The sequence below is a fragment of the Eleutherodactylus coqui genome, chromosome 12, assembly GCF_035609145.1.
Source record: "Eleutherodactylus coqui strain aEleCoq1 chromosome 12, aEleCoq1.hap1, whole genome shotgun sequence".
NCBI classification, from domain to species: Eukaryota; Metazoa; Chordata; class Amphibia; order Anura; family Eleutherodactylidae; genus Eleutherodactylus; species Eleutherodactylus coqui.
Window position 1 is genome coordinate 65,222,288 of NC_089848.1, and position 144,179 is coordinate 65,366,466.

At 45.2% G+C, this 144,179-nt stretch overlaps 3 protein-coding genes and 1 long non-coding RNA gene across 10 annotated transcripts; 2 read left to right on the forward strand and 2 right to left on the reverse strand.

Moving 5' to 3' along the window:
- The first annotated feature begins 2,000 nt into the window (after positions 1-2,000).
- On the forward strand, positions 2,001-62,720 carry LOC136587019 (solute carrier family 40 member 1-like). Its single transcript, XM_066585424.1, has 8 exons — positions 2,001-2,101; positions 22,472-22,539; positions 25,109-25,268; positions 46,722-46,837; positions 49,244-49,370; positions 52,472-52,726; positions 58,174-58,881; positions 62,249-62,720. The coding sequence occupies exons 1-8, from the start codon at positions 2,005-2,007 to the stop codon at positions 62,518-62,520; spliced, it is 1,803 nt and encodes a 600-aa protein (XP_066441521.1). The 5' UTR covers positions 2,001-2,004; the 3' UTR covers positions 62,521-62,720.
- A 1,846-nt stretch (positions 62,721-64,566) lies between these two features.
- On the reverse strand, positions 64,567-83,615 carry LOC136587020 (uncharacterized). 7 transcript variants are annotated; one of them, XR_010787409.1, is made up of 12 exons: positions 83,551-83,615; positions 79,341-79,372; positions 78,573-78,650; positions 76,458-76,546; positions 75,037-75,068; positions 74,304-74,360; positions 72,211-72,242; positions 71,092-71,123; positions 70,332-70,409; positions 67,905-67,993; positions 66,750-66,827; positions 64,567-65,591 (listed from the first exon to the last, which is right to left on the reverse strand). It is a non-coding gene; the product is annotated as an uncharacterized lncRNA (long non-coding RNA). The 7 variants fall into 7 exon arrangements; XR_010787410.1 differs by lacking the exon at positions 74,304-74,360; XR_010787411.1 differs by lacking the exon at positions 72,211-72,242.
- Positions 83,616-88,179: 4,564 nt separating this feature from the next.
- On the forward strand, positions 88,180-99,867 carry TOMM7 (translocase of outer mitochondrial membrane 7). The gene is made up of 3 exons (XM_066585059.1): positions 88,180-88,336; positions 91,808-91,856; positions 99,498-99,867. Exons 1-3 carry the CDS (start codon positions 88,234-88,236, stop codon positions 99,511-99,513), a joined length of 168 nt encoding a protein of 55 aa, XP_066441156.1. The 5' UTR covers positions 88,180-88,233; the 3' UTR covers positions 99,514-99,867.
- A 16,263-nt stretch (positions 99,868-116,130) lies between these two features.
- On the reverse strand, positions 116,131-124,141 carry IL6 (interleukin 6). Its single transcript, XM_066584692.1, has 5 exons — positions 124,068-124,141; positions 122,303-122,460; positions 119,240-119,356; positions 118,513-118,656; positions 116,131-116,307 (listed from the first exon to the last, which is right to left on the reverse strand). The coding sequence occupies exons 1-5, from the start codon at positions 124,078-124,080 to the stop codon at positions 116,131-116,133; spliced, it is 609 nt and encodes a 202-aa protein (XP_066440789.1). The 5' UTR covers positions 124,081-124,141.
- Positions 124,142-144,179: the final 20,038 nt, after the last annotated feature.

Consider the following 144,179-nt stretch of genomic DNA (forward strand, 5'->3'; position numbering starts at 1 on the left):
ATGTTCTAGTTGCTGCAGACGCTGAATGCCAAACAACAAGCAGTGGATTGCAGAAAGATGCACTTCAGTCTTGATTTTCAGTGGAAAAATAAAATAATTTAATGAAAGTATATTGCAAAAATGATGACATATACACAGGTCATTAAATGAGCATAAGTTGTCTGAAAAGCTAGCTACACTTTAAGTTACTTTTGTACTTTACATTCATATTGCTTTAATGAGTGACTATTAATCACTACTACTGTATGTAATGATCAGTACCCAGACCACTGGCACACCATCATTTGTAGATTGGACACAGTGCTGTTTTTTTCTGCTCTTATATGTCTGTGTATGTGTGTGTGTGTGTATATATATATATATATATATATATATAATCGCACACAAGAGCTGCTCTATTCAATGCAATATTTTAACATTTGCCAGGGTCCCCTAAATATTGAAGTCCTCACATGCAGGACTGGCTGTTGGTCCACCTCACGCAATCCCTCAGACCCCATTATGAGTGTAATCTCTGTACCCACTATTCATATATATACATTTTACTTTTTTTTGACCATAGATAAATTTCTACTCCATCTCAGGTGTGGATAGGGATCAACTGAACATTTTCATTTCATAGAACAAGTTACAGTTTGCACAATATCTGTGTCTTCTCAGTACCAATCAAATGTCTGCAAAAGTTCTTCCAACAGGCCACAACATTCTGGAAGATTATCTTCTGACTAAGTGCACACTACTGTAAATATGCTAAGTATAAAATCCAGTTATAGCCTCCATTATGGCTGTGTCAGATTGAATGTTCTGGTGTGATATGATGGGATTTAAAATAAACACAATATTGAAAATATTAAACCTAAAAATAAACAAAAGTGAGATTTTTTTTCATACTTTTCCCTTTTTAGCATCTGTGATTCTAGAATCAGAGAACACTTATTAACCCCATTACTATAGTGACACATAGCCATAAACCCTGCAGGGAGAGCAGAAAGGCTTGTGTTCATGTAATTCACTGATTGCGTGCATCTGGCCAGCTATTTTTTCCCATTGTGTTGTAAAAATGAAATCCCGGGCTGCCTAATGCATAGCCTGTCTCCAGCCACTGCATTCCCATAGCTCAGAATGACCCCAGATACAGCACATTGTACTAGCCTGTCACGTGTGACAGAAAGTGCTGGCTGTCCTTTTCACAACAAACATGAAACATTTGCACCTCCAGCATTTTTACACAATGGGGTACATGTTAGCAAGTGTACATGTAAGTTTCATAAAGTGATCTCATCCCTTTTCTTTTCCTTCACCTTTTTTTTTTCTTTTTGGGAATTTCACCTTTCCATGCCTGGGAGGGCCCCTCTCCGTTTATCGTACTGTTTCCAGCAACGGTTTGAAAAAACACATTAGGACCCATGAGAGTTTTGATGCTGCGGGCGTATGGTAAGTACCACTGAGATGTTCTTGAATCCTTCGTTAGAAGAACTGGACGTTACACTGTTTGCTGAGTGTCTAAATTCTACCTATCTTACAAACTTGGTTTGCAAAAGCTGAAAGCGCGACTATAATCTATAATAGACAATTATCAGTACAACATACCATCCTGTAGGAATATCCGTGCATTGGCCAGATTGTACTGATCGCCTGTTATGTCTATGTATATTTCACTTTTACATTTAGTTATATTATATTTTTTTTATTTTATTTTATTTTTTACATTTTTTTAGAATTCTTAGTATTACTATTTATGATCGTTTTATGTTTACCTGCTCAACTAACATTAGATGACATAGGAGGCATGGCCGATTTTTTTTTTTAGTGTGTGTGTGTGTTTTTATATAAGAATATGCTATTTTATATATTGCCCTATTCGCTATTGTATACAGCACATCGTTCAGTAACGGAAACCGGAATGTGGACAGTTGTGTTTTTATGTTTCACGATTCAAAGTTTGCATGGTTGCCAGTGCATGTAAATTGAAATGGCTGCTTCCTTTGTGTATAGTAATCTGCAATGCTGGAAGAATTAGAAGAATTCGAGGGTCCTGGAAATGAAAGGGCAGAAGCACAGCCCCCTAGTACACAAGATAAGGACAAGAAGAAACTACTTGGTAAATATTGAATCAATAGGCGGAAAAAAATGTAGCTTTGAAATATAAATACTATGCATGTTGTTGCCATTTACTAAGCAGTACAGGAGTAGTACCGTACGTTTGTGTAGTTTGCGCAAACTCTATTTATCTGTCCATTTCTGGATACAGCAGATGCGTAAAAGTATATAGAATACTGAATATTTCTGTTACACAGTTCAAAATTCCTACCTACGGATACTGTGACAGAGTGTTCCTCCTGTGGTCACCATAGTGACTGCACGTGAAAAAGGTTATTTGGGGCTACGTGTACAAAGAAGGGTGTTCCTTGTTTAAATTGGGATTGGTGTGTGTAAATATATATAATACTACTATAAAGCCCGTTCGAGGACGACAAATGCAGTCTATATATATATAATTCTCCACGCTCAGGAAAATGGTGCAGCGGAATTAGGAATAATAGTTAGAATGAAAGGTGTCAGCTATTTCGAATGTACAAAATCTTTCAGGACAAACCAATATGGAGGTCCCTTTGCATGTTGCTCAATGGGCCTACGTTTGTAGACACTGGTGGACCTTCTCAAAAGGCTTTTCTGTTGTTTTTAGCACATCTAATTAAAATATTTCCCTGTATACAAATTTCCTATGAAGTTTGTTGTACAAGGTCGGCCACGGAAAATCAGCCCAACTCCATATTCTTATGACAGCTGTCTAAAAGAAAATCGTTGTTGCCCATAGCAATCAATCACAGCGAAGCTTTTATTTTAGCTTAGCCGTATAAGAAATGAAAGCTGCTCTGCAATTGGTTGCTACAGGCAACAAGAGCAGTTTTACGGTTAGTCATTTTGGCTAAATGAGTTTCTGTTTCTGTTTATATCACATTTACATATCTAAGTGTCATTGAGTTATAAGGGTTTAAAATTGGGAAGATCATTTATAATAAGTCTGTATAAGTTTGTAGCAGGGAAGAAGGGTGTGAGAGCACATTGGAGAGCGCAGGCACATCATGTGTGCTATGTCATATTTTACCGCCCTGAATACAATCCAAAATCAGCATTATGAGGAAAATTGTGCACAAGCTTGTACAGGGTGGGCCACAAAAAAGTAAGCCGGCTCCATGCTCTTATGAAATCAGTCTAAAAGAAAATTTGTCTTTGTTGCCCATAGCAACCCATCACAGTGCAGCTTTTCTTATACTGGTAAGGTAAAATGAAAGCTGTGCTGTGATTTATTGTTATGGACAATGAAGACAGATTTTCTTTAAGACCACCTTCGTAAGAGTGTGGTGCCGGCTACTTTTCTGTGGCCCACCCTGTAGATGCTATGGTGATGATGAGTGAGCGTGAGGCATAGCGTGTAGTTACATAATGCATACCCATGAGGGCAGAGTTGTTTTGATAACAAACTGCACCACATCAGTCTAAGATATATGGTAATTGGTGGGGGTCCAGTCTTGGAGTCTCATTGACTTGAATTAGAAAAAGGTCCCTTCAGTCTTTTCCCAACTCGGCACTCCTGTCTGAAGGAGGCCTTAAAGGAATGTTCATATGGTAAGAAGTGTAGGCAGGGGCGTAACTATAGGGGATGCAGGGGATGCAGTTGCACCCGGGCCCAGCAACCTTAGGGGCCTATAGGACATCTCTTCTCCATATAGGGAGCCCAGTACTATGAATAAAGCATTATAGTTGAGGGCCCTGTTACATGTTTTGCATTGGGGCCCAGGAGCTTCAAGTTACGCCTCTGAGTGTAGGATATGTCATTACTTCTGGATTGTGGGGGGCCAACTTTTGCTGCCTCTGCTGATCAACTGAACTAAACTTTGGCTTCTTCCTGCTCAGTAGATGTTTTGGGAGCACCATTGTGCAGGGAGAATCCACGAAGGAGGCGCAGCACTTAAATGAGGAATGGTGGGTAGTCCTGGCAAATGCACACCAGCTGATCAGGAAGTGATGCCATATCTTCACGGTTAAAGAATCCCTTTAAGTTATCATATGTGCACATGGCGTCTAAGCCCTAGATTTGGGGTACTTGAAATAAAAAGTACCTGCCATATACGTCAAATGTATCTAGATGGCTCCTTTCATCCAAAGGAGACCAAAATTTAGTATACATCTAAATACTTTTTGAAAAATATTATGTGTTTGTGAAAGCTCCACAGACTGTGCTTTCCAATTCAATGGGCTGCCATGAAGAAAAGGTCTACCAAACGGCATACTTTTATTTTTTACAATTGGAGTCAATGGGGATGTACATATTCTACGGTATGCTTATACGGTGGTTTACAGAAGTACACAAAAGGCACACTAAAAGACACACTTGGCTACAGTCTTGACCCAGTCTTCACACAGCTTGCCCTGTTTAAAAAATCTAAATGTACATCCCACATGAAATACTAACTACTTATCACTAGATTATGTTGCTGTATTAAAGGCTATTTCATTGTGATGGACGCTTCCTCTTTCCCTTATAGGCATGGCTATTAGTGGCATTTTTACTATAACGCTTTAATGCATTAAAACCAGTCATGCTGTGTATTTTTTCACAGGCCATCACATCTCTTCTATAAACCAGAGCAGAAATTCGGCATTTTATTGTTTATGTTGCTTTTTGAAATCCATGAACACTTTTCACAGTTACTTTTATGCATTTCACACTGCAGGGTTCACATTACGGGCAGTTTTAGATATGAAGGCAGTAAATGGATTGCTGCAAGGCCCAGTTGGCATACTTACATGTCTAATGGAAGATAAATAAATGTATATATATATTTTTATAGAAAAGCTTCCATGTAACGTAATATTATACACAGAATACAGAAAAGGATTCATATCTTGAATTCTTTAAAGGCTTTTTCTGAAAAGTTTTGAAATGCAGGCAATGGGGAAAAATAATAAAAAACCTTTTACTCACCACCCCCGGGGCCCCCGCTACCCCAGCGCAACATCTCCAGTTTTCCCAACTGCCTACTGTTTAAAAAATAACATGTTGGAAAATCCCTTTAATTGTTTTAGATCTTGTTTTTTAATTAAAGGGGTATTCTGGGAGTTTAACTTCTGATGACGTCTCCTCAACATAGGTCATCAGTTGTTGAATAATGGGGGTTCACAGCTCAGGATCCCCGCCAATCAGCTGATCATTCAGCCCACTGTTAATGCAGCAGGCCTGACGTTGTCATTTGGGGTCAGAGGAAAAAGTATAATAGCTGGTTTCACTTCCATTGGAACCAATGGGAACGCTGCCTCCTATTATGCATCCGGCTCCTCATTGCAGTCATTATTGGGCGTCCAGTCCTGATTGCAATGAGGAGCTGGAAGTATAATAGGAGGCAGCGCTCCCATTGATTTCAATGGGAGTGAAGCTATTACACTTCTGGTGACGGGCCCCTGTCGATTAATCACTAGTGACCTACCCTGAGGATAGGTAATGAGTAGGTGAAGTCCCTGAATAGCCCTTTAAAGCATAATGTCACCTTTAGTGAATATAGGGCAGTGGTCTCCAACATGTGGTTCTCCAGCTGTTCTAGAAGTACAGACGTACAATCCCTATCATGCCCTGGCATCCCTTAATACTGTATGTTTGTGGTGGTTAGTTAATCTTTTTTCACTGGTGTTTTAGTCACTAGCAATATAGAGTCATTCACATTTTGTTGTAGTGAAAACCAGCTCTCGATCGTAATCCAACCAAGCAGAGCTGCAGTGGAAAGCATGAGGGTGACATTCATTCAAAAGTCATATTCTGGCATGTCACTGAAACATATTAAAAGATTACGTTGGGGAAGTTGTCCATGAGTTTAGACCTCGCTGATTTCCTAAATTATGGAACTGCAAAATCCATTTAGTGGCTCTTAGAGATTACCATCAAAGGAATTCTCTGACACAACAATCTAAACAAAAGGCCATTCAAACAAGTGGAGCTTTGCTTAGAGAGTTGTATCAGGAGTGGCCGGCACATGAAACCTCAGGGCAATTCTTTAAGAGCCAATCATTCTATAGAGTATCACAGCCAGTTTGTTCTGGTGGTTATGGACTCCACCAATATGATTTTCTGAAATGCACCTAGAACAGTTAGAGGAATAAGGAGGCTGTCCATCCAAAAAGTAACCCAAGTCAAAGTTTGGTAATTAGGATTATTTTACCTATGTTCTCTATATAATCTCTTTTCTGATTTAGAGTAACAGCCTATTAATTTTTTATAAAATTCCCCTTTCAATTTATGAGTCAAGTAGCCAACTTTTTTCTTGTTGGCCTCTACATCAAAAAGTCCTCAATGTCATGCGCAGTTCTATGTGAATGAATGAGGAAGGCCACGGCATGACTTATTTTTCATAGAAAAAATAATCTACTGCTCTCTAGCTGGGTGACCACCACATTATGCAGGAATATTACCATAATGATGGTGGTGACCCATTTGTAATATTAACTGTCGCTATACAACAACCCCCGGCCATTGCCCATATTACTGCTAAAAAGACAAAAATGCAAAAAGGGCCACATTATTCGGGTGCATGATGAATAAGTGCTATAACATAGAGGAAACAAGGGCTGAACCTGCACTTAAAAATGTGCATTTTATTTCTTGTGTCAGCTTTTCTTAGATTTTTAACAGAGACACTTTTTCAAAGAATACTTTTTAATTGGATTTTTCCACCACCCAATATTTAAAGTGCCGACGTAGCAAGGTGTCTTCTTGAATAATGAACCAACAGCAGCTGTCCTAGAGCAGACGTCCCCAACCTTTTATAGGTTGCAAGCTACTTTCAAGTATAATAGGTGGTGTTGAGCCTCAGTGAATACTAACAGTGAAAATTCCTATTAAAGATATGACCAATTTATATAAGAGCCCATTCAGATTCTCATGTGCAAATCTCATTGGACAACACATTGACACATGTCTGTGTGCTGTCTGAGCGATGGGGGCAGTGGACATTGCATGTCTACTCTCATCCATGATATGGATCAGAAGAGTTTGTGTTTCCCTGAAAATAAGACCCTGTCTTATATAAATTTTTGCCCCAAAAGAGTCGCTTGGTCTTATTTTCAGGGGATGTCTTATTATACTTACCTAGCAGGTTCGGTCCAGGTCCCTCCTGCTGCTCTCCGGACCTCAGATGCGCTTCTTGCAGTCCTCGGCCGCCCACAGAAGATCATTTCCTGGTTATAGGATTCATAAATCCCGCCTAAAGGAAACAATGGCTCTGATTGGCTGAGCAGTGCCCGAGAACCAATCAATGTAGTGCTCAATGAATCAATGCGATGGCTGTGATTGGTTCATCAAGCACTGCATTGGTTGGCTAAGCAGCGGTCGAAGAACCAATCACAGGCGGGATTTATGAATTGGCTGAGCCGTGGCATCAGCGAGCCTGCTTTTTTAAGGTCATGCAGCTAGAGCTTTTTGGGGATAGCGTTTATATTTCAAGCCTCCCCGAAAATCCTAAAAAAATCATACTAGGGCTTATTTTCAGGGAAACAGGGTACATGCAACAACCTTTTTATGTGGACCAGAGGTCTGCATGAAAAAACCACTTGTGTGAATAGCCTAATTGGCTATAATTGGTCTTTGTTGGTCTCAATTTCTCAATTGTTTCTGAGATTGTGGGTGAAGACAACTTCTATGATGTCTCATATACACTACACTAGTAGGAAAGAGGAGATTCTGCTTTCTAACTCTCCCTAGCACACACAGGGGAATTACATCAGCATGGAGGACACTAGAGAAGTGCTGAGAAGTGTAGATATGATTTCAGTAGCTGTAACACAGTAAATACCTTATTATTAGCTGCAGCAGCATGTCTGTGTGAGTCTTTCTCCCTCTGCAGCAACTTCCTCCTCCTACCTCTCTCCTCTCCATACAATGTAGGAGTGCAGTGTATAGAATGGCCTGCAGAGGGAGTTAGACAGCCACTTTGATACCTTAGAGCAGAGGTCCCCAACTCCAGTCCTCAGGGACCACCAACAGGTCATGTTTTCAAGATATCCTATGGTAAGAACACCTGTGGCAATGTCTGAGGCACCGACAATAATTACATCACCTGTGCAACACTGAGGAAATCCGGAAACATGACCTGTTGGGAGTCCCTGAGGACTGGAGTTGGGGAACACTGCCTTAGAGTGTGGCAGGAAGTGGGATAAAAGGATTCCCACACTCAGGGGGAAAAAAGCTGTCTGCTAGCCAGAGAGAGACAGGCTGTAGGAGCAACTGATATAACAGACCCAAAAAGAAATGTCCAAGACAGGACTGCAGAGATTTAGCATAAAAAATTGCTTATTGAAAATTACAAATATAATGTAAGCATTTAAAAAAACAGAACATAAAGGAAATGCAGCATCAGTACAAGGAAAATACATCCCCTCAGGTCACACATATTCCCAAAGAAAATCATGCTTATACGAGTATAAACCTACTATAGACGCAACCAGAGGCGTAACTTGAAGATTCGGGGCCCCAATGCAAAATCTGTAACAAGGCCCCTCAACTATAATGCTTTATTCATACTACTATGCTCCCTACATGGAGAAGATAGGGCTTATGCACCCCCTAGGAGTCCTGGGCCCGGCTGCAAGCACATCCTCTATAGTTACGCCCCTGGGCGCAACCAATCTCAATGTCATGCATATAGTAAAGTGTTACCATGTGGCCGAGGATCTGCAAATCCCTGCGCCCCGATGTGCACGTTTCGCCCTTTGCTTCGTCCAAGAACTGAGAGCCTGAGATCCTGTGTGGACCAGTTTGGGCCCATCACCCATCTGAAAGAGGAGGATGCCCTCTAGACACCATGGGGTAGGGGGTTAGTGATGAGGACCCTAAGGGTTGTGAACGCTGGACTGTGTGTAAGGCTGCCTGCACATGGCAGAGCAGAATTCCGCATGCAGGAGCCCATAGAGGAATCCAGCTCTGACCCCGGACGGCGACCCGGAGTACCTGTTTTCTTTCTTCCTTATCTGTACTGCGGATTGTCCGGACGGCGAGCCGTCAGACCTGCGCAGTACAGATTTTATTTTCAAATGTTTATTTTTCCTACACCATGACTTCAATGGAAACCGTCTGCGAGGAATCCGCGCAAAAATAGAGCATGCTGCGATTTTTCCTCAACTTGCAGAAACCACAATTGGTTTCTGCGAGTGTGCAGGAAAAAGCGATTTTTCATAGCATGCTATAGATGGTATTTGCTGCGGATCTGCTATGTGAATGACTGTCGCGGATTCCGCAGCAAAAATCCATGTGTGTGCAGGCGGCCTTATGCTGTACAAGTTTTATGTGCTGTGAAATAAATACAGGCAGGCGCCAGATTTAAAAGAAAGTCAAGTCTCCTGGAAACTTTATATGTGTGGTGCCCATTCCAGACCAAGAGGTCGGCGATCCAGGAGGCGAGTAGCCCCGGCTTGCCACATATGGTGGAGGATGCGCTAGAACAAACATACGTCCAGAGAGAAAGAGAGGATGCTCTCAAAGAAGCTGATCAGGGGAAAACATAAAGTGCAGTTGTCTTAAAGGACAATGCGCACCTTAGAAGATTAGCTAAAACTGATTACAGGTTGTTGCTGGAACAGAAAACCGTTCAGTGTGAACAAGGATTAAAAGAATTGAAAAGCGAAAAAAGAAATATGAGGAATGTCTTTCAAAACCAATGAAGAAATACTAGACCTCAGAAATGTACCCAGAGAAGGAGCTGATCACAGAGTGTGTCTGGAGGTGCAATCTGCGCAGTATGAACATGACTGTAAGAAAATGAAAATAAGAACCCAAGAGTTAGAGATTACATGTTGCAAGTTAGAAAGAGCTTCTACAGATGCACGTAATCAAACTACAGGTTTGAAGAATCAAGTTGCAGAGTTAAAAATGTAGTTAGCAAAGAGAAATGCTGAACTGGTGTCTCAGATAATGGAGCTCAGAGAAAGGCTGGAAATGAAGAAAGCTGCTTGCAGTCAGACAGAGAAGCAAACAATGCTCTTGAAAGGCATACTGGACTTCAAGGAAGCCCAGGAAGTACTCCATGAGTGACTGGTGGCCCAGCTACAGATGAGCTTGGATGAGAAAGCTGAAAAATATGAAACTCAAATCCAGGAGCTTAAACAGAATCCTGCTCTAGTTATGGGGGAATTGTCCAAACAGTTAGAGCAGGCTGAACGAATGAATGGAACCTTGGAAGCAGCTAAAGGGGCTTTGGAAAGTGAGTGTACTGAGCTGATCCATGAGGTGAAAGGATTATTGGAAGACAAGCATGAGTCTGAATGTAAGAGAAAAGCAGTAGAGATGCAGCTTCAAGAGCTACAAGTAAAAATCACTGAAAGTGACAGAGTTCAGGCAGAGCTGTCTGAGTAGATTAACAGACTGCAAGTGGAATTGAAAGCTCAGATTATAATAATAATAATCTTTATTTGTATAACGCCAACGTATTCTGCAGCGCTTTCAAGCATGGGAAATTGAAGAGTCTCAGAAGCTGGTGCAAGAGGAGACATGCCAGAGGCTTGGCTTCAGTGCACACCTGAAAAGAATGGAAGATGAGAGAAATGTGTACCTCAAACTGTTAGAAGAAGATGCAGAAACTGGCAGGGCATATTTTAGCACTTCAGGCTCAGGTGTGGGATGTGGAAAAGAAAATGGAGAAGAATACTGCATGATTGGATTCTGTTGAAGAGCAGAAAAGAGAAATTCAAAGAGAATTAGAAGCTACGAGTCAACAGTATGAAGAAAAAGCAGCTGCCTATAATAAACTTGAGAAGCTTAAAGTGAGTCTTCAGCAGGAATTAGAAGATCTTACTGTGGAGCTTGGTCACCAACATCAGATTGTGTCCAAACTGGAGAAGAAACAGAAGTGCTAACCTTGACATGCACCCTGAAAGTGATGTCAGAGGTAAAGGCTGTGTTTTAAAAGTTCGCCGAGAAGCTATGAGTAGAGATGAAACACTGGGAATCGAATAGTCAGGTTGCTGTAAAAAAGGTTCGGAGACTAGAGAGGTCTCGGACCCAGTGTAGACAGCAAGTAAAAAAAAAAGAAGATCTTGTTGAAAAATCCTAAAAATGAAATATAATATTGGATTAGCACTAAGACGGATGCTGAAAAGAGAGCTCTGGTACGAGAAAAGCTCAAGAGCGTGTTTCAACAACTGGTAGCAGGGATGAAGACCCTGTTGGAGAATCTTAAAAATGAGATACAAGCACTGAAGTATGCTTAGAAGGTGACCTGGGTGTTACAGGTGAACAGTTTATGAAAACTGGCAAAGTCTTGAGGGCAGAAATCGCTTTTGTGAAAGACAGTAAAGACACTGAGCAACAGATGAAGGCTGAGAAATCCTCTGAAATACAAGAGACTAAACAGAAGTCAGAAGGTGAGGCTGAGGAAGTCACTGAAGAAGCAGAGACTGGAAAAGAGGCCTCAGAAGTTGCAGGTGAAGAAAACTATGTAAAAGAAGTTACAAAGAGTAGGAAAACAGAGTCAGTAGGGCAGGCTGCACACAAAGATCGGAAGAGATGCCAGTCAAAGAGAAAGGGCCAGTTAAGGAACAGACTGAAGAAAAGGTTGCAAAGGTAGCTGAGAAGGTGCAAAGTTCTTAGTGTTATAGAACATGAAGAAATTGAGCCTGAGAAGGATGAGGTGGCAGTTAAAAAGAGAGACCCCCCGAGCCTGGAGTTTTGACCAGGGAGGGGTAAAAGCTGTGATGCAGCCTTCATCAGGAAGGGGGGGGGGGAATTGTAGGAGTGCAGTGTATAGAATGGCTTGCAGAAGGTGTTAGATAGCCAGTGATACCTGAGAGAGAGAGAGAGAGAAAACACCTGTGAGTGTGGCAGGAAGTGAGATAAAAAAGAATAGTTCCTGCTACACTCCGGGAGAAAAAGCTGGCTGCTAGCAGAGAGAGACAGGAGCAGGCCGTCGTGACTGGGAGCCTGAGATCCAGTGCGGACCAGTTTGGCCTGTCATCCATCTAAAAAAGTATTATGAGAAAGTAGTAAGGTTTGTGTGTACATGAAAAAACTTCATAAGAATAAGAAGTAAAGGACAAAAAATGGAAACCATCCAGCGCTCAGTCAATAATGCAAAAATAGGACACTTCCAAATTCTTGTCGGAAATCACCTGAAAAAAATCATGTATGATTATGTAAAGTGCATTAAAATTGTGCCTGCATGTATGCAAAAAATGCGACACATATACTGCAGTATATCATATAATAAAGCAGTAATGCCCTAACCTATTGCTACCAGTAATGATTAGACTGTGCAACAAATTTAAAAAATTTGTCGAAACAGAAAGTAATTGATATGTTTCTGTAAAATTAAAACATGTTGATTATACTGGTTGAACTGAATAATAGCTAGAATGTCTCATTTTCAAGTTATTTAACCCCTTAATGACCAAGCATTTTTTTTAATTTTTTTTTAAACATAACTCCTTTATTTATCCATCAACATAGCTGTCTGAGGGCTTTTTTTTGCGGGACGAGTTGTATTTTTCACTGGTACTATTTAATGTACCCTATAATGTACTGAAAAACTTTAAAAAAGTTCTAAGTTGAGTAGAATGAAAAAAGACAACGGAACTCTGCCATCTTTTGTTGCGTCTTGTTTCTACGGCCCACAAACTGCAACACAAAATGACACGATAACTTTATTCTTTGGGTCAGTACAATTACTACAATACCAAACTGAGGGCTTTTACCCACTAGCGACATTTTTCTTTGCGATGCCACAGCGATGATTATGAAATCAATGATTTTCAATGGTTTCATACTCATTTGCGATTTTTCACTTCAGTTTAGCATCGCAGAGAAGAAATCTGCCATATCGCTCAGTGTTTTCAATGGGGCCAGCGGCAGCAGCGCTAGCCCCGTTGAAAACATAGGGAGTATATCCTGGACTTTTGACACAGCTGTCACATAGGTTTGCTTGATCCCCACGGGGACCGCGGGGATGAAGGAATCCTCTTCCACAGCTGTCACAGTGGTGGCAGAAGTCCAGGACACTATCCCATTGCTTACAGTGGGGTCGGCGCTGCTGCTGCTTACCTCTCCACTGCTCAGGTGCATCCTCCGGCTGGCTCCACAGCACTGCTGTCAAGCTCTTTCAGCAGGCGGGGATTTTAAAACAGCCCTCCTGAAAGGGCTGTGCTGATTGGCTGAGCGCTCAGCCATTACAGGCAGTACTTAGCCATTCATTGATGATTGGCTAAGCGCTGGCGTTTATTCCCCGCGGGAATGAAGGAAACCCCTGCCACAGCTGTGTCAGAAGTCCGTGATATACTCCCTATGCTTTCAATTGGGCTACCGCTGCTGCCGGCCCCATTGAAAGCATTTAGCGATATTGCAGCGTTTTTCTTGTGCTGTGAGGCGAGTTTTTTCACTCGCTCTTGCAGCGCAAGAAAAAAAAACTAGTGCGTAAAAGCCCTGATGTCGTTTTTTTTTTGCTGTACCATTTTTATTTTTTTTTAAAGGCATTTCATTTTTTTTAAATTACTTTCTGCCACCACCTTCTACGTGCAATAACTTTTTTATTTTTCCATCCACCTATTTGTGCATGGGCTCATTTCTTGCAGGACGTCCTGTAGTTTGCGTTAGTAGCATTTTGGAATACATATAACTTTTTGATCATTTTCTATAGCATTTTTTCTTGGAGACAGAAGGACCAAAAAAGCGCATTTCTGGTGTTAACTTTTTTTTTGGACGAAGTTCACTGTGCGGGGTAAATAATCCATTACTTTGACAGATCAGACTTTTACGGACGCTGCAATACTAAACATGTATTTGTGTTTTAGGATTTTGATTCTTTTATTTAGTCAAACCAATGACCTGTAAAAACACAATTTAATTACAATTTACTGCTAGATGATCTGCAGTGTCGTCGCCCCGTGGAAACATACCCTATATGTTACATAAACCTACCCTTATAGTGTTTAGTCAGCAAGCGGTGTGTAACAGTGATTGCAAAATAGTTATGCAATCACTTTTATTATTCTTTTTTTTTTAAGCGAGGTTAATGGCGAGCCGACTGGATTAATTGTATAGATATATTTCCAAACAATACAATACAACGACAATTGGATTACATTATTCCCCATAATTGGAAAACCTAACGTGGCAGAAAAAAAATGATATCATATTTGAATTCAGCGCATTAAAGGGGTTCTGTCAGTAAAATAAAAAAATGCATACTCACTCACATCCTGCCCTGCATCCCTTAAGAGTTAAACCTGTAAAAAGAAAAGACTGAAAAAAAACTCACCTAATCCCATTGTTGTTCTCCCTCCGCTGTTTACCTGCCGCGTGCAGGGTCAGCTCCAGCGGCTCCTGTGTGCTCTTGCCGTCCTGGCGGTGTCTCACCTCTGTGGTCCACGGAGAGTTGACGGCAAATGCGCATGCGTGCCGGGAAGGGGGACGCATGCGCAGTCGCCTTTGACTCTCCGTAGACGGCAGAAGTTATATGCGGCCAGGCCAATCAGTGGGCGATGCGCCGACCACTGACCCGGGCGGCAGTACTTGCTGCCCGGCATGGTCGGAGCAGGGGAGGAAGCTGGCACTTTGCCAGCTTCTGCCCTGCGATCGCAGAGCTGCTGGAGATGAGGAGAAGCAGCAGCCTCCCGGGGACCGGCCCCGACGGCACAGGTGAGTAGGTTTTTTTGTTTTTTCCTGACAGAACACCTTTAAAGTTACTATAAGCCGCCTATCTGCTTATCTTTTACAAAAATTGTGTTGCACAGTGATATATATTGCCTAACAAAAACGCAATCATAATTGATTTTACAACATAGAAGTCGATATAGTCCAACCATCATAAAGGAGGAATTGATAAAGGATAATGATAAGATTATTTTGAATAGCGAGGGATAGTCTAAGAAAAATACTCTCCAATGCAGATAGCTTGATGTGCTACAAGATGTAAAGGATGTTGGTAACAGCGATCCAAACATAACAGGTTAATACAGGGTGAGTCAAAAGGAATGGTGCAAAAGTAAAGCTGATTTATTCACACATGAAGGGACATACAACAGCCAGAATAACATGACAAGATAGAAGAACTCTTCGAGTTTTCAACTCACCTTACATATGTTCAATGCGGGCGCGGGTGGTGATGCTAGATAACCTCAAATAAAGCATCTCCGCTGCAGTGGAATAGCTAACAGACTATATACTGTGATGCATCTGGGTAGAACTGGACTACCAACTTGACATCTGCCGTGTCATCAACGGAGTTCACATCCAACATCCGTATGGTGTGTTAAAAACTTGAAGAGTTCTTCTATCTTGTCATGTTATTCTGGGTGTTTAATGTCAATTAATGTATGAATAAATCAGCTTTACTTTTGCGCCATTCTTTTCGAATCACCCTGTATAGCCCGTTCATCCATGTTGCATATCCCGATGAAGTCAGCTTCTGACAAACATCGGTGGTGGTGCTGATGTCTGATGCCAGCCTTTCTGTGGCCATGTGTCCTGCCTGGTGTTCCTAGTTTACAAGTACAATAGTGCCTTGGGTTAAGAGTTTAATTTGTTCCATGACGGAGCCCTTAACCCAAAACACTAATAGGTCAAATCAATTTTCCCCATTGAAATGAATGGAAAAGCCATTAATCCGTTCCAGATCGCGAAGCTCTCCCACTGATTTCAATGAGGATGGCATTGCCCCATTGAAAGCAATAGAATGTGTTAAAAATTAAAAAAAAATATATAGTCACCTCTCCGCAGCTGCCGGGCTCAGGCGCGTCTAGCCACCACTTGTTTTCCCTGCACTGCTCTGAAGCTTTTCAGCAAGCGGGGATTAAAAATGCAGGGAGAACAAGCGGCGGCTAGACATGCCTGAGCCCCAGGAGCAGCGTGAGTATATATCTTTTACTACAGCTAGGGAAGATTTTCAGGGAAGGGCTTATATTTAAAGCCCTTCCCTGAAAATCACTGCAGGGGTTGCCGGTAGGCCATTTGCTTTCAATGGGGTTGCCGGCGGCCTCATTGAGAGCAAGGCTCTTAACCCAAGTTTTTGCTCTTAAATCAGAGCAAAAATTCAGGAGAGAGCCTGCTCCTAAGTCAAAAAGCTTGTAAGCTGAGGCACTCGCAACCCAAGGTATCACTGTACTTCATCTTATTGCCGAGCTCATTTTCTCTCCTGATGCAGTGCCGCTGTGCTGCCGTAATATCCGCCAGGAAGGACTTTATGGTGCCTTGAGTAATTGCTGACCTGTTGCTGAACTTCCTTAGATCAGTGTTTGTCTGTTGCTGCACTGTTTGTGTGGACATTTGCTGCTTCATTGCATTGAACTCTTCAGTCTGAACACTAATGATCTTCTTTACTAATGGAATCCCTCACTGTTTGAACATCTCGGCTATGAGAGCTTACATTATGGCTGTCTATTAGTGTTGGTACTATATGTATTCCTCCAGCTGTTATTTACATTTTCACTTTTCTCATAGCACATCTAATCAATTAGAGAATATAATTTATGGACATTATTTTCTTGTTGCTAATCACTGCAATTTGTTCTCCATTAACCTTTCACTGGATGTTCGGATCGTACTAATTGCATGGATGTTGACATTTATATTCATGTCTATATCAACTCTGTGAAGTCTACATCACAGGCAGTATTCTTTACCAACTACACTTTGTCAAAAAAAATCCAGCCTTTATAAGGAGTTGCCGTTTTACTGCAAAGCTTGGCATGCAGTTACATCTCAGGCAGATGTACAAATGATCAGAGTGGTGGTGTGATTAGATGAACAGTCTTGTCACCAGAGGCCCTAAAAGTGGTTCAGTCTTGGGCTTATAAAAGGCTCTCGGAGGCTCCTTGTGTGTAGTGACCTCTTCTTCCACTTGTGTAGATCTTGTTGACCACTAGACATGTCTATGACGCAGAGAAGAGATTTCACCCAGTTAACAGTTTGAGAGGGGAGCTTTATTGGAATGGGGGAGCTGGATAGTCATATCAACAAATTGGTCATCACCTGGGCCATTCTGACCAGTCTGCTGGGTGCTGGACCAGTGGTTGTGTGAGGGAACACACACAAGGCTACTTGGCTCAGAACACCCTCGAGAAACCACTAGTAGAGAGGATTGTCTGATAAGCAGAAGCAGCTCCAACTGTTTCATTGTCCGCCATTAAGAGACAGGTAGCACCATCACTAACATCACTACACTACCACTGTGTCAGTCGGAACCGTTTCCAGGCACTTGACTAAAGAACATTTGGTCTCTCGGGGCCCATTATGTATACTGCATTTGACACCCACCGTCACCTCTGTTTGCAATTGTGTCGTTAATGATGAAACTGGACAGCTATGGAACGTAACCAAGTTGTCTTCAGTGACAAATCCAGGTTTAGTTTGGGCACTGACTATGGCCGTGTTCATGACCTGAGACCTGGGGGTGAGCACCATATTCCCGCCTTTGCTGTGGAGTGGCACACAGCCCCCTGCTGGTGTGATGGTCTGGGGTCCATCACATACAACAGTCGATCGCCCCTAGTAGTGGTACGAGGGACAATGACAGCTTAGCGATATGTTCAGGACATCCTGCAGCCACATGTGTTCCTCTCATGGCGGCTTCCAAGAGGTATTCTCCTGTGGCAGTATAATGCTTGGCTACACACAGCAAGGGTGTCACATTCATGCCACTACAACATTGTCACACTTGTATGTCCTGATCAGTCGCCAGATTTATCACTAATAGAATATGTATGGGACCAGCTGGGATGCCAACATTGACAGCTTATGTGTTTGCATGATCTAGAGGCTCAATTACAGCAAATGTGGACCAGGATACCATATGGAATTTGTATGTCTCCATGCCCGCCCGTATTACATCTTGCACCCAAGCTAGAGCCCGTCCAACATGGTACTAGAGCCTCCATGCTCACCCGTATCACATCTTACATCCAAGCTAGAGACGGTCCAACAGGGTACTAGAGCCTCCATGCCCACCCGTATCACATCTTGTATCCAAGCTAGAGGCGGTACAACAGGGTACTAGTTTTCCTTAAAGAGTCAGTTTTCCACAATAAATTTTTCATTTGCTCTGATATTGTAATCCCCTACTTATATCAATGTTACAATCACACAGAGAAAGTTTCATTCATAGTAACATAATATGTTAGGCTGAAAAAAGACAAATATCCATCCAGTTCAGACAGTTTCCACCTCCTCTTGTTGAATCAGAGGAAGGCAAAAAAAAGACCCAGTGAGGCAGAAGCCAATTTACCCTCATTCTAGGGGGAAAAAATCCTTCCCGACGCCATAATGGCAGTCAGAATAATCCTTGGATCAACATTTGAGATCAACAACCCTTCTAGTTACTTAAAGGGGTTGTCTCATGCCGAAACGGGGTTTTTTTTTTCAATAGGCCCCCCGTTCGGAGCGAGACAAACCCAATGCATGTGTTAAAAAAAAAAAAGTTTAGTACTTACCCGAATCCCCGCGCTGCGGCGACTTCTTCCTTACCTTACTAAGATGGCCGCCGGGATCTTCACCCACGATGCACCGCGGGTCTTCTCCCATGGTGCACTGTGGGCTCTGTGCGGTCCATTGCCGATTCCAGCCTCCTGATTGGCTGGAATCGGCACACGTGACGGGGCGGAGCTACGAGGACCAGCTCTCCGGCACGAGTGGCCCCATTCACCGCACAGAAGACCGCACAGCGCAATCGCGTCTAAAATCGCCAGAAGTCGGCGATTTTAGACGGATCCATGGCGACGGGGACGCTAGCAACAGAGCAGGTAAGTGAATAACTTCTGTATGGCTCATAATTAATGCACAATGTACATTACAAAGTGCATTAATATGGCCATACAGAAGTGCTGAACCCCACTTGATTTCATGAGACAACCCCTTTAATGTCTATATCCTGTAATATATCCATTCCGACAACGCCTTTTAGGGGAGGGGTTGTTTTTGATGAGTGTATTCCTTGGATTTTGGGCTATATTGAGCTATTACATTTTGATGGCAGTTACGTATATCCTTTACAACTTGTGGCATGTCAGGCAATCTGCATTGGAGAGTATTTTTCCTTTTCTTTCCTTGCCTATGCAAAAGAATTTACAGGGTGTCTCAGAAGTGTGGAAACACCCATATACAGGGTGGTCCAAAAGTATGGAAACCTGAATAAATGGAACACAGTGGTTGGGAATGCCACCCTGTGTGTGACATGTTGTTAAGGGGAAGAGGACAAATATGAGAGGGGCGGTGTCCAACATGGTGGCCATTTTGAAAGCCACATTTTGAAACCAAGCTGATATTTTCAAATAAGAAGGTGTGCATGTGACATATGTATCTGATAGAGAATTTGATGAGGAATCCAAATCTGTCATGTAACTTTATTCCTACCAAAAGTTATTAACAATTTTTCTGTGACATGGATCACAACAACAATCCACTACAGTATATGCTTGATCTGCATTGTCAAAGCTAACCTTTTCTCCCATTCACAAGCAAATCCTCAGCAGAATTGCTTGCAGTTGTCCAGGATCCGCTGTTGCATGTGCGCCATACTCTGGATTTTCACTGTGTAAACGCTGGACTTGGCATCGTCCCATAGGTAAATGTCCAAGAGAGTGAGATCTGGGGAGCACGGGGTCCACTCCACTGGGCCACGAACCCAATATACTTACCCAGAAACTGCTGATCCAAAATCTCACGGACCATGATGTGCGACAAGAACACCAACCTGGTGGAAGAACACTGGAAATTTGCCATCTTTACTGCACAGTAATGGGAACACATCATTATGTAACAGTTGCAGATACTTGGCAGCAGTAAGGTTACCGTCGGTGAAGAATGGTCTTCCTATCTTTTTACCTCACACACCGCACTACACCATGACTTTCTGTGTGTCAACCATCTTGGAGGGATCTGTCCAGTGTGGGTTCATTTTGGACCAGTAGCAAATGTTTTCTTTGGTCATCTCCCAGTCCATGCAGAAGTTTGCTTCATCACTGAACTGAAATGTGGGTCCCATTGCAATTGCCACCCATTCCACAAATTCAACATGGCGATCGGGATCACCATCATTGAGATGATGCAGCAACTGGATCTTGTACAGGTGTTGTTTTTGCATATCCAGCATCCACTCCATGGTGGTTTGATTCAACCCATTCTCCTGTGACAGTCACCCGGTGCTACAATGTGGGCTCTTGCAGAAGGGTGCGAGGATAGCCATTGTTGTTGCTTCATCTGTTGCAGTTTTGTTGCCTCCACTATTTGGCAGGTCCAACACAGAACCTGTTTGGCGAATTTTGGCAAGCAATTTTCCAACTGTGCAATGAAGCATGAGTGGATTCTTCATCAAATTCTCTATCAGATGCACATATCACATACACCCCTTCCCATTTGAAAATATCGACTTTGTTCCAAGGTGGTGGCTTTCAAAATGTCCGCTGTGCTGGACACAACCCCTCACAGATTTTCCCCCTTCTCTTTAGCAACATGGCACACACAGGATGGCATTGCCAGCCACCATTTTCCATTTATTCAGGTGTCTCCATAGCTTTGGACCATCCTGTGGAATGAAAATGGTTTGGCAGACTTTGATTCAATTTTGCATACAAACTGCAAGACATTTTGAATTCCGCTATCTGGGTTTCAACTTTAATTTTTCCAAAGGGAAGGTTAGTGTCATGAAGCACATGTGTCATAGCCGCTGATTTCAATAAACACTCCCCAACCAGACCGCCCATTACCAACAGTGCAGTTATCAAATTCTGAGAAGCAAAATGTGGACGGCAGTCGCTGATGCTTCATCATTAACGATTTCTGGTCATCCAGATTTTGATTTTGGTGACATGGCCTAACAGAGATTGTCTGCAAAATTGGATCACCATTGAGCAAACAGTTTTCTTTCTTTATGGATGTTTCCACACTTTTGAGACAAACTGTATATCATTATCCTATATGAATTCCTCCTTGAGGCCTCGTTTACACGAGCGCTGTTTAAGCACAGCATAGGTGCATGAAAAAATTGTGCCCATACTGCACTAAAAATCGCGTGAATGGGCAGCTGCTCACTGGAGCAGCTGCGCTTGAAATTGCGCAGCTGCTCCAAGTGGAGAGAGAGATGAAGCCTCGCAGGTTTCCCCATAGTAGGGAGAGTAAGCTGGGCTTTGGGGGATTAACCCATGGCCCCGCTCTGTCTCTCCCTGCTATGGGTTTATCCTCCATAGCTCCGCTCTCTCTCCCTGCTATGGGGGATTAAACCCTAGCCTGCTCTCTCTCTCTCCCTGCTCTGGGGATCCCCGAGGGATATCCCGATAGTGCAGAGAGAGTAGGCGGGGCTAGAGAGGGGCAGGGCTGGATAGAGGGGCAGGGCTATAGGGCATCTTACAGATATTGCCCATGGCAAATAAAGAGGGGGCGGGGCTAGAGGGTGGATCCCTCTCGCTCTGCCCCATTCTCCCATGCTTTCGGGGAAGCCCTGTTACCCTGCCCCCCTCTATCTCCCAGCTATAGGAAAATTCTTTGGGGAGAGAGGTGGAGGGAGTCCACTACTGCCCCCCGCTGCTGGAGAATTGCCCAGCAGCAAGGCTGCAAGAATACCCTGCTGCTTACAGTGGGACATTTAAAATGTGCTGCCCATAACTGCCCATTACTGCTTTTATATACTGTACAATATACTGTAGTATATGTGTTGCACTTTTTTGTATATATGCAGGTGCAACTCGAATGCACTTTTATTTATACATGATTTTTTTCAGTGAATTTTGATGAATGAATGAATAAAAAAAATAAAATTTTTACTATTTTTGCTTTGTTGACTGAGTGCTGGATGTATTCCATCTTTTGTCCTTTATTTCTTATTTTAATCTCTAGGTTGTCCAGCACCGAGCCATTCATTAGTTTCACTTCCATAATTTTGGGAGTCAATATCAGTAGTAGCTGAATTTCTTTTGTCTTTTTTGAAAACTGTTAGGCCGAGGTCAGACAAGCGTGGTTCTCACGCTGCTACAGCAGTGCTCCTATAGCAATCAATAGGTTGCTATGGAAGCACTCACATGGACGTTTTATAGAAGCACAGAGATCTGCGCTTCTAACAAAGTTAGGAGAGCGAATGCCGACTCGCATATCAGCTCCATGGTGTGCGCTGTCTAGGGTGCTTACCATAGGCTCCTATGGGAGCTGTGGAATCAGGCTGCCTGCACCATGGATGTGTGAACAGCTGCTCCACGCAGCTAGGAGCAGCCCTGATACACGCGCATAATCCCTGCATGTCAGCTTAGCAACGTGTAAACCACGGTCGTCTGACCGATCCCTTAAGAAGTTTTGCTAATCAGGTTCAAAATTTCAGAATAGTATAATGGTTTCCAAAAATGTGTAGTAAAATTAGATGATTTTCCCTTATGTGTTTACTTTTTCACATTGCTATTGTTTTGCAACAAAACCCGCATAGCGTCTTATGTAACAAAAATGTATATTTGGTTTTATCAGGCCCGGCTGTCAGCTACCTCATGGGACCAAGATTTCTTGTCTATGTAAGCTGTGCACTGTCAATATGGGTAAGTTCAAAATGCAGTTTTGTTGTATACCATGATGTAACACAGTAGGTGACTGACATAAGCAGTTGGTTATGTGCATGAAGAGGCCCAGAGTTCCAAATTGCTAGGCCATGTCCTCTACTTTCCCCTTTGGACATAGCATCAGGTGTCATGGGCCTTGTGACATCCTGCTCTGGTTAGTTCCTGCATATATGACAATCTTTTTGAAAACCGTTGTCCTACATGGTGCTTTTATGAAGACCGAATCAGCCTGAAACAGCAATATATTTATAAGCTTCTTTAAGGAGACCTTGGAACATTTCATTAACTATGAAACAAAATTTCTGCTTGAAAGTCATTTTTTCATTTTTCTAACTGAAGAGGTTCTCTGCTTTGGACATTGCCTACTTGTTAGAAGAGTCCCTTGACAATAAGGAGATCTCAAAGTGAACTCCTGCTGGGACACCTAGCAATCATCTGTAATCTATGGGGAAATCTCACAGTAAGCAATCAATTTCCCTGCAGCACTCCCACAGGGGAAATTAAGTATTACACGATTGTCATTGTAACCATTTTTCACTCTTGCCAAGAGATGAGGATGCCCGTCTGTTAACTCAGAATTACCTAATAAGATTTATAAAAATGGGTATTCTAAACTAGGCAACCTCTTTAATATCCATAATTCAAAATTACTTTTAATCACTAAATCACCATTATAAAGACTCTGGTCTAGGGAACTCCAACATCACAAGAAGCCTCTGTACCAATAGTCCTTACCGTATTCCTGTCCATGGCCAAAAAAGCAGTAGCATGTGTTTCCTAACAGCATGGCTTTAGCATAATCTATACAGACTGTGTGTGACCAGCAGCCATGATGCCAAGTACGGTGCAGCCTCATACATATAGTAGCACATTGATATACAGCAGAAAGGTCGTAACTTTAAGTGTGTGACCGATTGCCACTGGTACTACCTCAGCATACTGCTGCTATAGGTGTGTGCCAAATACTGTTTGTAATGGTATGGTTGCTGGTTACACACATAAGGATATGTTGACGTGTTGTAGTCTGATGTGGAGAAATCTATACCCCTTCTGCAGCTGTCAACCGCATACACACATTCTCTATGTGCTGATTTACTGCAAATCTAATATCGCCTGGAAACTGCAACGTGACATAGCATCAAGACAACAGGGAGAACGTAGATGGAGCAGAGCGATGCCAAAGCACCAGCAGTCCAGGCCGGCACAAACAGGATGTCCAGGATTGCTGACCTCTTCTCTCTTCCCTATGGTTACCATCAAGAATTCTTAAAAAATGTTCTTGATAAAGAAACCTTTCTGTGGATTAGGGCTTGCTGCAGATTTCAGTTATAGATTGTCAGTTGCAGAAATCTGCACTAAAAACATCTGTTCAGGACACTATGGCTGCTGGCCATACATATAGAGCCTTCGACTATCTGTCAGTGTATCTCATGCCACAGACATTTTAAAGATAATTACATGATTAAGCCCTATTATATAAATAGATAAAGATGGAGCAATACATAGTTTGTATAGGATATAATCAATACATACACTATCCTACCAAAAGCAATTGGATACCTGAGAAAGAATCAAAAGTAGTATTAATTTACATATGCTAAAACCTAATGAGGCCTCCTTTGGCCCTAATGACTTCGGATACTCTCCATGGCATGCTTTTTACTAACGTCTAATACACTTCACTTGGTATTTCCCTCCATTCATCCTGCAAATGTCTGGGAAGTACTCTCAGAGAAGTTGTATCTGGCTGTTTACAAGGAGCATCGTCTTTGGACAGTTGAGCAAGGGGAAGGAAGTTCTATGGAGTAATGAATTGCACTTCTCCATTTTCAAATCAAATGGATGTACCTGGGTGTGGAGGACGCCTGGGGAATGCCTTTTTCCTGAGTGTATTGTGCCAACAGTTAGGTACAGTGGAGGTTCAGTTATGGTCTGGGATGTTTTCCATGGCATGGTCTTGATCTGTTGGTTGTAATAGCAAAAACCATGAGCAAGGAGGTATACCTTGTTGAAAGTAAGCCATGGAGAATAGCCGATGCCATTAGGGCCAAAGAAGCCCCATTAAGTATTGACATATATAAATAAACACTACTTTTGAATCTTGTTCAGGTGTCCAATTACGTTTGGGAAGCAAGTGTAGTTTGTATAGGATATTATCAATACATATGTTAATTAGCTGCTCAATACTCCAACTCTATGCCATAGTCACATAGGTCAAAAAAGTGGAGAATCCAATGACTGTAATGGAAATCCTAAAAACTTTTTTCAGCCCTAAAGCATTTTATCATTTTTCTTCAGCACTTAAAATGTGACTGAGATATGTTGACTGTTTTGTCATGTATTGCTACAATCTCCAAGACTCTAGCTCGTTTAGTAGATGTGTCTTCATATGTCAGCTTCCATCTTGGACCCCGGTTAGACTGACACAATAGATCAGTGGGATATTAGTCACGTTTCAATTTTCAGGCTTCGAGTGGAGCCGAGAGTTATTAATCTGGTAAGAACAAGTAACCGCTATTAACGAATGTGTCTTCATGCTTGTTTTCAGGGGGACCGCATGTGGCACTTTGCCATTTCTGTATTCCTCATAGAACTCTATGGACATAACCTGCTGCTAACAGCTGTTTTTGGCTTAGTGGTAGCCGGCTCTGTGTTAGTGTTTGGGGCCTTAATTGGTGACTGGATAGACAGGAAACCAAGAAATAAAGGTATGCTATATGTTTATTATTTGCTTCACATTCTTGTATTCCTTCTCAGTGAATTATACAAGTGTATCTCCAATATAATCTCTTTTTGGTAAACACTTTGCATTATAAAACTGACAGTGCTTGCCTACTATGTAGTATACAGGCTGAATAGGAACTACTAATACCTGCGGCTCCTTGTACATTCATTCACATTGACATAAATCAGGGAATGTCTAGTAACATAGCATGTAAGACCGAGAAAAGACATATCTACGTCCATCCAGTTCAGCCTATTACCCCCAATGTTGATCCAGAGGGAGGCAAAAAAGAAAAAACCCAATGAGGTAGAAGCCAATTTTCCCTATTTAAGGGAAAAAATCCTTCCTGACTCCAATTTGCAGTTGCAATTTTGCACGTATACAGAATATCTGCATATGAAACCGATGCAATAGGCAAAGACCTCCGGAAAGTTGTGATTATAGCTTTATGGTTTTCAATTAAATAGAAATAACAGGTTGTTTTTCAAGTCGTACAGCGCCATCTGTAGGAAAAAAATGGCAAAGTTATGTAATCATATAATTTTCATTCCTATGCTATCACAATGTTTCAGTTATATAAATGCTCTTGTAATGTTCTTAAAGATAGGATCTGCTAATTGGGGATACTTTTTCAGTGTTTCTGGGTCTGGTTTAGAAATAGAAGTAGTGGTTTGATAGTCAGTTTGTTCTACAGTTGCTACTAAGATGGATGTGACAATGGAGTGATGAACGCCCAGCAGCTATTTTAGGCTACACGCTTCGTAACTCCCTGACTGTATGGTAATGCATTGGGATTTACAGGTCTATGGAAAACCACAGAGAACACATGGAGGCACAGTGATGAGTTATGTGAGGTGACAAACTTGATAACTCATCTCACCTACATTTGTAGTTTTTAAATATTGTATTAATTGGGGCATTACTTATTCTATCAGTTATCTATGATAACCTATAAAGGAGTATTATTGTATGTTGGATAAGCAATAGATGTTAAAGAGGATCTGTAAACTTTCCTGAAATGTCAGTTTAGGTAAATACTAGAGATGAGCGAACACCAAAATGTTCGGGTGTTCGTTATTCGGAACGAACTTCCCGTGATGCTCGAGGGTTCGTTTCGAACAACGAACCCCATTGAAGTCAATGGGCGACCAGAACATTTTTGTATTTCGCTGATGCTCGCTAAGGTTTTCATGTGTGAAAATCTGGGCAATTCAGGAAAGTGATGGGAATGACACAGTGACGGATAGGGCAGGCGAGGGGCTACATGTTGGGCTGCATCTCAAGTTCACAGGTCCCACTATTAAGCCACAATACCGGCAAGAGTGGGCCCCCCCCCCTCCCAACAACTTTTACTTCTGAAAAGCCCTCATTAGCATGGCATACCTTTGCTAAGCACCACACTACCTCCAACAAAGCACAATCACTGCCTGCATGACACTCCACTGACACTTCTCCTGGGTTACATGCTGCCCAACCGCCCACCCCCTCCCCCCCCACAGCGCACACCAAAGTGTCCCTGGGCAGCCTTCAGCTGCCCTCATGCCACACCACGCTCATGTCTATTTAGAATTGCGTCTGCCATGACGAGGGACCGCAGGCACACACTGCAGAGGTTGGCACGGCTAGGCAGCGACCCTCTTTAAAAGTGGCGGAGCGATAGCCCACAATGCTGTACAGAAGCAATGAGAAATAGAATCCTGTGCCACCGCCATCAGGAGCTGCACACGTGGGCATAGCAATGGGGAACCTATGTGCCACACACTATTCATTCTGTCAAGGTGTCTGCATGCCCCAGTCAGACCGGGCTTTTTAATTCATAGACACAGGCAGGTACAACTCCCTATTGTGAAGTCCCTGTCGACCCACAGCATGGGTGGCTCCCTGGAACCCACCGGCGGTACACAGAAATATCCCATTGCATTGCCCAACACAGCTGAGGTAGTAATGTCGTGCTTAATGCAGGTGGGCTTCGGCCCACACTGCATGCCCCAGTCTGACTGGGGTTCTTTATAAGTGTACAGATGTAGTAAAAACTCCGTGTGCACCTACAGCATGGGTGGGTGCCAGGAAGCCACCGGCGGTACATAGAAATATCCCATTGCATTGCCCAACACAGCTGAGGTAGTAATGTCGTGCGTAATACAGGTGGGCTTCGGCCCACACTGCATGCCCCAGTCAGACGGGTTCATTAGAAGTGTACAGATGTCTTAAAAACTCAGTGTGCACCTACAGCATGGGTGGCTCCCTGGAACCCACCGGCGGTACACAAAAATATCCCATTGCATTGCCCAACACAGCTGAGGTAGTAATGTCGTGCTTAATGCAGGTGGGCTTCGGCCCACACTGCATGCCCCAGTCAGACTGGGGTTCTTTACAAGTGGACACATGTAGGTTAAACTCCCTGTGGACCCACTGCCTGGGTGGGTGCCAGGAAGCCACCGGCGGTACATAGAAATATCCCATTGCATTGCCCAACACAGCTGAGGTAGTAATGTCGTGCGTAATACAGGTGGGCTTCGGCCCACACTGCATGCCCCAGTCAGACGGGTTCTTTAGAAGTGTACAGATGTATTAAAAACTCAGTGTTCACCTACAGCATGGGTGGCTCCCTGGAACCCACCGGCGGTACATAAAAATATCCCATTGCATTGCCCAACACAGCTGAGGTAACGTCAGCTGTAATGCAGGTGGGCTAAAAATTAATTTGATTACACTGTAGGCGAGGGCCCACAAAAATTGCTGTATCAACAGTACTAATGTACATCCCAAAAATTGGCCATGGCCAGCCAAGAGGGCAGGTGAAACCCATTAATCGCTTTGGTTAATGTGGCTTAAGTGGTAACTAGGCCTGGAGGCAGCCCAGTGTAACGAAAAATTGGTTCAAGTTAAAGTTCCAATGCTTTTAAGCGCATTGAAACTTATAAAAATTGTTCTGAAAAATTATTTGAGTGAGCCTTGTGGCCCTAAGAAAAATTGCCCGTTCAGCGTGATTACGTGAGGTTTCAGGAGGAGGAGCAGGAGGAGGAGGAATATTAGACACAGATTGATGAAGCAGAAATGTCCCCGTTTTGGATGGTGAGAGAGAACGTAGCTTCCATCCGCGGGTGCAGCCTACGTATTGCTTACGTATCGCTGCTGTCCGCTGGTGGAGAACAGAAGTCTGGGGAAATCCAGCCTTTGTTCATCTTGATGAGTGTTAGCCTGTCGGCACTGTCGGTTGACAAGCGGCTACGCTTATCTGTGATGATTCCCCCAGCCGCACTAAACACCCTCTCCGACAACACGCTAGCCGCAGGACAAGCAAGCACCTCCAGGGCATACAGCGCTAGTTCAGGCCACATGTCCAGCTTCGACACCCAGTAGTTGTAGGGGGCAGAGGCGTCACCAAGGATGGTCGTGCGATCCGCTACGTACTCCCTCACCATCCTTTTACAGTGCTCCCGCCGACTCAGCCGTGACTGGGGAGCGGTGACACAGTCTTGGTGGGGAGCCATAAAGCTGGCCAGGCCCTTAAAGACTGTTGCACTGCCTGGGATGTACATGCTGCTCGATCTACGCACATCCCCTGCTACCTTGCCCTTGGTACTGCGCCTTCTGCCACTAGCGCTGTCGGCTGGGAATTTTACCATCAGCTTGTCCGCCAGGGTCCTGTGGTATAGCAACACTCTCGAACCCCTTTCCTCTTCGGGAATCAGAGTGGGCAGGTTCTCCTTATACCGTGGATCGAGCAGTGTGTACACCCAGTAATCCGTAGTGGCCAGAATGCGTGCAACGCGAGGGTCACGAGAAAGGCATCCTAACATGAAGTCAGCCATGTGTGCCAGGGTACCTGTACGCAACACATGGCTGTCTTCACTAGGAAGATCACTTTCAGGATCCTCCTCCTCCTCCTCCTCAGGCCATACACGCTGAAAGGATGACAGGCAATCAGCCGGTGTACCGTCAGCAGCGGCCCAAGCTGTCTCTTCCCCCTCCTCCTCATCCTCCTCATGCTCCTCCTCCTCCTCCTGTACGCGCTGAGAAATAGACAGGAGGGTGCCCTGACTATCCAGCGGCATACTGTCTTCCCCCGCCCCCGTTTCCGAGCGCAAAGCAGCTGCCTTTATGGTTTGCAGGGAATTTCTCAAGATGCATAGCAGAGGAATGGTGACGCTAATGATTGTAGCATCGCCGCTCACCACCTGGGTAGACTCCTCAAAATTACCAAGGACATGGCAGATGTCTGCCAACCAGGCCCACTCTTCTGAAAGGAATTGAGGAGGCTGACTCCCACTGCGCCGCCCATGTTGGAGTTGGTATTCGACTATAGCTCTACGTTGTTCATAGAGCCTGGCCAACATGTGGAGCGTAGAGTTCCACCGTGTGGGCACGTCGCACAGCAGTCGGTGCACTGGCAGCTTAAAGTGATGTTGCAGGGTGCGCAGGGTGGCAGCGTCCGTCTGGGACTTGCGGAAATGTGCGCAGAGCCGGCGCGCCTTTACGAGCAGGTCTGACAAGCGTGGGTAGCTTTTCAGAAAGCGCTGAACCACCAAATTAAAGACGTGGGCCAGGCATGGCACGTGCGTGAGGCTGCCAAGCTGCAGAGCCGCCACCAGGTTACGCCCGTTGTCACACACGACCATGCCCGGTTGGAGGCTCAGCGGCGCAAGCCAGCGGTCGGTCTGCTCTGTCAGACCCTGCAGCAGTTCGTGGGCCGTGTGCCTCTTATCGCCTAAGCTGAGTAGTTTCAGCACGGCCTGCTGACGCTTGCCCACCGCTGTGCTGCCACACCGCGCGACACCGACTGCTGGCGACATGCTGCTGCTAACACATCTTGATTGCGAGACAGAGGAGGAGGAGGAGGAGGAGGGTGCTTTAGTGGAGGAAGCATACACCTCCGCAGATACCAGCACCGAGCTGGGGCCCGCAATTCTGGGGGTGGGTAGGACGTGAGCGGTCCCAGGCTCTGACTCTGTCCCAGCCTCCACTAAATTCACCCAATGTGCCGTCAGGGAGATGTAGTGGCCCTGCCCGCCTGTGCTTGTCCACGTGTCCGTAGTTAAGTGGACCGTGGCAGTAACCGCGTTGGTGAGGGCGCGCACAATGTTGCGGGAGACGTGGTCGTGCAGGGCTGGGACGGCACATCGGGAAAAGTAGTGGCGACTGGGAACTGAGTAGCGCGGGGCCGCCGCCTCCATGATACTTTTGAAGGACTCAGTTTCCACAACCCTATACGGCAGCATCTCAAGGCTGATGAATTTTGCTATGCGGACGGTTAACGTTTGAGCGTGCGGGTGCGTGGCGGCGTACTTGCGCTTGCGCTCGAACACTTGCGCAAGCGACGGCTGAACGGTGCGCTGAACTACACTGCTGGATGGGGCCGAGGACAGCGGAGATGAGGGTGTGGGTGCAGGCCATGAGGCGGTAGTGCCTGTGTCCTGAGAGGGGGGTTGCATCTCAGTGGCAGGTTGGGGCACAGGGGGAGAGGCAGGGGTGCAAACCGGAGGCGGTGAACGGCCTTCGTCCCACCTTGTGGGGTGCTTGGCCATCATATGTCTGCGCATGGTGGTGGTGGTGAGGCTGTTGGTGTTGGCTCCCCGGCTGAGCTTTGCGCAACAAAGGTTGCACACCAATGTTTGTCGGTCGTCAGGCGTCTCTGTGAAAAACTGCCAGACCTTAGAGCACCTCGGCCTCTGCAGGGTGGCATGGCGCGAGGGGGCGCTTTGGGAAACACTTGGTGGATTATTCGGTCTGGCCCTGCCTCTACCCCTGGCCCTGGCCACCGCACTGCCTCTTGCAACCTGCCCTGCTGATGCCCTTGACTCCCCCTCTGAAGACCTGTCCTCCTGAGTAAGCGTTGCACACCAGGTGGGGTCAGTCACCTCATCGTCCTGCTGCTCTTCCTCCGAATCCTCTGTGCGCTGCTCCCTTGGACTTACTGCCCTTACTACTACCTCACTGCAAGACAACTGTGTCTGATCGTCATCGTCCTCCTCACCCACAGAAAGTTGTTGAGACAGTTGGCGGAAGTCCCCAGCCTCTTCCCTCGGACCCCGGGAACTTTCGAATGGTTGGGCATCAGTGACGATAAACTCCTCTGGTGGGAGAGGAACCGCTGCTGCCCAATCTAAGCAGGGGCCCGAGAACAGTTCCTGGGAGTGTTCCCGCTCCTGAGCAGGTGTCATTGTAGTGGAGTGAGGAGGCTGGGAGGAAGGAGGAGCAGCAGACAGAGGATTCGGATTTGCAGCAGTGGACGGCGCAGAACTGCGTGTTGACGATAGGTTGCTCGAAGCACTTTCTGCCATCCAGGACAGGACCTGCTCACACTGCTCATTTTCTAATAACCGTCTCCCGCGTGGACCCATTAATTGGGCGATGAATGTGGGGACGCCAGAAACGTGCCTCTCTCCTAATCGCGCAGCAGTCGGCTGCGACACACCGGGATCAGGAGCTCGGCCTGTGCCCACACCCTGACTTGGCCCTCCGCGTCCTCGGCCGCGTCCACGTCCTCTAGGCCTACCCCTACCCCTCAGCATGCTGTATTACCAGTGATTTGATTTCACAGGCAGGAAATAAATTGGCGCAAGACTGCAGGCCAAATATAATTTTTTCCCTTTTTGGAAAACGAAAGGCCCCACTGCCTCTAGTGAATGAATAATCTAAGTTTAATAACTGTGCTGTGTCCCTGCTAATGTGTCACAGAACGTGAGGGTAGCAGAGTTATTATAACTCTGGCAGAGCAGGTATTTTTTTTCCCAATTAAGGAAAGCAAATGGCGAAGCCAGCAGTAAAGCGTAGCTGGGTGCGTATGATTTAGCAATGTTTTTCACGCAGCTCACACGTGTCCACCGCCCGTAAGGACGGACAGAGGCTGGACAAATAGATTTGTTTTCACTTGTTTTTCCACCAAAAGGCAGCACTGCGTATATTCAATGAACATGAGAAGTTTAATAACTGTGCTGTGTCCCTGCTAATGTGTCACAGAACGTGAGGGTAGCAGAGTTATTATAACTCTGGCAGAGCAGGTATTTTTTTTCCCAATTAAGGAAAGCAAATGGCGAAGCCAGCAGTAAAGCGTAGCTGGGTGCGTATGATTTAGCAATGTTTTTCACGCAGCTCACACGTGTCCACCGCCCGTAAGGACGGACAGAGGCTGGACAAATAGATTTGTTTTCACTTGTTTTTCCACCAAAAGGCAGCACTGCGTATATTCAATGAACATGAGAAGTTTAATAACTGTGCTGTGTCCCTGCTTATGTGTCACAGAACGTGAGGGTAGCAGAGTTATTATAACTCTGGCAGAGCAGGTATTTTTTTTCCCAATTAAGGAAAGCAAATGGCGAAGCCAGCAGTAAAGCGTAGCTGGGTGCGTATGATTTAGCAATGTTTTTCACGCAGCTCACACGTGTCCACCGCCCGTAAGGACGGACAGAGGCTGGACAAATAGATTTGTTTCCACTTGTTTTTCCACCAAAAGGCAGCACTGCGTATATTCAATGAACATGAGAAGTTTAATAACTGTGCTGTGTCCCTGCTAATGTGTCACAGAACGTGAGGGTAGCAGAATTATTATAACTCTGGCAGAGCAGGTATTTTTTTTCCCAATTAAGGAAAGCAAATGGCGAAGCCAGCAGTAAAGCGTAGCTGGGTGCGTATGATTTAGCAATGTTTTTCACGCAGCTCACACGTGTCCACCGCCCGTAAGGACGGACAGAGGCTGGACAAATAGATTTGTTTTCACTTGTTTTTCCACCAAAAGGCAGCACTGCGTATATTCAATGAACATGAGAAGTTTAATAACTGTGCTGTATCCCTGCTAATGTGTCACAGAACGTGAGGGTAGCAGAGTTATTATAACTCTGGCAGAGCAGGTATTTTTTTTCCCAATTAAGGAAAGCAAATGGCGAAGCCAGCAGTAAAGCGTAGCTGGGTGCGTATGATTTAGCAATGTTTTTCACGCAGCTCACACGTGTCCACCGCCCGTAAGGACGGACAGAGGCTGGACAAATAGATTTGTTTCCACTTGTTTTTCCACCAAAAGGCAGCACTGCGTATATTCAATGAACATGAGAAGTTTAATAACTGTGCTGTGTCCCTGCTAATGTGTCACAGAACGTGAGGGTAGCAGAGTTATTATAACTCTGGCAGAGCAGGTATTTTTTTTCCCAATTAAGGAAAGCAAATGGCGAAGCCAGCAGTAAAGCGTAGCTGGGTGCGTATGATTTAGCAATGTTTTTCACGCAGCTCACACGTGTCCACCGCCCGTAAGGACGGACAGAGGCTGGACAAATAGATTTGTTTTCACTTGTTTTTCTACCAAAAGGCAGCACTGCGTATATTCAATGAACATGAGAAGTTTAATAACTGTGCTGTGTCCCTGCTTATGTGTCACAGAACGTGAGGGTAGCAGAGTTATTATAACTCTGGCAGAGCAGGTATTTTTTTTCCCAATTAAGGAAAGCAAATGGCGAAGCCAGCAGTAAAGCGTAGCTGGGTGCGTATGATTTAGCAATGTTTTTCACGCAGCTCACACGTGTCCACCGCCCGTAAGGACGGACAGAGGCAGGACAAATAGAATTATTTTCACTTGTTTTTCCACCAAAAGGCAGCACTGCGTATATTCTATGAATAATAACTGTGTTGTGGCCCTGCCTATACAATTCTTTCCCTGCAGTATCAATGGAGGGTGGAATGCTCTGCAGAGGCGATTTTGAGAAGCCCAAAAAAAATGCAGCACAGCTAACAGCAGCCTGGACAGTACTGCACACGGTTAAATTTGGCCCTAGAAAGGACCGTTGAGGTTCTTGAAGGCTACACTCACTCCTAACACTCTCCCTGCCTATGCAGCCCTTCTGTCCCTAATGCCAGGTGCAACGCTCTGCAGAGCCGATTTTGAGAAAAAAAAAATGCCACTGCTAACAGCAGCCAACACACAGCTATCAGTGGCCCTAATAAGGACCTTTGGGGGGTCTTGAAGCCTACACTAACTACAAATTCTTTCCCTACAGCAGCTCCGGTATAAACAGCACTGTCCCTCATCTAACTCACACCGCATCTGAGGCGAGCCGCGGGAGGGGCCGACTTTTATATTAGGCGAACACCTGATCTCGCCAGCCACTCACAGCAGGGGGGTGGTATAGGGCTTAAACGTTGCAGGGGGAAGTTGTAATGCCTTCCCTGTCTTTCAATTGGCCAGAAAAGCGCGCTAACGTCTCAGGGAAGGAAGTGAAAGTAACCAGAACACCGCATGGTGTTCGTTACGAATAACGAACATCCCGAACACCCTAATATTCGCACGAATATCAAGCTCGGACGAACGCGTTCGCTCATCTCTAGTAAATACCTGTATACCTGTATTCTTCATGAAATGAGCATTGTGACTAGAGATGAGTGAGCACGCTCGGGTAATGCAGTTACTCGAGTGAGCATCGCTCTTCTCGAGTAACTGCATTCTCATCCGAGTAGGCTCGGGGGGGGGGAGACAGAGAGAGAGATCTCTCTCACTCTCCCCCCGCTCCCACCTGCTATCCCCCGCCACCCCCCTGAGCCTGCTCGGACGAGAATGCAACCAAACCGGAGGGGTGGTGGGGGACAACAATTTAACAATGAACTCTTATCCACATTGCCTGTAGTGTAAATTGCTGTGGATGTTCTGCGGCCAATTCCACATTGGACAATTTGCAACATTTTCAGAAATTATTCCAGCCAAATCTGTGCTCCAAACGCGATTAGTGTTCCTTCTCTCCTGAGCATGGACATGTGCCCAGACAGCAGTTTATGCCCAAATGTGATGACTCTAAAATAGGTGTAATAAATGTTAAGTTTCGTTTCTCTGATCATTTCCGCCGAGTGATAGAAAAACTGGTTTAAACTTGAAAATCTGCATGAAAAATAAAATTTTTAATTTTCACCTCTCTTTTGCTTTAAAAACCATGAAACCCCTAAAGGGTTAACAAACTTCCTAAATTACGTTATAAACACTTTCAGGCTGCAGTTTTTGGAATGGTGTGGTTTATGGGGTGTTTGTGGTATATAGGCTCCTCAAAGCCAATTCAAAACTGAATTGGTTTCTAAAAAAAATCGATATTTTTTAGAAACTTTCTTGAAAGATGGAAAAACTGCTGCTAAATGTATTAAAACTTGTAATAACTTGAAAAAAAAACATAGACACTAGGCATACGGGAAATTTTAGTTATTAATAGAGATGAGCGAACGTGTTCTTCCGAGCTTGATATTCGTGCGAATATTAGGGTGTTCGGGATGTTCGTTATTCGTAACGAACACCATGCGGTGTTCTGGTTACTTTCACTTCCTTCCCTGAGACGTTAGCGCGCTTTTCTGGCCAATTGAAAGACAGGGAAGGCATTACAACTTCCCCCTGTGACGTTGAAGCCCTATACCACCCCCCTGCAGTGAGTGGCTGGGGAGATCAGGTGTCACCCGAACATAAAAGTCGGCCCCTCCCGCGGTTCGCCTCAGATGCCGTGTGAGTTAGATGAGGGACAGTGCTGTTTGTACCGGAGCTGCTGTAGGGAAAGAATTGGTAGTTAGTGTAGGCTTCAAGACCCCCCAAAGGTCCTTATTAGGGCCACTGATAGCTGTGTGTTGGCTGCTGTTAGCAGTGGGATTTTTTTTTTCTCAAAATCGGCTCTGCAGAGCGTTGCACCTGGCATTAGGGACAGAAGTGCTGCATAGGCAGGGAGAGTGTTAGGAGTGAGTGTAGCCTTCAAGAACCTCAACGGTCCTTTCTAGGGCCATATTTAACCGTGTGCAGTACTGTGCTGGCTGCTGTTAGCTGTGCTGCATTTTTATTTGCTTCTCAAAATCGCCTCTGCAGAGCATTGCACCCTCCATTGATACTGCAGGGAAAGAATTGTGTAGGCAGGGCCACAACACAGTTATTATTCATTGAATATACGCAGTGCTGCCTTTTGCTTGTAAAACAAGTGAAAATAATTCTATTTGTCCTGCCTCTGTCCGTCCCAAGGCCGGTGGACACGTGTCGGCTGCGTGTGCAACCTGTAAAAATCAGACGCACCCAGCAACGTTTTACTCCTGGCTTCGCCATTTGCTTTCCTTAATTGGGAAAAAAAATACCTGCTCTGCCACAGTTAATAACTCTGCTACCCTCACGTTCTGTGACACATTAGCAGGAAAACAGCACAGTTATTAAACTTCTCATGTTCATAGAATATACGCAGTGCTGCCTTTTGGTGCAAAAAAACGGAAAATAATTCTATTTGTCCTGCCTCTGTCCGTCCTAAGGGCGGTGGACACGTGTCGGCTGCGTGTGCAACCTGTAAAAATCAGACGCACCCAGCTACGTTTTACTCCTGGCTTCGCCATTTGCTTTCCTTAATTGGGAAAAAAAAAACCTGCTCTGCCACAGTTAATAACTCTGCTACCCTCACGTTCTGTGACACATTAGCAGGAAAACAGCACAGTTATTAAACTTAGATTATTCATTCACTAGAGGCAGTGGGGCCTTTCGTTTTCAAAAAAGGGAAAAAATTATATTTGGCCTGCAGTCTTGCGTCAATTTATTAGCTGCCTGTGAAATCAAATCACTGGTAATACAGCATGCTGAGAGGTAGGGGTAGGCCTAGAGGACGTGGACGCGGCCGAGGACGCGTAGGCCCAAGTCAGGGTGTGGGCACAGGCCGAGCTCCTGATCCAGGTGTATCGCAGCCGACTGCTGTGGGATTAGGAGAGAGGCACGTTTCTGGCGTCCCCACATTCATCGCCCAATTAATGGGTCCACGCGGGAGACGGTTATTAGAAAATGAGCAGTGTGAGCAGGTCCTGTCCTGGATGGCAGAAAGTGCTTCGAGCAACCTATCGTCTACCCGCAGTTCTGCGCCGTCCACTGCTGCAAATCCGAATCCTCTGTCTGCTGCTCCTCCTTCCTCCCAGCCTCCTCACTCCACTACAATGACACCTGCTCAGGAGCGGGAACACTCCCAGGAACTGTTCTCGGGCCCCTGCTTAGATTGGGCAGCAGCGGTTCCTCTCCCACCAGAGGAGTTTATCGTCACTGATGCCCAACCATTCGAAAGTTCCCGGGGTCCGGGGGAAGAGGCTGGGGACTTCCGCCAACTGTCTCAACAACTTTCTGTGGGTGAGGAGGACGATGACGATCAGACACAGTTGTCTTGCAGTGAGGTAGTAGTAAGGGCAGTAAGTCCGAGGGAGCAGCGCACAGAGGATTCGGAGGAAGAGCAGCAGGACGATGAGGTGACTGACCCCACCTGGTGTGCAACGCTTACTCAGGAGGACAGGTCTTCAGAGGGGGAGTCAAGGGCATCAGCAGGGCAGGTTGCAAGAGGCAGTGCGGTGGCCAGGGGTAGAGGCAGGGCCAGACCGAATAATCCACCAAGTGTTTCCCAAAGCGCCCCCTCGCGCCATGCCACCCTGCAGAGGCCGAGGTGCTCTAAGGTCTGGCAGTTTTTCACAGAGACGCCTGACGACCGACGAACAGTGGTGTGCAACCTTTGTCGCGCAAAGCTCAGCCGGGGAGCCAACACCAACAGCCTCACCACCACCACCATGCGCAGACATATGATGGCCAAGCACCCCGCAAGGTGGGATGAAGGCCGTTCAGCGCCTCCGGTTTGCACCGCTGCCTCTCCCCCTGTGCCCCAACCTGCCACTGAGATGCAACCCCCCTCTCAGGACACAGGCACTACCGTCTCCTGGCCTGCACCCACACCCTCACCTCCGCTGTCCTCGGCCCCATCCAGCAGTGTAGTTCAGCGCACCGTCCAGCCGTCGCTTGCGCAACTGTTGGAGCGCAAGCGCAAGTACGCTGCCACGCACCCGCACGCTCAAACGTTAACCGTCCGCATAGCAAAATTCATCAGCCTTGAGATGCTGCCGTATAGGGTTGTGGAAACGGAGTCCTTCAAAAGTATCATGGAGGCGGCGGCCCCGCGCTACTCAGTTCCCAGTCGCCACTACTTTTCCCGATGTGCCGTCCCAGCCCTGCACGACCACGTCTCCCGCAACATTGTACGCGCCCTCACCAACGCGGTTACTGCCACGGTCCACTTAACTACGGACACGTGGACAAGCACAGGCGGGCAGGGCCACTACATCTCCCTGACGGCACATTGGGTGAATTTAGTGGAGGCTGGGACAGAGTCAGAGCCTGGGACCGCTCACGTCCTACCCACCCCCAGAATTGCGGGCCCCAGCTCGGTGGTGGTATCTGCGGAGGTGTATGCTTCCTCCACTAAAGCACCCTCCTCCTCCTCCTCCTCTGTCTCGCAATCAAGATGTGTTAGCAGCAGCATGTCGCCAGCAGTCGATGTCGCGCGGTGTGGCAGCACAGCGGTGGGCAAGCGTCAGCAGGCCGTGCTGAAACTACTCAGCTTAGGCGATAAGAGGCACACGGCCCACGAACTGCTGCAGGGTCTGACACAGCAGACCGACCGCTGGCTTGCGCCGCTGAGCCTCCAACCGGGCATGGTCGTGTGTGACAACGGCTGTAACCTGGTGGCGGCTCTGCAGCTCGGCAGCCTCACGCACGTGCCATGCCTGGCCCACGTCTTTAATTTGGTGGTTCAGCGCTTTCTGAAAAGCTACCCACGCTTGTCCGACCTGCTCGGAAAGGTGCGCCAGCTCTGCGCACATTTCCGCAAGTCCCACACGGACGCTGCCACCCTGCGCACCCTGCAACATCACTTTAAGCTGCCAGTGCACCGACTGCTGTGCGACGTGCCCACACGGTGGAACTCTACGCTCCACATGTTGGCCAGACTCTATGAACAGCGTAGAGCTATAGTGGAATACCAACTCCAACATGGGCGGCGCAGTGGGAGTCAGCCTCCTCAATTCTTTTCAGAAGAGTGGGCCTGGTTGGCAGACATCTGCCATGTCCTTGGTAATTTTGAGGAGTCTACCCAGGTGGTGAGCGGCGATGCTACAATCATTAGCGTCACCATTCCTCTGCTATGCATCTTGAGAAATTCCCTGCAAACCATAAAGGCAGCTGCTTTGCGCTCGGAAACGGGGGCGGGGGAAGACAGTATGCCGCTGGATAGTCAGGGCACCCTCCTGTCTATTTCTCAGCGCGTACAGGAGGAGGAGGAGGAGCATGAGGAGGATGAGGAGGAGGGGGAAGAGACAGCTTGGGCCGCTGCTGACGGTACACCGGCTGATTGCCTGTCATCCTTTCAGCGTGTATGGCCTGAGGAGGAGGAGGAGGAGGATCCTGAAAGTGATCTTCCTAGTGAAGACAGCCATGTGTTGCGTACAGGTACCCTGGCACACATGGCTGACTTCATGTTAGGATGCCTTTCTCGTGACCCTCGCGTTGCACGCATTCTGGCCACGACGGATTACTGGGTGTACACACTGCTCGATCCACGGTATAAGGATAACCTGCCCACTCTGATTCCCGAAGAGGAAAGGGGTTCGAGAGTGTTGCTATACCACAGGACCCTTGCGGACAAGCTGATGGTAAAATTCCCATACGACAGCGCTAGTGGCAGAAGGCGCAGTACCGAGGGCCAGGTAGCAGGGGAGGTGCGTAGATCGAGCAGCATGTACATCCCAGGCAGTGCAACAGTCTTTAAGGGCCTGGACAGCTTTATGGTTCCCCACCAAGACTGTGTCACCGCTCCCCAGTCAAGGCTGAGTCGGCGGGAGCACTGTAAAAGGATGGTGAGGGAGTACGTAGCCGATCGCACGACCGTCCTTGGTGACGCCTCTGCCCCCTACAACTACTGGGTGTCGAAGCTGGACACGTGGCCTGAACTCGCGCTGTATGCCCTGGAGGTGCTTGCTTGTCCTGCGGCTAGCGTGTTGTCGGAGAGGGTGTTTAGTGCGGCTGGGGGAATCATCACAGATAAGCGTACCCGCCTGTCAACCGACAGTGCCGACAGGCTTACACTCATCAAGATGAACAAAGGCTGGATTTCCCCAGACTTCTCTTCTCCACCAGCGGACAGTAGCGATACCTAAACAATACGTAGGCTGCACCCGCGGATGGAAGCTACGTTCTCTCTCACCATCCAAAACGGGGACATTTCTGCTTCATCAATCTGTGTCTAATATTCCTCCTCCTCCTCCTGCTCCTCCTCCTGAAACCTCACGTAATCACGCTGAACGGGCAATTTTTCTTAGGGCCACAAGGCTCACTCAAATAATTTTTCTGAACAATTTTTATAAGTTTCAATGCGCTTAAAAGAGTTGGAACTTTAACTTGAACCAATTTTTCGTTACACTGGGCTGCCTCCAGGCCTAGTTACCACTTAAGCCACATTAACCAAAGCGATTAATGGGTTTCACATGCCCTCTTGGCTGGCCATGGCCAATTTTTGGGATGTACATTAGTACTGTTGATACAGCAATTTTTGGGGGCCCTCGCCTACAGTGTAATCAAATGAATTTTTAGCCCACCTGCATTACAGCTGACGTTACCTCAGCTGTGTTGGGCAATGCAATGGGATATTTTTATGTACCGCTGGTGGGTTCCAGGGAGCCACCCATGCTGTAGGTGCACACAGAGTTTTTAATACATCTGTACACTTCTAAAGAACCCCAGTCTGACTGGGGCATGCAGTGTGGGCCGAAGCCCACCTGTATTACGCACGACATTACTACCTCAGCTGTGTTGGGCAATGCAATGGGATATTTCTATGTACCGCCGGTGGCTTCCTGGCACCCACCCAGGCAGTGGGTCCACAGGGAGTTTAACCTACATGTGTCCACTTGTAAAGAACCCCAGTCTGACTGGGGCATGCAGTGTGGGCCGAAGCCCACCTGCATTAAGCACGACATTACTACCTCAGCTGTGTTGGGCAATGCAATGGGATATTTTTATGTACCGCCGGTGGGTTCCAGGGAGCCACCCATGCTGTAGGTGCACACGGAGTGTAACCTACATGTGTCCACTTGTAAAGAACCCCGGTCAGACTGGGGCATGCAGTGTGGGCCGAAGCCCACCTGTATTACGCACGACATTACTACCTCAGCTGTGTTGGGCAATGCAATGGGATATTTCTATGTACCGCCGGTGGCTTCCTGGCACCCACCCATGCTGTGGGTCGACAGGGACTTCACAATAGGGAGTTGTACCTGCCTGTGTCTATGAATTAAAAAGCCCGGTCTGACTGGGGCATGCAGACGCCTTGACAGAATGAATAGTGTGTGGCACATAGGTTCCCCATTGCTATGCCCACGTGTGCAGCTCCTGATGGCGGTGGCACAGGATTCTATTTCTCATTGCATCTGTACAGCATTGTGGGCTATCGCCCCGCCCCTTTTAAAGAGGGTCGCTGCCTAGCCGTGCCAACCTCTGCAGTGTGTGCCTGCGGTTCCTCCTCATGGCAGACGCACTTCTAAATAGACATGAGCGTGGTGTGGCATGAGGGCAGCTGAAGGCTGCGCAGGGACACTTTGGTGCGCGCTGTGGGGGGGAGGGGGGGCGGTTGGGCAGCATGTAACCCAGGAGAAGTGGCAGCGGAGTGTCATCCAGGCAGTGATTGTGCTTTGTTGTAGCTAGTGTGGTGCTTAGCAAAGGTATGCCATGCTAATGAGGGCTTTTCAGAAGTAAAAGTTGTGGGAGGGGGGGGGGCCCACTCTTGCCGGTATTGTGGCTTAATAGTGGGACCTGTGAACTTGAGATGCAGCCCAACATGTAGCCCCTCGCCTGCCCTATCCGTCACTGTGTCATTCCCATCACTTTCTTGAATTGCCCAGATTTTCACACATGAAAACCTTAGCGAGCATTGGCGAAATACAAAAATGTTCTGGTCGCCCATTGACTTCAATGGGGTTCGTTGTTCGAAACGAACCCTCGAACATCGCGGGAAGTTCGTTTCGAATAACGAACACCCGAACATTTTGGTGTTCGCTCATCTCTAGTTATTAACTATTTTGTGTGTGATGACTGTGACTGTTTTATAAGCTGAAAACTTCACATTTGGAAAGAATTGTCATTTTTTTAAATAAATAAACACAAAGCATACTGACCAAAATTTACTACAAACTAGTGATGAGCGAGCATTGCGCTTAGTGTTTACCTGCCCACTCGGAAGAAAAGGTTCGGCTGCCGGCGCGGGTGACAGGTGAGTTGCGGCAGTGAGCAGGAGGAGCCAGGGGGAGAGAGGGAGAGAGAGGTCTCCCCTCCGTTCCTCCCCGCTCTCCCCCACAGCTCCCTGCCCGCCGCTGGCAGCCGAACCTTTTCTCTCGAGCAGGCAAGTACTCGCTAAGGGCAATGCTCGCTCAAGTAATTGCCCTTAGTGAGTATGCTCGCTCATCACTACTACAAACATAAAGTACAATGTGATATGAAAAAAAACTATTTTTAGGTTAAGTAAAAAGTATCCCAAAGTTATTACCACATAAAGTAAAATGGGGCTTGGTCAGGAAGGGTAAGCGTACGTTCACATGTACCGGAAATGGGGTGGATCCGCACCTGACTTCACCCGTTTTATTGAAAGGATGAAATCAGTGGTGGTCCCGCACCAATGATGTGGATTTTGACAAGGAAATTACGCAGAATTTGGTGATTTTCTGCAGCGGAAAATCCAAACTATCGCTGGTACACGTCAACGCACCCTTAAACTGGATTGGTTGGGAAGTGAATAAGGGTAATGCCTGTAGTTACTAAAACAGACATGTCATAAGTGATGACAGATCCTCTTTAAAGGGGCTCTATATTTTAAAGACTTGGGATTCATTTATCAAACTGTCTAATAGTAAGACTGTTCTTGTTGCCCATAGCAGCCAATCAGAGCTCAGTTTGCAATATTTAAACTGCTCTGGAAAAATGAAAGCTGAGCTCCAATTGGTTTTCAATAACAGCACCCTGGGGCTTATTTACTTAAAGGGGTTGTCCAGGCAGCGCCCGCCAAGATACATCGGGGTCAGAGCAGAAGTGCACGAGTGCTGACCCCTACAAGGGGTCACAGCAGCGGTTTAAGCTGCGACTCTGGTGTATTCCGCGCTCAACTAACTGCCTGCGCCATTGAGAGGAATGGAGCCAGTGCTGCACATGTTTGACCAGTAGCTCTATTCCCCACTACACTACAGAAATGGGGCAATGCATCTTAAACTGTGAAATAGGGGGCACACAGGTCCCCCATTCTCTAGATCAGTGGGGCTCTGGTGTAAATAATAATAAATGTGATGGGCCACGTGTGGCCGCAACTACTAATGCTAAGCCCCACAGGCTTTTGTAAAATGTATCTGGGCCAATGGAAATGCTTAAAAAGTCTCAGTTTTGGCACTTGCACCAAAATTGTGACATTTTGACTTCACAAGTCTGGTGCAAACCAAATAATAAATATGCCACCCCTCTATTGTATGCCTTATGAGCACTATATATCACAATATCTACTGTATAGCACAGAGTAGTGTTATTGGTGCATAGCATTTTATGGGCTGGAAACATTTGCTCACCAACTCATATCCTGCATAGCCATGTCATATTAGACTTTTATCAAACTTCATCCTGTATATGTTTGATGTTTCCTTTGGGGGATATCTGATAAAAACCTCATATGTATACATTTATTGGATGCCACATTGTGGTATCTGTCACCCATAACCTGCCATTGTATACTGCACAGTATTTGTTTTTTACTGCATCCCCCTGTGCTATTTCATGCAGTAAAAAAACAGAAACCCTGATGGAAATTACCCAAAGGGGTCTAAATTGGTCTTTATCGTGTGAAAGGGGGTCTATGCCTCTGTTGACAGTATGCGCTGTGACTTCTAACATATTGTAAGCATACGTAGATGCGACAGTAACAAGAGGGCATCCTCTACGGTTACAGGAAACAAGGTTTTATCCTCAATACAGAAGGGGGTTCCTTACTGTAAGACGGTGAGACTGTGGAACTCTCTGCCTGAGGACGTGGTGATGGCAAAATCCATAGAGAAGCTTAAGAGAGGAGCAGATGCCTTTCTAAGGCGCTATGACATTACAGGATATAGACATTAGGTGACCAGCGGGGTTGTTGATCCGGGTCTTGGAGTCAGGTAGGAACTTTCAAAACGTTGATCCAGAGATTATTCTGACTGCCATTACGGAGTCAGGAAGGAATTTTTCCCCCAAATGGGCTAAATTAGCTTCAGTCTCATTGTTTTTTTTTTTCCTTCCTCTGGATCAACAAGGGACAGGGGGAGGGGTTGGAAACAGGCTGAACTAGATGGACATTGTTTTCTTTCAGCCTAATATACTATGTTAGATATCATAAAGTAAAAAGAGACTAAGAGAGTGAGCAGAGGAAGAGACACCAGGTTACGCAGCCTAGTGCATTGAGAGAAGTGAGGTAAAGACAGCATGCTTCACAATGAACACCCATTGCATTTGTAGGTCATCAAGCAGGGCACATCAGACAAAGCAAGTCTTAAAATAAAAGCAATACAGAAATTAGCCAGTAGAACAGTGAGCATCTCAAGCTACACGGATATGTCTAAAAATTAATTTTCCCATATTCTGTAATTGTACTAACGTCTAATGTACAGAATATTTGTGGTGTTCTCCTTTCACTATACGTTTCAAAGTGGTCTCAGTAAGAAGATATTAACCCTTTCCAATCCACTGTCTGACCTCTGATGACATTATGATTTAAGGCTGTACAGCTCCGATGTTGGAAGACCTCCGTCGGGGTTCTCTTACTGTATATTGCCAGCCTCTCTGCTGTCGGAGCCTATCCAACGCGTCACCTCATGCAGTACTGGCTTTAGCCAGCAGATAGTGCCGTTGTATAGCAGCAGAAAAAGAGTAAGCCCCCTAGGAAAACCAGGATACAAATTGGATTGGAAAGGGTTAAGGACGACTACCGGCATATACAGTATGTTAGAGATATTAGTTTGCAGCCTAGAATTTAAGGTAAATAAGTACTTATATTTGGTGAAGGTGTGTAAATTCCCAAATGAACTATTTATGATTGTTAAAAAAACGGAGACCCCCCAAGGTGTTAAACTGTTGATGCCCATGCTAAATGTAACCTATAAAGCAAGATGACACCACTGCAGACTTAAAGGGGTATCTGATTGTAAACTATTTATGGCCAATTCTCAAGATAGGTCATCAACATTAGATTGGCAGGAATTCAGCGCCCAAGAAACCCGCCAATCAGCTGTTTGCCAGGCCAGTGCCCTTGTGGACTGAGATGATTTCTATAGGAAGTAGATGGCTCTCACTGCAGTGGTCAGGCTTGGTGTTACGTTCATGTGGGCAAACAAGCATCGGGCCCACACAAATGTGACCCAAAGAGTATCGAATGGGGACCAACTGACAAGACGGACAGACTGTGAGGTAATAGAGCTGGCACTCAGAACACAGAAGGGGAAACTGACCCTGTGCTGAAGGGAAGATGGCAAGGCCCTACCTAATAGCAGAGTGATCGCCTCGATAAAGGCAGCCCCTATGCTGGATCCTCAGCCCTCGCTCTCCCAGAATAGGTGGTACACGGAACCAGGACAAGTACTGACAATTTAAATGCACAAACAGGAAACTGAAAGATGACAAACACACTTACCACTAAACCTCACAAGCTAAAGCAGATGATAAAGCTGAATATAAAAACGAAGGATTAGTTCGTGCATTGGCCAATCAACTTAAGCCACAAGCCCAACGATCAAGGGTCCTCATGTCTCGCGGTCCCTACTCTAGCATGACACATAATCAGGCAACACAGGACACAAAACACACAGCAAGCTGCAAAGCAAGATGTCCAGACACTACACACACAACAAGCTGCAAGGAGACATGACACATACACTGACAGACAAGACTGAGGAGATACAACTTCCTCTTGCAGAGGGGCTGGAGTATATATCTACACCCAGACCCAGGATATTGGCTGACCTGAGCAAGCACACCCAGCAAGCTCAATTAACCCCTCACCTGTGAAGATGTGCACCAGAAAACAACAGGTCCCAGATGCACAACCTAACACATGGTATTGCAAGTTACGCTCCTATTGAAATGAAAGGTAAATTTAGCTACAATACCAAGCCTGCCCACTGTAGTAAGAAGCAGAGCTGTTTCTTTCCTACAGAAATCAGTTCAGTGCACAAAAACACAGACCTGGTGATCAGAGGGGGACAAACTTCTACCAATCTACTATAGATGATCCATCTTGAGGATTTGCCATCAATAGTTAACAGCTAGACAACCCCTTTAGAGAGGTTGTCCCATGTCGAGCTATTTTGTTGAAGGAAACAGACAGCTTTATACATTGCGCAGTGGCCTGATTTGGTACTGCAGGCTGAGTCCCATTCACTTCAATAGGATTCAGCTTGTAGTACCAACTTAAGCCGCTGTGCAATGTACAGAGCAGTCTGCTTCCTGTAGCGAATTGGCTAGAAGTGGGACAACCCCTTTCAAGATGCAGCACTTTCAATATCATTTTTTCTTTGCTACTTAGCTATGAAGCTCCACTATGAAACCCCCCAGTGCATTTTTTATGTTAATAATACATTTTTGCTTCCTCAGTTGCTCATGCATCACTATTTATTCAGAATTCATCTGTCACCGCTTGCTGTGTAGTCCTGATGCTGGTATTCTCCTATAAAAATGAAATAGAACAGATTTGGCATGGCTGGCTTACAGTAAGTCGGGATGGTGTGTGATTTTCTCAGTCTGAATTTACATCTTAACCCTTTCCAATCCACTGTATGATATCTAAAGACATTATGATTTAAGGCGTTGGAAGACGTCCATCGGGGTTCTCTTACTGTATATTGCCAGCCTCTCTGCTGTTGGAGCCTATCCAATGTGTCACCTCATGCAGTACTGGCTTTAGCCAGCATATAGCGCCATTGTATAACAGCAGAAAAAGAGTAAGCTTCCTAGGAAAACCGGAATACAAATTGGATTGGAAAGGGTTAAAGGGAACGTGTCACCTCCCTGCAGAACCACAGGCTAAGTTATGGGGCTGTTAGGGGAGGTGACAGGAGGCCGGGTGATGTATTTTTTATACTCACCTGCTACCGTGATCCAGGCGGTGAGCGACATGAAAATCTGACACTTTTCAGAGTCCTGAGAACGAGCGCTATCCCATAGACTTGCATAGGAGAGCGCTCTCTCTCGGGACTCTGGGAAGAGTCAGATTTTCGTGCCGCTTGTTGACTTCAGACGGGGACACCACTCGATCGCGGGAGCGGGAGAGTATAAAGAATACATTACCTGGCCCCCTGTCAGGTACCCTAACAGCACCATAACTTAGTTTAGGGTACTGTAGCGGGGCGGCAGGTTCTCTTTACAGGGATTGTCTAGGTTTCAAACAAATGGCTGCTCTTACAAAAATAGCACCACACTTGTCTACAGGATATGTCTGGTATTGCGGCTCAGCTCTATTGAAGTAATTGGGGCTTAGCAGTAATACCTTACACAACCCAAGGAGAGAAGTAACCTTGTTTTCAGAAAAGAGCAGCCATGTTTTTCTAATCTTTAATAACACAATTAATGTGAATGGCTTTTAACTCTCTAATTGTTTTTAGGTCCAACATCATTTTTAAATATACCTTAAATAATGCTTGAGCTCATTTTCGGGGGACATAGAGGTCCAGATCATCTGTTTTTCTCTATGTATTCATAGAATTAAAGGGTAAAATTTTGTCTGTCTGCAGCAAAGACTATCAAGAGCTGTAGAAGAGACTTCCAATCATCTAAAAAGGTTTTTTGCAACTTTCTTTTCCATAGGGAAACAATGACATTCTGGTGTGATTTTACTGCAAATCCCAAGTCACTTTGTTTCCATGGAGCCCAAGCATTAATTTATGCGAAGAATTTGGAGCTCTGTATCAGAAAATCCGGACCCCAACCACCATAAATATATATTTAAAAAATAGATTTAAAATGTGGACATTCACTTAAGTCTGTATTCAGATGACTATTTGCAAGTTGTGCTCAAGTAACCTGAGTGCAGCATGCAGATACCCATGATAAACTGTCTGCTAAACATGGACCCCGCATATTGCATGTACTATTCTTCACTTTGCAAACAGATGAAAATAGTGCATGCAGTGATTTTTCTTTTAAATGGTAGTGTGAATAGCCTCATGCAGCGCCCTAATATACAGCCATGTGAATGGAAGCACCGGGCTTTCTGGTTGTTGCCTATCTGAAGTTTATAGAACTTATTCAATTAAACTTTGGATTTTAAGATGCCATAGTTCAACAAAATAACTTTAGAACATTCAGAAAAATGTAAACAAAGCGCACAGAATGGAAGACTTTCCCGAATCTTTAGCCTGGAATTTAACACCTCCTTGCTTCAAGCTAAAGAATGTTAAAGGGCCACTCCAGCGAAAGCACATTTTTCCATGCCTGTCCCCTCATCTGATTGCCTGTCACACTCTGGATGCCTCCTTTGTGTATTCCAGCCACTTCTCTCCAGTACAGCTCCATGTCTTGATCCTTAACAAACACCATCTCGATGCTGAGATTTTTTACTTTCACTTTCAATCAATCCCATGATGCATCAAGCCATCATTAGTTAAGGCTATACAATTTTTGCCTGCAAGGAGGGACAGTTTAATTATCATTACCTCCTATATTTACCTAAATAAGCTACAGACCATAAGTATACAGTCAGGAGGATGAGCTGTGATTTCCTCTATTATAACTGTGTGACAGGATCTGTGTAAAAACAATCAGCTACTATGATAGGAGTGTCTATCTTCCTCTAAGCAGTTTTTATAGTAGATCCATGTAACAATATCACACAAACTGAAAAATTGACCAACAAAAGGATCCATAACCCTCAAGTAAATCTGAGCTGGTCAGAATTGAGATCGAATAACCATCTTAGCAAAAAGGGAAAACTCAAATGCAGATGTGAACAAGCCCTTATTCTGTCTCCTATATTTCACATATAGCTATCACGTAGCTAAGATATAGTATGGGAAATATTTATATTTAACCCATTGCTGTGGTTTAGACGAGCAGCATAGGAAATTATATTTTTAATTCAAGGAAATATTTTAATTCAAGTGTGATTTTTCTATTCCCAGGTAATCTGCTATGGAGTGGTTATTATTCTAGCAGATTTGGCAAATCTTGCAAGTACAGCGCTAACCATAACCATTCAGAAAGACTGGATTGTAGTTATTACAGGAGATAACAGAAGCCAACTGGCCGGTGAGACTTGGATAAATACACAGTATTCAAGCATTTGGTAGTTCTCCAGGACTTGAGCAGTGATAAAAAGAACTTTTCTGTCTTCTCTACTGAGTGCGCAGATCTTTTAAAGGTTTTATTTGTAGTTTTAAAGCTTTACAACTAACTTTGCTGGACAGTAACATTTCTACATAAGTTAGGTATATTAATGTATCTAGGCATTATAGAGAACTGACAGTATAAAATGTCAATTCTATCTTTGACAGTCCCATTAAAATGAAAGGAGCAGCAGTGTTCAATTCAAGGGCACTTTGGACTTTCTTTCTCATGACTGGTGAAGGTCCCGATGGTCGGACCCCAAACAGTCAGATAGTTATCCCCTGGATAGGGGATAACTTCTTTTCGTGAGACAACTCCTTTAAGGGCAAGGTCCAGTGTCCTTTTCTCTTATTACTTTTTGATGTTCACTTGTTCTGATGTTTAGTTGTATTTCTGTGTTGCTTTCTCTAATTATGTAGGGCTGCAGAATATATTGATGCTGTATAAACAAAGGTTATTCTCATCACACTAGAGTACTATACAGTATATGGGGATTTACAATGGCATACGAAATACAATTATAACAGTTACAAACAAGCATACTGTAAGAAAGCAAGTATTAAAGGGAACCTGTCATCACCTTTGTTCCCCATAAACTATGTTATGGGGTTCGAAGTTGAGGGAACATGGACTTGAGGCACCCAGTGAGTATGAAACACAGTTCCCCAGGCTCCCTGTTTCCTCACCTTTGAGCCTCATAATGTAATTTATGGGGCTCAAATGTGATGACCTGTTCCCTTTAAATGGCTGTGTCTGTGTTGGAATACAACAGAAGCGTCAAACTCATTTTCACAGAGGGCTGCATCAGCCTTCAAAGGTTATTAGAAGACTTTATAGTATTAGTGACTCCTATAGTGGTTGCACTAGTAATAGTGACCCCCATTGTAGCACCAGTAGTAATAGTGACCCTCATAGTGACTCCGTAGTGGCCCAAATAATAATAGGGACCCCCATTGTAGCCCTAGTAGTATTAGTGACCCTCATAGTCACTCCATTTAAAATAGTGACCCCGTAGTGGACCAAATAATAATAGGGACCCCCATTGTAGCCCCAGTATTAAAAGTGATTTTCAGAGTCCCCCCAGTAATAATAAGGACCCCCATATGGCCTCAGTAGTAATAATGACACCCATTGTGGCACCAGTAGTAATAGTGACTCCAGTAATAAAAGTGAATCCCATAGTGGCCCCAGTTGTAATAGGGACCCACATAGTAACCACAGTAATAATAGGGAACCTCATAGTGGGCCCAGTAGTAATAGGGCCCCCTATACAGTGGCTTCAGTACTAATTTTGGCCCCTATTGTGACCCCAATGTGGCTCCAGTAGTAACAGGATCCCCCATAGTGGTTCCAGTAGTACTAGTGCCACCCATGGTGGGTTCACTATTAATGCTGTCTCCTATATTTGCCCCAGTAGTAATAGCGACCCCCCCCCCCATCCTCCACCATTGGTCTCTGGCCAGGCAGCATCACTACAGGCATTCCATTCACCGAGCCTGCAGCACTGCGGCAGCTGCTGTTTAGTCTGTGACCGCTGACCTCTTCCTTTGGCTGCATACAGGATGGCACATGTAGACATTGTGCAGGAGAGGTCAGCAGTCATAGACTCTTCACTGCCGCCACCAGACCGGAGCTACAGGCTGGGTGAGTAAAATGCCTGTTAGGTTGCTGCACAGCCAGTGGGCCACAAACATGTTTGAAATCATGGCACTGGACGATACTTTGCAGCGCTGCGATTTTCGAGCGCTGTCTGCTCTATTTTTCGGCATTTAGTGCACCTCATCACCCATCACAATGATGGGGTGCACTACAATATGCTGTCGGCTGCAGGGAGCTGCGGACAAAAACTAAGATTAATTCACAGCAAAGCCGCGTCCATGTGCGAGAGGACCCTCAATGTTTGTAAAAAAAATAATTACATGTTAATTACTAAAGCGCTGAAACAGAATTATTCATTTGTTCTCGCTTTTGTTACATTTGCTTTGATGCATCCGTATGCTGCAGGCCGGATGAATATAGATGATTTTGTTTCCTTTGAGCTTTTATAATTAGTGTATCTTTACATGTGATATTTCCTGAGCTTTTAATTATTGCCATTTATTTGCCCTTTGTGCAGAAACCAAGTATACAAAATTAATTAGATTGTACTAATTGTGTGTATAATTAATTCACTCTATAAAAGCAGCATTTATAATGTCCAGACTGGTTGGGGATTCATCACCCAGGACCCCCATTAATCAGCTTCTACATGACGCTGACACTGCAGTAGTAAGCCTCCAATCACTTCAATAGGAACCTTGCCTGTAATATCAAGTCACTCCACTGCAGTAGGAAAGGAGCTGTCTAATTCCAGCACACATCAGCTCCATGTACATTACAAGCACACTCGCCTGGCAAAGAGCCGATTGTTGGGGGTCCTGGGCAGCAGAGACACACTCCAATCAATTATTGCTGGTCTATCCTGAGGATAGGCCATCAATAGTTTAAAGCTGGACAGCCCCTTTAATATGCATATACGTAACATCTGTATTAAAGGCACCGTCTAACATCAGAATATACATTATGCAAACCGTGGGCCACTTTTTTGGCTGAAATTATAGTGCCATGTACTGCTGTCTGCTCCACTGCCAACTACCCTACAGATGCTCCCGTTATTTTTCACCTCCTTTTTGGTATCAGCTATAAATATATAGCAAAAATTGGAAAGCTGTGCTACAAAATTCCCCATCTGCAAGTCATGTTATAAAAGACATCCTATAAGTCTTTCCCTGTCATAGATGTCCTAGTGACTATCGCAGAAGATCCAACATGGTGGTTTGCGACTCCCCCCCCCCCGTGATGACGCATTGATATTGAAATGCCTTCAGTGTTTGCAATGCCATGTTGCCCTGGAGCCCCAGCCACAGTGGAGAACTAACCTTACAGTAGTATAAAACTATGTTTTAACCATGGATCGCACATCGTTTAGCAATTATGTGTAATAAAGTGCATAAATCTTTCTGATCTTTATTTCAAAATTATAGGGATGAATGCAACTGTAAGAAGGATGGATCAAGTAATTAATATCTTTGCCCCATTATCAGTGGGTCAAGTTATGACTTGGGCTTCTAATGTGGTTGGCTGCGGTTTCATTCTTGGTTGGAATCTGGTTTCACTGCTCGTGGAATTTATCTTCCTCTCCAGAGTTTATAAAATGGTACCTCAACTGGCTGTAAAGCCACAGCAATCCATCGGAGAGCATTACATAGAGCGACAACTGGAACTTAGAAATGTGCAAGGTACAATATGTTACAGAAATAAGATAAAAGTTTGTAATCACTTGTGCAGAACATTCGAATAGCCACTAAGGGCTCATGCATACAACCATGTATATGTAATTCAGATACCGATATAGTAATGGTGCTGTCCTATGGGAATGCTGCAGGATACAGTTTTTTCTTTCTTGTAGGCTACTGTTCTGTCTAAGCCAGACGCCAAAACACCTCATCCAGGTCAGATGTAATAGTTGTCCAAAAGGACAGATATACACCCTTGTAAAAACTCGGAAACCAAAAATAACCAATAATAAAACTAAACAAGGGCTAAAAGGGAAATCTCACGCTATTGTTCTGATCTAGGAAACCCTGCCTAAAATGGGGCAATTACCCTGACGAGGGTTGCCTCACGTCCAGAACCCCAGGATTGCCTAAAGTGCCCCTAGATAGATAATGGAAAGGCTATGGACTGATATAAATAGCAATTGTCCAAACTATTTAGGAAGCAGATGTAATACCACACTAACAAGTAGTATGTAAATCAGGGACTTATCTGAACGAAGGAAGACACCAGGGAGAAGAAGACAGGACCAGAACTCCATCAACAGAGGAATAACTGGTGCCGTCTGAGAGGAGGGGTCAGAATTTATATACTACAATAAAAGCTGATTGGCCGGCTGGGAAAACAACCTCCCCACTGGCCAATCAAATCCCGCAGCAGCAGAGTGATGAATTTCAGGGCGCATGAGCTAATACTGCAGTCACATGGGCCAGGCTGTTGTGACATCCACCTGGACCCGCTTCCGTGCCATGGCCATTGTGCTGTGACACAGGTAGTATATGGTGCAATATATGACATGCAATATTGTCTATATTATCCACATTTTTGGCCTCAGATACAGATGTGGGCTTAAAATTGCTCGTTTGTTCAGTCTGTAGCAAATTCATCACTTGGAAGAAAGTTCTAGGAAATTGGGAGTCGGGGGATAATGACTTTTATAAGTCTGATGGCTAATACAAGGGGACCGCTCATATTATCTTAACAGAATGAATAGGTGCTATATTCATGCTTCAGAAGGGGCAAGTAAACTCAGCTTTATTTAAATGATGCAGTAATCTACTTCATATTTTCAGAGTAATATTTTTCTATATATTGAAAATATATCAAAGCTGTTTTGTCATTTGGCACTGCTTATTGTAATATTGTGATGAGATATTAAAATGAAACTAGGGGCAAATTTTCATGCATAGTAAAATGGACCTACTAAAATCAAACAGCATACGTGAGTCATTAAAGTGACCCTCCGATCCGGAAAACAAAGATGGCTGCACCGCTTCTCTGACTACCTGACGCACACTGCATGCTGATCTGTCTGGCCAGCACTGGTTAATCAAAGCAGGTGTGGTGTCTTAGACTAATGATACATATTAATGCACTTTGTGCATCAGGTAGTCAGAAACGCTGGTACGTCCATCTTTGCTTGTCCATGGCTGGAAGGTCATTCATTTCATTTTCTGTCTGATCCCCCAAATGCAGTTTCCTAGGTGCTGTGTACACTATAGGTCCAGGGTTGCCAAGCTGATTTTTTTATTTTTCTGGACAACTTATCCAAAAATCACAGACAGACATTTTTTATGGACACATTAAAAAACTATACTGAATGCTAAAAAGGTTATCCATGTCTGTAGGTCAGATACTGATATAAACTCATAACCGGCATTTATAGAAAATTGTAGAATTATAATTATAGTCATAATAACATGCTCAAGTACCACCAGCCTCAAAAAGTTAACCCTTTCCAATCCAATTTGTATCCTGGTTTTCCTCGGGCGCTTACTCTTTTTCTGCTGTTATACAACGGCGCTTTCTGCTGGCTAAAGCCAGTACTGCATGAGGTGACACGTTGGATAGGCTCCGACAGCAGAGAGGCCCCGACAGTTAGAGAACCCCGACAGACGTCTTCCAACATCAGAGCTGTACAGCCTTAAATCATAATGTCTTCAGACCTCAGAGAGCGGATTGGAAAGGGTTAATGGATGCATCTAATATTTTTCACACATACTGGAAAAAAGTCAATCCAGGAATTTCTCAGCAGTTGGGAACCCTTTATCAGTCCTTTATTCTAGAGGCAATAACAACTACTGCTGCATGTAGCGGGATTTACAGCAGAAGACACTCAGTACTCTGCAGCCGTCAACTGAAGCTTCACCTCAAAGACGTCTTATTCTCCACTCCCTTTTAGATAATTCTGCCTGCTTTCTGCTTCAAATGCAGAGAGAAGCAGCTGAGGCCGTGTCCAAATTATGTCTGTGAGCTCAATTTAGCACAGGGGTGGGCAATTAATTTTCCCATGGGGCCACATGAGAAATTGGAATGGTTTTAGAGGGCCAGACCAACATACGAAGGCTCCATGCACATTGCCTTAATGGGGCCGTATTCCAGCCGCCCGATTTGCGGCCAGAATACGGCCGCCATTGAAAATGAATGGCGCTGTAATATCTAGCAAATCTTCAGATACCCGTGCCCGCTCTGCCTCCGTCAAGTTCTTGTATTTCTCTCCGTGTTTAGTCTCATAATGGCGATGCAAATTGTAATCTTTAAATACAGCTATCTGCTCTCCACAAACTAAACACACAGCTTTACCTTTGGTTTCAGTAAATAGATATTTAGAAGTCCATTCTTTGTTAAAAACTCGGCATTCTGCATCAATTTTTCTTTTTTTAATGTTAGCCGCCATATTTAAGGGTTAACAGCTAACCTCGGAAAATAGATTTTTTTAATACACAGTAGTATGCTCCTAGGAGAGGGCACAGAGAGCTGCCCCAAGAAGAGAGATTAAAAAGTGAATATTATTAGTATTATTATTCTAATTACAATGCAAAGGGAAAAGTCCTGACACTTACCAATGACGAGCGTGGAACGATTGTCCTGGCACTCCCCAAGGTCCGCAACGAGCATCCTGGCACTCAGAAGTTACAGTGGCATCACTTACTCAGCATCGGGAAGCAGTGAAACTACAAACTCCGAAGCCTTGTCCATTTTGTTAACTTATGTGCTGTTTAATAAAGTTATTCAAGCCTACGTCATTGGTAGAGGTGCTTGAATAAGTAAGGCCTGAATAACTATTAGCACAGAAGTGAACAAAATGGACAAGGCTTCGGAGTGCATAGTTTCGCTGCTTCCCGTTGCTGACACCGGACTCATTGGTGAGTCACCAGGACACTCTTTGCGGGCCGGTCCGAGCTATTCAGCGGGCCGGATGTGGCCCGCGGGCCATGCTTTGCCCAGGTCTGAGTTAGCATGTACGCTGGGTAAAACCTCCCGACATACGCACTTATGGCTCTTTTACACAAGCACATATTGAACGCGCTTTCGAAAAGATAGTTCTATCTTCTGGCCGGGATACGGCGGTGGCCCCCATAAACTCCTATGGGATTGCCGGAGAAGGGAGGTGGAAGGGAGTTTAGCAGCGTGTCTGCTAAACTCCCATCCTCTTCCCTCCGCCCCTTGGCGGCTGTTTACAGTGGGAGGGGGCAGGACAGGGTGGGAGCTAGTTGCTAAGCTCCCTCCCCTGTCCCATTATTAGCAGCCAACAAAGGCCCCCCAAAGGCCGGAGAGGGGGCGGGAGCTTAGCACATTACCTTCCGCCCCCTCCCCGAAAGCCGGCAAGGGGAGGCAGTTTAGCAAACTGTCTCCTCCTGTCCTACGTTATGCCAGGCTCGGCATATACTTGCCGCACCTGGGCCGTCTGAACAGGCGCACAAATGGGAGATTTGTGTGCCAGTTCATGTGATCTTCGGTGATGCTGTGGCCATGACACGGCCGACTGAAAATTGCCTACGCCCATGTGAATGAGTCCTAAGCTAGGATTCCGCTAGCCTGATGGAGACAAAAAGTGACATTCTAGCCTCCTTCTGGCTGGTATGAATCGTTTGACTGCATTAAAAGAGTATGGCATAGTTAGCGTTGTCACCTAATTACCGACTGGTAATTAAGTCCAAAGGCCAGAGCCGGTATTTACTTTTTTACCATCCAGATTAATGGCCAGTAAAAAATAATGACTGGCAGCTGCAAGTACTTCCAGCTGGGCAGCAGCCCCACACCATCACGCATTTAGTTTACTCCGTAGCTCTGCCATCTGCATTCTTGAATGTTCTGCAGCACAGATGCCAAGTGTCAAAGGTTACGGTCTCTAATTACAGAAGGTAGGGAGTGAGTTAAATGCATGATGGTGTGAGCTTCTTTGGTTCAGAGTGGGGAAGAGACAAAGAGAGGGCTCTATTACTACTTAGGCTACTAACCGTGTCACTGTTACTACTGGGGCCACTGATGGGGAGCACTATTACTACTGGGGCCAGTAGTAGGGGTCTATTACTACTGCAACCACAAAAGGGGCACTATTACTAGTTGGGCCACTAAGAGAGACACTTACTATTGGGGCTACTAATACACTACTTCTATTGGGGCCACAATTACCAGGTGGGGCCACTAGAACAGAGCTAAAAACATACATCATGATAAGTCCCCAAACCATGCCCCCTTTTACCTTGGCCGGTATTGTGATAAAGCTGGCAAGCCTAGACATAGTGTAGTAGACGACACTAATCCATACAACAATATCCAGTTAGGAAACATCTACTACGTAGATTATATTATTTCCGTTAACATGGGAGCCTATGGGTGATGACAGAAGACATGGTCAGGCATATACATTGTGAGCTATTCTTGGGGTATGCTTTAACCCGTTTAGGACCAGCCACTGTAAATTTACGGTGGCTGGTCCTGGGCTTAGAGCACCGCCGATAGTAAAATTACGGTGGTGCTCGGAGTCTCCTGCCTCTGCAATCAGTCAGAGGCAGGAACGGGTTATCAGCTGTTAGTGACAGCTGATAACCCGGAGCAGAAGGCAGGAGGGGTTTTTAACCCTTCCTGCCTTCTGCTTCCCCGATATACAGTGCTCAATGAACACTGTATGGGGAAAGTGAAAGTAACATGTACTTTCACTACTGGAGCCTCGGGGGGGGGGGGGTGGGGGTCATGTGACCTCCCGGGATTCCCTGCTACTGCAGAGCTAGAGGGTCAGACTAGACCCTGGTAGCTCTGCAAGTGACTAATGTCACCACAGGGGTTGCTTTCCCCTGTAACTAGGGCTCCTATGGACGCCCCAGCTACAGTGGGAAAGGGTCAAATAAAGAAAAAAAAATGTGAATGTCCCATAAAGGTCTTATATGACGTCATGGGGGACATAGATAGTAAAAAACACAATTACATACATAAGTAAAACAAAACAACAGCATGTGGTGTTAAAGACCTATCGTTTACGGAACACATTGGAAACTAGCATATAAGGGACCACAGTGGAAAAATTAATGGCAGTGATATTTTTAAAATAACCCTAGAAGCTCCATATTCTGTCTTAAGGGATGTAGTTCTCTAATAATTTACTAATAAGTGACTTTTATTTCTGTAGGTGATCTTCCAATCTGCTCAGTCATAGGTGACTTCATTAGTACGCCGGCCATCCCCAGTGTATCACATGAAGAGGAGCCTCAGACTCCCCCAGCAGAAGGCACTTCAGCACTTCCAGGTTGCTTCCAAAAAGTACGCAGAATAATGCGTACCTGTACAGACGGCTGGAAATCCTACTACAGACAATCGGTCTTTTTAGCGGGTTTAGGATTGGCCTTCCTGTACACCACAGTCCTGGGCTTTGATTGTATTACTACAGGTTATGCCTACACTCAGGGGATAAGTGGCTCTCTGCTCAGCATACTCATGGCCGTGTCTGCCATCTCAGGATTAATGGGCACCTTTCTGTTTACCAAACTCAGAAGACATTACGGTTTAGTGGTCACAGGAATTATATCCAGCTGCCTCCATGTTAGTTGTTTAATGCTTTGCGTATTTTCAGTCTTTGCTCCAGGAAGCCCGTTTGACTTGGGCATTTTCTCTGTTATTATGGGTATGAATTCTTCTTCAAACACTGAGAAACTGCATCAGAACCAACTCCATATTTATCCATCTCAAGGGAATATCAACCAGCCTATCCTCCCAGACCGCTCCTCAATCCACTGGACTAACAATACTGTGTTGTTTGAGAGTGTCCGTGCCGGCGATCATCCAGACTCTTATATCTCAATCATACTGCTGTTTTCGGGAGTAATATTAGCGAGAGTGGGTAAGTGCATGCTGACTATCAAGTTAAAGGGGTTTTCTGGGCAAATGCAAGTGATGACCTATGCTCAGGATAGTTGATTGCCAGGGATCCCAAGCTGGTTGAAATCAGAGAGTGAAACTGCCACTGAGACTTCCTGCTATAACCCTGATGATAATTGCCAGGAATGCCGAGCGACAGATCCTTGGCAATCAACTATCGAAGATCTATTCTGAGAATAGGTCTCCATATACACCATTTAACATACATATTAACATAGTATGTAAGGCTGAATGAAGACAATGTCCATCTAGTTCAGTCTGTTTAACCCACACCCTCCCACCCCTTGTTGGTCCAGAGGAAGGCAAAAACCCCAAGCAGCTATTTAGCTCATTCGGAGGAAAAAAAATCCTTCCTGACTCCATAATGGCAGCCAGAGTAATCCCTGGATCAACATTTGAGATCAACAACCCTGCTGGTCACCCAATGTCTATATCCTGTAATAGCATAGCATTCTAGAAAGACATCTAGTCCGCTCTTAAACTCCTCTACCGATTTTGCCATCACCACGTCCTCAGGCAGAGAGTTCCACAATCTCGCTGCTCTTACAATAAAGAATCCCCTTCTATGTTTGTGATGAAACCTGCTTTCTTCTAGACATAGCGGATGCCCTCTTGTTACCGTCGCAGTCCTGGGTGTAAACAGATCATGGGAGAGATCCTTGTATTGGCCCCTCATGTATTTATACATAGTTATTTGATCGTCCCTTAACCATCTTTTTTTCCAGGGTGAATAATCCCAGTTTTGATAGCCTCTCTGGATATTCCAGTCCTCTCATACCGTTTATTAATTTAGTTGCCCTTCTTTGAACCCCCTCAAGCACTGCAGCATCTTTCCTGGACACCGGTGACCAGAAGGTCAACAATACTATTTACCCAGAAAACCTCTTAAAAGTTATTCCTAAATATACAGTGAGGCACATTTATGGATAAGCTCTCTCCAAGTGGTTCTGTTTTGTACCGCTTCTTTCAGTTCAGTCTTATATGAAGAACAGATTTTTTTGTCCAATTTTTGCTGCAATTTATGGCATACCTTTAATACACTTCCCTCAACTATTGTGAACCCTCCCCCCTGTAACAGTGCCATGCTTGTCCATGGTTTTGTGTCTGGTACTGCAGCTCAGCCTTGTTTAAAGCTTTGCTCCATTTTTGGGAAAAAATTCTGTCCTGTGATTGAAGGGGGTAATATTACATGTAGTTGTTCTTTTCAGCCATCCCTGATCTGCAGGTTCCAGTTCCTGTTTTCAGTCATCCAAGATGGCCAACGTAATCTTCAGACTACCCAATACCCACAGTTCATTGGTAGTGATTACCAATGCACCATTCCTGCTCTCCGATTGGCCAGAGCTGTACACGTGATCAGCAATGGCCAATGGCCAGAGAAATATGCAGTGTACATTAGGTAGTTACTAGAGATGAGCGAGTATACTCGCTAAGGCACATTACTCGAGCGAGTAGTGCCTTAGCCGAGTATCTCCCCGCTCGTCTCTAAAGATTCGGGGGCCGGCGTGGGTGACAGGTGAGTTGCGGCGGGAAGCAGAGGGGAGAGAGAGATCTCCCCTCCGTTCCTCCCCGCTCTCCCCCGCCCCCTGAATCCTTAGAGGCGAGCGGGGAGATACTTGGCTAAGGGACTACTCGCTCGAGTAATGTGCCTTAGCCAGTATACTCACTCATCTCTAGTAGTTACAAAACTGCTTTGGCCATCTTGAACAGCTGAAAAAAAAACTGGAACAGGAGGGGCAGCAGAGAACTGCAGGAAATATAACCTCATCTCCCAGGGTCACTTTAAAAAAATTGCTAACTGGCTTTGAATGTTAAAGGTAGATTTTAGAGTTGGTGACATATTTATCAAACTGATGCTTGACACTAAATATTGCAATGATATCTTCATATGCCCGGGTCAAGATCTCACTACCTAATATTAATGCACACTGAGGTGGTCTATTTTTTTATGAGATACTTGATTGTTCGACATATAATAATAATCTTTATTTGTATAGCGCCAACTTATTCTGCAGCGCTTATTACCTGCATGATCACCTGATCACATATATCACCTGCATGGCCTGCTTTACTTTTCTTGAACTTGGAGACTAATTTGTATCTTGAAAGGCAGATGTGCAAAAAGGAATTTACCATTCTGCAACCCTTTCATTTTGATATCCCATAGTCGTATTCTGCCCTGCAGAGCGGTCAGTAGTCCCGTGTTGCCCTATGTGAGGGCAGCTTAACCCCTTCCCATTATATATACATCCTAATTGCATATGCACCGGGCAGTTAGTATATCTATAGCCACCACAATGTATGTTGTATATGCAGCAGACGTGGAAGCCAAACTCACTCCATACATGACTGGTATTGGATGTCTTTGACAGCTGACAAACGCCTGCAACGATTGTGATTGAAGTTCTGACAGCGGCATTTAAACATCCTGTAAGGCCCCGCTGCGACGTGCCGTGGGGGTGTCACAGCAGCCTGGGGCCTTCTGAAGCCCCCCCCCCCCCCCCCTAACTGCCATAGTTGTTTGCCTAATAAAGTCATGTCTGTGGGAGCCTGTTAAAATACAGTATAATGCAATACCATAGTATTGCATTATACAGTACAAGCACCAAATACTTGGAAGCTCAGTTCCTGATGTAGACTAATTTAAAAAATATATTTATATTAAAGTTACCAAAATAAATTCTCAGTCATTGCATCTAAAAATTTGTATCAATGCATCTGTAAAGGTCCAATTTATTAAAATATCACATTATTAATCCCGTGTGATTAACCCCATAAGGGAAAACAAAAAAAGGCAGAATTGCTCTTCTTTGGTCACTCCATCTAAAAAAAAACCCAAAATCTAATAAAATGTGATCAAAAAGTTGTATGTTCCCCACAATGGTACCAATACAGAGTACAAGTCACCTTGTAAAAAGCAAGTCCTCATAAACCTCCACTGACAGCAAAATAAAATTATGAGGGTCAAAATATGGCAACATAAATAAAAAAAAGACAAGGTATTCTTGCACCATGATCATAAAACTACTCCCCCACCCCCTAAATGGTGCTATTGCAGGATTGTTTCCCCATTATGTCCTACTTAGAAATAATTAAAAGCCTTCCAATACATTATATGATGTTAAATGGTACCATTAAAAAAAGACAACTTGTCCTGCAGAAAACAAGTCCTCATATGGATATGTCATGCAAAAATATATATATTTAAATAATTTACCAGCCCTACTTCAAAATAACACCACTGTAAAAGTCATATGGTCAATCTCACATGTCCATTTAATTCTTATACTTCTGCTGGTCTTAATCTTTTTGTACTTTCTCTCCTGTAGGTCTATGGTCCTTTGACTTAACAGTGACTCAACTTCTCCAGGAGAACATTCCGGAATCAGAGCGTGGAGTCGTTAATGGAGTGCAAAGCTCGATGAATTACCTGATGGATCTCGTACATTTCATCATGGTCATTCTTGCTCCTCAGCCCCAACAGTTTGGGCTCCTGGTTATAATCTCGATCCTTTTTGTGATCGCTGGACACACCATGTATTTTTTTTATACCAAAAAATATAAAACAAAAGAGAGGGAATCACTAAATACTCCTGCCTGATAGTCTTGTGATTAACCATTTTCTAAATAGCTAGTGCTCTTTGTAGTATACTCTTCGTAGTAGGAGTTTTAGCATGAAGTGTTGGATAACTTTAGCAGACCTGTCCAATGTTCACCTAATCTGTTCCATTTCTTTTTATATTTTTATTTTATACATGAACCACCATATTCCATATACAGAATCTATTAACTTCACTGGAAATAAACTACATACATTACTTACAACTGTCTAAATTATAATTGTACTAATCTTAATTCTGAAGCATGTTGTCAAATGAGGTGGATTCTGATATATAGTCCGTTCAGCACTGATAGACAACTACAAAGTTTTTTATAAAGTTTTTCTTTTTTTGCACAGAGGCTTTTAGAATTGAGCATTTGCTTGGGTAATGAGGCCTCCCATTGAGGTTCGTGTTAGATTTTGTTAAAGAAATGACCCCATTAAGTCCTTAGTCGCACCACTTATGCTTTTTAGTTCACATCAGTACTTGCAAGCCAAAACCAGTAGTGGTTTCACAACACAGAAGGTGCTAAACACTGCGTAAGCCCAGGAAAAAGAACACATCTAGAAGTGATTAGCCATTTCAATCGGTGCGTTTGTTTGCTGTGTGCAAATCAACACGCGGGCACAAAAAGCGGGCAGTAAAATATGCAAATATGTGTGCAAAAAAAGAAGTTGCGCCTACAATTGCATTTCCGCTAGTGTAAAGCCGCCCTTAAGGCCAGATTCATACGAGCATGTGTGTATTTGCGCATACATCTGCGCCGGGCTTTGTGCATTTGCACGCGTTGTTACGTTTTTTTTACTGTACTTTTTGTGTGCACAATTGGACATGCAGGCATGGTGTCGTACATTCGAATGGCTAATTAGTCTAATTAGTTTCATATGTTCTATTTCTATTTGTAGCTGTGCAGGAAAAGAGGATATGCTGCATATTTTTTTGCACGACGGAATTGTACATGAAAAATACATGCTTCTGGTTATTTGGTCATATTTACCCCGGTTTGCCTTGAAGGTTTTCAGGTGCTCAGGCTGACCGTGAGTCAAACGGCTTAAATACCGACAGCAAACGAGAAAAGCCAGCTGCTTAAAAACACTTCTTTTATTCCCCCCAAATCCCTAAAATTAACCCTTTCCAATCCAATTTGTATCCTGGTTTTCCTAGGGGGCTTACTCTTTTTCTGCCGTTATAAAACGGCGCTATCTGCTGGCTAAAGTCAGTACTGCATGAGGTGACACGTTTGGATAGGCTCCGACAGCAGAGAGGCTGGCAATATACAGTAAGAGAACCCTGATGGACGTCTTCCAACATCGGAGCTGTACAGCCTTAAATCATAATGTCTTTAGACGTCAGTGGGTTGGAAAGGGTTAAAAATGGTAGGTACCGTGTAACACCATGTCTAAGCTCAGATGCGTTTAGAAAGAAAGGTACCTGGCACCTACTATTTGTAATTTTATGGAATAAAAAGTTTTTAAGGAGCCATTTTTTCTCCTTTGATATTGTAATCGATGGGCTCTATTCACTGTGTATTGCAAGCAAATACACCTGTGTGAATCTGAACTCAATCAGACGATTAATGAGCAAACGCTGTTTCACTGGTGGATCGCATGCTTTGTGCGTCCGGAAGAATTATCGTTGTGGAATGTGCTGCCAACAATGATGAATCTGTATGGGAGGAACAACTGCATGCACGATCATACTGACTCCATACATGATATTATAAATAGAGATGAGCGAGTATACTTGCTAAGGCACATCACTCGAGTGAGTAGTGCCTTAGCCGAGTATCTCTCCGCTCGTCTCTAAAGATTCGGGGGCCGGCGCGGGTGACAGGTTAGTTGCGGCGGGGAGAGAGGAGTAGAGAGATCTCCCCTCCGTTCCTCCCCGCTCTCCCCCCAAATCGAACGGGGAGATACTCGACTAAGGCACTACTCGCTCGAGTAATGTGCCTTAGCGAGTATACTCGCTCATCTCTAGTCATAAATCATATGCTGCAATAACTAACAGTAAGCGTTACCCATATAAATAAGACACGTGGAGACAGATTTAGATGGAGGTAAAATTGGCCACGGCCATTTATTAAAGCTTAGCTACATGAAACAGGTGAATCAATGAATTGATCAAAACAACTCAACATAATACTCAAGATAGTCTAACCATAGGCTCAGACTAAGTAGATACATCAGTTACCCTACTCCACCTAAAGCCAACTCAATCATGGCTTGCAGATCCAGATTTCATATATCCAGACTAGAGATGAGCGAACATGTCCGTTACGGACACATCCGCACCCGGACACCGGCTTTGCCGAACACTGCAGTGTTCGCGCGTAAAGGTCCGGGTGCCGCCGGGGGGCGGGGAGATGCGCGGCGGCGCGGGCGGCAGTAGCGGGGAACAGGGGGGAGCCCTCTCTCTCTCCCTCTCCCCCCCACTCCCCGCCGCACCCCCCCGCGCTGCCACGGCGGCCCCCGAACTTTTTCGCCCGAACACTGAAGTGTTCGCAAAGTTCGGTGTCCGGGCGAAAAAGGGGCGGGGCCGAACGTGTTCGCTCATCTCTAATCCAGACCTATGGTAGATAAATGTATGCCATTCCAGATACGTAGTCCCGGGCGTGAAAGATAATCCCCATATTAGCGGCATAAATCTCGACATCAATCTATTGACTCGTTCCCTCATATGGTCCAAATACTTCAATTTGAGGCACGATAACCAAATTAACCCTGGGCATGATTTTAGAGAAAACTAGCCGCACATACAGAAACAAACCCTAGATACGGACCATGCCCTTCTTAAGCTCAAAAGCCAGTGCAGTGGTACTCATCTTCCCCAAGTCACTGCCCCCCGCCCCCAAATGAAGAATAATTAGACTAGGATCCGGATACAAATCACTCATCTGCAGCACCGCATCAATCCAACCTTCACAGCGAAGACCCTGGATGCCAAACTAGTAAATCCGGGCCTCCGCCGCAGCCAGAGACAGGTTCATAACGAACTATCTTTCATTAGCTCTTTTTTGCATCCATCGAATAAAGAAGTGGTCAAGGATCCATATAAGTCCTACCTGTAAATGCTAACACAAAAAGAAAGACTGTTAGTAGCAGAGCAAATAAGATTGTGCAGACTGCTTGAGTGATTATAAGGCCGTTGTTATATCCAGTGATCACAGGTGAAGCCTTTGCTGATTGGAGTTATTTTTCCTTTTCTTCTCCATGACCCAGAACTCCATGATGACTTCTCCTACCACAACTTGCCTCTACAGAATTTCACAAACATCTTTGACTCTCTTTTTCAGCAACCTCCCTTTTTTGGTAAAATCTCATTTACCCGCATTTTTTTGACAAGCTAAAACTATCAATTTTTATTTTTGGATTGTAAATTTGCCCGAGCTGCAGTAAACAGTATTAAGAGGGATGTTTTACAGCAGCCTCATAGGCCACAGCTACAATGGACAAGAGGGGACCTATTGACTTCTATGGAAGAGTGCTGTAGGCATAAGGGTCCTTTTACACAGGATGACCTGTTGGGCGCAGATGCCTAACAGGTTATGCCAGCAAGAATCGTTCCTATGCTTTTACACAGGAAAGAGCATTGGTCAGTCAATGGAGGCGGGGCAGGCCGGGGATTGTTCTGCCCCCCCACACCCGTTTTCCCTTCACAGTAAACAGGCAATCATTCATATGTGAACAACTGTGTTTAAACAGGTGATCCTGCTTGCAGAAACTGAGTGACGAATGAGAAGCGAATGGAGCTGTAATCACACAAGCGCACTGCTGCTCCATTCACTTTCAATGAGGCTACTAGAGATATCACAGCCGCAAGCACTCCGGTATTTCCATCAGTCTCATTGAATTAAATGGAGCAGAGCCCACGCAATCTTGGCCAGCACTACATTCATTTTGACATTTTGCAGAGGTAGAAGCGGCCCAACAGTGACAGACAGAGAGGGATTTATTTTCTTGAGATCGGTGGGGGTCTCAGCAGCAAGACCCCCACCAATCAGCAAGTTGTCCATTGGATAAATGATGTCTATCAGCCCCATTGAAATGAATGGAGCAGAGTGCCCGCATGTTTTTGCAGTACTCCATTCATTCTGACATCACTTTGGGGGAAGAAGCGACCCGCAGTGACAGGCAGTGGCCAATCAGCAAGCTGACCTGAGGATAGGGAATAACTTGTGATCCTAGTACAAGTTCTTTAATAAAACACAGCTGCAATAATGCCGCCTTACCATTGTCACTCTTGGGCATTTTCATACAGGTTGCCAATGTTAAATCTATGCCAGGTACTGTCAGACTTCAGCAGCGTGCTTAAAGGAAGAGAATTAAATATGGATTATTTGTAACAAAATACTTTTCTTTCTCACCTCTGAACATGCAGCAACTTTAAAGGGGGTTGTCCAGTTTTAAATTATTATAGGCCTATTCTTCAGGTAGGCCATGAATAGTAGATCAGTGGCAGTCTGCTGCCTGTGACCCCTGCTGGTCAGCTGTCTGCCAGGCCGCTGCGCTCATGCACCAAGCTGATTTCTGCAGGAAGCAGACAGCTCTGTTCCTACTGCAGTGGCAAGGTTTGGTATTGCAGGCCATTCATTTTAATGAGAACTTGGCCTGCAATACCAAGCCTGGCCACTGCAATGAGAATAGAGCTCTCTGCAGAAATCAGCACAGTGCACAAGCACATAGCCCTAAAAAAACAGCTTATCTATAGTTGGGGCACAAGGTATCACCTATCTTCAACAGACTTGAAACTTCATGTAGCCTCAGGTAAATCCTTTAAGGCATCAGTTACAGAATAAGACTTCCGTTCAGGAGCACAATGCTCATCATTGGCTACATGTAGTTCAGCCTACAGAATTACATGTATACAAGTGTACAGGGTACTCCCCTTCTATACGTGGTCGTAGTTTCCTGCAATACCTGTAGCACCATTACACAAGTGTTAGTGGCCTCCACTAGAGGTTTACCGATAATTGCTGGGCTGAACTTACAAGCTCCGCTGCCGCCCAACAATTAGTGCTAAATTACGAGCCGTAGCAATACTCGTGTAATAGCGCTTACTGCTGCTTTAAATGATTTATGAATATACTAATTATAATGCTAATAAGATTCTAGATGTCCTAATCTTATGGCACTATTACACGAGTTAGTGGCAACCGCTAGCGCTCGCTGTTTCCCGAAAGTTGCTGGGTGGCACCTGTACGCGGCTATTAACAGCACTAATGGCAACAGGACATCTGCATTTCAGGTGCTGCCCGGCAATTGTCAGGAAAAGTGAGGGCTAGCGGACACCCCTAGAGCTCGTTTATTAGCACCTTTACATAACTAATTTATGAATTTCCGTAACGTTGTACTTAGTTTTGACTTTATATAGTTGACCATTTTACCTCTGCAGGTTCTTACATCAGGCAGCCAAACTGTTCGTGTACCAGCCTGTAGCATTGGCGATCTGGGCGCAACACACATCTTCGGGAAGCTGCGAGGATAAGAGAAGCATTAAATTACAGACAGCCTGATCGTACGGATGGGGTGCATTGTTTTAAAGGCTTCCTTCACACAGCCGTATTTTTGCGTGCAATACACAGAGAATAGAAGCCACTGGTTTTATTCGGTTCTTTCACATGCATGTATTTACCTGCGCATTTTGGACTTATTCAGGCGGGTGTATATCGGTCAGGTTTTCAGGCTCAGACGATATACGCGGACCCTCTCTGCAAGGGGAGGAGGTGGGAAGGGTCGGGAGCTAGTGCACCGAGTTCCAGGCCCCTCTCCACTGTTTGCAATGGGAGGGTCGGGACAGGGGCGGAGCTAAGTTCCACCCCGCCCCCTCCCATTGCAAACAGTGGCGATCGGCCGGGAGCTCAGAGCATGAGCTCCCATCCTGCCTCCTTTCCTTGCAGAGAGGGGCAGCGTATATCGTCCGGGCACGAAAACCCAACCGATATACGCCTGTCTGAATAACCCTTTGGTTGTGTAAAAAAAAAAAAAAACAAAAAAAAAATCAAAGAAAATTGGTCAGTGTGAAAACAGAAGGATTTTTTTTTTCTTCTAAATGTAGATTGTGTCATTAAAAATTAAAATAACTAATAACCAAAAACTCTTAAGGGCTAATGCTCACAGACGGATTTCTGCCGCATTCCCCGCGGTGAAATAATGCAGCTAATAGCTTTTCTGCCTGTCAGTGCTCACATGCGTCATTCTGCCACGGTTTTCCGCTCTGCGAATATAAATCGCGCCATGTTTTATTTCACCGCGTTTTTCCGCAGCAGAGGTCTCCATTAATATGGTATAATGGAGACCGCAGAAAAAAGCGCGTTTTTCCGCGTTCACTAGCGTGGACTTTTTGTTTACCACCGCAGTACTCCCACGGCGTAAATCCACGGTCCTATCCTGCTCCGTCCCTGGGCATGAGCCCTAAAGCGACCCTACGGGCCTGTGCAAGCAAAGATAACCGAACAGCTTCTGTTACTACCCGGGCACACTCTGAATACTACGCATCATTAGTCTAAGGGCTCATGTCCACGGGCAAAATATGATTTAGGATCCGCAGCGGATCTCCCGCGTGCGGATCCGCATCCCATAGGGATGCATTGACCACCCGCGGGTAGATAAATACCCGCGGATGGTCAATAAAAGTGATTTAAAAAAAAATGGAGCATGGAAAAATCTGGACCATGCTCCATTTTCGTGCGGGTCTCCCGCGGGGACGGCTCCCGCGGGCTTCTATTGAAGCCTATGGAAGCCGTCCGGATCCGCGGGAGACCTAAAATAGGAATTTAAAGTATTTACCTATCCGGCGCGGGCGGGGAATGTCAGCTGTTCCTCACGGCCGCATCTCCCTTGCTTCGGCTCGGCGGATGTGCCCGGCGCATGCGCGCGGCACGTCGACGACGTGCCGGCGACGTGCCGCCGGCGTCAGGAATTCATCCGCCGGCCGAAAATGAAGATCCGGCCGTGAGGAACAGCTGACATTCCCCGCCCGCGCCGGATAGGTAAATACTTTTAAATTGCTATTTTCGGCGCTCATGTCCGCGGGGCAGGAGGGACCCGCTGCAGATTCTCCATGTAGAATCTGCAGCGGATCTGATTTTCCCCGTGGACATGAGGCCTAAGACACTACATGCTGATCCAACCGGGCAGCGCTGGTTAATCAAAGCAGGTAAAGCATCTTACACCACGGATGCATACTAATGCACAGGTAGTCAGAGAAGCTGGAGCAGAGCCGTCCTTGTATGTCCAGATGCGGAGTATTGCTTTAATATTTTTAACCCTTTAATGACATAGGATGTACAGTTTCGTCCTGTGCGTTTGGGGTTTTGTGTGGAGGGGGTTTGGGGTATGATCCAGCTCCATTCAATGCTGGTGCCTGCTGTATCTTACAGCTGACACAAGCTGCAATCAGCACTCCTGCTGATCATGGGTGTTAACCCTTTAAATGCTGCTGTCAGAATTGGCAAGCCTCCATTGAAATGAATAGAGCAGCGCCCTCACGTTTAGCCAGAACTCCATTCATTTTGACATCACTATGGGGGAAAAAGAGACCCCCACAGTTCTCGAGATCAGTGGGGGTCTCAGCAGCAAGACCCCCATCAATCAGCAAGTTGTCCTGTGGATAGGGGATAACTTGTGATCCTAGTACAACCCCTTTAAGAAAACTTTCAATAGAGTCCTAATCAAACTTTTAAAAGCTTATATGTAGCCTCAGATAAATCAATTAAAGCATCAGGAAGGAGATTATCTCCTGTCAGTAGCAAATTATCATCAGCGGCTACTTATCTATCATTAGTCACACAGCTGCAATAATGCTGCCTTACCATTGTCACTCTTGGGCATTTTCATACTGGCAGCCAATGTTAAACCTATGCCAGGTACTGTCAGACTTCAGCAGCATGCTAAAAGAAAGAAAATTACATATGGATTATTTATAACAAAATACTTTTCTATCTCAACATGTGGCAACTTTAAAGGGGGGTTGGTTGTCTAGCTCTAAATTATTATAGGCCTTTAGGCAGGCCATGAATAGTAGATCAGTGGCGGTCTGCTGCCTGTGACCCCTGCTAATCAGCTGTTTGCCAGGCTAGTGTGCTCATGCACTGGGCAGATTTCTGAAGGAAGCCGACAGCTCTGTTCCTACTGCAGTGGCAAGTTTTGGTATTGCAGGACATTCATTTCAATGGGAACTTGGCCTGCAATACCAAGCCTGGCCACTGCAATGAGAACGGAGTTCTCTGCTTCCTGCAGAAATCAGCTCGGTGCACAACCACTAAAGGGGATGTGGGATGGAGGCTGGGCAGCGATCTACTACTGATGGTGATCAATAGTTTGTAACTAAACAACCCCTTTAAAAAACTAAAACAGAAAGAATCACAAATAAAATGCTATTGTTGGGCCGCAAGGTATCATCTCTCTTCAACACATCCTTCGATCAGACTTGAAACTTCATGTAGCCTCAGGTAAATCCTTTAGGGCATCAGTTCCAGAAGAAGACTTCCGTTCAGGAGCACAATGCTCATCATTGGCTACATGTAGTTCAGCCCATATAATTACAGGTATACAAGTGTGCGGGGAACTCACCTTCTATATGTGGTCATAGTCTCCTATAATACCTGTGAGGGCGGAAGGTAGGAAAAAAATATATAAGTGTATTTCCAATGCATTACCTTTACCAGTGTAGTTTTTTCTGCAACATATGAACATGATTTTGAAGATGGGGCGTGGTTATGTAAAAATAATTTTTTTTCCTCAATTTGTGCACAGTTTTTAAGGTTCCCTTCACACGGGAATATTTGTGCATGCAATACACAGAAAATAGAACACATTGGTTTCAATGGGTTCTTTCACATGCGTGTATTTTTTCTGTGCATTTTGGTCATGCAAAAAACAAAACCAAAACGCAGCACGCTCTACTTTCCTGCGCAAAATTTGCTAGGAGATGCACAAAACACTGCGTAAATGCACAGAAAAAGAACACATCTGGAACTCAGACCAATCAGCCACTTCAATTGGTGCGTCTTTGGTTGCCGCATGCAAATGAACATGCCTAATGGGCGCAAAAGGAGTCAAATATGTTGATGTGTGTGTAAAAAAGAAAAAACATCATTTATCGCACAAGTACGCACACGTTCATGTGAAGGGGGCCTGGCATGCATACGCTCGTGCTATAAACAGACTTAGGGCTTATTCAGACGACCATATATTGGCAGCGTTTTCACGCTGAGACGATATACGGTGTCCTTGTCTGCAGGGGTAGGGGGGGAAGATGGAAAAGCCAGGAGCAAGAACTGAGCTCCCGCCCCTATTTGCAACGGGAGGGGTGGGACGGGGGCAGAGCTGAGCTCCGGGACTTAGCTCCGCCCTGTCCCTCCCATTGCAAATAGTGGCAAGGGGTGGAGAAGGGGCGCGAGCTCAGTTCCTGCTCCTGGCTCTTCCATCCTCCTCCCCCTGCAGACGAGGATACCGTATATCGGCTTGGCGTGAAAACCCAGCCAATATACAGTCGTCTGAATAAGCCCTTATGTGAAAATGGCATAAAAACATCCTTTGATCAGACTTGAAACTTCATGTAGCCTCAGGTAAATCCTTTAGGGCATCAGTTCCAGAAGAAGACTTCCATTCAGGAGCACAATGCTCATCATTGGCTACATGTAGTTCAGCCTACAGAATTACAGGTATACAAGTGTATGGGGAACTCACCTTCTATACGTGGTCATAGTCTCCTATAATACCTGTGGGGGCGGAAGGTAGGAAAAAATATAAATATAAGTGTATCTCCTATAAATTGCCATTTACCAAGTGCACAAAAGGTGTAATATCATTACTCAATATCAATGACCATTTGACTCAGGGAGCGCACATATCATCCCTGACTATGCAGATAAACAATGCTAGGAGTGATAGTAGCAAAACAGGGGCTTCACAGTGAACAATTTTTGTGTGGAAGGAGAGCGTGGAGCTAGAGGGATCCACCCTCTATCCCCACCCCCTCTCTTTGTGATGGGGAATCCTTGTGAGAAGTCCCATAGTCCACCCCTCTCTCTAGTCCCGCCCACTCTCTACGCTATGGGAATATCCCTCAGGGATCCCCATAGCAGGGAGAGAGGGGGCAGGGCTATGGGCGATTTCCCCATAGCAAAGAGAGAGAGAGCAGGGCTATGGAGGATTTCCCCATAGCAGGGAGAGAGAGTGGGGATATGGGGGATTAATACATAGCAGGGAGAGACAGAGTGGGGATGTGGGATAATCACCCATAGCCCCGCTCTCTCTCCCTGCTATGGAGAAACCCCGAAGCCCTGCGGGGCTTCTTCTCTCTCTCCTCCTGGAGCAGCCGCAATTTTACTGAAATGCCACCAAAAACTGCACCAAGTGTCAGAAAAACATGGTAGAAAAACCTTGCTGGTTGTTTCTCAGTACACTAAGACAAGCGTATTTAACCTGCGTATTATTAGCATTTATTATGCACATAAGTAGTACTGAAGCAAATACGCATATAACATACATGTTTCCTGCGTATTTTATGTACCAGACTATGACAATTGCGTGTAAAATGCACCAAAATAGGACACGTTGGATTTTTTTTTTTTGCGTACGTGAAAACCACAGGTTTGAACGGCCCAATGTAAATAAATGGGCTTTTAGAACTGCGTATTATCAGCATGCAATATATACGCTGTATACGCTCGTGTGGGCCCTAAGGGTTCTTTTACACAGGACAACGGTCGGGCAATTAATCGCCAGACTGTTATCCCGATGATTGTCGCTCCTGTGCTTTCACACAGGATGATAATCGCTCACTGAACGCAGGCGGAGCAGACTGGGGATTCCATTCACAATAAATAGGCGATCGTTTCTATGTGAATGACTGCCTGTCTACACGGGCTGATATGTCGTTCAGTTTCCTGCATGAAGAAATTGAATGCTAAACGAGACGCCAAACAAATTCTCGTTTGTTGCTTAGTTGGTGCAGCATTTACACCGAACGATAATTGTTCAGACTCCAAATGGATGCAAAAGCCTGCACACTATAAGAAGCACCGGACTGGCGGCATATGGGCTGCCGTTACATGCAGTAGCCCAAGTACAGACATCAATCTGTGATTCTCATTCCTATTGTATCTGGTAATGATTCCTCTATAGCCCTCTGTACTGTATTGCTAGGAATAGGACCAGCTTACCACGTCCTCAATGGTCCTCTATGGGGGGCGGGCAGGGGTTGGGGAATAACTTGCCGAGACCCTGACTGATCCCAAGAACAGTAATCCCGAGTTCCTCATCCTTCTCATTGTCCACTTACTGCAACCCCTGCGATGTGGAAGAGTGAATGGATCGGTAGGCACACAAGTGCGCTGCTACTCCATTCACTTTCAATGATGCTACCAGAGATATTACAGCCGCAAGCACTCCGCTAGTTCCATCAAATGAATAGAGCAGAGCCCACATGTTTAGCCAGCACTCCAATCATTCTGACATCACCGTGCCAGGAGAAGAGACCCCGCAGTGAGAGGCAGAGAGGGACATAGGATCCCCGTTCTCGAGATAAGTGGGGGTCTCAGCAGCAAGATCCCCACCAATCAGCAAGTTGTCCTGTGGATAGGGGATAACTTGTGACCCTTGTACAAGTTCTTTAACAAAACTTTCCAGAGTCCTAATCAAACTTTGTAGAGTTTATATGTAGCCTCAGATAAATCAATTAAAGCATCAGGAAGGAGATTATCTCCTGTCAGGAGCAAATACTCATCAGCGGCTACTTATCTATCATTAGTCACACAGCTGCAATAATGCCGCCTTACCATTGTCACTCTTGGGCATTTTCATACTGGCTGCCAATGTTAAACCTACGCCAGGTACTGTCAGACATCAGCAGCATGTTAAAAGGAAGAGAATTAAATATAGTTTTTTGGGTTTTTTTTTTACACACTCAACAAAATACTTTTTTTTCTCAACCCTGAACATGTGGCAAATTTAAACGGGTTGCCCAGTTGTAAATTATTATAAGTCTATTTTTAGGTAGGCCATGAATCGTAGATCAATGGCAGTCTTCTGCCTGTGACCCGTGCTGGTCAGCTGTTTGCCAGGCCGGTGCGCTCATGCACTGAGCTGATTTCTGAAGGAAGTAGACAGCTCTGTTCCTACTGCAGTGGCAAGGTTTGGTATTGCAGGACATGCATTTTAATGGGAACTTGGCCTGCAATAGCAAGGCTGGCAGGGTACGTGAGGTGAGTGCTGGGCAGCAGACGCCACCCATATTCTACTGATGGTCATCAATAGTTTGCAACTGAACAACCCTTTTAAAACCCTTCAATAGAGAGAAAATCACAAATAAAATGCTATTGTTGGGGCGCCAGGGATCAATGCTCTTAAACATATCCTTAGATCAGACTTGAAACTTCATGTAGCCTCAGGTAAATCCTTTAAGGCATCAGTTACAGAATAAGACTTCCGTTCAGGAACACAATGCTCATCATCGGCTACATGTAGTTCAGCCTACATAATTACAGGTATACAAGTGTACAGGGAACTCACCTTCTATACGTGGTCATAGTCTCCTATAATACCTGTGAGGGCGGAAGGTAGGAAAAACATATATAAGTTTATTTCCAATACATTGCCATTGTAGATTTTTCTGCAACATATGGCCGAGATTTTGAAAACCCCGTTCACACTGCTGCTACTGTAAATGCTGCAGATTTTCCTGGTGTGAACATGGCGTCAGGGCACCAGTACACAAGTGTTAGTGGCCTCCACTCACACCAGGGATTTACCGATAATTCTGGGATGAACTTGCAAGTTCCGCTGCAGCCTAGCAATTACATGTAAGGTCTCTTTCACACGGGCGTATATCGGCCCTGGTTTCGGGGCCGGTTAATATATGCTGCCTATCTGAGGCATAGTTTTCCAATGTCTCAGTTCAGATGGGCATTTTGTCACTGCATAAAAGAGCCTGGCTGGCCAAGATAGTGCATACGCTTTTACACTGGCCAGAAAAGATAGTTCTGCAACTATCTTTTCCAGACGGATTACGGCTGGCTGCCATAGACTCCTGTAGGAGCCTATGACAGCTGCCGGAAAAGGGAGGTGGGGGGGTTACTAGGCTTGAGCAAAGAGGGGAAGGGACTAGCTCTGCTAAGCTCCTGCCCCCTCCCTTTGTTGTAAGCAGAGCTAAATATCTGCCCCCGGTATTCCGAGGTACACAAAACCTTACTGGTTGTTTAGGCTGTCTGAACGGCCAGCCGAAAATCTTCACACCCCAGTGAAAGAGCCCTTATAGCGGCTACTGCTGCTTCAACTAATTTACTAATATACTAATTATAATGCTAATAAGATGGTAGATTTTCTAATCTTGAGGGTGCATTCACATGAACGTATATCGGCTCGGTTTTCACGCTGAGCCGATATACGTTGTCCTCATCTGCAGGGAGGGGGAGGATGGAAGAGCCAGGAGCAGGAACTGAGCTCCCGCCCCCTCTCTGCCCCTCTGCACTATTTGCAATGAAAGGACGTGGGACGGGGCGGGGCTAAGCGGAAAGAATTAGCCCCGCCTCTCCTCATTCCAACTAGTGCAGAGGGGCGGAGAGGAGGCAGAGAGGGGGCGGGAGCTCAGGTTCTGCTCCTGGCTCTTCCATCCTCCCCCCTCTGCAGATGAGGACAACGTATATCGGCTCGGTGTGAAAACTGAGCCGATATACGTTCGTGGGAATGCAGCCTTAGTGGCAGCTTCAAGTGCTCACCGTTTCCTGACAATTGCTGGGCGGCACATGTAAGCGGCTATTAACAGCACTAGTTGCCAGGGAACATCTGCACTTCAGATCCTGCCCGACAATTGTCGGGAAAGTGAGAGCTAGCGGCTGCCCATAGCGCTCATGTAATAGCGCTTTTACAGAACTAATTTACAAATGTCCATAAAGTTGTACTTAGTTTTGACTTTATATAGTTGACCATTTTACCTCTGCAGGTTATTACAGCAGGCAGCCAATCTATTCGTGTACCAGCATGTAGCATTGGTGATCTGGGTGAAACACACATCTTCGGGAAGCTGCAAGGATAAGTGAAACATTAAAAATTACAGACAGCCTGATCGTACAGATGGGGCGCGGCTATAAAAAAAACAACAACAAAACAAAAAAGAAAACTGTTTTTTTCCCAACCTGTGCTTGGTTTTTAACCCTTTCCAATCCACTGTCTGACGTTTAAAGACATTCTGATTGAAGGCTGTAAAGCTTCCAATGTTGGAAGATGTCAGGCAGGGTATTCTTACTGTATATTACTGGCCACTCTGTTGTCAGGGGGCCTCTCCAACATGTCCAATACATGGCTCTAGCGAGCAGGTGGTGCCATTGTGGTGCCAAAGAGAGAGCGCCCTAGGAAACCCTGAATCCAAAATTGGATTGCAAAGGGTTAAGGCTTCCTTCACACGGGCATATTTGTGCGAGCAATACACAAAGAATAGAACCCATTGGTTTCAATGGGTTCTTTCACACGCGTGTATTTTCCTGTGCATTTTGGTCATGCAAAAAAACCCCAAAAAGCAGCATGCTCTATCTTCCTGCACATCCAAAGTCCCCATAGAAGTCAATAGGGATGCACAAATGCACACAAAATATGGTAGAAGATGCGTAAAAAACTCATGTCCACGGGGAAAATCAGGCCCGCCGCGGATTCTATATGTAGAATCCGGAGCGGGTCCCTCTTGCCCTGCGGACATGATGCCTAAAAATAAAAATAAACTCACCTGCTCCGGGCGATGCGTGTCTCCCCTTCTTTACGGCCGGATCTTCTTTCTTCGGCCCGAAAGCCGGCAGCGTGCTGCGCGCATGCGCTGGGCACATCCGCCGGGCTGAAGAAAGAAGATCCGGCCGCGAAGAAGGGAAGAACCGCATCGCCCGGAGCAGGTGAGTTTAATTCTGGTACGGGTCTCCCGCGGAACCGGACGGCTTCCATAGGCTTCAAAAGAAGCCTGCGGGAGCTGTCCCCGCTTGAGACCCGCACTAAAATGGAGCATGTCCATTTTTTTTCCCGCACGCGGATCCACGCCTGACGGGAAAAATGACATCCGCAGGTATTTAACTACTTGCGGGTGTCTAATGCATCCCTATGGGCGCGTGGATCCGCTTGCGGGAGAACCGCTGCGGATTTAAAGCCCGTGGACATGAGGCCTTAGGGCTTATTCAGACAATCGTATATCAGCCCGGTATTCACGCCCGGCCGATATACGGTGTCCCTTTCTGCAAGGGGAGGAGGCGGGCCAGGAGCAGTGCACTGAGCTCCTGCCCCCTTTACGCCTATGATAATTTTGCGTAAAGCACAGACGCTCATCCTTTTCAACAACTGGGGGAAGTTGCTTCACAGGAGAAGTAGCACTGGACTGGTGACGTATGAGACGCTGTTACGTGCAGTAGACCAAGTACAGACATTAATCTCTAAACCTCAGCAAAATACTCGTTCCTATTGTTTCTGGTAATTATTCCTCTAGAGCCCTCTGTACTGTATTGCTAGGAATAGGACTAGCTTATCATGGGATAACTTGCCAATTGTGGGTGTCTCAATGCAGAGACCCCCAAATGATCCGAGAAACAGCCGACCTGAGTTCTCCGTCCTCCTCACTGCGCATTTTCTGCAACCCCTGCAATGAGGATGACACTGAATAGATCGGTGGTCACACAAGTGCGCTGTCGCTCCATTCACTTTCAGTGAGACGGACAGAGATATCAGAGCAGCAAGAGCTCTTGTATTTCTATCACCCCTATTGAAATGAGTGGAGCAGAGTCCTCGATGCTTGGCCGGTACTCCATTCATTATGACATCACTGTGGGGCAAAAGAAGTGACCCTACAGTAGCCGATCAGCAACCTGCCCTGTGGATAGGGGATAACTTGTGATCCTGGTACAACCCTTTTAATAAAACTTTCCACAGAGTCCTAATCAAACTTTATAGAGCTTATATGTAGCCTCAGATAAATCAATTAAAGCATCAGGAAGGAGATTATCTCCTGTCAGTAGCAAATTATCATCAGCGGCTACTTATCTATCATTAGTCACGCAGCTGCAATAATACCATCTTACCATTGTCACTCTTGGGCATTTTCATACTGGCAGCCAATGTTAAACCTATGCCAGGTACTGTCAGACTTCAGCAGCGTGCTAAAAGGAAGAGAATTAAATATGGATTATGTACACACTGAACAAAATACTTTTCTTTCTCACCCCTGCACATGGCGCAACTTTAAAGGGGGTTGTCCAGTGCTAAATTATCATAGGCCTATTTTTCAGGTAGGCCATGAATAGTAGATCAGTGGCAGTCTGCTGCCTGTGACCTCTGCTGATCAGCTGTTTGCCAGGCCTGTGCGCTCATGCACTCAGCTGATTTCTGCAGGAAGCAGACAGCTCCGTTCCTACTGCAGTGGCAAGGTTTGGTATTGCAGGTCATTCTTTTCAATGGGAACCTGGCCTGCAATACCAAGCCTGGCCACTGCAATGAGAAAAGAGCTCTCTGACTCCTGCAGAAATCAGTTCTGTGCAAGGGGGTTGCCATGGGCAGCAGACCACCCCTGTTCTACTATTGATGGTCATTAATAGTTTGCAACTGAACAATCCCTTTAAAAAACTAAAAGAGAAAGAGAATCATGAATAAAATGCTATTGTTGGGGCACAAGGTATTAATTCTCCTAAAATCATCCTTCGATCAGACTTGAAACTTCATGTAGCCTCAGGTAAATCCTTAAAGGCATCAGTTACAGAATAAGACTTCCGTTCAGGAGCACAATGCTCATCATCGGCTACATGCAGTTCAGCCTACAGAATTACAGGTATACAAGTGTGCGGGGAACTCACCTTCTATACGTGGTCATAGTCTCCTATAATACCTGTGGGGGCGGAAGGTAAGAAAAAAATATATAAGTGTATTTCCAATACATTGCCATTTATCACATGCGCAGAAGGAGTAAGATCATCACCCAACAGCCAGGTGTATCAGGTGAGGGGCGGAGTCTCAGGTAAATCCTTTAGAACATCGATGATCATATGACTCGGGGAGCGCAGATATCATATCCAACTGCAATGCTGGAAGTGATAGTACCAAAGCAAGGGCTTTACAGTGGACCGCCCTCAGTAGTATCAACCGCCAATCACGTATTCACAGAGCGCGATGCATGTCAGTGAAAAGCTGACCGTTTCACCTGTGATCTCCCTTCGTGTATGATGCATTTTTTTTAGAGAAAACTATGTGATTTGCATCAGATTTACGTGCGGCGAGAAGAAAAAAAAACTGTGTGTGGTTCCAAGATTGCGCTCACATACAGTCGCTCGGCATGCGAGTGCGATGTGTTTTTTTTCACGCTCTCATTGACAATAACGGGCGATTCTAGCAGCAAAATCGCTGAAAAAAAAAGGCACGCTGCAATTTTTTTATTTCAGACTTTTACTCCCAACAGAAAAAACGCTTTTGTATTTTAACCCATTAAATGCGTTCTTCTTCAACCCGAAGAACTTATATGGGAAAATCAGCGAGAGACCAGCGAATGACAAAAAATGGAAGCGATTATCTAAGCGCGCAAAATGACTGCATTTTAAAGCAAACGACTGTAATCGTTCGCTTGCTGGAATGATTTCTCGCTCCGTGTTACAGGACCCCGAGGCCTCCCTCACAAAGGGAATGAAGCCTTAGACCGCTCTCACACATGAACGCGGCAAAGTGCCGCAATTTCAAGCGCGGCACTTTGCCGCGATTTTGCTTTTGGACGCAGCTCCCTCCGGCCGACTGTGTGTTAGCGCGCCCCATCATTGTGATGGGTGATGAGGTGCGCTAAACGGAAAATATAGAGCAGACAGCGCCGTCTGCGAGGCCCTATTGATTGCAATGGGAGTGTTATACCTCTGCGATCCGAACGCTGCCTTAATCGCGGTAAAAAGCTCCTGTGTGAGAGGGGCCTCAGGCAGTTTTTTCTGCGTTTAGCGCTGCTTTTTTAGCGCAGCGCTGAACGCTGTCAATCACTAGCATCGAGTCCAATGGGGATTCTCTGAGAAGTGGTAAAACGTTTTTCAAGCACTGTTCTATTTTCGTGCGATTCTGCGTTTTAAAACACAATGCTTTGCCCATTGAAATGAATGGGGTGCATTTTCAGCGCTGCTTTCAGCACGCCGCTAATCGCGGTATAACGTTCCTAATGTCTTCAATAGGACCGCTCAGACAGCCGCTCGATCGCAGCGCTTTTCGGTCCCGCGATATTCAAGCGTAGTTAGCTCTATTTTTAGGTGTTTAGCGCGCCTCATCAATGATGTGAGGGGCAAGTAGCCGGCATCGCTTACGGCAACGTCTGCGTCAGGGAGGCTTAAGCGAACGTTCATACGGAGCAGATCTCCTTGCGTATTGCGCACATCACTGACTTGTATAGGGATTTATGGTGCACAAATCAGCAGAAAATAGAACATTCTATTTTTTTTTTGTGGGGCCAAGATGCGCGCAAAATACGGAAATGTGTACAAACCCATCGAAAGCAAAGGGTTCTATTTTTTTGAGTATTGCACGCAAAAATACTTCCGTGTGACGCCGGCCTAAGACACTACATGCTCATCTGACTGCTCATGTGGCCGGCGCTGGTTAATCAAGGCAGGTGAGGCGTCCTACTCATGATGTATACTGAGGCCGCTTTAACACGGGCGACAAAAATCGCACGATTTTGCCGCAATACAATAACGTGAGAAATCACGTGTACGTGAAGCTCTTGCTTTTCAATTGGGTCCTTCACATTAGCCATGTTTTCTTGCGAGGAAAAACCTCAGTGTATTACATATTGTTTGGTGGCACACTTTTTTGTCGCATCGCAATGCACAAAATCGCGGTTTTCATGCAATGCAACTTTAACATTAGAAAATAAGCCCTACCCTGAAACTAAGCCCTATCTGCACTCCCCCCCCCAAAAAAGGGAATACATTAGCTAGCAGGTGCGGTCCGGGTCCTCCTGCTGCGCTCCGCCGGCATCCTGCAGTCCTCATTCACCCACAGAAGATCACTTCCTGGTTGCTGGATTCATAAATCCCGCCTCCAGGAAGCGATGGCTCTGATTGGTTCATTCAGCACTGCGCATGCCCGCGTATCACTTGCACACGGACATGCGCAGTGTGACTTTCTTTTTTTTAAATATAGATAGGCTCACCGCGGAGAATTGCGGCAATCGAGCATGCCGCTATTTAAATTCTGCGAGCGGAGAATCGCTATGATTCTCTGCTCGTGGATGCCGGTGCTGCGCCTTCCATAGCAACCCTATTGAAAGCTTCACAGAGCATGATCCGCGGGCGATTTATCGCCAGCAGATCATCGCCCGTGGGCAGGCAGACTAAGGGCTCCGTTTGGCGGAAATCCGCTGTGTTGCCCGTAGCTATTAGGTTCTATTGAACCTAATAGCACAATGCTTACAGTGCGGAATTCCGCACCGTAAGATCACCCGTCCTCACCCGCGGCATGCTCTATGGAAACCGTCCGTCACGCTATCTTCCGCTGTAGCACAGCGGAAGATAGCATGAAACTGCTTCCCCACCCACCGCCAGCTGCGTCATATGACGCTGTGGGCGTGTCATATGACGCGGCTGGCATGTCACATGACGCTGCGGCGCGTCACGCGCTCTATTGCGCATGCGCGCCGAAGCGTCATGCAGGACAGAAGACGCCGGATCCGGAGGTAAGTATTGGGGTCTCTGGGGGGGCGCCGTGACGGGCTTCGCCGCGGAGTTCCGCGGCGGAGCCTGTGACAGCCGTGGGAAGCCGGCCTTAAGCTGTGAAATACTGTGTGTGTGTGTATATATATATATATATGGACATGAATATACTGTGCAAAAACGTGTTGCAGTCGTGTATATACACTGAAGTTACACGATCGAAACCCACAATACGCCCGTATGAATGCACCTTTAGGCCTCCTGTTCATGGCTGATATATCACTGCGTCATCCGCGGCAATAATCCAACCGCGGGTAACGCAGTGAACGCTTTCCAAAGACTTAACTATGGAAAGCGCAGCCCGACATCCACGAGTGGAGAATCATAGCGATTCTCCGCTTGCGGGATTCAAATCGCGGCATGCTGCGATTTGCCGTGATTCTCCGCAGTGAGCCTATCTATCAGATAGGCTCATCATAGAGACCTGTCAGCGCTCCCCCGTTTCCCTGTGGCGGAATATCACTAGCGACATTCCGCCTCGCCCGTGGACAGGGGGCCTTAGGCTAACTTCACACAGGCGATCGCGATATGGGTTCGTGAAGCACGCGCTCCCCACCATGTGAATTCACCGCGGATGCAAGGTGTTTTTATGTCAAAAGCGCCTCGCATCACTTCGGGGATGTAGAAATCCTCTGCCATGGCTGTTTGCCGCAGCGGAGGATCACAGAGTTTCTCCCATTGTTTTTCTCGCCCGTATGAAGGCAGCTGTAGGCCGAATTCCCAGGAGCGCAAGCATATTTGCGCATGTATTTACGGAATATTCATTGCATTTTTTGCATGCTTTTTGGAGTATTTTACTATAGTTTTGTGTGCGTAATTAGGCAGACAAAAAACATGCACCGATGCGCTCAGCCAATTAGTTTAATGACTTCAAGATGCGCTTGTCCTGCGCAGAATACAGCATGTTGCATATTTTTTGTGCTACGACAACATGCAGGGAGATCCACACTTAGGAACAAGCCCAATGAAATCAATGGGTTCTATTTTCTGCGTATAGTGTAATATTTTTAATGCGCAAATACGGTTGGGCGAATCCAGTGTCAATGTGACGCAAAACACATCACACGCACGTTGAAAAATCACACGAAAACCGGTCAGATTTTCGCTGATATCGCATGGGCCCTGTGGATAAGTAGGAAGTAGCACAACTGGGCTAGTAACTGTGGCCCTAGAGCCAAGGGCAGAGTAAGCTGACTCAGCACTGGGCCATGCGGGCTTATATGGGCCCCGTCACGTGGTCACGAGCAGCGCGCTAGAACCAGGGGAATATTAGTACATAGCACACATGTGATCTCCTACTCCGAGCACAGCGCGCACATGCATTACTGACCTCTCCAAAGTCACCAAAAGAGGAAGGGTGTAGTCGTGCACACCCCAAGAAGCCTCGTGTACACCCCCTCTAGTCCCACCCACCCACAGGGCCTGACGGTGACAATATCCGGAACGTGGCGGAACTTCTACAATCACCCGCCGGCGTCTGCTTCTCCCCACCTGCCGCAGTACAACTTCTCGTCACGAACACAAAGTCACACTCCAAGAAAGTTTGCAAAGTTTTTGTCACGTGCTGAAGCGAGTGCTGTTCTGCCTGTGTCCGGCAGATGTCGCTGGTGTATACACTATGAAACCTGCGGAGAGTTCTGCGTCTTCTCCTTGAGACCACAAGTGTGACTGTCTGGAGTGACTGATGGCTCCTCTAATGTCACCTTCTGCGTCTCCTGTCACTTACGTGTGACATGTTAATATAAGAGCATTCCATACGGTTAGGCGGTATACAGACGGCGCAGATAGAACCGCACCAAAAACTGCATTTGTGTGTTTCTCTTGCTGTGTAATGCAGCTGCGGAAAAAAATTGACTGAAAACCGCGTGCGCTAAAATCCACAATTGTATCGAAATGCTTGTTTCCCAATGCATCTTCTGGTTTGCTCCATCGGATTACACAGTCTGGCTGCTTTTTACATGTGCGCACTAAGGCCAGATTCACACAAGCATTAGCGGGTGTTTTTGCGGAATGAACTATGCTGTTTTGCGCACGCATTGATGCGTTTAAATGTATTTTTTCCGCACACAAGGCCTGTGCATTTGTGCAAGGCAAAAAAATATATGCACCAATTGAAATGGCTAACTAGCCTAATAAGTTCACGCATCTCCCAGCATATTTTGTGCGCACTTGAGCGCCCCCATTGACTTCTGTGGGGACATTAGTGCGCAGGAAATCAATGGGTTCTGTTCACTGCTTACTGCATGCACAAATACTCCCGTGTGAATCTGGCCTAAGGCTGCATTCACTCTCGATGTTGTTTGTTGCATTTTTGAACCACAGCAAAAAAAAACCAAAAACATAAAAATTCACATATTTCAAAAACACATATTCTTTTTTATTGCGTTTTTTTGTTGCAGTTCAAAAATGCAACAAAAACGTAAAGTGGGGACACAGTCTAAAAGTCTAGTTTTTGCCCCAGTGTTGCAGATGAATGCCCCTATTTTACTACGTGTCCAGCGATCCAAATAAGGAAGATGGAACAAGGCCTATACAGCGCCACCTACTGGATGGCAGCATTCCTGCCATTCCTGGAGAGGTATTGTTCCATCTCCCTTATTTGCATATTACCCAGAGGAGCATGCATGGCCCTATAAGTCTCCTCACTCATCTTCATGGTGCTCTCCCTAAGAAGAAATGTTACCCCTCCGGATAGCGATTCCAAAGTCACATCATATAGTGATCTATGGGTAATCAGTGTTCTCTGTACTGCAGTGTATTATGACTATTCATAGCAACCATAGGCCAAGGCAGACTTGGACGCAATAGTGGAGGGATGATGATATCACAGAGGGACTGCCCACTCTGTGTGAACCCTTTACATGATTGAGCATCATTGACTGCAGCATGCAAGGGTTTAACTCTTTCCAATCCTCTGTCTGACCTCTGAAGACATTATGATTTCAGGCTGTACAGCTCTGATGTTGCAAGACGTCCGTCTGGGTTCTCTTACTGTATATTGCCAGCCTCTCTGCTGTCAGAGTCTATCCAACATGTCACCTCATGCAGTACTAGGTTTAGCCAACATACAGCGCCGTTGTATAATAGCAGAAAAAGAGTAAGCCCCCTAGGAAAACCAGGATACAAATTGGATTGGAAAGGGTTAACAGCGGGAGGCTGTCAGTCACAGTCGGCTCCTGCTGTGGGGGGTACTGCTTTAGCTTCTGACCCTGCACCATCCATTATACAAAAGTTTACCTCCGTTTCCAGGAATGCCGTCTCAGCGAGGACATAAACTTATGTCTGGCGGTGGGAAGGGGTTAAAGGGGATTTCCAGTAATAAACTCATTGACCTGCTGGCACTCCTCTATTCAGTGGCAGCTGTCACGTGGCTTACCAACATGAGCCAATAGGAGGCGCGGCAGGGAATTCATCAGTGACGATCTGTAAACCCGCTGGGGGTTCATAGGTTTACGGGGGTCACCAGTGACGTCACCTGTTGCCATGCCATAGGCACTCTGATGCCACAGTGTATCCACAGGGGACCCCAAACTATATGAAAACATTAAGCTGGACAACCCCTTTAAGGGGCGGAATATTTCTGCAAAATCGCTGTGGTATTTGCTGCCATATGAAAAATTCGGAACCAAAATCTGTATGGCTAAAATGCGGATTTTGATGCAGAAAATTCTGCATAAAAATTTTGCAGTTGTGTTGGTGGGACTGCGGCCCGGGGTAATACATGTATAGATTACTGACTGACTCCATTCTGGGCCATAGAGGGCAGATCCCACTCTATGATGTTCATATGCATACAAATAAGGAAGATTGAACAATACCTCTGCAGAGCCACCTGTTGGATGGCAGCATTCCTGCAAGTCAATGTACAACCCTTTAAACAGGTCTATGCAAAAAAATGATTAGAAATTGAAAACCAAGCCAGAAACCATACACAGACAGCTGTTTCGGGGTGTTTGCCCCTCATCAGTTAGGATGCTGGCTTGGCTAGTGAGAGGCCTGTGATGTGAGTCAGGAGGGGTAACATCTCTCCTTAAGTAGAGCATCTAGAAGGTGAGTGAGGAGACTTATACGGCTATGTATGCTCCTCTGGGTGATATGCAAATAAGGAAGATGCAACAATACCTCTGCAGATGGATTCTAGCTGTTCAATTCCCAATCATTGCTCTACAGACCTGTATAAAAGGGTCAGACATTGGTTTGCGGGAATGCTGCCTTCCAATAGGTGGCGCTGCAGAAGTATTATTACATCTTCCTTATTTGCATATTACCCAGAGGAGCTAGCATGGCCTTATAAGTCTCCTCACTTATCTTCTAGGTGGTCTCCTTGAGGAGTGATGATACCCCTCCTGGCCCAAATCACAGGCCTCTCACTAGCCAACCCAGAAACCTACTGCAAACTGATGAGGGGCAAACACCCCGAAACAGCGCTCTGTGTATGGATTCTGGCTTGGCTTGCAATCCTCAGTCATTATTGCATGGGCCGGTATCAAGGGTCTTTACACGTGTGATACGTTTTTGTGAGAAAATTGCCTATTATTCCCTATGGGAATAGGAATGTGTCGCACGCCATTGAAAATCACATGAAATGCAAGCGCGATACATTTTTTTTCTGTTCCCATAGAGAACGGGCAATTCAATTCTTTCTCGCAGCGCTACAAAAGAAAAATTGCGCATGTACACGCACGCATTACAAACAATGGGTTCTTTCCCGTACGATTTCTGAGCATCTCGCCACGCACACAGATTGTGTGGCATAACCGTATAACTGCCCCCTGGCACACACGCATCGCATGCTCCGCTTTTTGCCCCGGCTTTTTTGCATATTGGGCATTGTGTATTTCCGTGCGCAATAGCGTTTTTTACTGTATTTGTGCACGCAAAAAATCCCCGCACCAATACTCTCAGCCATTGAAACGGCCAGTTAGTATAATGAGTTCAGGACGTGCTCCATCCCTGCACAAATGCGCAGCAAACTAGAGCGTGCTGCGGTGTTTTTGCACGACTGAAATGTTCACGCAAAATACACGTATGCGAACCAATCCATTGAAATCAATCAGTTCTATTTTCTGCAGATTGCGTGTGCAAAAATTTACATGTGCAAATGCTCACACATACGGCGTGCCACAGGCCTGAGGCCGGATTTGCGCACACGGCTACGTATTTTACTGTACTTTTTGCGTGCAAAAAAAACACATCAATCAGCCATTGAAATGACTAATAGTTCATGAGTCTAAAATATGCGCTTTCTTTGCGCAAATGTGCAGGAAAACAGAACAAGCTACTTTTTCTTTGCGTTACGGAATTGCGCAGCAAAATATATGGATGGGAACGAACTCATTGAAATCAGTTGTTTTTGTTACCGGCCGGTTCACACGAGTGTAATCGTCTTTGCGCACGTCTGAGTGTAGCATTTTCGCACTAGGATTTTTTTGTGCACGTATCGTCGTATTTCACAGTCATTTTTGCGCCAAGCGGCACGTTTATTTGTGGGCGGCAAAGATTGAAAAGGCTAATGAGTTCCAGACGTGTTCTTTTTCCTGCGCCTTTACAGCGTTTTTACACATCTCCCTTCCATCATTGACTTCTACGCTGACCTTTGGTGCGAAAATATGCAGAAAAATAGAACATACTGTTTTGGTTTTTTTGTGCGCGACCAAAACGCACGTGCAAAATACAAAGTCTCTGCGTATTACAAATACATTCATGTGAAGTCGGCCTAATTGAAGAAATGATGTGTGATATGTACTCAGACTGCCCTGCTTGTACAGGGAGGCCATCTTGCCCACTGATTATATACAGTCTCCATGGAAACAGCTTCCAGTGAGGAGTCCGCGCAGCACAGGGTAGCTATCACGTGACCTAGACGGCAGCTCAGCATGGACTTTCTACCCAAAACGCCAGGTGGCGCTGTAGAACGTGAGCGCCGGAGCGGCGGACTCTCTGCACCGCCGGCAGCAGCAGCTGACTGGCTCGCTGTTTCCGCTTCCGCTGCTCGCTCGTGCCCTCAGCAGACATGCCTGAACTCAGCAAGGAGGCCAAACAGCGGCTGCAAAAGCTGTTCAAGTGCGGACAGTTCACCATCCGCTGGGGATTCATCCCCCTCGTCTTGTACTTAGGTCAGTAATACTCTACACCCCCTACGCTCAGCGGTTGGGGAACCACAAGTCCCAGCATGTCTGCTGCTGAATGCTGCGTTATTGGGCTCTGTGTCTCGTGCAGTAAAGAGGGACCATCCCAATATGTACAGAGTCCCATATTATAACTAGTGTGGCTGGCTGCTCTGAAGGAGTGCTCCGCCATTTAAAGGGATTGTTGATGACCTGCTGCTGCTCAGGATCCCCATCTGATTCCCGTCACTACGGGCAACGCAGGAAGCAATCGCGCTGACCATAGCGTAACGGCCCGGGTTGGTATCGCATTCATTGGGAGTTGTATCTGCAACTAACCCAGGCTGCTGCGCTACGGTCAGTGCGATCTGCTTCCTGCGCTGTCCGTACTGAGGATCACCGCCACTCACTGATGGCGTTACTGGGAATTGGACGAATGGCGAGGATCCCGAGCGTCGGACCCCCACTGATCATCTACTGATGACCTGTGCCAAGGAGAGGTCGCCAATAGAAAAAGACCTGGACAATGCTTTTTAAGGCCTCATGTCCATGGGGAAAACGTATTTTAAAAATTTGCGCATGATATTCGCGGCCATCGGGAATCATTGGGCACCCGCAGTTAAATACCTGCGGATGTAATTTTCCCCTGGTGTGCCGATCGCCAGGGGAAAATGAAGCCAATGGAAGCCGTCCGATCCGCCACACAGTCGCGGATAACGCTATGGCTGTGCCGCGGATTTACGGGAAAGCTGGAGTTTAAAAAAAATAAAAGAAGGTACGGCGCATGCCAGCAGCAGACCGCCGGCGTCCCGAGCGCATCCGCCGTGCAGAAGAAAGAAAATCCGTCTGCGACGGAGGAGAGCCGCACCGCGCTGTGCCCAGACAGGTGAGCAAATGTCATTTTTGGCCTCATGTCTGCCGGCACGGGTGGAGTCCGCTGTGGGATTCTGCCTCGGTAAACCGTGCGTGTCCGTGGACATGAGGCCTAAACCGCGTTCTCCCATCGGAGCGTTAGGCCTTATTCATATAGGTGAGTGTGATTGTTATCCGTGAAAAACAGGGGATTTGTTGGCGTGCTCTCCGTGAGTTTTTGCTTGGTCGATGTGCGAGGGTTACCTCCTTTTTCTGCGTATTACAAAAAGGAAGGCGGCCGGCTGAGGTCACGTAAAATTCCCAATGAAGTCAATGGGGGTGGGAAAGAAAACAGACAGCACTCACATGCCAGGCCAATGCATTCCGCTCGGGCTCCACACCGATCAGCTGATTGAGGAGGATGCAGCCTCTTCTCAGGTATGTGACATGGCGTTCATTGGTCACATAGTCTGAGAGCCACTCGGTCCCATTCACGTGAATGTATTGAGTCTCTACACCGGGCGCTGCCAATATACAATGTACGGCATTATACCTAGTATGGACTGAAAAGACCACGGTATTCACCGAGCCCCGCTGTCACTACAGTCAGCTGATCGTGGGGATCCGAAGCGACGGACCCCGTCAATCAACCATTGATGGCCTATCTTGAGGGCCAGTCAGTCGTCAATAGTTTAGCCCCCTTTGATTGTAATTGGCGCTGTGCTCATGCAGCGTTCACCCTGGGGTTATTAGCGTTTAGTGTGGTCAGAATCTCTATATAAATGTGCATGTGCAGCGTAATCTAATCAAGAAGTAAGTTCACTTCTAAGCTATTTCCCTTCTGGGCATTGCTAATATATTCTTTACCAAAACTGATGATTTTGGAGGTTTCGGTTTGAAAAGGCGATAGTACCACTCTTAGCATGCCCTTGTTTCCTGGCATTACTGAACAAGCTGTAAATTCCCAAGACTGAGATGAGAGAAGTTATCAGACTATTATTCCACAAAGGGTTACACTTCTAAGGCCCTGGTACTCCACCGACCCTCACTGAGGGCCGTCGTACCCAAATAAGGGTAGTGGCCGATATTCATAAAGTTAAAGGGTTTGCCAAGCCTTGATCTATTGACGGCCTATCCTCAGGTGCCTGGCCTGTAATACCCAGCCAGGCTGCTGCATACATCCGCTATGTGGACGAGTGCGCTGGCCCAGTGATCATCTGATCGATGGGGATCTCAGGCGGCGGACCTCTGTTGATGAATTTTTAATGACCTATGCTAAGCGCTGGCAGCTGGTGGGTAATGTTCCATCAAAGGTAGGCAACTGTCTGACCCCCAGCAAGTATGATGCATGTATCCTATTCTAAGGTATAGTACACGTGTACAATACTCACGGGGCATCCGAACGCCTGTAGCAGCGTCCCTTCAGACCTGATAAAAGATTGGGTGTGAGAGAGGGGCTCGATAACCCCTTTAAAGATGGTGAAAATTACTTTTTGCAGTGTCTTATTCACAATTACGGTTTTACACAACTGGATCTGAAGTGCGGATTCTGCGGTTGTGGTCCGCGGTAATACACAGGCATTGGAAGGCATGTAGTTTTGAAATTTCCTTAATACTCACAGGTACAAATGGCGTATTCCGTGAGTGGGAGGAAAAACGCAGTATGCTCTACTTTACCGCGGATTCCGAGCAGACGGGCTCTATTGATATCTATGCATGCGTACGACCCGTAACCTATGCAGAGAGAGAATGCCTGCCCAATCACAGTATGATATAATGCTCTGGCATTACATCATACTGCAGGAGCGATCAAAGCATCGCAAGTTGTTGTTCCCTATGGGGACTAAAAACAAAAAGTAAAAATAAGATCAATGAAGTTTTACTAATTATTAAAAAAGCAAAAAACAAAAAAAAAACCTTTTGCCATATTTATAATAAAAAATCTGACTCATAAAACAAAAATACATATTTGTAGAGATGAGCGAGCGTACTCGGATAAGCACTACTCGCTAGAGTAATGTGCTTTATCCGAGTATCGCTGTGCTCGGGGCTAAAGATTCGGGTGCCGCTGCGGCTGACAGGTGAGTCGCAGCGGGGAGCAGGGGAGAGCGGGCGGGAGAGAGGGAGAGAAAGATCTTACCTCCGTTCCTCCCCGCTCTCCCCTGCAGCTCCCCGCTCCGTGCCGGCACCCGAATCTTTAGCCCCGAGCACAGCGATACTCGGATAAAGCAAATTACTCGAGCGAGTAGTGCTTATCCGAGTACGCTCGCTCATCTCTACATATTTGGTATCGCTGTGTCCGTAAAAGTCTGATCTATCAAAGTAACACTTTATTTGCCTCGCACGGTGAACGTTGTCAGAAAAAAAAAAAAAAGAATGCCAGATATGTGCTTTATTGGTCACCCTGTCTCCAAGAAAAAAATGCAATAAAAAGGAGGGGGCGCATCGTTAAGGGGTTAACGAGCCGGACTTTTTCGGTACACATGCAAGCTGGTCCTGTAGTTCTACACTATAACGGTATTGTCCGGCCGCAATGCACCTCCATTTATTTTGTGATTGAGTCTTTACAGATCGGTTGTCACACATTTAGTTACGTGAAATCTTATCAACACTTTTTTTTTTTTAAAGGATTTAAAAGGGGAGCGGACCCAGGAATGCCCGAACCCAGCGTACTAAGGTAACTATTACAGAGACGTATGTGGTGACGCTATAGCATTGTCTAATGTAATGTCAGTGGTTCCCACATTGCACCATGAGTATGTACCACATACTGGGAGATGTAGCTAAGAAAATGTATCGTAAGTAGTGATTAAAGGTGAGTTCCTATATCCTGTGATATGGGATGGGATATAATCAATGGGGTCCGTTCAGCGCTGTTCGGTTCCGGCCTGAGATGGAGCCGTTCGGCCGCAGGGATACCTCTTTCCTGCTCCTCGTACGGAATCCCAAGCACAGGTGTGAAACCGCCCTTAGACATTCTGTGGAAATGCTGTAAATGTCATAGATAAAACATTCCTTTAAGAAAACACTGTTTACTTTTTGTAGTGATTAAAATGGATTTTTTTTTCTATCGTTTGATTTGCATAAAGGTTTTAGAAATTGAAAGTAAGGGCTGATGCCTGCGGACGGATTTCTAACGCGTTTCACGTGGCAGAAATCCGCAGTGTTATCCCACAGCTATTAGGTTCTATTGAACCTAATAGCTCAATGTTCACGCTGCGGAATTCAGCAGCGTGAAAGAAATCGTGGCATTCTCAAATTGCCGCGGAAAAACCCGCGTCCGGCTTCCATTGTAGTCAATGGATGCTGTCCGTCGTCCGTTCCTTTTGCAGTGAGCACAGCGGAAGTATCGTGTGATTGCGCACCACCGCCGGCCCGGTCATCGCCCACTGTTGGCGCATCATGCGCTGTACTGCGTATGTGCGCTGGCTCGCCAGATGGGACTCACTGGAGAGGTGAGTATGGGGTCTTTGGGGGGCGCTGTGTCGGATTCCGCTGGCGGAGTCTGGCACGGTCATCGACATGAGGCCTTAAACTCTCTCCCTTCCACCATTCCAGACATCAGCACAGCCAGATGGGCTTCCTTTGAAACTTTTTTTTTGTCACATGTCCTTATCCAACCAGTCAGTAGCTGTGGACGGGAAGGGAACTCTAAAATGTTTGGTGATTTATTTTTAGAGTCGGCCCTTGCTGTTTGGAGTGGGGGTAGTTTAAGAAAGTCATCTGAATCTTGACCGAAACCAAATATGTAGGAGGTATATCCCTTTTTATATATTTTGATAAGTGCATTTTTCTCTCAGTGTGGAGGCCGTTAATATTTGCATTAGAACTTCCTCAGTTGGCTTCCAGAGATCTCCTTCGGAGGTTTCCCTAACCGCATTTCTTTTTCCCTTTTTGCAAACTTAACTCTTAATTTCTAACAATAGCTGAAAGCAGCTCCCCTATGATAGAGGATGTTACACAATACTACTTTTCGTAGCACACCCTACTATAATGTCCCTTTTAAATGGGAACTTTTACATTTCACAAGTTGTCAACAAATCGGCCTCCTGGTAAAAATAGTTGACTTCAGACTTTCCAGTTACAAATATAAATGGGTATTCCAGAGAGTAAAACTTTAATTCGGGTTTTCGCCCATCCACCGAATGGGTGAAAACTGATAGAGCGGTGGGCATCCGACTGCTGTAATGCCGCCGTGCATGCATAGCTGTGGCTCCATTTATTACAATGGGGCTGCCGAAAATGGCTAAGCACTATATACATAACTATCTCTGCAAGTCCCATTGAAGCAGTGGTCCACTGTAGAGTTGCAATGATGGGGAGGGTCAACTCTGCATTGAGAAATATGGGGGGCGTGGGTCTTTTTCAGTGTCGGCGCGGGCTTATCAGTGATTAACCACCATCCTTATGACTAGACTGTAGCGTTGAGGGTTTGTTGTTCTTCTTGTTGTGCCAAGAGTCTATCTGATTTATTAGCAGAGTAAAACTGTGACGCATGAGTCAAAGTAATCGCCTCTCAGCCTGGCGCGTTAATATATAATCAGTGCTAATCTGGTATCCTTAATTTTTTTGTATAGTGGGTGCCATTTGTAAGCAAATTCCAGTTTCGCTATTTTATATTCCGAATGAGATTGTGCCTGTGTCCTTGCTTTCTTTAATTGTGAAGGAGGGGTAATGACTCCCCGGAACACTGGTTTGTGCGCCAGCAAACCTCTACTGATGGCGAATCAGAGGCCCTTTTAAACACTACAGTTATCGCCTAAATGGCCCAACGATTGAACCAATTGCCGACCTTTCAGCATAAAATGACACGCACCTAATCATCTCTTTATTTCCCTCGCACACCCAGCTGAGCTGTTTATGAAAGGGTTATCTGGCCAGGAGAATTTCATTGTATTCTCCTGGCATGAGTATACAGTGTATTAGATGTTAGTGCTGTAACATGGCAGCATGAACATCTAATAATGTAACCCTAAGAAGAAAAGTAACCCTCACCTTAAGGGTGCAGGGCAGGCACACTGTGCAGCGATCAGCTCCATGGCGGCCGCTCCAGCACTCACAGTTCACCACAGCTCCCAATGCTGCCACAGCCTGCGCTTTTGGTCCTCTGCTGGAAAATACATCCAGCCGCTGTCTCTGTGGTGCATCCTGGCAGCCGGCTGTTGGCTCCGTGCTGCCTATGTCCTTCCTGACGTACGGTCCCCCGCTCACTGCTCCCAATGCTGCTGCAGTCCGCTCTTCTAGTCCACCGCCGGGAAAGCCACAGTCCGCGATAGTGGTCCGCCGCCTGGGAAACCCATTGCAGCTAGGATTCCTTAGTGCCCTTCCAGGACCTACAACCGATTCACCTCAGCAGCCAATCAGGTTTAGGGGGCATCACCCCCCTGTCTATCTTGGCTCCACCAGGACTTCATGGTGGCATCAAGATACAATAATACGAACGTCATGTTATAAAACTATGCACTACAACTATGCACTATCTGCTAATTCCTTTTACCTCTGATTAGACATCTGGATGCTGGTGTTTTCGTGATTAGTCATGCATTACTGAAAGTATTCATGCCCATTCACATCCTGTAGCTAGACAGGAGATTGATGATATTGCGCTGTAACATGACTATTGGTTTGTCGACCGTTCACCACCCTTGCTTTTCAGAGAAATGATCCTTATTTTCCTATGTAAAAATAACATTTTAAAAATGGTTATCAGATCATTCCCGTATTTCACATTACATGATAATTCACTCTTATCAGCTATTTCAGACTTGGGCGCAGAGGAGTAGTGTCCACTAATAGGACTGATGGACCGCCCTCCATAATTATAACTATAACTCTTAAATTCTGAACTTTTGTATATATTAACTTTTGTAATATTTCATGCTCATTAAAATTTCCTTGGTGGTTTAAAGAAGTGGAGGGATTAACGTCACTAACTTTGATCTCATGGTCCAAACTTGGAGTCCCATGCAATGGCAGGCAGTGGGTTTTGATGTGGTTCTTGAGGACAGGACACTTCAAATGTTAGAATGTTGAATTATATATTTTACTAGAGAGAGAGAAAAAAGGACCTTGGAGGAATCTGATGGGAAGATCGGCTAATGAGAACTTCGAGAGGTTATGAGAACTGAAACTTATAAATAACTTATGTGAAATAGTCTTCAATCCAGATAAGTGTCCCGGGAGCCTGGGGGCCTGTGCTGCCTGTATATTCCTCCGTAGTAGGCTATAGGTAATTCAACGCTGGTTACATGATAGTAGGAAGCTTATCTACAGGGTAAACATTTGAAACAACAGCTACTTTTGGTTGTCCACTTGCCCCTGCTCAAGAAGAATTCGGGGTAGAATGGCACTCGCAGTTGGCCAAGGCTGGCTTGCTGATGAGTCCAGGGAAGTGGACCAGATTGTACACTGACGGTTCGCCCAGGAGCCCGATGGAGGTAGATAACACCAGGGATGTTTCTTTACTGGTTAGTAACGACGAGAAATTTGGGTAGTGTTTTAATAGGAGTGCCAGTAGAGTAAGATGGCAGTTCCAGGCAGTCAGGCAAGTTATGGTGGCAGTTCTTGTTTCCTTTGCTGGGCAAGGTGCTCTATGAACACTCTGCCCAAGGAAGTGGTCAGGGGGGTCTGGCATTGTCACACCTCACCTCGCTTCCTCTTTTCCTGAGTGGATTTGGACCCCACCAATCCCTCATCGATGGCGTATCAATGCTAAACAAATTGCCCAAGATTTTAAAAACGGGCATGCTTTCTTCAAAACCGTGCCACACCTGTCAGTGGTTTGTATCTGGTATTACAACTCTGTTCTATTGAAGTGAATGGGGCTGAACTGCAATACCATACACAACCGGTGGACAGGTGTGGTCCTGTTTTTCTAGGCGAAAGCAGCTAAGTTTCTCTAATCCTGGACAACCTCTGAAAAGTTGATTTTGGTACAACCCCTGTAACCACCTATTCATAAAATAGGAGATAAGTCTGATAGGTGGTGCTCTCTGCCGAGGCTACCACCAGTCCTTGAGGACAGAGGCTCGTGTCTCCCTCTCCTTTTTGCTGCAGGCTCACTGTAAACCACCCTCCCGTGAAGTGAGGATGAGGTTGAATGGAGTGACAGTCGCGCATGTGCAGCATCGCTCCATTCATTTTCAGTGGCACTGCTGGGGATAGCAAAACGCTTGTACTTGACTATTTCCATCAGCCCCGCCCTTGTAATTAATAGAGTGGCTCCGCGCATGCATGACCACCGCTCCATTTGGTCTCCACACCACCGTGGGTAGGTGAAGTGACAAGACAAGGTGGCCACGGGACCTGCGTTATCGAGACTGCTTGGCGTCTATGCGGTGAGACCTCCCCTGATAAGACTTTTATCACCTATCTTGTGGATGGGTGATGAGTTTATTTTGGTACACCCCTTTTAAATTCTACAAAATCTGCATTATGAGCAGTTTCTGTGTTGCATAGTGTTAAGGCAGCAGAAATGCAGTCCTAAGCTCTCGCTCACGACCTGAAGGTTGTGAGTTCAATCCCTGCGTGGTTCAGATAGCTGGCTCAAGGTTGACTCAACCTTTCCTCCTTCCGAGGTCAGTAAAATCAGTACCCAGCTTGGTGGGGGGTGATAAATAAATTACCTGAAAGCGCTGCGGAATAAGTTAGCGCTATACAAATAAGATATATAATACACATCTAATCAAATCGCACATGACTTCATTTTTTCTTTCTTTGTACATTGCGGAATTCAGAGCACCATACTGGCTGAATCTGGTCGTTATACCACAAATGACCATATGGCATTTTTTTTGGCAAAGCGGCATTTGAAATGGATTTGCCCGGTCCTGGTTTACTAGGAATTTTTACATTACACTGGCTTGTAGAATAAAAGCAGTTCACAACACAACATATAGGTGAATAAATCCTACTACAGGCTCATACACATGGGCATCTTTATGATACATAATAATACACAGCGCTGAAACCCCATGGATTTGCATTGGGGTGTTCAAGCGCGACCATATTAGACCGAAATAGCCCATTGAAGTCAACCGGAACTGGTTGAGTTTTTCTTTTTTATGTGCGCAAAAAAAAAACCTTACAGGTCTAGAAACGCCTTGAATACGCAGAGTTTTGGCCCGTGAATACGACCAAATGTTTAATGGACTGAAACTAAATACGCTCCTGTGAATGAACCCTACAGGGAACCGCCACACATTATTTACATTTGGCTGTGAGCTCATTGTAATGAGTGAATTTGCATGATTTTTGGTCAGAATCTTTTTCAGGAAAATTCCCCAAATTAACAAGAAGTAAAATGTATTCCTCCATTCATAACATCGCTGTCTCAACAGAAGGGAAACTTCTTACAATGTTGCTGCCGGCTTGCTGACTCCACAATCTTTACTGGTATTGAACTTGGACAGGACTTTTCACAAAAGCAAATTAAATTGACTAAAGTCCTGTATGAGGTCAGCCGGGTAACTGTTCAATACTCGGTATATGGGGCTTAGTATAGTTGGTGATGTCAGTCAGATTGAGATCTTCAAGAAAAGCTTCTCCTTTGCTTGTGGAGGAAAGCTTACGGCAAGAAATGCTGAAAGAATTGATTTAGATGAAGTCCTGATGGATCTTTAAAATGACATTACAAGCTTGTATCGCCACAACATTACAACCTCTTCATATACAGCCGCTGTAAACTAGTGTATTCCTCTGCTGATACAAGGTTTCCGGTTGTCAAGAAGGGATTGAAGTGATGGTTTGCAGACTATGGACCATGCAGATGATATACAGCAGGACCACAATTGGTCTTGACTTTGTGCTGCTCTTGCCGTTGGGACATCATGACACAGTAGCTGGTCCAGTTGCTACTGCCATAACATAAGCTGTGGTGTAAAAGCATATCGTACACCATAGGAGCCTAAGAACCCTCTTACTGGGCTCTGTGTAAGACGTGATGATCGATTGATATTAACACGTGAAATATCATCACACAGGTCAATGCAAACTGTATGGGGGGCAAATGGTCATTAATACAATTGTGGTCGGCAGCACATCCTCTTCTTACATAGGGAGATGTGCTGCCAACAACAAAAGACCCAATGAGCCGCCCATCGAGTATTTTCTTGCTGACCGCCACCCGCTTTACACTTTGCAATAATCAGGAACGAATGTTAAAAAAAAAAAAATCTTGTTCAGCCAATTATCTGCCCTTGTAAAATAGTCTTTATTCATAATGCTATCACAATGTGTTATCAGGCGTGTAGATAAACCTACCTCCACCATATTTATGCAAGCATTCAGCTTCTCAGTCTTAGGCTGGGCTCATACAGCCGTGTGCGGAACCCATAGCTGATTCCAGCTGTGAGGCTGGCCGTGACCCTGCGTACGTCCGCGTAATTGTATTGTGTATGACCGCGTGCGTATTTCAAAATCTCATCCACTTTGCTGCTACTGTAAATGCCGCGAATTTCCGTGCTTAGGGTCTGCCCCGTGTGAACCCCACATAAGGCCTCCAGCACACTTGCGTTTTGGGGTCCGTGTTAATGCATGTACGGTTAGAGGAAGGAAGGTTTCATCCTCAGCAAAGAAGGGGGTTCTTTACTGTAAGAGTAGTGAGACTGTGGAACTCTCTGCCTGAGGACGTGGTGATGGTAAAATCCATAGAGAAGTTTAAGAGGGAACTAGACCTCTTTCTAGAGCTCTACGACATTACAGTATATAGACAGTAAATAGCCAGAGGGTTGTTGATCCGGGGATCTTCCGACTGCCGGACTTTGAGTCAGGAAGGAACGTTTCACGGAAGAGTGTTGATCCAGGGATTATTCTGTCTGCTAATAAAGAGCTCAGAAGGATTTTGCCCCCCAAAATGGGATAAATTGGCTTCTACCTCATTGAAATTTTTTCTTGCCTTCCTCTAGATCAACATATGGGGTGGAAACAGGCTGAACTGAATGGACATTTGCCTTTTTTTCAGCCTAGCATACTATGTATTTGTGGTGTATGTAGATGTCATCTGCTGAATATATGATACAGTGGAGGAAACCTATTCTAAAGAGCATAGTTGACTATTTTTGCAATAATTTTCTCTTCGTGCGTAATGCATGCAGTTGTGCGCCATCAGTTAAATACAATGGGTGATTCGTATATGGCATGCCACGAAAAAGTGGAGATTATTGTGGGGGACCTGTTGTTGGAACTGTTGTCTTGCATGTCTCCTTACTGGAATAGATCCCAGCTATACACAATGTCTGCTTAAATATTATTAGCGATTACAGGTCCGTTAAGAAATAGAAATCTAGATAATAATACACTGTATTCCCTTTTTTTTCAGTTTATTATGGGGATGAAGACCTTGGCATCACAGGCACCTGATATATGGAAACCAAGTATCAAAGAAAAAGCACCACCAATGACTATTCTTGCATACAACATAAAGTATGGGTGATTCTGGTGACTGATGATATGACCCGGATCGGTGACATCTTCCTGGTCAGATTGTTTTTCTGCAGTGCAGTGTCCGTGAAGAAGCGACATCAGAAGTGTGAAGGCCTCATTCCTATTATTTAGACATTTCTTACTTGCTGTGTTCTGTTTTGTACATATGTGATCTGCTGTACATCTTTCTAAATGTATTCATCCTATGGTGATTCTCTAGTTCAATAAAGATTTCCAATATTGCAGGAATAATTCATGTCCACAAATACAGGCTCATAATTGAAGTTTTTAATATCTAGTTACTGCTGGTGATTTGGATTCATACAAGGTCATGTTGAAATTGGGAGGAGACCTAGATCCAGACCCCAAAAAATATTACCTAGGAGCCATTGCCTTCTTAATTGAAAAAATAGGATCCAAATTTATGTACATTAATCCACAGTCTAAAATGCAAATGCGTTCCAGAAAACCAGATTTCTTACATGGATTTAGAGCTGGAATCCGCCTTCTGAATATGTTGTTACTGGATACTGGTGCAATATGTCTCCACCAGATGTATGGGTGGAGACATGGGTTGGACGGCCTGAGTTAGAGGGTATGCCTAGGTGATGGGCACAGCTGCGGATTGGCTCCCGCATACAAAACTCCCCAGAAACACATGTACTGCCCATCCCCCTGACAAGCTCACACATCTCCCTGCAGGACTCCCATATCTGCACCTCCTTCGCTGCCGCCGCGTTCACATAGCTCCCGTCCCAACACCACCACAGCAGCCTGCCCCGCTGTCACTCTCCTTGCTGGGCAAACCCCACCGTCACAGCAGCAGAAGCAGCCAGCCCTGCTGTCACTGACATCGCTGGCCTCCCTGCTGCTGTGTGCAGGAGCATGCCACTGCTGCCGAGAGATGAAGACACTGACGGGACACAGCAGCTGTAAGTACTCACCAGAGGCGGACACCACAGCGCAGGACAGAGTGGTGAGCACATGTAATGTGCTACGGGCCAGCTGCCAGTCCTCACCAAAGCCAGCCACCACCACCACGCAGGAAGGGGTGCTCATCACATTTAAGGAGGTGTTATGTGCGTGTTCCCTGTCACTCTGGCTGCCCAACCCATGTCTCCACCCCCTAGTTCCAGTGGAGACATAATTCACCAGTATCCTATTACTGTAGAGTAATAATAAGTTACAAATACACTTCCGGAGTGCCCTTCCAAGTATAATCTACACAGATCATCAAGCTCTACTGCCAGTAATCATCATCTATTATATGGTCAGTCAAAAGTCTATAGCCAGTTGTGTTTTGTAGGTCCACATAAGCGTTGCTGCTGACAAAGGAGGCACGATTGATGGGATACTGCTAGCAGGGTTTGGGCCAAAATGTCACATGGCTCAGACTTCCAATGAAACTCATGGCACATTTGAAAAGGAAGTAAAATGTATGCACACTGGAGATTTTTGACTCGCCCTGTAGCGCCAAACCCTACTATACACATTCAGAGCCCCTCAATCACAGTATATTAATCACTTTCAAGACCCCATCCCCTTCCCTCAGCATCAGAACTTTGAAGCTCTGTCCAGTATAATCAGTCAAGCCCTAAACCCTCCCCATCTGTACAATTGCATTCAGAGATCTTCCTCCATTAACAAGATCTGTGCTGCGGCCACTCACCCCTCCTCCCCTTATCACATAACCATAGTCAGGTACCTCCTAGAGCCGCCCATAGTACTCCCAAACTAGCTGGAGCCAAGCTGCTCATCCGCCTTTTCCATCTTGCTTCCTCACAAAGAAGTTTGTTGGCCACCTCTGGGGCCATTATGACTACGTCTCCAACCTTACTATTTTAGGTCATTAACAGCACAGCACCATGGGCTGTGTTTATATATCATGCAACTGGTGTATCAATTTTTGTTCTAATGGAACGCTGATGTTTCAAGATCCCTCTTCATAGTTGCTGAGTAGTTTTCCTCACGTATGATTTAGGGCATGGGGCGCTAAGCAACACCAGCCGTTCAAAAGGTAATAAATTGTTTGCTTTTTGTATATTTATTATCTACTGGGTAACGTAATGATGTCTTTTTTACAATGGAAGGACAAAATTTGTGTACTAGTTGATCCCTTAGGTGCGGTACACGTCGATATGTAGGTGAAGATTTCCCCCAGTCGTCTCCATGACAGCACCAATTGAGATTGCCTCCTCCTGATAGGACAGGAACACACTGAGAGGTTAAAAGCTCCCCCCCCCCCCCCCTTCCCCACTTTCCTCAGTGTCTTCCTGTCCTGCCAGGAGGCAGGATCTCTGAGAGGGGCTGGTGGAGAAGCCAGCCGGAAGCCTACTCACGGGCGGATCGGAGGCCAGTGGGTCAGCCTGTCCCCCCTTCCCAGCCAGACGACTCCCGGGACGCCACATGGGGTGGTAACCCCCGGGCCAGGTTCCTCCCGCGGCGGCCCATGGGGGGTACAAAGCAGGAGCCTCAGTCCCCCTCCTCCTCCTTGTATAGTCACAGCGCGGCGCTCCAGGAAGCCCTTTGACAGCGGGGGGCGTCGCGTCACGTGCCCAGCGTGGTGACGTTATCACGCTCGCATCAGGAGCCGCACAGAGGGGGCGGGGCTTAGCGCAGGAGCGCGAAAATTCAAAATAAGGAACCTGAGAGAAGCCAGAAGGTGGACCAGCACTACAGGTCGCAGGGTGTCTGCAGCACCGGTACAGTAATGAGTGCTCCAGCCCCAGAGATAGCTGAAACCTCAGCCTCAGTGGCCGTAAGTAGCCAGTGCGGCAAAAAATACAAAATCCAATGTATTGTATATGGAAAAATTGCATATTTACCCGCAAAAAATACTTTCCCCTTTTTGTTTGTCAGGGGGATAAAAAAGACATCCCCCCAGAACAAAACCCAAAAAATGCGTGGAGTGCGGGATGAGACTGCCAGCTACGTACCAGAGGCCTCTATGCAAGGCATGCGTAGCTAGGCTAGTCAAAGAGGAATCGGGGGGATTCCTGGATGACGTTGTGAAGGAGGAGGTTCGATCAGTCCTAACGTCACAGCTGGCGCCGCTAGCGAAATGCCAGAAAAAGGCGTATGTTCCCGACGAGCCTTCCGACTCCGAGAGTTCTATCGGATCGGAGCAAGAGGAACAGGCGGCCGAGGAGTCCTCAGACGATGAGGACTACAAAAGATACCTTTTCCATCAGGACGACTTAACAGAATTGATTAAGTCAGTCAGGGCTACATTAAAAATGGAAGAGCCCAGAGAATCACGTACCCTGCAAGACGAGATATTCGGGGAACTAGGGGAGAGGCGTAAACATACCTTCCCTGTCCACAAAAACATCATTAAAATTATCCAAAAGGAGTGGAAGAAACCAGACGCAGGTTCCTTCTCCGCTAGAGGGGTAAAAAGAAGGTACCCATTTGAGGAGGAAGTTTGCGCAAGCTGGGAAGAGATACCCAAGGTAGACGTCCCAGTGGCCAAAGTAGCTAGGAGGACGAGCCTGCCCTTTGAGGACGCCGCACAATTAAAAGATCCCATGGATCGCAAAGCTGAAGGCCTTCTAAAAAAAAATCATGGGAGGCAGCAGCAAGCAAACTTAGGCTAGGGATCGCAGCCCCCTGCGTGGCGTGCACCCTGGGGGTATGGCTCGAACAGCTGGAGCTACACTTAACCAATAAAACGCCAAGGGAACAGATCCTAAATTCCCTAACTATCCTGCGCATGGCAACAAATTTTCTAGCGGATGACGCGGCCGAAATGGTTAAACTCTCGGCAAAAGCTACAGCCCGGTCTAACTCAGCCAGAAGAGTACTATGGCTGAAATCATGGTCAGACGACTTGGCCTCAAAAAATAAACTATGCGCCCTCCCGTTCTACGGTCAGTTTTTGTTCGGACCAGACCTAGACAAAATCCTGGAGAAGGCGGCTGACAAAAAGAAGGGATTCCCGGAAGAAAAGCCGCAGAGAGGGAAGACCTTCTTCCGAACCCCAGGGCAACAGCCCGAGGCCTACCGAGGCAAGGGCAAGACAGGCCACTGGAGTTACCCCAAGGGGGGCAGAGGGAGAAATATCCTCTTTAATCCCCACCAGGGGGAGCCCAAGCAGAGACCCTGACGCCAGCCCCGTAGGGGCAAGGCTGGGGAACTTTGTGGACCAATGGGCCGCAATTTGCGAAGGCCCATGGATCCCAAAGATCCTACAGCAGGGATATCGGATGGAACTGGTGTCCCTCCCCAGAAGGAAATTCATTATCACAGGAGGCTCAGGGCAACAGTTACACTTACTAAGGCAAAGCGTTCGGGACCTGCAACATCTAAACGCAATATCCCCCGTACCGCAAAACGAGGAAACTCAGGGCCATTATTCCAGGCTCTTCCTAGTAAGAAAACCCTGCGGAAAACACTGCATGATAGTGAATCTGAAGCCTTTGAACACCTGTGTCAAGTACAGAGAATTCAATATGGAGTCCATCTCTTCAACGATAAAGTTGATTCCCAAAGGGGCCTACATGGCGTCCATCGATCTGAAGGACGCTTATTTCCACGTACCGATCCACGAGGGGTCCCAAAGATACCTAAGGTTCGCAGTGGATATGGGCAAAGGAATAGAGCACCACCAATTCAGATGCCTGCCTTTTGGGATCTCCTCAGCACCCAGAATTTTTACCAAAATTATGGCAGAGGTAGCTGCCTACCTGAGAAAAAAGTCGATCCTAATAATACCCTACCTGGACGATATTTTAATAATAGCAGAGTCCAGGAAACTACTAACAAAGCACCTAGAGATAGTGCTAGAACTCCTCCAGTCTCTAGGATGGATCATAAACTGGGAAAAATCCAGCTTAGACCCCGACAGGAAGAAGACGTTTTTGGGCATAACGCTCAACTCAGAATTACAATGCTCCTGCCTGCCCGAGGAAAAAATACAAAAAATCCAAAGGCTGGTCAGATCCTTCCTACAGAAACAATCATGCACAATTCGGGAAGCCATGTCTCTCCTGGGAAGCCTAACGTCATGCATTCCCGGAGTAGCATGGGCCCAGGCTCACACCAGAGCTCTACAGGCCTCCGTCCTATCCGCATGGGACAAAAAGCAGTCCTCGCTAGGGACAAAAATGTATATCCCAAACACAGTGAAAACATCCCTGCGTTGGTGGACATCCCCAGCGAACCTGCAGGAAGGGGTTCATTGGCTACAAAACCCAGCCACGCACATCACAACGGACGCAAGCGCCTGGGGATGGGGAGCGCATGTGGGGAACCAGTTCTTTCAGGGCCCGTGGTCCCAAAGGATAAAAGAACAATCCTCCAATTACAGAGAGCTACAGGCCGTATGGCGGGTCCTACAGCAGTTAGGAAACTCGCTACGGAACCAGCATATAAAGATACTGTCGGACAATACCACCACGGTCGCCCATATTCGGCACCAGGGGGGCACAAGGTCTCCTGCCCTGCAAAACATTTCACAGAAAATCTTCCACTGGGCAGAGGGCCGGATCCTTTCGATCACGGCAACACATTTAAAAGGGACGCTAAACCAAAAAGCGGACTTCCTCAGCAGGAGGTAGATAGACCCAGGAGAATGGTCTCTCTCCCTGGAGGCATTCAGAATCCTGACCAACCGGTGGGGGTCCCCACAATTGGACCTATTTGCAACCAGGGAGAACGCCAAAGTAGGCAATTTCTTCTCCCTCCGGCCAGGAGATCGTCCTACAGCAATAGACGCCCTAGGCCAGGACTGGGGAAAGGGGCTAGTGTACGTGTTTCCTCCGATACCGCTGATCCCCAGGGTCTTACAACATTTCAGAACCCAGGTATGCACGCTAATCCTGGTGACCCCCTTCTGGCCCAAAAGAAGTTGGTTCGGTCTTCTGACAACATTGAGTGTCCAGGACCCAGTCACCTTTCCGAACTGGACAGATCTGCTATCACAGGGGCCACTGAACCACCCGGGCTTAGACAGACTCCACTTAACAGCATAGCTCTTGAGGAATCCTCACTATAAGGGGGAAGGGATTCTCACAAAGAGTGGTAGAAACATTAATGTCCAGCAGAAAAAAGACGACCCACCTTATCTACCAGAAGGTTTGGAGAAGGTTCTTCTCATGGAGACAGGGAAGGGATTCCGGGGATTCTATCCCGAGCATCCCTTTGATCTTAGAATTCCTGCAGGAGGGCCTACAGATGGGCCTCTCTCCAAGTACCCTGAAGGTCCAGGTCGCAGCCCTTAGCGCCATATGCGACACAAAGTTTGCGGACAACAGATGGGTCAACAGGTTCTTGACAGCAGCAGCTAGTTACGACCTAGACCCATGAAACTTGTTCCAGACTGGAACCTTAATTGGGTTCTAAGGGCCATGTCAGCGGAACCATTCGAGCCGATCGAAGCACTACCGATAAAAATGCTTACAATCAAGACCGTATTTCTAGTAGCCATTACGTCTGCAAGGAGGGTTAGCGAGCTTCAGGCTTTGTCCATTCGCCACCCATTTCTAAAAATCTCGGACTTCAAATTAATATTTAAAACGGACCCTGCCTTCATGCCAAAGGTGGTATCACATTTGCATAGGTCCTAGGACGTAATAATTCCCTCATTTTTTAGCAAACCTAAAAACAATGAAGAAAAAATCCTAAGCTGCCTGGACGTCAGGAGAGCAGTCCTAGGCTATATAGAGGCGACAAGCCACTGGAGACGGGACGACAACCTGTTCATCCAGTTCAGTGGCCCAAATAAAGGGAACAAAGCGGCAAAAAACTCCATAGCCAGGTGGATCCGCCTGGCCATCATAGAGTCCTATAAGGCCTCGGGAAGGAAATCCCCTTAGCTCTTAAAGCCCATTCTACAAGCGCAGTAGCATCCCCATGGGCCGAACATAGCTCAGCTTCGGTCGAGCAGATACGCAAAGCCGCAGTCTGGAAGAAACCCCACATGTTTGTTAAACACTATATGGTAAAAGTGCAGCAGGACGAGGACATGGCCTTCGGCCGCAAAGTCCTCTCGGTAGCAATCCAACCCTAATAAACTTCAGTTGGTACGTCTCAATTGGTGCTGTCGTGGAGACGACTGGGGAAAAAATGGATTATACCTACCTGATAATCAGGTTTCCAGGAGTCTCCACGACAGCACGCGTACCTTCCCCCCCTAAATGGATAGAAGGAAACTATAGAATATAATATAAAAAACAAATAAATATATAATATAATATAATTTTATAATCAACAAAAAAACCCCGGTTAAGGGAAGAAATTTAAGTTGAGCTCCTACCCCGGCAATTCGTTAGAATCCACTGAGGGAAGGGGGGAAGGGGGGGAGCTTTTAACCTCTCAGTGTGTTCCTGTCCTATCAGGAGGAGGCAATCTCAATTGGTGCTGTCGTGGAGACTACTGGAAACCTGATTATCAGGTAGGTATCTATTTTTTCATGGTCAAAACTTCTGCCAAGTCAGGGTCCTGTCCTAATGGTGGCCTAAATCATCGTAAATGCCCCTGATATGACCTGCATTGATTCTTTATCAATTTTATATTGTTGGAAAATAAAAGCCCATCATGTTGCGTATCATTTGCCCATTTAAAGGCTTTAAACAAAGGTTTGGAGGGATTTCTCTAGCTTTAAATCTTTTGAACAGAGTTTGACATTCACACAGGTGAGCTATATCTGCAGAACAATTCCTGCTCGCACTCCTGTACACTCGCCTATTGGTATTCCCCTTATAAGAGGCTGGGGATGCCAACTGTCCCATTGCAACAAACTATTTGTCACTGTGTCTTTTTCAGAAAATATCGGTCTAAACACAGCCCATAAATTAATTGAAATGGTAAGATCTCGTATTTTAGAGATTGTATCCTTCAAAAAGGATGGAAGAGCTGACTCGAATGGGATGAGTATCTTAACCACGTATACACTTGCATTCTAGGAGATATTATTTCTTCCAGACACTATGAGTCTTCCGGGGTATTGGTCGCTTTTTGGTATGTAGTTTTAAGTAAAGCGTGAAACATGGATATTACAGGATGTGGATTGAACATGAGTTTAAATTCATCCAATGAAATAAAATTAGCAATTTGTACATCAAGTAATATTGATTCTAATTAGCTTAAATAGGTGTTCGTAGGATCACTGGGTAGTATCTCCTAAATTATACGTGGGAAAACCATTCAGCCTTTACAAAAAAAGGACCTCGAATAGAGATGAGCGAGCACGCTCGTTTAAGGCTGATGCTTGATCGAGCATCGGTCTTGTCGAGTACCTGATTACTCGACCGCGTACCATGCAGGGGGGAGAGTGAGAGAGATATCTCTTTCTCTCTCCCCCCCCCCCCCCCACTGTCCCCCAGCATGGTGCTCGGCCCCACGAGACCCAAAATAGTAAGGATTGGCAAGTGCTGGGCTTTCGTGGACAGATCAGGCAGTCCCGCTGGCATCACTCCACTCCGGAGCTCATTATAATAGAGCGTTGTGGCTCTAATATACCCAGAAAGTGATGATATGACTATATTTAAATAAATGTTGATTTTTTTTTTGTTCAAGAATAAATGTACATGGTTGTTCATGATAAAATAAGACATCCCCTAAAAGTAAGCCCTAATGCGTCTTTTAGGACAAAAATTAATATAAGACTGTCTTATTTTGGGAGAAACATTGTAATAATCCTGTATATATAGATATATTGATATAACATAGATTTATATAATAAAATTTTATCCATTTCTGATATATCTGAGCGCTGATGTAGTTGTTTCCATCAGCTACATTGGCACTTTGAGGGGCAGCAGGGACCACTACTCTAGTTAAACCACTCCTTATTGTTATCTTGCAATGAGGAGAGAGTCCCAGCGATCAGACCTTTATCACCTACCCTGTGGGCATATATCTATATTCCACAACATTTCTGCTCGATTCACAACCTGATTGGTTGTTTGGGTTGGCTGATTCACAGTGATTGGTTGTTTGGATTGAATGGAGCAAAAGTGTTGTGGAATATAAATATATGCACCCTGTGGATAGGTGCTAAATATCCTCTGTGGGCCAACCCCTTTAAAGGGGTTGTCTCACGCCAAAATGTTTTTTTTTAAAAATTCAATAGGCCCCCCGTTCATCGCGAGACAACCTAGGGATGGGTTAAAAAAAATAAAAGTTTATTACTTACCCGAATCCCCGCGCTGCGGCGACTTCTTTTTTCCTTTACCAAGATGGCCGCCGGGATCTTCACCCACGATGCACCGCGGGTCTTCTCCCATGGTGCACCGTGGGCTCTGTGCGGTCCATTGCCGATTCCAGCCTCCTGATTGGCTGGAATCGGCACACGTGACGGGGCGGAGCTACGAGGACCAGCTCTCCGGCATGAGCGGCCCCATTCACCAGGGAGAAGACCGGACTGCGCAAGCGCGTCTAAAAACGCCAGAAGACAGCGAATTTAGACGGATCCATGGCGACGGGGACGCTAGCAACGGAGCAGGTAAGTGAATAACTTCTGTATGGCTCATAATTAATGCATGATGTATATTACAAAGTGCATTAATATGGCCATACAGAAGTGTATAACCCCACTTGATTTCACAAGACAACCCCTTTAATTTAAAATATCCATTTGGGATTTCTAAAAAAAATGTAAAATACCAGTTAAACTTCTTTCCACAATAAATAAAATGTTTTAGCATGAAGTAAACGCAGTGCTATTATGTCATAGATTACGAGTTGGAATTCTGGAGGATGTTTAAAGCTGCTTCATGCTCACTATGTAGTAGCATGTACATATGGCCGTCACTAGACGGAGACCTCTTTGTATGGTGATCACTAATGAGCTTTAAGTCTGCTTATACTGTAGACGGTTTTATGCTGGTGTAGGTTATGGGCTCATTCACACAAGCGTAGCGATTTTCGGTATGCTGTGTTGCGGCCACAGCGCAACTGAAAATCGCATGAACGGGCACACATCTGCTGTTTGTGCACCCGTTCAGACGGCCGGGTCCGGCGCATATACACTGAACCCGGCTCTGCTAAACTGCCTCCCCCTTTCCGCCCCCATAGGAGTCTATGGGAGCCGCTGCCGTATTCCGACCACGAAGATAGTTTTTTTAGCCATGGGAATATGCCCATCTGAACTGATGCATTGTAAACCCATGCATCAGATGGGCCGCGTTTATCGGCTGGGCGTCAAAGCACGGCTGATATACGCTCGTGTGCATAAAGCGTTAACCTGTGCCAGGGTTCAGCTGTCTACTCATAGCAGAGCTCCTGCTTTAACGACCTGGAACAGAGAGATCTCTGATTTCGGCCAATTAACCCCTTCTATATCGTAATCGATAGCGATCGCAGCAAATGAGCCAGGGAGGGGTCCCTGCTGTTACCCACTGGCACTCTGCAATGTGATAAAAAGGTGCTGATGGGCTGCAATTAAAGCCGGAGGCCCAACAACGGCCTCCATGTCTGCCATGTAGCTCAGCCTTAGGGCTTATTTAGACGACCGTATATGGACTCGGTTTTCATGCTGAGACGATATACAGTGTCCTTGTTTGCAGGGGGGGGGGAGGATGGAAAAGCCAGGAGCAGGAACTGAGCTCCCGCCCCTTCCCCGCCCCTCACCACTATTTGCAATGGGCGGGGTGGGGGCAGAGCTAAGTGGCTCTTCCATCCTCCCCCCCCGCAGACAAGGACCCCGTATATCGTCTCAGCGTGAAAACCGAGCCCATATACGGTCGTCTAAATAAGCCCTTAAGCAGAGTATTAGGCTTCTCTCATAGCCATAGTAGACTGCATTACATAAGCAATGTGTGTACGATGCTAGCGATTAAATGATCGCATCTTCAAGTCCCCTCGAGAAACTAAAAAGTTGTGTAAAAGAAATAAAAGTGTAAAAAAAAACCAAAATTTTACCACAAAACACTTTCAATTTGAAAAATAATAATAGTAAACGTAATCAGTATCGCCACATTCATAATGACCCAAACAATGTAAACATTTTATTTTGTCCCGCATAGTAAATAACGCAAAAACTAATTTAAAAAAGTGATAGAATTGCTATTTTTCGTCTGTCTGCCTCCCAAAATATGCAATGAAAAGCGCTCCGAAAGCTGCATGTACTCCAAAATGCCATCAGTAAAAACGTCAACTTTTCCGGCAAAAAACAATGCTCTCACATAGCTCCACGGGGGAAAAAATAAAAATATTAAGGTCTTAGAATATGGCGGTAAAAATTAAATTTAAAAAAATAAATAGTGTAGTAGTACAGTACACAGGAGGGCCTGTAGAGGGCCAGAGACAGGACTTCTATTGCGAGGGTTAATCCAGGGGTGGAGCAGGAACGAGATAAAAAGCCAGTTCCTACCAAGGAGAGGAGAAGAGTGTCTGGCTGAGGGCCAGGTAGACAGCTTGGTGGGGCTGCAGGGCTGTTAGCCCGAGTGTGTGGCTGAACAGGCCAGAGGTGGACAGGGAGACGCCCCTCACCTCAACACCTAGCGGAGGTGTGTGTCTGGAAGGACCAGACGTAGCTAAGACGGCTGCTGGACCCTGGTAGTGTGCGTGACCGGCTTGAAGATAGAAGCCCTGCTGTACGCGGCACTGGTGTAGTGCGACCAGATCAGGCCGGGACGGCCTGATAACTAGGACTATTATCTATTTGTCTGAAAGCTAAGGTTGGACTGTTTATTAGAGATGAGCGAACCTACTCGGCCACGCCCCTTTGTCGCCCGAGCACCACGATTTTCGAGTACTTCCGTACTCGGGCGAAAAGATTCGGGGGGCCCCGTGGGTGAGTGGGGGGCTGCAGCGGGGAGTGGGGGGGAGAGGGAGAGAGAGAGGGCTCCCCCCTGTTCCCCGCTGCTACCCCCCGCTCCGCCACGCCTCCCCCCGCCCCCCGAATCTTTTCATCCGAGTACTGAAGTACTCGAAAATCGGGGTGCTCGATAGAGCAATTACTCGAAATGAGTAGGTTCGCTCATCTCTACTGTTTATGTTGCTGTTTTGCCTGAAGTAAAGGTTGGACTTTGTTTTGCTGTTATAAGAATAAACGCAGGTCAAGCCTCCTTTTGGACTGTATCCATTGGTTTTCCGCCTTTGACTGCCGCCGACCCGCACTCTACCGTGCTAATACCCCACAATTGTTTTCATAGTGCAAAAGTTTAAAAAAGAGTTAAAATAGAGTTTTGTATTGCTGTAATTGTATTAACCCGCTGAACAAAGTTAAAATGTCATTTATGCTGGATAGTGAATGCTATAAAAAATAAACGCCCAAATTTTGAGAATTGCTGTTATTTGGGCTTTTTTGCTACCTCCCAGAAAAACGGAATAAAAAAAAGGATTTTGTATCAAAAAATGATACCATTAAAAACTACAAGTTGTCCGACAAAAGATAGGTCCTTATACAACGCTATCGATTTAAAAATAAAAATGTTCTGGGTCTTGTGATGCCATGACAGAAAAAAGATTTTATTATTTCAGTGCTTTTGGGCTAGATTCACGCAGCTGTAAGCATGTTGCACCCCAAAATCTTGCGTGCATCTTACATCAGAGAGCACATGGACACCTGTGTACTGTCCAAGCTGCTGGGAGAGCGCACATTTCATGTGCTATTCTCATCTGTGATACAGACGATAATAGGTAAGTACCACGCAATAAATAGTAACACACACAAAAAACTATATAAACTTGGTATTAATGTAGTCATGCTGATCCATTGTCAGTTTTTTTTTTTTTTTTTGCCGTACGGTGAACTCCATTGAAGCAAAACCCCCAAACAATACTGGAATTTCTGGAGGGGTTTTCCCTCCTCAACCCCGCCCCTCCAATAAATAAATAGAAGTTATACAATACACTATATGTAACCAAAGTGGTCCCATTAAAAAACACAACGTGTTTTGTAAAAAACAAGCCCTCATATGTCTGTGTCAAAAAAAAAAAATTATGGCTTTTGCAAGACGATGCTAAAAAAAGAAGAAAATTGCTTGGTCAGTTAGGCCGCCTGCACACGGGCAGATTTGCATTGCGGAATCTGGGGTGGGCGTCTGCTTCCGGATTCCGCAGCAAATATTATCCATAGCATGTTATGGAAAAGTGATTCTTCCTGCACATGAGCGGAAACTAATTGCGGTTTCCGTTCGCAGAGGAACACTCGCAGCATGCTCCATTATTGCGTGAATTCCGCGTGGAGGGCTTCCATTGCAGTCAATAGAAGTCTTCTGATCCATGGCCCTTCTGCAATAGACATTGCGAAAAGATCATGGATTCCGCGTCATTACTAGGCAATGAAGTGGTAAAAGCAGGGGTTTAAAAAAAGCGAGCCGTGCGGACCATCCGCAGTACAGATGAAGAGAAAAGAAAGCAGGTACACACGGACGCCACTGCTGGTATATGCGGATACCATTTTCCCATAGGACCAGTCTATTCTCCGCCTTAGGCCACCCATGTGTAGGCGGCCTGAGGCGCAGAATAGACTGGTCAGAAACTATGTTAAACTGAGGCCAAAGATGTCTCCATCTCACATATTGACCGTTTGTGTGGATTCAGAGTAGACCTTGGGACGTGGTCTAAAACGTGGGTTGAATGACCCCTTGAAAGAAATGTTCTCTGGAGTGATGAATTGCACTTTATCATACAGCAATCTAAACCTTTGGTGCTAGTTTGGTGGAGGATGTACTAGCTTAGCTGGTCCTCTTAGTTGTAATGAAGAGAAATGAAAATACGTGTTGCATGTAATCTTATTCTCCAGCCTTGAGAGCTTTCAGCTTTGTCGCAATGGTTTGAATAAAGTCATTTCTTGTTCTATTGTTGTACAAGGTAGTTCCCCAGGTCAAAAAAAAAATAGATCCACGAATGACAAGGTTGGGATTTCCCTTATATTTCCGGTAGATGTTAAGGAAGGTAGGGAGTATCCTTTAAGCCAGTGACAGACTAGTGCATTCCGATCATATTTTTGCATCCTTAATATAGACAAACCCCCCGACCTGACCGTGAACATCCTGAAACTAACTGCTAACATCATAGATTCCTATGATGCTTAGAGTTTGGGTCAGGAGACCCGTACATATTTGATGTGTGTTATGTATTATGTGTGCAAAGGTTTAATGCGCAAATACACTTGTGTGACAAGCCTTAGTCTCATTTTGGCACAAGTCTGAGGATGGTAGACCTGATTTTAGCAGACCCCATCAGGATAATTTTCACATGGGCTAAGACTCATTTTTCTACAGGACCGAGGATGGTAGTGTCATTCTTGCAAACCATTTCAGGAACCTTTTCATCAAGGTTTAGAACAAGAATTTACCAAAAAGGACAGATCTGGCCATAATATAGACCTTTAAGGTTGATGGTCTCAGGCTGTAGTCAAATCCTTCGAGGAAAAGTTTAGAATATTGATAACTGTGGGTTCTAACTATCCACTCTGTAGAATACCAATTGAAGAGATTTGTATAATCCTTGTGTAAACCTGGTCTACATGACGGCATCAGAAAGCATTGTGGATAGTAAGAAAGGCTGGCCAATAGAGATGAAATAACGTACTCGGATAAGCACTACTCGTCCGAGTAATGTGCTTTATCCGAGTACCTCCCCGCTCGTGCTAAAAGATTCGGGGCGCTCCGCTGCTGACAGGTGAGTCGCAGCGGGGAGCAGGGGAGAGCGGGCGGGAGAGAAGGAGAGAAAGATCTCCCCTCCGTTCCTCCCCGCTCTCCCCTGCAGCTCCCCGCTCCGCAGCACGTCCCAAATCTTTCAGCACGAGTACAGCGGTACTCGGATAAGGCACATTACTCGGACGAGTAGTGCTTATCTGAGTATGTTCGCTCATCTCTACTGGCCAACATTCAAGCTTGCGGATTGAATCGCTTTAGGTCTTGGCAGCTTTTAGTGCCCTGAGACACCAAGTTCTGTACTTGGGAAAGTCACCAGCAATATCCTCAACTCACCTGAATGAGTTGGGAAACTTGACTTCTTTGGCCAGAACAATATGATGGTTATTAACCCTTTCCAATCCATGGATTCAGGGTTTCCTAAAAGGCTTTCTCTTTTTGCCGTTATACAACAGTGCCATCTGCTGGCTAAAGTCAGTGTGTGTGCGTCAGAGAGGCTCCAATAGTGGAGTGGCTGGCAATAGACGGTAAGAATACCCTGTCGTACGTCTTCTGACATTGGAGCTGTACAAGCTTCAATCAGAATGTAGGAAGATGTTAGACAGTGGATTGGAAAGGGTTAAGGTGACCTGGGACCCTAGTTAGCAAGGAAACTGGGAAGAAAATGTAGGTCATCCTTAACCTCCAATGGATGGACAGGACACCTAAACACCATGAAAACCAAACCTACACAGTGTATGTGAATACCAGCCGAAGGGTGGCTTCACGCAGTATTTTTTGGAAAAGCGTCACTGCAACTTTTGGTGCAGTTTTTTGACCCAAAGACCTTATTTTGGCCCCTTTGGGATCCACTTCTGGCTTTGGCTCAAAAACCCCCACAAGACCTGCACTGTTTTTCAAAAAAAAACCCGCTGTGTGTGAAATTATCCTAAGGCTTGTATCACACAAAGGGGAAAATTTACTAAGCCCAGCATTTCCTACGCTGGTCTTAGTCCAATTTCCCCGAGTGCACCTGTCAGCGGGGAAAGGGAATGCAACCCTATAAAAAGCATGTTGTGTGTATAGCATTGTTCACAAAAACACAAAAGGTATTTAAAGAAAGATCTGTAGAATTTTTCTGCATTTAAAAATAATTTATTTGACAAAAAACAATAAATAGAAACAAGAATAAATACAACATAATTCATTAAATTCCAAGCTTGCAACTAATATACTAATATTATATCAGTACTGATGGTATTTTCATTGAAAATATTACTTGTGTGATATCACACTATGCTCTACTATGACTGTGTTCACACTGCAGTACAGTAGGTATACATGCCAGGGAAGCATCGATTATATGACCCGGACATAATCAGCCATACTGCATGGTACCCACCCTGTTGTAGAAAAGTAAAATACACCATAGTGTATATTTTGTTGCGGTATCTCCTCGTATTGAGGAGAGTAGTCCACTATGCTTTTTAATACTGTGCCAAATAAATAGGCATGTTAACACATACCTGCCGAAAAGACACCGAGCATATGTCTCATCCATAGAAGTCTATGGATATGTACGGCACATGCCGTTGGAATGTTTCTATATACGCAAATGTTGCGAAAGGGCTCGTTCACATCAGCGCTAAGGGGTTCAATTTTCCTTCTCCGTTAGAGGTTAGAAAAGTGGCACCCACTGGCCAAACATCTGGATTTTGACGGAACCGAACAGACTGCATTGACATTCCAAAAACATAGTCTGATTCGGCAAAAACATGTGGACAGCGACTTGACAATTTGTAGAGGTAACAGACAATAAACAAGTAATATACCATAAGCTAATTGTGACAACATAATTACTGACATTACAGGAAAATAAATATTTAAATAACAGGATTTATAAAATAGATGATAAATAACATACTTAATATTTAACGACAGGAATCACAGTGAATGTTCTGAAAACAGAGCAGCAGATCTTCACTACATAGTAGTATCGTATCACTTAAGGATGTTCACAGCCCGTATAGCTCGAGCAGCCTTCTCCATGTACTCCTTGAAAGACTGCAGGATGATGTAGCTTGTTAGATTCTGGGACCATTGATTATTAGACCTTAAGTCAGCTACTGTAATACCGGGAGTGGTGTCTTCTTTGTCTTCAGAAGGCATGTCTTCCAGCTACAATAGAAGATGACAAATTGGGCATGTTGTTTTAATTTATGTGGAAAGTGTGAATGGGGTTTGATGCTATACCAGACTCAGCCTAAGGTGGCGCCGTTTGTAGAAAAAAAGACCTTCTGCAAGCCCTTTATTGCCAAGTTGTGAACATGCTTTTTGCAAAAACATAAAACAAAAGAAAATTATAGGTACTACCCACAGCAACTAATAAGTTGACCGTTCTGACTATATCACCTGCTCTAGAAAAATGAGGAGCCAGTCTATATTAGAGAATACTTCAAATGGCAGTTTGTTAATGTAGCATTGTTTTTGGAAAACTTCCAATTAGCTATAATGTTCTAATAATACATATACAGGTTTATGAGGTTTCTAAGGGTCACGTGGAGTGTCATCTCTCCTTAAGGAGAGCACTCAAAAAGTGCGTGGAGACACCTAGCGGGTGAGTGGGTTAGGGGATGGCATCGTTTCTCCCCAAGGAGAGCACTTAGAAGGGGTGGGAGAAGACCTATGAGAAGTGAGTGAGGAGACTTATACGGCCATGCACGTTCCTCTGGGTAATTTATGCAAATAAGGAAGATGGAACAATACCTCTGCAGTGCCACCTATTGGATGGCAGCATTCCTTCAAATCAATGTCAGGCCCTTTATACAGGTCTTTATAACAATGATTGGGAATAGGTTGAGATTTCTAACAAATGCAGGATATGGGGGTGGGCAGAGTAGGCAGCTGCTTAGAGCACCATCAGAGAGGGGGCGCTGTTTATTGAATTAGTTTGTAAAATTTTTTTAGTGATTAGCAGGAAAAGATGGGGCTGGCCGGTGCAATTAAACCAAGGGTAGGAGGTAAAGCCTATCCAGAAACCATTGCCTTGAGCATCAATTCTATTAATATGTTCCATTAATAGCAATATATTAGTAAATAACTAATAATGAAGTTCCCTTGTACAATTTAAAAAGCTTATTCTGCGCAAAATATTTTTCAAAACTACACAGCCTGCTTTAAAAAAAAATAAAAGAAGCAATCGTCACCTCTCCCAATCCCCCGCTGCTCCTGTTCTACTGTTGCCTGGTCCCCCACTACTCTTCACTTTGGACTGCAGCATCAATGTAGTCCTGACAAAGGACATGTGACTGCTGCAGCTAATCACCCGCCTAAGAGAGCCATTGATTGATTGCAGTGGTGACATATCCCTGTTGTCAGTAAGGTCATTGCTGGCTTGCTGCAGCCGGAAGTGAAGACCAGCAATGTACCGGGTATCACTGCAAGTGGATCGACGGGGAAGTAGCTGAGGTCCGAATTGTGTCTTTTTTTTTCTCACAGCAGGCTGAGTAGCTTTGAGAAAAAAACCGCGTCCCCTGGATAACCCCTCTAAAACCTCAAATTAGGTACTTTATGCTGTAGATTTCATAGGAAAGGCTTGTCAGCAAGCAGAGCATATTTAGCAAATGAATAGTACACTATTGCGCAAGCAAAAGTCTCTGATTACACGCTCTGCTGCTTTTACCAGAGAAACGGAGTATTTTTAGTTCCAGATGCAGTTTTTGGAGGGTTTATCTTGCTGAATGAAATTGCTACCTATATCAGGGATAACACATTTTACATAGCAGGAAAGTACAGCACTCACAAGATGAATGTAGGCGGAATACTGAATATATAGTAAGTCTATAGACTTTCAGCATCAGCAAATATGCTTCCTGTATAGTTATACAGTTTCCAAAGTTGTTTAATTCGTACTTAGACTCTCTTTCAACCGGGGAAAAGATTAATTTTGCAGCTCTAGCCCAGTGGCTTTTGGACTTGTTGGGCAGCAACAAGAGCCTATGTCCAGGGACGTAACTAAAGGCTCAGGGGCCCTGATGCAAAAGGTGAGCTGGGCCCCCCCCTCTATCTGTATCTGTACCCGTACCCATACCTAAACCATGCTGCACAGAGACATAACTTGAAGCTCCCGGGCCCCAATGCAAAACCTGTAAAAGGGCCCCCAACTATAATGCTTTATTTATAGTACTGGGCTCCCTGTATGGAGAAGAGAGGCCTTATGGGCCCCCTAAGGCTCCTGGGCCCGGGTGCAACCACATCCTCTGCATCCCCTATAGTTACGCCCCCCGCCTATGTCCCACCAGCCCTCCCAGAAATGCCTTAGCCTCCACTTAAATTTGTTAAAACTACTACAATTTCATATTCTAATACATAGATAAAACTTACATCTTTGACAGCCTTTGCCAATTGGACGGACATGAGCTGCATAGAATCAATGATGTTTTTACTGCTTGGCATAGATTCCTTTAGAAAATCCAAATATGTCTGGAAGCTCAGAAGATCGCGGTAGATTTTGGGCAGACATTTTTTCTAAAAAAAAACCAAAACAGAATGTGTTACAGACTATATTTGTACTAACAATCTGTAATGTTTCCCATAGATAATGGATATACCCCGACAATGTCATAGAAAGGGGGTTGGAGGTCACACAACCACCACGTCCTCCTGTCCTGTGTGTTCTCTGATGTAACATCAGAAAAGGATCCCCTCTTTTCCTGGTATTATTTGTTACTAGCAATTGGGGGAAATGAGATTTCCAAGTCTATTAGGCCTCCATTAGACTTCCCGTGTGTGTGCAAGTTGTGCCCAAGAGGCTTGGGTGCAACTTGCATCGGACAGCTGTCCGTGTGCTGTCCATTTTACATACAAGCAGCACATTGGCATGCATTAACATCTTCTCTTTTTTGTCTGTGATACAGAGAATAGGACATGCGATAAGTTTTTTTTCACGTAGATCACCAGTCTGCATGAAAAGAGTGCATGTCCTCATAGCGCTATAATGGGGCCATGTGCTGTCCATGGATTAACGCGAACAACACACGACCCCAAATATGTTAGTGTGTCATTAGGAAGCTTGTATCATATTATATACTGCACATGAATATTTGTGTACCTTATCAAAATTTTTGCTCAGACATCCAGACTTGATATCTGTAATTTCTGGGAGTTTCAGGTCCATTCTCACTAAATGTTCGGCACTGTTTCTGCAAAGGTTAGGAGTTTTGCAGATCTGCAAGAAAAACACAAATTATACTTAAGATTTAATTGGAAACAAAGATTAAGTGATTACATTACTAATAAATGATGAAACCTTATAGTCCCATATAAAACAGTGGAGTTATATAGGGGGGGCCTCGGAAAAGTAGCCCGGAACCACACTCTTATGAAAGCTGTCTAAAAGAAAATCTCCCTTTGTGCTAATCATTGAGCCACCCTTTTATGTAAGTAATTACCTATAGATGACGAAGTCAGTAAAGATTTGCCTTATTGGTAGAAATATGAAAGGTGGAAAATATGGATCTACATTGCAGCATTTCAGCCTTTTACTGACTTATATATGCAAATACATTTTCATCGTAGAAAGGTCACTTGTTGGCAAAATGCTGACAAGGCACATTTTCCTTGATTTATTAAAGGTTTTTTTCAGGGAAATATTATTGATTACCTATCCTCAGGATAGGTCATCAATAGTTAATCAGCTGGGGTCCGCCACTTGGGACCCTGGCAGACCAACTGATCAGGCACCCACTGCCAGTGCCGCAAAACACATGGGTACGGAGTGGAAGCTGCTGCTCCAACCCCTTTGTAGTGGCCAGTTCTTGTAATAACAGCGGCAACTCTCATTAAAATCAATGGGAGCTGTGCTTGCAGTTACAAGAGCGACCACTACAGAGGTATCGGAGTAGCAGTATTTTCCACTCCCTGTGTGTTGCGGCAATGACAGCGGGCAGCTGATTGACTGGGGTCCCAAGTGATGAACCCCAGCCGATCAACTATTGAATATCAATAGTATTTCCCTGGAAAACCCCATTGAAGGACTTATCGAAGTAGAAACATTTATCACCTATCCAGAGGATAGATGATAAATGTTTGATTTTTGGGGTCTGACGGCTGGAACCTGGAGGGATCACAAGAACGTCGCACTCCCAAGTCAATGATCAGCTATCTCTCTGAGTACATACAAGTGAATGGAAGGGTGATCATGCATGTTCACTGTTGCTCCATTCACCCGGACAACTCAGGGAGTCCCATTATCATCTATCTTGTAGGTGATAAATGTTTTTGGTGGGCTAACCCCTTTTACTTCTATTTTATGATGTGAGGGTGGTTTCACAAGTGCACTGGAATCAGTCAGAGGTTCCATCACAGGTCTGGCACAAAATACCGGAAGCAAAAGCTCTGCATTCAGCACTTTTCCTTACGGTAAAACGCCAGGCAGCTGAGCGCAAAAGGTACCCCATTATAGTCAATGGGGTCTGTTCAGCACTGTTTGGTTCCCTCATTAGATGGATCAGTTCGGCTAGGGGATTCCCCTTTCCTGCTCCCCAAACGGGAACCCCCGAGCGCAGTGTATGTTTCCATTAATATTCCTCCTTTATGACCTAGTGATATCACCGATCAACCAGAATCAAAAAGCAGCTTTTACTTTCCCAGAATGTAAGAAATGAAAACTGAGCGTCAATTGGCAACAATTCTGGGCAACAAATCTGCTCGTTTTGATAAATGTGGCGCATTATACATATGTCTGTTTTTACATCACATTACATCTACACAACAGTAAAACTAGATACCATAGCAATACTTTGTTTCCAAAACAAAAAGGCACAACAGGGACCACTAAAGCACTAAGTACAAGGCATGAAAATGTGCTTGAGTTTCGGGGAATGTAGCGGAATGCATCATAATGAGCAGAAATGACACAATTGTAGAATACTCAGCATATAGTAACACATGACGCGTGCTTAGCTGCCTGAACACCCCAAGGGACCACTAGGGCTGAGGCATTTCACTACTCAGTTACCGGCAGAGATGTTCAGGGAAACAAGTCATTAGTCAGAGCAATCACAATGAAGCAAAGCTTCACCGAGCACTCAGTCTCACTCTCCCTTTCATTACTATTTGGTGTTCAGCCTGAGCAGGTATTCTGTCTTTGGTGGCACCATAGAAGAAGATATTCAGAATATGTACCCTATGAAGGAGACACTAACCCTAAAGAGAATTTTCTATAGATTTGCTTGTTCTCTGTTATCAGCAATTTAAGGCTTGACCATATCAGTTCTAAGAATCTTCAGAAACATTCTATGACTGATATGAGAAGACTGCTCTACTTTCAGAAGCTGCCGATTTTAGTTCATGAGATCTATGAAGGACTTGTACAAAAAGTCATATCTCGTACCACACTGTAATAGGGCTTCCATGGAGGTACAAGGGTTCTGTAAATGCCTCCAACTTCATAAAGAGGTTTATCTGTCAGATGTGTGTCAATTCGATAGGAAAAAATTGGAGCATGCTCTGCCAGTCTACCAGATGCTGTATAGATGGAGGTATTCTCACGCAAGGCCATACCGTGTTCCATCAGGTGCTATATGTACAGAGGTGGACTCGTTAGGGGACTTGTTATTTTGTATAGCTTTCAGGTGATTTGGTCATTAACCCCCAGCAAGCTGGGCACTCATTTTATCGACCTCGGAAGGATGGAAGGCTGAGTCAACCTTGAGCTGGCTACCTGAACCATGCACGGATTGAACCCACAACCTTCAAATGTGAGAGAGAGCTTGGGAATATTATTTCAATTTTAGCACTCACATATAGATTTCATACTTCAAATACTTGGGCACCACATGAAGCCCTAGAGGTATTTTCTCTAGAAGCAATACCCTTGTGCATGTGACACGCAATGGATCATGGTTCACCAGTGTATGCAAGCCATGTGGCTTCATGCTAAGGAGCCATATGACCTACATTCACTGTCGTATAGACTGCATGTACGGTGCACTGCCCGAGTATTGGTATAGAAGTATTTGGAATATGAAATCTATATGTGAGTGCTAACATAGAAATAATAGTATATTCTAATGGGAATTGCATTTCATTCCTACATAAAAGCAAGTAGACAGGTAACGATAGAGAAATAGGCTAGAACAGCAGCAAGGATAAAAAGTTCAAGGACATTCACCTCTGAGTATAGCTTTCCTCCTTCCGATATTAAGACATTTACTACGTTCTCCAGATCTAGTTTCGTTTGATGGTTGGGGAATGTCGGTGCTGACCACACAGCTGGTAGTATTGCAGTTATTGCCAAATAAACCAGGAACCATTCAGATGATGTCGATTCTGCAATGGGAAATGATGTCAACGTAAGAAATTTACCACTGATTATGAGTAGTTGTATGTCTCAAGTGGATTGCCACTGACAAGACATGTGCTTTACATATCCTTATAAGACTGTGCTGACATTAGGAAATATATTGGATGAGCAAAGATACATAAATCTTTGCCTTATTTGTCCCTCTAGATAACCTCAAATTGCAAAAGTCAGTCATATAAGTATTATATAAGCTAACGCAATATATTGTGGTTACACTATATAACATATAGAATAACTCTTATGTAGTCAAAAAGACTGATCCACGCTATATCTCAATACTGGTGTCCTATATTGAAATAACAATAGCGTACTCGAATAGGAAGGCATGCATGTGTTACATGATGGCATTGCGTATGGACCCCTACGGGCCCCGGAACATGGATTTGAACCTTGTGTTGTAGCCCTGTATGAGAGTGAAAAACCTAGTTATAAAGTTGAAGATTAGCATGTGAGAAGGAGAAATCCGCATTCCACGTCTAAGTCCTTCAAGTGGCCTCCTTCTGCTACGATGTGTGCATGGAGCCAACGTTAGACCTATGTTCATTTCAAGGACTCTCAATGCAGATTGGTACCAGGATCTCCTGCAATGACACTAGATGATTTCCTGGAATCTGTATCATAGCAGAAGGAGGCCACTTTGAGTACTCTTTACTTACTTCAGTCATAGCAGCGGTTCCATGGGACTCATAGGGACATGGAAAGCAGATATCTACTTCTTACATGCTACTGTTCAACTTTGCAATTGGGTTTTACTCTCTTACAGGGGCCATAGCACAAAATTTAAATCTATTTTTCGGGGCCCCCAGGGTCCCATGCTCCATGCCATCATGTAGTGTATCCATGCCTTACAATTTAAGTACACAACTGTTATTTCAATTTAGAACAGTTGTATTGCAATATAGTACTGGGTCACTATTTTTGACTATACCCTTTATATATACAGAAGTAGTAGAAGTGGGTTTGCAATTTGGCTCAATTCTAAATGATATTATGATATATATATATATATACCCTGTTTCCCTGAAAATAGGACAGTGTCTTATATTCATTTTTGCTCCAACAGATTTTACTTTTTTACCTGTATAGCTGCCTGGACACTATTTGTATTGTCTTTTTTATTAACTGTAACTAGGGCTCAATTTTGAAGTAGGGCTTATACTTCAAGCATCCTCAAAAATCCTGAAAAAGCATTCTGCATCCTCAAAACTCCAGAAAAATCATGCTAGGTCTCATTTTCGGGGAAACATGGTAATATTTCTGAAGCAATCAGTAAACTCTGCTTTGCAACATTTCTTTTAGCAACCTAAGGTACTAAATAGTACAAGTTGATAGCAATCTATATATATATATATATATATATATATATATATATATATATATATATATACACGCAGTGTAATTTACATGCATGTATGCCATGTTATACTAAAGAGTTACTTAAAAGACTATTACATGGTCATGCTAAATAAGTCTATGGGGTTAACTAAGCAGTTCCTGTTATGTAATGCACAGTGTAGAAGCAGCACAGCTCCCTGTGTGATTGCTCTCTTCAAGTCCAATAAGTTTCACTTACTTCTACAATCCATGTCTTGTCCGGATTTCTTTTCCTTCTAATCCACACTTTAGTGAATGAACCCCAGAGAAGGTTGCTTCTGAATGAATGATCTCCATGTCCTCTCATGTTGTATTTATTGAGAATTCTTGGGAAAATCCACAAGAGGGGGTGTAACAAGTCTGTTGTGTAATAATAAATGCATAATAAATAGTTGCTGATGAGAATTTTCTGTAATAATTCCAATTGCACGTAATTGATATCATAGATATCTACCTAAGAAAGTGAGCAAAAAAGGTTTATTTTTATTACTATTTTTTAAAAACTATTTTTATATATATTTTTTTTATGTCTCTGTAAGGGACTTGAACCTGTGATCCTATGATCACTATGATATTACATTGCATTACTCCTTTATCACTAGTGCCCTCCCTCTGTGAACCCTATATGTGCTGCGATTAATATTGATCCTTGCAGGTAAGTTGTTAACAGTGGGGATCAGTGTTATCACAGATCCCCGCTATTGCAAAAGGAGGCCAGCTGTATGCTACAGCTGGCTCCTATTGCAGATGGCACAGGCTCAGCTTCTGAGCCCACGCCATGGGATGTAAGTCTACACCATAGGGAAGGAACTACTTCCCAGCCAAATACTTGGGCACTTTAGTGTTGGATAAATGCCCAGACTAAGGCCTCATGTCCACGGGCAAAATATGATTTAAAATCTGCAGCGCATCACCCGCATGCGGATCCGCATCCCATAGGGATACATTGACCACCCGCGGGTAGATAAATACCCGCGGATGGTCAATAAAAGTGATTTTTAAAAAAAATGGAGCATGAAAAAATCCGGACCATGCTCCATTTTCGTGCAGGTCTCCCATGGGGACGGCTCCTGCAGGCTTCTATTGAAGCCTATGGAAGCTGTCCGGATCCGCGGGAGACCAAAATCAGACTATACTCACCTGCTCCGGATCTTCCCTTCTTCGCGGCTTCATCTTCTCTCCGTCGCGGCCGGATCTTTTTTCTTCGGGCCGGCGAAAGAAGATCCGGCCGCGACGGAGAGAAGATGAAGCCGCGAAGAAGGGAAGATCCAGAGCGTGCGAGAGGTGAGTTTATTCTTCTTTTCAGCACTCATGTCCGCGGGGCAGGAGGGACCCGCTACGGATTCTCCATGGAGAATCCGTAGCGGGCCTGATTTTCCCCGTGGACATGAGGCCTTAGGGTGCTTTCATACCGGCGTTGGGAATTTAGCTTTCCTGCTTCGTTTGGGGAGCAGGAAAGGGGAATCCACGTGGTTGAACTGTTCCGTCTCTGGATGGAACTGAACAGCGCCAGGCGGACCCCGTTGACTATATGGAGTCCACCAGCTCTCCACCCATCTGGCTAGTTTTTGGAAGAAAGAAAAAGAGCTTCTGTTATTTTCAGCTGGATCTACGGTAGAACTTCTGGCCGGAGGTTCCGATGCAGATGCAAAACCACCCTTATACAGCCTGGTTTACAAAATTAACCCCTTAAGGACCAAGTGCTGTAAATTTACAGCGCTTGGTCCTGGGATTTAATGCCACCTGATTTCAGAAATATGGCATAGGATTAGGGCCTTTGCTCCTCCAATCAAGCAGGAGCAGGTCGGATTGTCAGCTGTTAGTCACAACCGAGGACCTGGAGCAGAAGGGAAAAGCATTTCTTAACCACTTCTGCCTTCTCCTTTCCCTGGTACGTAGAAGTGAAAGTGGATGTGTTTCTTCCACTACGCAAACCGGTGGTCACGTGACTGCCAGGGAACCCCTGTTACAGCAGAGCTGCAGGGTCCTAGCAGACCCTGATCAGTTCTGCCAGTGACTATTGTTAGTACAGCTGGTTTCCCCCCAGTAACTGGGGCTCTTAGGGACCCCCCAGCTACAGTGGTAAAGTGTCAAATAAAAAAAGAGACCATGTGAATGAACCCCAGAGGTTTTCTATGACATCATTGGGGACATAGATGGTAAAAGAAATGGTTACAAAAATATGTAAGAAAAAATGACAGAATAAAATAAAAAAAATATACAAAAAAAAGAAAATGACCCAAAGCCAATGCCAACCAAAACAGTCGCTGTATGCGCCCTGTAATCCGAAACCATACATATTATATATCAAAACGTCCAAAACAAAATGAGTAACCCATTACCATACTTGATTTTAGTACAAATATAATAATTGAATAAAATATCTATAAATGTTAAAAAAATATTTTTTTTCTAGCTTTTTACCCCCAATAAAACTAACAAAAATGGGAAAAAAAGTCAGTGAAAATTATATTTAAAAAGTAGCCATATATGTCAGAAACAAACGCAGCAAAAATAATTTTGGGAGCTGAAGGAAAGAAAATAGGGCAGTAGAGATGAGCGAGCATGCTCGGTTAAGGATATTACTCGAGCGAGCATCGGCATTTTCGAGTAACTGTCTGCTCGTCCGAAAAGATTCGGGGGGCAGCGGGGGTGAGTGGTGGGTTGTGGGGGGGGGGGAGCAGGGGGGGCGGGGGGGGGGGGGTAGAGAGATCTCCCCCCCGTTACCCCCACTCTCCCCGGCCACCCCCCAAATATTTTTGGACGAGCAGGCAGTTACTCGAAAATGCCGATGCTCGCTCGAGTAATTTCCTTAACCGAGCATGCTCGCTCATCTCTATAGGGCAGTAAAACTACCACATGGGTAAAATCCCTAAAAAGCCCCTGTTTCTTAAGGCAGTGTTCCCCAACTCCAGTCCTCAAGGACCCCCAACAGGTCATGTTTTCAGTATTTCCTCAGTGTTGCACAGGTGATATAATTATTGTCGGTGCTTCAGACATTGCCACAGGTGTTCTTACTAGAGGATATCCTGAAAACATGACCTGTTGGTAGTCCCTGAGGACTGGAGTTGGGGACCCCTGCCTTAAGGTATAAAACAGCCTGGTCCTTAAGGGGTTTATCTATACATCCAGTATGTTCAAAGAGTAACCTGAGTTTATATACTGAAGATTTATTACTTGATTCAAATTCCTAATATTTCCTGATTCCTATACTTGATTAATGTAATCAGAAAACTACTGGTTAAGATTTTGGGTGAATGGTTTTCTACAGTTCTTCCGTATGTGATAAATGACGACCAGACAGCTCATCAATATAACTAATAACGTTGAACTTGACAACTATGAGCAAAAGATTGATCCTGGCGCTGGTCAAGGTTTTGCAACTTATTCTACTTTATGTACTTGTTCTTTGTACAGTTAAATCCTGTTGCTCAAGGTTTTGCTTTCTTCAAATGTTTTACAAAAAAATCCACAATTTTGGTAGTCATATTCTGGTGTCGACATCCAAGTGACATCATGAATTGGCAAGTTATACACCCACATTTACACAAGACAGAAGAAATCTCTTCTATTTCAAGTAGTGAAACTAATTCAGTTTCAAGTTCTTCCTGCTGTAATAGGTGAAATCACAAGCAGCCATCATGACATCACAATGTATAATGCCAATTGACAAACTCAGCTTAGCCACATATATGTACAAACAGTTCATAGTAGGGTCTTTTCACAATGAACTCTCCTATCAAGCGATAGATCCGTCTCAGCTTTCTATATTCTATGCAGCATGCAGGACGGAACCATACGGTTCAATATGTGAAATGGAGACCTCTTTGGTTTCCATCCCAGTCAGTCTTTATGGCTAGATAAAAAAGCTCTGATGATAATATGATCTACCCAGATGGCCACCAATTAATTACTTCTGGCCACCACTGGTCAAGATCATTTTATCATTGGGACTATAAGGAGCTAATTAGCTGTCAGATGAGGGGGTTTATGTTGTCTCAAAATGCGCTGTAAGTTTTGAATAAAGCTCTCTTGAGTTCCAAAGCATCGGCATTTGTCTTTTCCGAATAACCTACCATCTAGAGGTTGTGCCAGAGCTATAATCTTCTCTACTAACTCCTTGTCAGCTTTAAAGATGATAGAAGTGGAAACCGAGTGATATGGAGACCAAAGAGGGCTCCATTTCACACATTAAACAGTATGGTACCATCCTGGTTCTGCCCTGCTTTACATCAAGTTTTCTACATAGAAGAAGGAAAGCTGAGATGGAGCAATGGTTGGATGGAAGAGCCCATTGTGAAAGAGTCTTAGCTATTCATGTATTTGCACTTCATACCTTAACCCCTTAGAGACCAACCATGTGTGTTTTTATGGTGGTCACTAAGAAGCCTTAGTCTAGGCAACTGTAAAAACAGTGGCCTAGCCTAAGGCCAGCACAGAAGTTCCAGGAAGAGCCGTGGCTTGGCTACAGACAGCCAGCCCCGTTCTGCAATGGGCGGAGATGGAGAAACTCTGATCATGGCTTTTTATCCCCCTATATGCTGCAATCACATTCACGCCGTGTAAATAGTTGAAAAGGTTAGGGGACACCTCATGTTATCCATCAGCAGCCCGCAATGCAAATGTGATGTGCTAAAGGGATTCCCATGGCATCCAGAGTGCTGAACAAGCCTTCTGGGTCTCTCATGCAAGCCAGCCTATCAGACATGAACTCCTAGGAGCGCTGTCAAAAGTATGCTACTCTGCACTACATAAGTTGTACAGTGCAATATACCAGCAATTGAAGAAATGCAACTTCAAGACCCCATGAGGTACCAAAACTTAGAAAAAAATCCTAAAAGTATAAGTAAAACAAAACCACAAAAAATGTTTTCCCCTACAAAACCCCCTTTATTACATAAAAAATAGACATACTAGATATTACCATGTTCATTATGACCTATGTTATAAAAATATTATGCCCATTATCCCTCAGGGTGAGTGGTGTAGAAAAAAAAAGAGAAAAAAAAAAAGCCAGAATTGCTATTTTTCATTCATCTACCTCTCAAAAAATGCAGTAAAGTGCAATCAAATATTTGCATGTATCTCAAAGTAATAGCAGTGGAAACTACAACTTGTCTTGCAATAAACAAAACCTCCCACAGGTCACTTGACCAAAAAATAAAAAGGTTATGCGTCGTGGGAATGCAAATCAAATTATTTTTTTTAAATAAAAAGAGTTTTTATTGTGCCAAAGTAGTGAAAATGAAAAAAATAAAACATTATATATACAGTATATATAAAAAATTTGGTATCAGCATAATTGTATTGACTGTAATAATGTAGTTAAAGTATGAGTATGCGTTATTAGTACACAATGTAAGACACTAAGGGCCCTTTTACACGGGACAATTGTTCTGGTTGTTCAGGCTCCTGTGCTCCCATTGGATTTTGAATGATAATCGCCCCGTGTAAAAGCATGCAAAAAAATGGATGACTGGATGAGAACCGTCCAGTCGGTCAGGATTTTAAGCAGCTGAAACCTGAACAACCATTGTTTAGTGTAAACAGTAGCCGTTCAGTACTGAACGGCCGCTGCTTACAGTGAATGGAGAGGGGCGGGGGAGAGCGAGGAGTGAAATCTCTTCCAGCTGCCCCGCCCCCTGCTGTCTTCTTTGTGAGTGATCCAGCGATGCTTGCTCCTGTGTAACAGCACGGGAACGAGTATACACGGGGATGAGTGTAGGGTATTGTTTGCCCGACACTCGATACGTGTAAAAGAGTCTTTACCCCTTCCTTGTTTGGCCAGGGCTGCCCACATGAGACAAAGCAACATATGATGTACATAAGGTAGTCAGAGAAGCAGTGTGGTCTCAAACTGCCTAAGTGTGATGGTCCACATTCCTTGGGATCAGGCCTAAGAGTATCCTCTGGCTGGTCCCGCCATCCCATCCACATAGAGTAGCTGGGGTTAGTGGTGGATAGAAGGAATGTTGCATAGCCCCCTCCCCTACTTCTGGCCCTCTATTATCCCCCTCCTGTTCTTCCTCATCTATACTTCTCCCATGGTTGGAGAAACATGTTGGAGAAGACGCCCCCCTTTCTTGCCCAAAGCCACCCTCCCTGCGGCATTGAGTAATGGTACTAGCAAGACAGTGATTGGTATCCCTTCCTCCTCCATCTCCTCCTATGACAACAATATTTCATTGTCCCTGAGGCCCTATAGCTTCTGTTCCAGTAGGCAGACATTGGGAATGGTCTTACTGATCAGTGCGTCATCACAACTGAGCATTTTGGTCACTTCCTCAAATTAGGCTAAAGCGACACACACGTCTTTGATCTGCAGCCACTCCACAGGCATCAAGTGACCAACCTCCATACAGCATCTGCTAATGGCATACACCATTTGGTACTCCGTGATCAATAGCTGCTGTTGGCTTAGCCTCTGCAATATATGCAACGTGGAATTCCACCATGTAGGCATGTCACAGATGAGATGGTTGGTGGTAGCCCAATCTGTTGCTGCATCTCTGCCAGATGAGAGGTAGCTGGGTGTGAGCAGCTTCCTGGACTTTTACAGCCCTGGGTGTAAACCTGAAAAAGCCAAAAATGCACTACCTGATAATCTGCAAAGCAGACATGGTCGCCATAGGCACGATTGCCATAAGGCAGCACAATCACCACCGGCACAATCGCCGTATGGCAGGTGCAACCGCCATAAGCCCTAAAGAGTTGAGTGAGTGACTGCATATTAGCCTGCAATGAACAAGTTGCTCCTCCACACCATTGTCTGGCTGACTGCATATCTTTAGGGCTTATGGTGGTTGCGCCTGCCCTACGGCGATTGTGCCTGCCTTATGGCGATCGTGCCTATGGAGACCATGTCTGCTTTGCAGATTATCAGGTAGTGCATTTTTGGCTTTTTCAGTGAATAATGTCTTTGTTGTTTTCCTCACCTCTGTGTATAATAAGTAATAAGTAAATTACTTATGTAATTTATAGTGAGTTAGTGTAGGTACTGACGGACGTGGGGTTAGCCTCGACGCGGCCCATCAGCCTATGTGTTTTAGCCAAAATGCAGTACCAACACCCGCATTTTATTAGTATTTTTGTATGTAGTTTGCCAGAGTTGTTGAGGAAGCCCAAGAAGTCAGCCAGTGTGGCCCACCTTGGAGATACAGGGCAACCCGCTGTTATACCAGTGAGGGTTGATATCCTGTATGGTGGGTCACCATCCATCTATGGCTGGCATCTTTGGTATCGTTCACATGTGCAGGCTATGATTATATGCAGTCACTCCTCCCCAATCTGGGCTGCAATGAACAAGTTGCTCCCCCACACCATTGTCTGGCCGACTGCATATCTTTAGGACTTATGGTGGTTGCGCCTGCCCTACGGCGATTGTGCCGGTGGCGATTGTGCCTGCCTTAGGGCGATTGTGCCTGCCTTATGGCGATCGTGCCTATGGCGACCATGTCTGCTTTGCAGATTATCAGGTAGTGCATTTTTGGCTTTTTCAGTGAATAATATCTTTGTTGTTTTCCTCACCTCTGGGATTTTTGGATGTAAACCTGGGTCAATATTTAGCAAGCGCTGCACTACCAGGTACATCATATGGGCCAGGCAAGGTACGTGTGTGAGATTGCCAAGGCGAAGGGCTGCTGGTAGGTTGGCCTCATTGTCACACACAACCATGCCTGGCTTCAGATTGTGCGGGGTCAGTCACATGTGAGCTTGTGCCTGCAAGGCGATCAACAGATCTTTGGCCATGTGGCTGCACTCCCCTACAGATATGGGTTTTAGGACATCATTTTGCCATTTATCACATGTATAGAGGTCAGATTTAGTCACAAACGAATATCTGTACTGATGATGAGGAGAAGCGGGGAGGACGTGAGGAGAGCACCGACAAGAATGAATGTCCCATAACCCTTTGGGGTGCCATGAAATGTGGATCACCACATTTGTCCTCATGCCTACTTGCAGGGCCTTGACACAGTGTACTGTTAAGGATATTTAATGCTCCTGGCCATGCTTGCTGGACTACAGGTTCTTCAATACAAAAGACATGTTATTAGTAACATGGCAATGCACGGCAGGGACAACTTTTTGGGCATAGAAATGGTGGCTGGGCATCTGGTATTGTGGATAACACAGAGCATCACATTGTGGAGGATGGAGGGCTCGCTGTTGACCTGAGACACGCTAGAATATGGGGTAGATGTCAATGTCAGTGAAGGTGGTGGTGGTGGCTCAACTTCTGCTCTATGTTTTCCCCTCCTGGCCTGAAGCAGGTGTGTTACTGCCCCTACAGAACACTGCCTCTCTGTGCTCAGAGGCTACTGCATGAACAAGGAGGGAGATGGAAGAAGAGGTAGCAGAAGAGGGAACAGAATGAGGTTGATTCTTTGCCCTTTGGCCCAGGTGGGCTCTCCAAAGCAATGGGTAGTGGGAGTTCATGTGACTGTTCACATTGTGTTGAGATTTACATTCTTGCAGGTCTTACATATAACCACTCTTCTGTCATCGTGTGCAGTTTCAAACAAAATATCAAGGCTGCACAAGTCTTGTGAGAAGACCTAACTGTGGACTTGATGTTGTTGCTGAGGCTGCTGGCACTGCCTCTTTGTCTTTCTACAACACCGTACTCAATGCCTTGGCTGGGTGCTGTCCCACAACCTACGCCTCTTCCTCCTCTCCCTGCAAGCTGCTATGATACACTCCCTGCCTCTCCATGTTAGATCGACTACTTATTTCTCTTCCTCCTCCTCCTCCTGAGTGGACTCTGTCACAATGAGCACCAGGAGCTGGCACCTCCATTTCCGCATCCCCTGAGTACACATTACCTGTGGAGGGCTGACTTCATGCACTGACCAATCATCATCTTTCTCAATGGATGAAAAAAAATGATTAGGCATCTGTGCATTCAATGTCTTGGTCTTCTCCCTCTGGTTGTTTGGACTGCCCGGTTGACAACCAGGACACTGAATGATAAAACAGCTCCTCAGACCGATGCATGTGGACTGCTTTAGAGGGTGCAGGGGATTTGACACCATGTGAACTAGAGGGCAGATGCTCATGGCCGATTAGTGCAGACTGACTGCTGTGTGACTGGGAGGAAGAGGAGGTGGTGGTAGTTGAGGCATGCTGTGTCATCTACTCTACGACCCGTTCTGCGTGCCGTGGATGTAACATATGGGCAGAACCACTTCTAAGGAATGACAGCGGGCTTGTCTCGCCTCCTACAGAACGTGGAGCTGTTGCTTAAGTGGAAGCCACTTGAAATACCAACTTGGCAGGTCTTCCAGCACCACCATCGACACGTCTCCTACCCCTTGCTTTCTTCATGGTTTCTTTTTATTTCCTTTTTTTTGGTTTACTCTTTAGTTTAGTTTTATGTAACTTAGCTAACTTTGTAGTGCGCAGAAAACCACAGGTAGCTGCATAAGGCCTGCAAATAATTCGTAGTGTCCAGACTGGTGACTTTTAATGATATCTCAGGCTGCTGACACATTCTATGTGTATTTGTTGTTTCCCTGTTTGGTTTTATTTTTGTTTTCTATTAACAAAAAGAGCACTGGCAACTAAATAAGTCGCAATTCCTGGCGCCACAATATGTGAAACCAGAAGGCCACAGAGTATAGCTTGTATCTTTGTGAGCTGTCCCTGTTTGGCGCAGTGTAATTGAATTCCCCAAACTCCACATGTAGCTGTGTAAGGTCTTTTCCTCCTTGAGGCCTCTCTCACACATGCAGCCGGCAAAATGCTGCAATTTTGCTTTCATTTTTGGACGCCTCTGACAGCGGGATTTACTGCACCCCATCCTTGCAATTGGTGGTGAGGTGAGCTAAATGCAGTAAAATAGAGCAAATAATGCTCAAAAATGATACCATTACAAAGTAGAGCTCATCTCGCAAAAAAATGAACCCCATTTTTTTTAATGGGGACATACACATTGGCGATGTTTACCGATGCGATGCTATGCAGGAAACAACTCGCAGTATATTCTGTCTAGCTGTGAGATCTCTCATTGCAGCCGCATTGAAAGCCGTGGGAGAAATCCGTGACAGGGATTCCCTTCATCCCCGAAGTGATGCAAGGGTGTTTTCACATGGAAACGCCTCACATCCCTGGGGCTTTCACATGTTGGCAAGTGCAATACTAGGCCGTGATTCACAGTCCGATATCGCACTCGCCCGTGTGAAGTTAGCCTTACACAGCACTGTTGACAAAAAAAGCAAAATGTTAGGGGTAGAGATGAGCGAACCTACTCGTTTCGAGTAATTACTTGATCGAGCACCGCGATTTTCGAGTACTTCCGTACTCGAGTGAAAAGATTCGGGGGGCGGCGTAGCGGAGCGGGGGTAGCAGCGGGGAACAGGGGGGAGCCCTCTCTCTCTCCCCCCCCCACTCCCCGCTGCAACCCCCCACTCACCCACGGCGCCCCCCGAATCTTTTCGCCCGAGTACGGAAGTACTTGAAAATCGCGGCGCTCTGGTGAAAAAGGGGCGTGGCCGAGTACGCTCGCTCATCTCTAGTTAGGGGTCTTTGAATGTGGTGATAAACAAAAAATACATAAAAAAAGAAAAGTGTAAAAAAATAAAATGCCAAAAAAACGATATCAATTTGGTATTGACATAATCCAACTGGCCTGCTGAATTAATGTAACATGTTATGTATACTGCACGGTGAACGCCGTTAAAAATAAAAAATCACGCCAGAATGGCAGATTTTGTTCATCTTGTTTCAAGAAAAAAACTGCAATATAAGGGTGGCTTCACACATGCGTGTTTTTGTGCGCGCATACGCACTCACAAAAACACTCCTCTATTACAACATATGCATTCCCTATGGTGTGTTCACATGGCCGTGTTTTCAATAGGGTCGCCGGCAGCAGTGGCGGCCTCATTGACGGCAATAGAACGGAGCTTCGTTCACGCATGTTTTGGCACATGCGTGGATGCTCGGATTTGTGTGTACAGACGCACGTACAAAACAACGCTCGTGTGAACGAGGCCTTAGAGACTTGAACGTGTGATCATTTCTTGAAGAACATACTGTAATACTTCAGTATATTGTATTTTTTACCGTTGCCTGTTAAGCCGGTTCCAGATCCTTTGGTCTCCTTTCAAACACGCCAACGCTGTCCTGTTATTTTCAAGCTCCCAGTGAATTCGCACAGACGGTCCTTCCTCGCTCAGTTTGGGGTGGCTGCTGCTTCTTTTGACAGGCCTTCCTCAGGTATGATTATTCTAATTTGCCTTTGCGTTCCTCATCTTGACTGTGCTATGCAATGGAGAGTTGTTTTCTTGTATTTTGTGGTAGGTGTGGGAGCCATCACTAGGCCCAGAGCTGCCATGGCAACCCTTCTGCAACTTGTGTAGCAGTTAAGGCAATGGAGTCCTCTCAGTCTGATGGCTTAGGTGCTGCAGTCTATATTGACCATAGCATCTAAGTGGTTAAATTACCATGATCAGAGCCAGCTCTGATTATTGTCATTGCCAGCAGGTGTCAGTTGTTTAACATAGCTGTCACCTGGCAGATATAGACTGGGTTTGGCTCCTTAGCCCACTCAGTACACTTCTACACATGTACGTATTAGGTCAGAAAAGGGTGAAAGTGGTTTCCTGGGGCATAAACATTGATTGGTTGGGCTTCATTCCCCAGGTCCTCCTCTGGTCTATACAATGAAACCCAAGCAAGAACAACAGCCTCTTCATTGTTTATATAAGTGAAATACCCTACAAACTGGCTGTGCCGGGTATTGCCGTTCAACACCATTTGCTTAGACAAGCTGCAGTTCCTGGCACAGACACTTGCACGGGTGAGCTGGACCACCATGGATCAAACATTGATAGCCTTTTTCAAAGCATGGGCCCCTTTTCGTTTAAGGCTGCTTTCACACTGGCCTCTTTTTATCGCGGTTAGCACAGCAACCCGGGCATCGCGCTAATCACGGTACAAAGCTCCCATTGATTTCAATGGGGCCTCACAGACCTGCGCTTTGAAATGCCGCGATTTGCGCACGCCGTATGCTCTACTTATATGCCTCATCACCCATCACAATGATGGAGTGCGTTAAAAAGGGCTATCAAACACTGTGACATGAGTTCAAATCCACGGTAAGATGCCACGGTTCCGAGTGGCGTTTAACTGAATGCATGAGTGAGAGTGGCCCTAGTCCTGGAAATCCCTTTAAGTTTGCTATGAGGCGCCATTAGTTTGCAATAATTTGGAAATTTTATTTAAGATAAAATTAGTTGGAAGATATTTTACATTTAGACTTTCACAAGATATTTTCTCAGTTGAAACTAAGTAAAAAGTTCGAGATTTGTTTCTGCACGAGGCACAAATGGATGATGCATCGAGACAGAACCAATGATTAATTGTGTGTAACGCAGTTCTGCAGCTACCACTTAAGCATCAATGAATATTCAATACAAAGTAACTTCCCTTTTAGGGTTTCAGAAGAAATGACATCTTTAGCTTTTACATAGAAGACGTAGACAGAAGATATACAGGAAATGCTGGAACAGCTTCTACCACGTGCCACACAGTAAAGGGCTCTGCATTTCATTTGTATCTAAATGGTTCCAAAATAAGGGTATTTTAACCTTATCCAATCCACTGTCTGACGTCTGAAGACATTATGATTTAAGGCTGTACAGCTCCGATGTTGAAAGACGTCCGTCTGGGTTCTCTTACTGTATATTGCCAGCCTCCCTGCTGTCGGAGCCTATCCAACGTGTCACCTCATGCAGTACTTAGGCTTTAGCCAGCATATGGCGCCGTTGTGTAACGGCAGAAAAAGAGTAAGACCCCTAGGAAAACCAGGATACAAATTGGGTTGGAAAGGGTTAAAAGACCTTGGAATTGAGAGATTGGGTCAAGATACAGCCGAAAGACACTTGAGAAATATCATTAACCCCCAACAGTCATGTTAAGATTTAAAAAACGCTCCCGAAAAATGTCTTTTTTTTTAAATTGTAGATTCTCATGTAAATATATTTGACACAGAATTCAGTCGCTTTGACTGCTTTTTGAACCCCTTAGTGACATAACTCATTTTAGTTTTAAGGCTGGTTTCACATGAACATATTTGCGCACTACGCAGTGAATAGAACCCATTGATTTCAATAGGTTCGTTCACATGCAGTCGTGCAAAAAAAGATAGGACATGCTCTATCTTTCTGCGGATTTGAGCACCAAAGGTCCCCATAGATGTCAACGAGGGGTGGCGCAAATGTGCATACGATACGCAAGGCGATGCATGAAACACTGCATAATTCCGCTGGAAAAATAACACATCTGGAACTAATTAGCCATTTCAATTTGTTTGCCGCATGCAGGAGAATAAAATAAAAATAAATCTTCTTATTTGTATAGCGCCAACTTATTCCGCAGCGCTTTCAGGTAATATTATTTATTACCCCTCACCACGCTTGGTACTCATTTTACCGATCTCGGAAGGATGGAAGGCTGAGTCAACCTTGAAACGGCTACCTGAACCAAACGGGGATTGAACCCACAACCTTAAAGCCGTGAGAGAGAGCTTAGGACTGCATTTCTGCTGCCTCAACACTCTGCACGACACGAGGCTCTGAACATGACAATTAACAGCAAAATATGCGCATGCAAATAACCCAAGTTCTGTGTGCTAAAATGTTGCATCGAGGCTTGCGCAATTGCGCTTACGCTTGTGTGAAGCCGACCTTAGAGTCAGTAAATCATATCCTCTTTTGTGTTCCAGCTGTCATAAACTTTATTTTTTGTGAATGTAGCTGCATGACACCTTGCGGGAACGAGTTCTGGTTTTTATAGAAACTAATTTTAGGTTTTATTATGTTTTACCACTTTTGCACAATATAAACACTTTTTTTTTACAGACTCTTGTCACATTCCAGGACCAGAGCATTTTTACTTTTTAGTTGACAAAGCTGTATCAGGCCTGTTTTTTTGTGGGAAAGCTTGTAGTTTTTATTGGTACCATTTTGAGGTAGACATAATGTTTTAATTTTTTCCCCTGCTTTGGGGAAGCAAGATGAACAGAAAACTGCAATTCTGGAGTTTTTTTTTTAGCTTTCTTTTACAGAATTTACCATGCTAGATAAATAATGTAATATTTTATAGTAATGTTATGGATGTGGCAATACCAATTATTTGTAGATTTTTTTCAATATTAAAAAAGACTTGTGTAAGGGTAAAAAAGTTTTTACAATTTTTTCTGTAAAAACATTTAGATTGCATGACCAGCAATGACTGCTGTATCTGCGGTTGAAATTAGTTGGGGGTATTGAGCTCACAGGACCACCATCTTTTCCCCAACAGATGAGGAGAAGCACAGCACAAAGGAAGTCCAGACCAGAAATGTAGTAAAAACTGGTATTTATGGTGGCCTATAAGGCTTAGACTCCGGCTGAGCTTCATCAAACTACTAACGACCACTTGACTGTGAGTATATATGTTTGTGTGTGAGTACTTCTCATGCTCCGCCACTGGTGACGTCATTGCTCTGACCCCTGGTAATGTCATCACAGGTCCTACAACATATATAAAACACAGAGCCTGACCGACAGAAGAACAGCAAAGGCTCTTGAAAAGGGGAGGACGAAAATAACAAAATGTGACTACAACTAATCCGTTATTATCTCAGACCCAACTCAGCAGTCCTGACAGAAGACAATGGCCCACTGCCACCACAGAGATCCGGTGGACTGAAGGAGCTGCGGTGACATCACTGCTGTGGGAGAAGCCATTGGGCAGTTTGGTATAAAGTACTGTTTACTGGATAAGCCGACAGCAGTCACCAGGACCTGCGATAATGTCACCGTCATGTGATCACCTGTGTGGGTGGAGTCAGGGATCACATGCCCAGGGGCTGATCACTGTATCCAGGAGTCTGCTGGTGATGTCTGGAAATCAGCATGGATGTACCATGTAGTAGGGCTGTGTGTGTGATGATCATAATGGATATACCATGTAGCAGAGCTATGTGGCGCATTGTGCCACCAGAAACACTGGTACTATAATTTCCTAATAATTCCTAGTACACTTGATAATACACAGCTCTACTGCAGTATGGTAGTGAATTATGAGAACAATCAAAATTTGTGAAATTCAATTCGCCAAGTGGGACAAAAGTTTAAAAAAAAGCTAGCACATAATTGAGAATACTTCTGCGGTAATGATCTGAGGGTCCCTGCAGCAAAGGCTAGATCCCAATTGGTGGGGATATTCCAAGTCCTCATGACAGGAGCAAGACTGATGTGTCTTAGTACTGCAAAGTGTAGTGGGCATGCTACTCGGTCAAAGGCCTTCATAGCGCCGGTGGATAGTAGGCAGAGGGGAATACGTTTAATTTAAGTATAGTGGGCCTCTCTAGAGTGAACAAATCCCAGTTGATCAGAGTGTACCAGTTGTGGCAGCAGTAGTGAAAGATGCATTGATAGTACTTTCGTAAACAATTTGAGGTCTACAATGAGTAGTGAAATTGGGCGATAATTCGAACAAAGAGTGGGGTCCCTACCTTGTTTATGTATAACTGTAATCTGGGCGTCAGTCATCTCAGGGGGCATCCTCCCGCCATGGAGTTCAATGCAGGTCTGAGTATTTCTTATAATACGAAGATGGGAAGCATTATGAGAAGGCATTGATTTTAGGGTTTGGGAAATCTCTTCCTTCAAAATTGGTCTGTCCAGGACACTTGTCAACTCCAGTGATGCTGTTAGCAGGCCAGATATCTCTAAAGATTGCTGTGTCTGGAGGTCCGGGGAATGACTATGGTAGCTCCCGTCTCTGAGGTTGGTGTCAAATTGTACCAATCTCTGTAGAATTGCACAAGCTCTATTGCAATCTTTTCGGGATCACTAGTGAAAGTACCACCGCGGGATAATATTACTGGCACAAAATTACGAGATCTATGCTCTCTCTAAGATCTGGCCAAGGTCCTGCTACATTTATTCCCGAATTCGAAGAAGTGGCCTGTGCTGCTGTTGACACATATGTATAACATAGGATCCACCATTCACAGTAGGCGATGGTCACAACTCACCTCTTACCCCCTCCCCTGCACAATGATATGAACAGAGCCTAATATAGCCTGGGACGTCACACGTTTTTATAACAGGCAGAACATACTTCTGCATTTAAGGGGTATGCTAAACATATGGAAACAGATAAACAGCATTGTCATTAGAGGATATATAAAATGTAGGTAGAAGAGCATCCTCTTGGTGGGGGAAGGGAAAAAGACAAGCTGGACTAGGTTAACGATACAACTCGAAAAATGTTGCCCCATGGGGTGGCTGAGCGATGACATGCAGGACCTGTGTGTCATGTCTACAGCTACAGGAAGGTAACCTATTTAATGCATAATGTTGCTTCAAAATATCAGTGTTTCGAATTCACTGTCAGAAGCCAGAGTATTGTTACGCCTGTCAGCTCATAGTTAATTTTGCCAGCACATCTTGTTCTGTCCAGACATGCCAGGGTTAACATCTCCTGTGCCTTCCAGTCAGGTTAATTACCCTGCTATGTGTCTGAGTAGTGTGCTGGTGATTGACAGGTCTATCTACCTATTGGCTCCTCCCGCCTCCCTACAAGATGCTGCCTGGGAGTTGCCGATTATTGTCCAGTTTTTCAATGTCTGCTGAGTAGTCCAACTACTCTGACCTGATGGTAATCTGGCCCTGGTTCTTTGTGCTATTTCCTCAGTCTGCTAGCTAGTCTGCCTCGTTTGGTATCCTGCTTCTGTCAGTTTGTCCGCTAGACCTCGCTGTTATCAGACAGGGTTTCCCATGTTGGTTCTTGTCATCTCCTTTTCCTGTCGGTGCTAGTGGGTAGTAATCTCTTGCATAGGTACTGTGGTCCCTGCCTGTCCCCTCTAGTAAGCGTAGGGTCAGAGTTGGCGGCCTGGACGTGTCCACCATCAGGGCTATCTCCAGGAAGGGACAGTGGTCTGGGTGTAGATCAGGGAGCCCCGCGCCGTGCGTACCTAAGCACCCCACTAGTACCGTAACAAATATGTTTTTTTTTAATATATTATATTGGACCAGAAGTCTTAAGCCAGCCGTAGACTTTTAAATAGCTGTTAGCTGAATGCTCATCTAATCAACAGCTACTGTGTTTCCCTGAAAATACGACACTGTGTTATATTAAATTTTGCCCCAAAAGAGGCACAGTGTCTTATTTTCAGGGGGTGGGAAGCATATACTCACCTCGCAGCCGGCGTCTGTGTCCCCCGCAATGATCTCCCCGGCGGTGCGGCAGGCTGCTCTGTACGGGAGGTTTTGAATTCCCTCGCTTCTAGCAAGTAAGCGCTGTGATTGGAATGAGTGCCAGCCAATTACAGCCAGCACCCGATAAACCAATCACAGCCATTCAGTGATGTCATTCACTGAATGGCTGTGAATGATCAAGAATCGGCTGTGATTGGCTGGCGCTTGATCCAATCACAGCGCTTACTTGCTATAGACGGGGGAATTCAAAGCCCCGTTTACCAGAGAGAGACGACAGTGGGGAGGATTGCAGAGCAGCCTGCCGCACCGCCAGAGAGACCATAGTGGGGGGACACACGCTATGCTGCAAGGTGAGTATTGTGTTTTTTTTTACCTAATGCAACTAGGGCTTATTTTTGGGGAGGACTTATATTTCAAGACCCCCCAAAATCGGGGTAGGGCTTATTTTCAAGGTAGGTATTATTTTCAGGCAAACACGGTAATTCTTCAGACTCCCCGTTAAACATGTACTTTTGGATAAGTCAAGCATGCAAGTTTACTTTAGTAAGTAGATAATTAGCTACAAAGTATCTCTAGCAGAACTTAGCTCCCAGGGTTACAAGCATCGGGGGACTGTTGGGCTAATTATCATGTAATGTGTACGGCCCTTTATAGATGACGATTTTCATCCATGCCGTGTGTGTACACAGAGAGTCATCACCCTGTACTGGAATCTTTCCTCTTGTTTGTATCTTGCAGTCATACTTGACTTGGCCATAATGGGCCAATATTGTGTAAAATGAATTGAGATTAGTCTCTGTCACAGCAAACATGGATGTCGTCATACACAGAATTCCTAGAAATAAAGCATAGATAATGCAATGGCTTTCTAACAGATGAGCTTGCAAATGAAAGATGAAGTGTAATGATACAATTTAGCAATATACTTCCTCGTCCTGCCAGAATGCAGAAAGGATACACAGGAAAGGAAAACACAAAGTTAACAAAGAGTAGCAATTAGGTAATTGACCAACTTTGTCACACTGATATATGTAAAATTATTTGCATACAAACGTACAGTATTTTCAATTAGGGTATGCTCACACCATGTTTTCTTCTACGTCCCAAGGTACCATCTGAATTCCCGGAACATGCAATTCATATGGAAGTCTGAACGGAACCATAGTATTTCATTTGTAAAAGACAGTCATGTGGTCTAAGTATATTGGCATGAGATGGAGACCCAATCTTAGCCCATTAAGGAACAAGCACCTTAAATTTACTGTAAAAACCCTAAACTAAGTCCTAGCTGCATAAACATTTTGTTAAAAAAAGAGTACATCTCCTTCTGGTGCCGTCAGCTCCTCACATACCTTCCGTGAAGCTCCGGCAGACTTGCTTGAAGTTCTCGTGCAGAGCTTTCAGTAAGCTCTGCCTCTTATTGGCTGTGACAGTGCTCAATGAACCAATCAGAGCCAGCGCTCGATGAACCAATCATAGCCGCTGGCTCTGATTGGTTCTTGAGTGCCGCAGCTCAGCCTATCCCAGCCAGCGTTTCCTGGAGGCGGGAAATTTCAGTTTTCAATCCAGGAAGCACTTGCAGAAGACTTCAAGCAAGCCTGCTGAGGCTTCTGTGGAGACGTGCCGGAGAGGTGATGTATTTTTTTTTATTCAGCTAGGGTTAATTTTTGGGGTAGGCCTTACATTTCAAGCACTTCGCATGTGGTGCTACAAGGTCATGATATCGCCGTGAGAAAATGCAGCGATGTTGCATTTGTGCTGTGTGTGATTTTCTCGCGGCGATATTGCGATCGTTCATGTGGAATAAGCCCAAGTGTAAGCATATCTTAGACAGTAAGAAGTCTTCATCTTGTGGGACCAGATCCAGATTCATACTTGAGGTGTACATTCCCTGTTTATTGGTGCAATCGTGTAAGCAGAAGAGAGTCTAAAGAATTAAGTCTCTGTTATTTTCTCCCCTTTATTTTATAACTGTCATTAATGTTTTTGTATGTATATTATTTTGTAACTTTTTGGTAAGCAGTGTTATATGGTAAGAGCCCATTCACACGGACGTATTGTCTATCCGTATTCAGGTGGCAGTCCCCCGCTGATCCTAAGACCGAGCTATCAATGGTTTATAAGTAGGCAACCCCCTCAATAGTTAGCTATCACACATCTCATTTCTCCATTACTCATGAAAATACCGTGATGGACATGAGGAAATGTAATTACCAGTAAATGTTAAATAAGACATGTGCTAACATGTCATTAACTATGAAAAAAAATCAGGTTTCCTCTACCCCTTAATAGCCGGCCATCACACACCAATTTATTTCCCCTTTACCCGTGACTGCACCATCAGCTGCTGCTGTTATTGTTTTGGGGAAATCCATTTACTGGTAAGAAAAAGTTGTATTTTATGATCTAAAGTATATTACGCATGTCTATGATTTTACAAAGCGCAGATACTTGGGCGCCTATACTTACCACTAGCTGCTGTGTGGTACAGCTGGTGCACTCCTCATGGGTTCCTCAGCTTTCTATCACTCGATGTTCCTCCAGGGGCTCAGAAAGACGGCTCACTCTGGTGGTTGTAGAGCTGGTGGTGTCTAAGAGGGTCTTCAAGTTGCAAAATGAAAACCCTCTGAACATGGCCTGGTCTTTAGATGACACAAAGTGTCCAGGTCGAATTTCCAAAGGCGTAGAGGCTTGGTTGGGTAAATAAAATTTAAAAAAACTATTTTAATTATGGTTAAAAGAGTTTTTCCATGTGAAACAGTTGATTTCTGAAACCTGTTTGCTGGCCGTATTCAAAAAATGTGATTGAGCTGTAATACTAGGCACAGCCACTATACAATGTATGGTGCTGTGCTTGGTATATAAGGAAGAGGCCATAGCACTTACCTCCAACTGATCTGATATTGATGACCTATCCTAAGAATATTAATCAATATTTAAGGGGGTTTCCCTCTTGTAAGCTATTTTTGGGCTATCCTCAGGATAGTCAATCAACTGTAGATCGAGGAAGGGGTCTCTCACCATTTAGGATCTAGTACAGTTTTTGTTCATTTACTTACCATGGGGATGTGCAGTAACAGGATCTTAAGGGTTTC

Coding starts and splice junctions, on each gene's coding strand:
- LOC136587019 (XM_066585424.1), top strand. CDS start 2,005: ATGCTGGAAGAATTAGAAGAATTCGAGGGTCCTGGAAATGAAAGGGCA. Junction 2,102..22,471: donor GGACAAGAAGAAACTACTTG/GTAAATATTGAA, acceptor TGGTTTTATCAG/GCCCGGCTGTCAGCTACCTC. Junction 52,727..58,173: donor GGAACTTAGAAATGTGCAAG/GTACAATATGTT, acceptor TTATTTCTGTAG/GTGATCTTCCAATCTGCTCA.
- TOMM7 (XM_066585059.1), top strand. CDS start 88,234: ATGCCTGAACTCAGCAAGGAGGCCAAACAGCGGCTGCAAAAGCTGTTC. Junction 88,337..91,807: donor CCCCCTCGTCTTGTACTTAG/GTCAGTAATACT, acceptor TTTTTTTTAAAG/GATTTAAAAGGGGAGCGGAC.
- IL6 (XM_066584692.1), bottom strand. Junction 118,657..119,239: donor TGAGCAAAAATTTTGATAAG/GTACACAAATAT, acceptor GTTTTTTTTTAG/AAAAAATGTCTGCCCAAAAT. Junction 116,308..118,512: donor TGGCAAAGGCTGTCAAAGAT/GTAAGTTTTATC, acceptor CTTCTATTGTAG/CTGGAAGACATGCCTTCTGA.